The sequence below is a fragment of the Babylonia areolata genome, chromosome 19, assembly GCF_041734735.1.
Source record: "Babylonia areolata isolate BAREFJ2019XMU chromosome 19, ASM4173473v1, whole genome shotgun sequence".
In the NCBI taxonomy this organism is placed as follows: Eukaryota; Metazoa; Mollusca; class Gastropoda; order Neogastropoda; family Buccinidae; genus Babylonia; species Babylonia areolata.
In genome coordinates, this window is record NC_134894.1 from 56972905 (window position 1) to 57077904 (window position 105000).

General features: G+C 41.2%; 3 protein-coding genes across 3 annotated transcripts in view; all 3 read left to right on the forward strand.

Annotated features, from left to right (window-relative positions):
* Nucleotides 1-2387: 2387 nt before the first annotated feature.
* Nucleotides 2388-21139, forward strand: LOC143294372 (vitamin D3 receptor B-like). The gene is made up of 5 exons (XM_076605843.1): nt 2388-2458; nt 5820-6092; nt 7326-7443; nt 11366-12180; nt 17243-21139. The coding sequence occupies exons 2-5, from the start codon at nt 5919-5921 to the stop codon at nt 17501-17503; spliced, it is 1368 nt and encodes a 455-aa protein (XP_076461958.1). The 5' UTR covers nt 2388-2458; nt 5820-5918; the 3' UTR covers nt 17504-21139.
* Nucleotides 21140-37137: 15998 nt separating this feature from the next.
* LOC143293877 (structural maintenance of chromosomes protein 3-like) lies at nt 37138-75889 on the forward strand. Its single transcript, XM_076605205.1, has 33 exons — nt 37138-37262; nt 40747-40822; nt 41731-41769; nt 42003-42142; nt 45426-45505; nt 45919-45997; nt 48400-48517; nt 49198-49312; nt 49855-49915; nt 50683-50763; nt 52065-52229; nt 52661-52782; nt 53966-54110; nt 54799-54867; nt 55500-55603; nt 56087-56186; nt 59016-59176; nt 60642-60783; nt 61970-62120; nt 62546-62765; nt 63239-63320; nt 64912-65103; nt 65972-66155; nt 66592-66662; nt 67273-67362; nt 68008-68094; nt 68661-68804; nt 70046-70117; nt 70301-70384; nt 72200-72259; nt 72781-72958; nt 73659-73765; nt 74842-75889. The coding sequence occupies exons 1-33, from the start codon at nt 37248-37250 to the stop codon at nt 74911-74913; spliced, it is 3606 nt and encodes a 1201-aa protein (XP_076461320.1). The 5' UTR covers nt 37138-37247; the 3' UTR covers nt 74914-75889.
* Nucleotides 75890-98231: 22342 nt separating this feature from the next.
* The window catches only part of LOC143294373 (CD9 antigen-like), a 12972-nt gene continuing 6203 nt past the window's right edge, over nt 98232-105000 (forward strand). The window contains exons 1-2 of the mRNA XM_076605844.1: nt 98232-98665; nt 100836-101108. Of these exons, the coding sequence (XP_076461959.1) occupies nt 98600-98665; nt 100836-101108 (339 nt within the window). The 5' untranslated portion in view covers nt 98232-98599. The remainder of the gene's footprint in view (nt 98666-100835; nt 101109-105000) is intronic.

Here is a 105000-nt window from a genome sequence, read left to right on the forward strand (position 1 = left end):
GTTTAGTGTTATGTAGTGTATCAGTACCCGGCTATTCAGTGGGGCGGGGCCTCAGTGGATGTACTAAAAATGCGGCGGCACACCAGTGCTTATCTCTTATCCTCGAAATAAAGAATGTTGGCTTGTCTTCTCTCTCTTTCTCTCTCTCAGTCAGTGCGACGGGCCTTTGACGGATTCCGTCAGCGTTTCCGTGTGCGCGCGTGTCAGTTTCAGTTTCAGTTGCGTGTCAGTGATGGTGATTACATGCTGCTGCGAGGGGGCGGGACGGGGGGGGGGGGGGGGGGGGGGGGTACGTGTGTGTGTTTTGTGTGTGTGTGTGTGTGTGTGCCAAGCGTGCGTGCGTGTGCCGTCACGATGTGTGTGTGTGGGGGGGGGGAGGGGGGGACTGAGGCGCGCGTGTGTGTGTGTGTGCCTTGTACGTGCGTGTGTGTTCAATGTGTGTACGTGGGTGCGTGCGTGCGTACCAGTGTGTGTGTGTGTGTGTTGTATGTGCATGTGTGTGTGTGTGTGTGTTCTTCAGTCAACTCAAGTTGAAGAATCGCTGTGCCCGGCGGTCCGGAAGGAAGTTGTCATCAGTGCAGGTGCACGCCGGCAAGGATACACCTGCACCCGCTGACACTGCCTCAGGCAGCAATGAGGACATCCGATCAGTTTTGCCCTGATCAGTCTGTGGCCGGATATTTTATCTCCGGCTGTCTCTATCTGCCTCACTGTCTGTCTGTGTCTCGGTCTCAGTGTGTGTGTGTGTGTGTGTGTGTGTGTGTGTGCATCACGTGTGTGCGTCAGTTGCGTGCGATCGAGGTCAGGTGTTCATGTGGAGAATTATGACTCGGCCTAGTTTTTCGATTAAAAGGCCGGAGAAACATAGTTCGGAACCTTGGCGTTGTCGGCGCAAACTGAAATGATGATAAAAAAAACAATACATATGTATGATTTTAAAAATACACGGCGGAGTGAACGGCAATCAGTAACAAAGACATAGAAAATATGTCAAAGCTTGACTTCGCAGCAAACCGGCAAACTGATGCCAGGTGATATAAGACAATTGATATTTTAGAATTTCCCAACTACAACTGTTCGTAAGCGAACTCTGGGGAGGGCGGGGGGAGGGGGAGGGATGCTCTGCCGGTGTCAGTTTACCTGAAATACTTTGACACTGGTTCACGGACGCCGGTCACCGCCGCCGAGCACTACACTGACGAACCGGGTGATACGAGGCCGGGCTGTGTCCATATGGTGATTTAACTCACTCAGTACGGCCAGTCCTCTCTTCTCCTCTACACAGACCCCGCGGATGTCCAGTGGGTGTCTGAATGACCCAACCTTTAGCTTCCGTCGTCAGAAATGTGGTATACTTTGTCAGCATTCACCTCTTCAGTATAAGAGCCTTCCACTTGCAATATTTTGATGATGGTAATTGGGGTGAAACGCTGTTAACGTCGTCTCTTTCGCCGTTCGTATGGAGAGAGTTAACATCTCCATGAGTTAAGTCACAGGTGGAGGTTCACGATAACTGACGATGATGCGTGAACCTGTATAATAACTTGATCTGATGATATTACCGTACGGCGTAGGCGTAGTAGCCTACATGTACATGTTTGATGAATAGTTTCCAGATCATGAATTCAGACGGTGTAAGACGGTACATCAGTGCATCGGCTGATTCCTCAGTTTTACTCTATATGTTATTTATCTACTGAGATGATTAGCCCATAGTTTTAGAACTGAGAACTGACTCTGTTAACCCATCATCAGCCAACTCAGTCGGTATAGAACCAGCACGGCAGTTCACTCAGTGATGATAAACAGCCGTCCTGACTGAACTGACGGACAACTTGTGACACACAATTAAAGTATATCATTATTACATATTATTATTATCATTATTGTTTTTATTCTTATTGTTGTCAGTGTTTTCGTTGATGCTGTTGTTATTGCTATTATCATTATTTTTACTGATTATTATTCTGTGCAGCTGGTGATGGATTATGACTTGATTGATCAGTTGATTGATCAGTTCAGTGTTCGACGCCTATCTTCGGCGTCGGCCAGTCATTCAGTCGTTTCCTGTACGAGTCATTCTTGACGCTTCAATAACGCGCACACATGAGCATGCAGTATTATTAGAGTGCATCAAAAAGTTTTTCTTCAAACAAGCATTGGCTGTGGAAAACAAAATTAATATTCAACAAACAAAAATGAATAAAACACCAATGTAAAGTACCAGACTCAGTGGAAATTTGATCCCGTTAAACTTGAGAGAAAAACTTTTTTTGACCAAAGAAAGACACCATTATCAAGGTAAAACTAGGTCGATGTGGACAAGCCAGCGAGACAGTTCACTTTGCTTCAGTCCGCGGGCAGGGTCGTGCAAGAGTGCAAGGTGAAGGATACGCAGTTGTCTAACAACAAAACATGGCTGACGACGACATGCAGTCAATGCGGCTGTGACTGAAAGGTAGGTAAGAGGATAGAGCATGTCATGATTATTTCTAAGTTGGATGTTTGTCTATTCGATGATAATTGTCAGTGTTGTTGTCAGTTGTCATTTGCTGTGAACATACATTGAAGTTCGAGACAGAATCAGGTCACATGATCACGCAAGCCTTCTGATATCAGACAAAGTGTGCGCCTGTTTCATTTCACTGTGGTTGTCTTTGACGTCTGTCAGTTTAGTTGTGTGGCTGTTTGTAGATATGCATGCATGCCTTTGTCTATCTGTCGTCCTATCCTCTGTCTCTGTGATGGGAAAAGTGTGTGTGTTCGTTAAATGGACACGGATGAAACAAGTTTTCAGACCCAATACATAAATCTCTCCCAATACATAAATCTCTAAACTGAACCAAATTGTCTTGGGGGAAAAAAAAACAAACAAAAACCGATCCGCAAAGCCGTAGATAGATTAGTAGGCATTACACATTTCCATGATTCCCACAGATAAACAAGAGAGAGAGAGAGAGAGTGTGTGTGTGTGTGTGTGTGTTTTCAGATATACGTTTGTGTGTGTTTTCAGAGATACGTTTGACTGAATGAGTCTTGTTATTGTTCTCTGACTTTGGTTCACAAATTAAATTCCAGAGATGTCAGAAAAGTTTCATATGCAAAGAAAAACTCATTCAGAACTTTAATCGCTCCCTCTCCCTGTGTGTGTGTGTGTGTGTGTGTGTGTGTGTGTTAGTGTTTCACTCATTTTGGCTGGCTGTTTGAGGGTCTGTCTGTCTCCATCCCTCTCTCTCTCCCACTCTCTCTCTCTCTCACTCCTGCGTTCTGCTGTGGCTGCAGGCAACTCCTTACCAAATATAGCAATGTACATCTTGGTTTCCATAACAACTCACAACTTTTCTCTCTCTCTCTCTCACTTTCTCTTTTCTCTCTCTCTCTCTCTGTCTCTCTACATTTGAGAAAGACGTAGAGATGTAGCCTATGTCTGGAAGGACACACACACACACACACACACACACACACACACACACACACACACACACACACACACACACACACACACACACGCACGCACACACACACTCTCTCTCTCTCTCTCTCTCTCTCTCTCTCTCTCTCACACACACATGCTTGAGCAATTTGCTTAATTGTCTGATCATTGTATGTTTCATGTTTTATTAATTTTTTTTTTATGTAGATTCTGTATCTCACTATCTGCTCTTCAAGCAATGATGCTAATGATGGCAAATTTAAGAATAAACCTGTCGAGTTCAACATCAGAGTTTGTCACAGTAAGTGAGAAATGTAAAGTCATTACCAACATTGACTGCATTAAAAACAAAATCATTAGTCGTGATAGATCTCTGTGGGTGCTGTTACAATATTCCTTCAAACATGTTATAAGTCCTTGCCATTGGATGAAATGCTGTTTACTGAGTCCAGTTGCAGATACTCAAATCACCCTCAGCTCACTTGAAAATATATCTGAATATCTGTGAATGCTTGAGATAGTTTGAAGTTTAGTCACAAGCCATGTTGGCCTTTGATTTATCTTGATGTTTAGTCATGAGCCATGTTAGCCTGTGATTTATCTTGATTATGCTATCAGGAAATCTTTCGTAAGATAATGTATACAGTGAGTTGATTCATTTTGTTATTCCGGAATTGCACACACACACACACACACACATTTTTATGCATGAGCATGCACATACTTACCTCCCAGTACAGTGTCTGTGAGGGTCTGGGTTAGAATGCTGGTCTTGCCATTTCTCTCAAGTTTGACTGGAAAAAGCAAGCTGAGCATCCAGTAATTTGGATGACTTGAAAACAGTCATAAATGAGACGGAAGCCTGTGTGGCTGATGTAAAGGTGTGGATGGACAGAAACAAGCTAAAACTTAACGAAGAGAAAACCGAGCTCTTAGTTGTAGGAGACTGAGCTTGTCTCAATGAAATAAAAAAAAGGCTGAGTCACTCTTGGCACTTCTACAGTTACTTTTCAAACATCAGCTAAATACCTAGGTGTACATATTGATCAGACCTTGACTATGGCTGACCACATTTCATCTCAGTGTCGCTCATGCAATTTTCATCTTCGCAGACTGGCCTCAGTCAGACCATACTTAACATAGAAAAACATGGCCCAGTTGGTTTCCTCTTTTGTCCTGTCCAGACTGGATAACTGCAATTCTGCCTTAGCAGGTTTACCATCTTCCTCTCTTATTAGACTACAGAAAGTACGGAACAATGCTGCTCGACTTGTCCTAGAAAAAAGAAATCTGATCATGTCACACCTCTTTTGCATCAGTTACACAGGCTTCCTATAGAGTCCCGCATTCACTATAAACTAGTGACACTTGCATTCCGACATTTTGATGAATCTCTTCCCCCGTATCTCTCCTCTGTGCTGGAAACGCACGAACCTTGTAGAACGCTAAGATCCAGTTCTGAACTGTTACTTAAAGTCCCAAGAACTAATTTAAAATGTGCAGGGAAAAGGTCTTTTAGGGCTCAAGTACCCCAAATTAGGAATTCTTTGCCATCATCCCTCAGAAATGCTCCTGATCTCCAGACCTTCAAGTCAGATCTGAAAACACACCTTTTCTGCAAACATTTCTGTAATCAGCACGATGGTTAGTCCAAAGTCTGTTCTTCACATGGAGTTTTATGCTAGAGATATTTATACTCATATAATCCTGTTTTAGTGCAGTTGATATATTTTAAGTGTCTGGGTGCGCGCACGCACGTGCATGTGTGTGCGCGCACGCGTGTGTGTGCGTGTGTGTGCAAGTGTGAGTGTGCGCACATGTATGTGTGTGTCTAAAAAATGTGTTTTTTAAGGAATGTTTATCTTTTTAATCTAAGCATTATTTACTTGATATTTTTATTGTTTGGTGGATCATGCTTTTTTTATTTATTCTGTGAACGCATTGGACTGAGCTGTTGTAATGTTTTTATGTTATGTTTATATCTGGCTCGATGATGTAAGGCGCTTTGACCAGCATTAGTACTGGATATCGCGCCATAGAAAAATTATGAATTATTATTATTACTATTCTTATTATTATTATAAACTGGAATCCCACTTTTAGCATGCACTTGTCACATAGAAAAAGAACCATGCCAGCATGAGTTTTGTCTCCGGCAAAATTCTGTAGAAGAAATCCACTCCGATATTATGTATGCATGCAAACATGGCCTGATGAAACGCATTGGGCTATGCTGCTGGAAAGACATCTGCCTAGCAGATGTAGTATAGCGGATATGGATTTATACTTAAGAAACTGTAACTGAAACACGGCACAGTACAACAAACATACCATTCTTACTACCAAGAGGGAAGAACATCACTAAATAATTCATCTTTCTACACAGATGGCCGAGCTCACCTTATCCTGGGACTAAGCAGCACTTTAGGCAGAGGATGCTCACTGTCTGATCAATTTGGCAAGTCGCTCCGAAAACTCTGAGAACATGGCTGACGAGGACTTGCCCAGTGAAGAGCAGAGCTCTACACACAAACGTCACAGACCAAAGAACTTGAAGATCTGTGGTGTGTGCGGGGACAGGGCACTGGGTTACAACTTCAATGCTGTGACTTGTGAATCCTGCAAGGCCTTCTTCCGTCGGAATGCCTTCAAGGACTCTGTGAGTAGTGGCTGATTTGACTGTAATATTTCTTTCCTATGTTATATATATATATATATATATATATATATATATATATATATATATATATAAGACGGGCGCAATAGCCGAGTGGTTAAAGAGTTGGACTGTCAATCTGAGGGTACCGGGTTCGAATCACGGTGACGGCGCCTGGTGGGTGAAGGGTGGAGATTTTTACAATCTCCCAGGTCAACATAATGTGCAGACCTGCTAGTGCCTGAACCCCCTTCGTGTGTATATGCAAGCAGAAGATCAAATACGCACGTTAAAGATCCTGTAATCCATGTCAGCATTCGGTGGGTTATGGAAACAAGAACATACCCAGCATGCACACCCCCGAAAACGGAGTATGGCTGCCTACATGGTGGGGTAAAAATGGTCATACACGTAAAACCCACTCGTGTGCATACGAGTAAACGCAGAAGAAGAAGAAGATATATATATATATATATATATATATATATATATATATATATATATATATATATATATATATCATGAGGTATTTAATGTTTTCTTTTGTTTGTTTTGTTGTTGTTGTTTGTTTGTTTCTGCTTCACTGTTACCCAGTATGTTTCTTTTTACTGTGCTGCCATGCATCTATTTTGGGTTTGGGGGTTTGTTTGTTGTTGTTTTTTTTTGCTCGTTTTGTTTGTTTGTTGTTGTTGTTGCACTGTTATACAGTGTCAATGCTAATTATGTTCAGAAAACATAAACGAAGCACAAATTATTTAAACAAAGAAAATCTTTCATACAGTCCTTTTCAGGTAAGAGGGAAAATTAACTGTGGGGTCTGTGATTTTTTTTTTTTTTTTCACTGATAACAATCATGTATTCTGAAGGTCCTTTCTCCCTGAAAAGTCTGTAATCCTTTGAGCAGTTTGAATTAATGAATGAATGAAATGATAACAGCAAAGAAATGAATGAAGAAAGAAAAAAGTGACAAAATACTTGGAACATGTTAGAAAAGAATGGAACAGAATAATGACATGCAACGTCGACTGAGATTCTAACCAGGAGTGAAATTCAGATAACCTATTATTTTTACTGATTTGGTAAAACAGTACTTCATGATCGGATTGTCCATGATTTTCCATGACTAACAAAGAAAGTTTACATTTATATTTTACTCATTCAACTGCTGTGTTTTAGTTGGTTATAGTTATTTGTGCACTCATTCATCTATTGATTGATCGATTTATTCATTTTCAGCAAATCAAATGCCTCTTCAGTGGCAGTTGTGTGATTGATCTTCGAACCCGAAGATTCTGTCCTGCATGCCGAATCAACAAGTGTTACGAGATTGGAATGAAAAGAGAGATGATATTAGGTGAGGGTTTTTTATTTTTATTTATTTTTTGGGTTTTTTTTTTTTGAGAAGTAGATAGATTATCTGCGTATTTGCTTTCTGCATTTCTTTCTCCATTTACTTGTTTATTTTCATTTGGAAGCAGTTTTGCTCAGTAACTAATTTGTATGTTTTACTCATATGTAGCTTTGTGTATGTGTTGTGGAGACAGAGTAGGATTTTGGTTTTTGTCGTTTCTGTTTTATCTGCTTGTAGTGTCTGGGGAAGACACCAGATCAAGGCAAAAACCTGTCCATTAAAGGCTGCAGAAGATGTCACTCTGTGCCAGTCATTATTTCAATTTATCAGTCAGTCTGTATGTATGCATAGGATGTGCAAATGAACTGCCTGAAAGGAAGGTCATAAAATAGAAATATTGGGAATGAAAGTAATGTATGTAAAGAGTGATCAGTTCCTAGATTTGTTGCTATTTTTGTTTTTATATGTTCATGTTTGCTTGTGTGTATGGATAGATTGTCAGTAGGTTCTTATCTGTTATTGTAATTTTTCTTTCTTTCTTTTTTTTCTTTTTTTAAATTTTTTTAATTAAATAGATTAGGACATTGATTTGTTTTTGTTGTTGTTTTTATTTTCTGCCCCATCATCTGCACCAGCGTTCGGTGGGTTATGGAAACAAGAACATACCCAGCATACACACCCCTGAAAACGGAGTATGGCTGCCTACATGGCGGGGTAAAAACGGTCATACACGTAAAAGCCCACTCGTGTGCATACGAGTGAACGTGGGAGTTGCAGCCCACGAACGCAGAAGAAGCTGGAGGAGAAGAGGAAATGGATGGGAAATCTAAGCTAAGGTCACATGAGAGAAGTGCATGAAAGGCAGCTGTTTAAAAAAAGTAAAACTTTATCATTTGATTTGTTCTTCTATTTGACAAAAATGAATGGCAAGGAGCTATGGGGGGGAAAAAAGGTCATCAGGCAGTCAAGATCGTGTTACAATTCTGGATATTGAGGGTTTGATGTGGATACTTATATAGCGCCTATCCTCGGTCAGAGACCGAGCTCTAAGCGCTTTACATACACGGGGACATTTGCACCATAGGCTGCCTACCTGGGTAGAGCCGACTGACGGCTGCCACTGGGCGCTCATCATTCGTTTCCTGTGTCATTCAATCAGATTTCAGACGCACACACATACACACTCAGACAGACATATAACATTTTACGTGTATGACCGTTTTTTTTATTTATTTACCCCGCCATGTAGGCAGCCATACTCCGTTTTCGGGGGGGTGCATGCTGGGTATATTCTTGTTTCCATAACCCACCGAACGCAGACATGGATCACAGGATCTTTAACGTGAGTATTTGATCTTCTGCGTGCGCATACACATGAAGGGGGTTCAGGCACTAGCAGGTCTGCACATATGTTGACCTGGGAGATCGGAAAAATCTCCACCCTTTGCCCACCAGATGCACCGAGATTCAAACCCAGGACCCTCAGATTGAAAGTCCAGCGCTTTAACCATTCAGCTATTGCACCCAGCACTCCAGACAAGGCTAGACACATAATACATTTTTCAGTGTTAGTGGTTTTACGGTGTCAGCATTTTGTATGTAATTAAAATCTGGAAATCTTGTGTCGTCCTGTGCTTAGACAAAAAAAAAAAGAAAAGAAAAATCTTTACGAATGCACTTTCATGTACCTAATTCTCATTTTAGTATTTTGGTCTGTGGCACGTATTGAATTGAGCCACTTTTTTTTCTGTTTTATTCTGTTCTATTTATGGTTGAAAGATTACAAAACTAGATGAAGGTTGGATGTCTTCAGGGGCCCTGCTTATGGTTTGGCAGGAACATACATGCAGTGTTGACACTGGAAAGAATTAGAAAAGCTTTCAGTTGCAGTCTATTTCCAGCTGTCCATGCTATTTTTAACAGAGAAAGAGATTGAGGGAAGGTAGAGAAGGGAGGGGGGAATGGCCAGAGGGGGCTCAGGGTTGTGCAGCCGGTGTGTGTACTGTTGTTTTGTTGTTCTTAAGGCTTTCTTTTTTTCTCTCTCTTGTATCACTTTCTGTTTAGCTGTCCTTCAAATGAAGCAATAAGATCAAAATTTGAAATTTGCGCAAGATCCAAATAAACAGTAGCTGACAATTGTTAAAGACCGTAAATATATGACAGATATTGCTCAATACATTTATCACGGTTTGAAATTTAGATCAACCAGTTAAGTAATTTGGTGTTTATTATCTGTTTATTTCCGTATCTCCTGGGCTGATGGCCACATGTTCCAAGATATGTAAGCGGAAAACCAGTTCGTCCATGTCCATATCCATTTTGTGAACGTCTCAGTGTGTGCGCGTGTGTGTGTATCGGAAAGTGTGGAAGAACATTTTACATGTGTTTTGGTGCTTTTGATTTCCCCTTTCCCCCCGCCCCTGATATGAGCAAGGCTTAAGTCAGTAAACAGTTTGTCTTGTCTTGTCTTGTCTCTCTCGTACCAACACATGCAAGCAGTTTGTTATTCTGATTTTTAAAACACGTCTGGAGTTAGTGGAGAAAGGAGAGGAGGAGGGAAAGAAAAAGGCTACTTTTTGACTTTGATTTGAATTCATTAAAGTTTAATGGCTACTGATGAAGATTCTTCTTTTTTTTTTCTTTCTTTTTTTTTTTTTTGCTGCCCCATCATTTGCACCGTTGCAGTGGCATTACTCCCACACCGCTCATTTAGATTCCCCCATACACGGCCACACCCAGGTTCGTCCGTCGCAGTTCCAGCGTCGGCAGTCCACAGGGAACCATTGATGTTAGGTCGCCAGGAGGCCACACACCAGAGGAGACCCTGCACTGCTGCTGAGTCACTTCGGTGGTGTTCAGTGGTGCCTGTTCTGTTTTAACGTACTTAGGACACCACCTACTAAGCCCCCTACTAACAACAATAATGGCTTAGTCGCGGAGCCAGACTGAGCGAGCGTACCCCCCCCAGAGTGGAGACCGCCACCACGTCCCTCAAACAACAGCCCCTCATGAATCTGCCGACATTAACGACATTGACAGGACTCACCCCAAGCACAGAAGTGGAGGGGTATCGAAACTGAGGTCACCATGAGAGCAGGGCATGAAAGGCCACAGACTTTGAGACTATTTTGTTTATATTGATGAAGATGAAGTTTGCTCCCACTTGCCACCCCCACCCCTCTCTTTTCTCCCTCCCCCCCCTTTCTCCCACCCCACCCCTTCAGTTTGCTGTGTTACCGTGGAGAATTCTGTTCACCCAAACCAGTCAAGATCGCAGTCATTGTCATACATTGCACAGTATATTTTTGTTTTTTGTTTTCTCAATTTCACAATGCTGAAACAAATTCTTAACGTTAAAATCCTGTACTTCCTTCAGCTTCGATGTGAAATGATGCTAGGATCTCTTCAAAAGCAAAAACAAAACAAAACAAAACAAACAAAAAAACCGATAAAGATCAAAGTCGGCTACTTTTTTAAACTCATGTTTAAACCCAGTGGCGATAGCCAAGTCTCCTTTACCGCGGACTTAAAAAGAATTTTTTATTGCCCTTAAAGGTTTTTTGAATGCCCAAGATACACCAGAATAATATGATTTAAATAGCGTTCTCACTGCGAATGCCGCAATTGATTTTTCGCCCTTTAAAAAAGTATGTTCAAATATTAAATTTTAGAATGACAGTTAAGGAGCTACGACAGTGTAATGGGTAAGACAGTTTCTTCTCACCCGAACACGCGGGGTTCGAATCTGGTTAGGACTTTTTTTTTTTTTTTTTTTTTAACCCGAAGCTTTATAATAACAAATACAGAACACATTTTAACGATTAGATTTTTTTTTTTTTTAAGTGTATCACAAGTGAGTGTTGAAGGCCTTGCCTCTCTTGTTTAAACTCCTATTTAAACCCAGTTCTGTTTCTCACTACTACAGATGAGGCAGAGAGGAAGGCAAGGATGGCCAAAGTGCAGCACAACCGAGCAAGAAAGCAACTGTCGTCCACTCAGAGCCAGACGCTGATCAAGACAGAGCCTCTTGACCCTGATGAAGAAGCCAGAGTCCGCCCCTCATCATGCCACGAACTTTTACTGTCACCATCCTCATCTGCCTCCTCCACACACACCCCCTCATCATGCCACGAACTTTTACTGTCACCATCCTCATCTGCCTCCTCCACACACACCCCCTCATCATGCCACGAACCTTTACTGTCACCATCCTCATCTGCCTCCTCCACCACACACACAGACACTTCAGAGAAAGAGTTTCAACCAGTTCCCCCACACTGCTTCCCGTCGGATCCGTCAATGTACCGAAAGTTAGTTGAAGACGAACAGATGGTCATAAACGACTTTGCCATGTGGTATGAGACCACTGTGGCTGCCATGCCGGATATAGCATACAGCAAACCAGAAAACTACCAGAACGCCAATGACCTGGTGAACAACTCGGAGATATGTGTTCGGCAGCTGATCAGGTTTGTGAAAAGACTGGACGATTTTCGCAGTCTGCGTCAAGAGGATCAGATCGCAGCGTTGAAAGGATCTGTCATGACGTCGCTGCTCTTGCGATCTGTCGCCTTTTACGTCGTGGAGAAGGATGCTTGGCTGACAGCGAAAGGCGAGATCCCAACCAGCATTTTACAGGAAGCCACAGGGTTTGGCTCTCTTCATTCCATGCACGTCAGCTATTGCCGCAGCTTGAAAGCAATCATCCTGAATAACTTTACCCTGTACGCTCTGATGCAGGTAAGTTTGATGTGTTGAATTTGTGTCTGTGTGACATTGAGATTAACTCACTCAGTACGGCCAGTCCTCTCTTCTCCTCTACACAGACCCCTCGGATGTCCAGTGGGTGTCTGAATGACCCAACCTTTAGCTTCCGTTGTTAGAACTGTGGTATTCTTCGTCAACATTCACCACTTCAGTATAAGAGCGTTCCGCTTGTAATATTTTGATGATGGTAATTGGGATGAAACGCTGTTAACGTTGTCTCTTTCGCCATTCGTATGGAGAGAGTTAACAGTGTATCTGTCTGTCTTTTGTGTCCAGCTTCAGTTAAAACTTTGAAAATTGTCTGTCATCACCTCTTCTTTCTTTCTCTCTTTGTCTCTCTCTCTGTCTGTCTCTCTGTCTCTCTCTTTCATTCATATAACAACACTAACATACATTTAACTCCTTCCTGTTTTTTTTCTTCTGTTTTTTTTTCTTTTTCTCAAGGCCTGACAAGGCGCGTTGGGTCACACTGCTAGTCAGGTATCTGCTTGGCAGATGTGGTGTAGCGTATATGGATTTGTCCGAACACAGTGACGCCTCCTTGAGCTGCTGATCCTGATACTGATACCTGTTCTCTCAGATCTTCTGGAGAAAAGCTCCTTGGAGTCCCCAGTTTCTCTTCAAAGACATATGATCAAGGAGCCTTTCAATATCGAGCTTCTACTGTCTGGATTTCTCTCCCTCTGCATTTTCATCACTCACCAACTCTGTCCTCTTTCAAAACAAAAATTTTAAGACGTATCTGTTCAACAGGGCTTACAGACGTGATTCAGTATAGTTGTCTGTTTGCCTGTACCCTTTTTTCCCACTTCCCCAACCTTCCCAACCCCAACTGCTTCCTGGCCACTCCCCACCACAATCTTTTCTTTCCCCTAATGAAGTTTCCAGGTGTGTTTGCTGGTGTGACGGGCGCAATAGCCGAGTGGTTAAAGCGTTGGACTGTCAGTCTGAGGGTCCCGGTTTTGAATCACGGTGACGGCGCCTGGTGGGTGAAGGGTGGAGACTTTTACGATCTCCCAGGTCAGCATAGTGCCTGAACCCCCTTCGTGTGTATATGCAAGCAGAAGATCAAATACGCATGTTAAAGATCCTGTGATCCATGTCAGTATTTGGTGGGTTTTGGAAACAAGAACATACCCAGCATGCACACCCCCGAAAACAGAGTATGGCTGCCCACATGGCGGGGTAAAAACGGTCATACATGTAAAAGCCCACTCGTGTGCATACGAGTGAACGTGGGAGTTGCAGCCCATGAACGCAGAAGAAGAAGAAGAAGAAGTTTGTTGGTGGGCAGTCTCTTAGCCTCGGTGTGGGCATGAGTGTGGATACATGTGTGTAATGTTTTTTTTTAGTGTGTGTGTGTGTTGTTGTTGTTTTTGTTGTTTTTGATGATTGAGTTTTGCAATCTATATTATTGTCACAGCATATAAAGATTTTTTCTCTTGTATGTTTTATTATGCTGTTGTATGCCATTAATGTGCTTTTACATGTGCATTATTTCTAGTTGGCCTTTGGGAACCATCCCAACGCCGACTGTCTTAAAACCCACTTGGCCGAGAGAGTGGGGATGTACTTGGGCAAGACACTCTCCACTATAATCAAATTCTATCCCAAATAGTCGGAACAGCAGTTGCCTCCTCTGCTGTTCTGATGGTCATAGTCGGACACGACTAACTATCATATATTTCTTGAGAGGCGCATAGACTCCACAGTTTGGGGAGTTTGCACCAAACAAGTGCTATATTATCATGATCATATAGAACATGCAGCCAGGCAGAAAGAGTGACAACCTGCTGATTGTTGACAACCCAATCTAAAATTGTGAATGAGGTGGTAGTGTTGGCTTGCAGAAAAAGTGGTACAGAGCTATTGCTTTGGTTGTGTGTTGCGGTACAGTCATGTACCACGTCATGCCTTGTGCTGAAACTGCAAATGTTTCGTAAAATCACTTCGTCAAAGCTAATGTAGGAGGAAAAAACAGATTCATCTTGTCACTGAAGTGGAATGTATGAAACTTACAATTTTTGGTGTTCCTTATGCCAGCTCGCACCAACACTCGTATACACAGTGACATGCACACATGCACGAAAGCATTGTTCTTTTCTTCTTTGAGGGGCTTATTTCTGTATGAGGAAGGAAGAATTTCCTGCATTGGAAAATAATGCTCCCAGTTATTTTACCAGGTAGAATTAAGATTGTGGGAGTCCCTTTTTGCCTGCAGCCTTTGTTCCATCCACACAGATTGATTGATGATGCAGGCAAACAAGACAAGTGAGAGCTAGAGAAGTCATGGTGAGAGAGAACGAGCAAAGTGACAAATTTGTATTTGTATTTCTTTTTATCACAACAGATTTCTCTGTGTGAAATTCGGGCTGCTCTCCCCGGGGAGAGCGCGTCGCTACACTACAGCGCCGCCCATTTTTTTGTATTTTTTCCTGCATGCAGTTTTTTTTTGTTTTTCCTATCGAAGTGGATTTTTCTACAGAATTTTGCCAGGAACAACCCTTTTGTTGCCGTGGGTTCTTTTACGTGCGCTAAGTGCATGCTGCACACGGGACCTCGGTTTATCGTCTCATCTGAATGACTCGCATCCAGACCACCACTCAAGGTCTAGTGGAGGGGGAGAAAATATCGGCGGCCGAGCCGTGATTCGAACCAGCGTGCTCAGATTCTCTCGCTTCCCAGGCGGACGCGTTACCTCTAGGCCATCACTCCACAAATTTAGGTGTTGCATCAGTGGAAAGGGGTATTTGACAGGAGCAGGACTGACAGGCCTGACTGATGATTTTTTTTTGTTTTTGTTTTTGTAAGAATAGTGTGTTGCCAAGGAGAACACCAAGGTTCTTGACTTAGCTAGAAAGAACAAGGATGAAAGTATTGCCATGTTTGATTGTGTCAGTAGTAACACTAAAACCGGTGAGTTTTTGTTTGGTTACAATGAGCATTGCTTCAGTTCAGACAGCATTTAGTTGTTATTTATTTTGAGTCATCCAGTTCTGAATGCCCAAGAAGCAGTCGTATGTTTCTAGCAAGAAACAAGTTCGTTTTCAGTGGTGTCACTTTTCTGAAGTTTAACTCACTCAGTACGGCCAGTCCACTCTTCTCCTCTACACAGACCCCTCGGATGTCCAGTGGGTGTCTGAATGACCCAGCCTTTAGCTTCCGTCATGAGAATTGTGGTATTCTTTGTCAACATTCACCTCTTCAGTACAAGAGCCTTCCACTTGCAATATTTTGATGATGGTAATTGGTGTGAAATGCTGCTAACGTCATCGCTTTTGCCGTTCGTATGGAGAGAGTTAATGTCATTGGCATAAGAATGATGACTGGTGGTAGTTGATCATTTCAGCAAGGGGAACAGTGCACAGTGTGAAAAAGAAAGGGGCCTTAAAATTACCCTTGTGGAACTCTGTGTTTAGCTTTGATGGGTTCAAACTTGTGACTGTCAGTTGTAAGAATTTGTAAGTCTCCATATCAGTCACTAAATTTGGAATCAGTCAGTGAGATGCAAGGTCTGTCATGAATATGTGTGTGTAAATTTGACTGCCATTGTGTGTTAGTATCCCAACTGAGTGTGTGGAGGAGGGGGGTAGAGGAGGTGCAGGGTAATGTGTGTGTGTGTGTGTGTGTGTGTTGGAGCTCATGTACGTTTATATGTATTTGACTGTGCTTTCATATCTGTGAAACTGCATGTTTGGTGCATATCTGTTATGCATGTGTGGGTGTATGTGTGAATGTGTGTCTTCATGTTTTACATTTATTTGCTTATTTATCATCATTGTTGCCTTATTTATTTATTTATTTATTTATTTTTTATTATTATTATTTTATTATTATTATCATTACTACTACCCTTTTTTTTATATCATAATTATTATTTATTTATTTATGTAAGCTTATCTATTATTTATTCACTTTTTTTTTCTCAAGGCCAGACTAAGCGCGTTGGGTTACGCTGCTGGTCAGGCATCTGCTTGGGAGATGTGATGTAGCGTATATGGATTTGTCCGAACGCAGTGACGCCTCCTTGAGCTACTGAAACTGAAACTGAAACTATCCCTACTGCAGTTGCGGCTTTTGTTGCTACTTGTTTGACTTGTACCACTGCTATTACTACTTCTAGTAGACTAGCCTGCATTCTTCCTCCTCCTACCAAGCCCGCTTTGCCCTCTGCTGAAGTCGTCATGTAGTGTGTTTGTGTGTCGCTGTGTGGGTGGATGTTTGTGTGTGTGCTGGCATGTGTGCGTACGTGTGTACGTGTGTAGGATGTTTTGTCTTGTGTGTGTGTGTGTGTACATGTGTGTGTGTGTGTGTGTGTGTGTGTGTGTGTGTGATTGTTGATACCTGCAATTTGTAGTATTGTCTTGGTGTATAGATTTTGTATTTGTATTTTGTATTTTGTATTTCTTTTTTATCACAACAGATTTCTCTGTGTGAAATTCGGGCTGCTCTCCCCAGGGAGAGCGCATCGCTACACTACAGCGCCACCCTTTTTTTTTGTATTTTTTCCTGCGTGTAGTTTTATTTGTTTTTCCTATCGAAGTGGATTTTTCTACAGAATTTTGCCAGGAACAACCTTTTTGGTGCCGTGGGTTCTTTTACGTGCGCTAAGTGCATGCTGCACACGGGACCTCGGTTTATCATCTCATCCGAATGACTAGCGTCCAGACCACCACTCAAGGTCTAGTGGAGGGGGAGAAAATATCGGCGTGCTGAGCCGTGATTCGAACCAGCGCGCTCCGATTCTCTCTCGCTTCCTAGGCGGACGCGTTACCTCTAGGCCATCACTCCACTGTATACACATGTATGTGTTGTTGTTTTTTTTATATGCAGAAGTATGTTATTATGTACTATTGTTTATGTTTTGTTTTATGTACGGAGCTTAGAGCCCATTACATGGGATGTTTGTACTATATGAGTACTATCTATAATTATTATTATTATTATTATCATTATTATTATTATTATTATCGTTGTTGTTGTTTTTGTTGTCTGGCCTCCTTGTCACAGTGATCCCTGTCTGTGTGGGGTGCAGGTGATGCTGATCTTCCAGCCTGACAGCCCCAACCTGGTGGACCGAGAGCTGGTGTCCAATCTGCAGGACAAGTACATGGGCCTGCTGAAGCACTACCTGGAGTCCAAGTTCTCCTTTGAGTTCGCCCAGCGCTACTTTGTCGCCATCCTGGAGAAGGTGTCCGACCTGAAAAAGCTGAGCGAGCAGCACTCGCGGATTTTGCTTCAGGTCAACCCCAGCCAGATCGAGCCCTTGATGCTGGAGATTCTTAACCTGAAGTGATTGCCTGGCATGCAGGCTGGCTCATTTTTTTTTTATTTTTTTTTTTTCAAGAGAGTAGGAAAAAGAAACATTTGAACTGGGGATGACAGAGGTGTACAAAAACACTTGAAAAGAGTGGGAGAGGGGAGAACACTTGTTGTGGGAGAAAAAAAACTCAAAAGTGGTTGAGTTGGCTGGGTCATTGTGAATTTGTGTGAAAATGCAACGTATAATGAGCTTGGGTGAATTACGTTCCTAAGATGTCTTCTTGTCGTGACTAAATCAAACTTAATATGTCAGGAGATATCCAGGTGTTGTAGATCTCTTGATCTCTCTGTCGGTTGGTCATTCTGTTTGTCTGTCTCTTTCACACACACAAAGGCACACACACAAACACAAGATTCAAGATTAAATTTTTTTTCACCCCTTTGGGGAATGGAGGATTATAGATGAAAGAAGAAAACAAACACGAAGAATAACTAATCACTGAATTGTATTAACAACATTTAGTAGTGAATATAATGCCAGGTTCACAAAATACATACACATATTCAAAGCATACTGAAACATGAATATTTTGAAGGGAATATCAAACAATAAAACCACCTCTTACGTGGCATGTTTGTGTTTGAAAGCATACGTTTTCTTGAATATGAAGACATCATTCTACAGAAATGATAACATGACCCAGGATGAAGAAAGCGTTGAGGTATCAGTTCATGTCTTAAACTATTATTATATGGATATGGCATGATGAAATGAAATTCATCTCCAATCACTGATAAATTAAATGTTTGGCGTAATCTTTCATCATGTGTGGTATGTTACAGTAATGTATGATTACAGATGTTAGTTTGTGATTGCTCTAACGTGATTAATAAGTGCATGAAGACATATTTACAGACACACATACAAACACAGACACACACACACACACAACTTTTCTGGATACAAAACATGTATACATGCAACGAAGATGAAAAATGACAACATATTTTTGCATAGTAACTATTCAGCTACATTCAGAAATATTGAATCCATAAAAAGAATACATGGATTTGACTATTTCTGTAGGATTTCGATTTCCATATTGGCATTTTGACCCCCCAAAAATTTTTCCCCTCCATTTCACTTTGTTTCGGTAATAAGGCATGCACTTTGATTTCAGTGACCCCTGGATCCTGGCAGCAAATTTTTCAGAATAAAAAGATTCAGTTACTGACATCCATGATAATTATATTGCATGAATGTCTTGCACTGGGAAGAGTTGAACTTAACCACCTGAATGTCAGGTTGTTGATCACAAGGGTCTTGGTGTTGTGAAGGTTTCATTGTTTTAGGGGGCGGAGTCTCTGGTCATGTACTACAACTGTTCCACATGTTTATGTTAGTTGCCTTAAGAAAACGTCTGGAGTGTGACTGTGGCCTTAACTTCTTCTTCTTCTGCGTTCACTCGTATGCACACAAGTGGGCTTTTACGTGTATGACTGTTTTTTACCCCGCCATGTAGGCAGCCATACTCCGTTTTCGGGGGTGTGCATGCTGGGTATGTTCTTGTTTCCATAACCCACCGAACGCTGACATGGATTACAGGATCTTTAACGTGCGTATTTGATCTTCTGCTTGCATATACACACGAAGGGGGTTCAGGCACTAGCAGGTCTGCACATATGTTGACCTGGGAGATTGTAAAAATCTCCACCCTTTACCCACCAGGCGCTGTCACCGTGATTCGAACCCGGGACCCTCAGATTGACAGTCCAACGCTTTAACCACTCGGCTATTGCGCCCGTCTGTGGCCTTAACAAAACGAGGCTGTTGATCAGGCTAATGTCAGACAAAGCTCTTTGCAAAAACATAAAACATTATGAAGGCTTTCTTTGTCTTGGTACCACTTGCAGCCGGAATGTTGCACTGACCATGAATTGTGTTGTTCTAGACGAGTGGAAGGGTGATGACAGGTTGGCATGGGTTATCTGGATGTGAAAAGCTGTGATTCAGGATGAGTTGCGAGAGGTGACTTTGTGTTTGGAAAAGATGTATTTTATGATTATATGCTTACATGGAAACATAGGCAGGCACCATCCTAGGCAGACTCTGGACGTGATGATGAAACTGGCCAAAAATTTGCTCCGTTGTTTTTTGGGGGGTTTTATATTTGTTTTTTTGTTGTTGTTGTGTTGCTGCCCCATCAACTGCACCGTTTCTGTGGCATTACTCCCACGCTGCTCATTCCAAGTCCCCCATACACGGCCACACCCCGCTTCATCTATTGCAGTACCAGTGCTGGCAGTCTACAGGGCACAACCAATGTTGTGTCGCCAGAAAGCCACACACCAGAGGAGACCCAGCACTGCTGTTTACTCTATTGTTTGCTTTGAGTAAGTGTGGATGGTTTGGGGGTTAGAAGCAAGGGGTGTCTGTGTGTTCATGTGCGCTTATTTGTTTGCATGTCTTTAATTGTGACACAACATTTATTTCATGATCATATGTTACCAGTGACAGTTGACAATGAACTAAGTCCGATGGAAAATACCTGTTCATTCATCTTGTGTATATATGTGGGTCAACAGTTTAAGCGTTTGTGTGCCTATTTCTCAAGATATGTGTGGCTGACTTGGACTTTCTTTCATTCTTTCTGTGTTCAGGGGCTTCAGCTCTCGCATTCACTCATAAAACGTTACATGTCTGTCTGAACGTGTATGTGTGCGTGCATGAAGTCTGATCAAACGATACAGAAAACGAATGATGAGCGTCCAGTGGCAGCTGTCAGTCTGCTGTACTCAGGTAGGCAGCCTGTTGTACAAATGCTTAGAGCTTGGTCTCCGACCGAGGATAGATGCTATATATGTATCCATATCTTTCATTCATCATATCTGCAAGTGCTTTTCCCACCATGCAGGTAGCAGCCACACACAGTTTTCAGGAATGTGTATGCTGGCTATGTCCCTGTTTCCAAAAACCCAACAAACACTGACATGGATTATGAGACCCTTACCACACATGGTATTTGAAATGCATGTGTATGTGCTTGAAGGAGTTTAGGGCACTTACAGGTCAGCACAAATGTTGATCCAGGAGATTGAAAAAAACTCCATTCTTAACTCATCAGACACAGAGAGTGGGATCAAACCCAGGACCTCCGGGCTGAAATTCCAACGTTTTAACCTCTCGGCTATTGTGTCCCATCAGATGGATGAAAACTGACCAGTGTAACCTCTGACAAGTGCTTTCTGTGCTCAGACAGGTGAGAATGTTCCAGCGTTCTGAATTTACACTGCTGTGCGCAGCACTGTCAAATATTGTCAGCATTATTTGGATATGCATTGCTGGTGAATCTGTGATGTGTCAGCTGTTTACTGACTAGCTAACACATGCTAGGGAAAATGCACATGATGAGTGTGTGTTAAAGAGAAATGAAAATATACATGCCAGTTGGGGGTCTGATCTCGTGAGTGCATGAGAGTAGTTTGTAGGTTCTGGATGGTTGACTCACAGGTAAGCAGTGTTTTTTTTTCTGGATTTTGTTTTGTGAACAGAAGTGATTACAGCCCCCAGCTGTATGCGTGCGTGTGTCTGTGTGTGTACAAATGCAGTAACTGCGTAAAAAAAAAAATCAAACATGTTATTGGCAAAGAATATAATTTATATGGTAAAAGAAACCTATATAAAAAAAAAAATCAGTCCCTTTTTGTTTTGTTTGTTTGTTATTTGCTCTGTTCCAAGTATTGTTTACATAATGCACACATGTGAAATGTACCTGTATGTCTAGTTTATATTGCTGTATCAGCTTTACAAAACAAAACAAAAAAAAAAACAACAACCGAATATAACATGTAATATGATCTAAAAAAAAATCCATGCTGTTGTTTGGTTGTTGTTTTTTGTTGTTGTTGGTGGTTGTTTTTTTTGTTTTGTTTTTTGTTTTTTATCCAAGCTGTTGTTTACAGATGCTCACTCCTTCGTTATTCCAACTGTATGTATGTCTCTCTCAACCCTGACCTCCTACCCCTCACCCCTCCCCTCCCCTCCCCCTCCCCTCCCCCCTGCCACAGACCCCCTCTCTCTCACCACTCCTGATTGCTCACTTGTCCTAGTTTTGTATGTCATGTTCGAATAACACGCATGACATACCAAACTTGGAGCTGTAATTCTTCAGATGTGTCAGTTGACATACGCTTGTTGAAAATTCTGAAAGGCAGACAGTTATAACACGTGTGAACGTGTCTGAGTTGACTGTGATTGATGACGGCATGATGTGTTAGTGCTGAACATCCCGGTCTGACATTTCTTGAACATTCTTACTAGAGCGATGGTTGTTTTGTATGCTTTGTTAGTGTACTCTGTGTGTGGGTGTGGGTGTGGGTGTGTGTGTGTGGGTGTGTGTGTGTGATATTTGCATGTCTGCATGAATGTGGATGTCTGTATGTATTTGATTTACTGGGTTGTGAGTGTTGTGTTTCAGTGCTTGTGAGTGTGTGTGTCTGTTATCACATTGTCTTACTTGTTTGCTTTTTTTTTTTTTTTTTTTTTGCTTTCATGTTTTTTTAATCATTGCCAGTGTTAATCTATAATTCAATTTAGAAGTTTGTGGTATTTTTTAAGATTTCACTGTTGTTATTGTTATGATGATTATTATCATTAGTTACTTCATATTTTGCTCATTATGATGTTTCTTTATGCTTTGTACCAGTCAGGTCAGGGTCATAGCCATTGCTACTGGTACCATGTAACCCAGTACTACCTGCCGCATGTGAAGTCTCCCAACGATGGACCAGGCAGAGGAGGAAACCTTTCCCAACGGCTGTGAAGGCGGAAGAGGATGACCAAAGGGCAGGGGGCAGGGGGAACTCTTATCCTTGGCTGGAAGTCCTCCTAGGAGACAGAACTCCGAAGAAAAAACCTGCACCTGCCGAGGCTGTCCTACACGTGGCAGTATCTGCACCTGTGGGACTGTGAGCGTTGGTTGGTGAGAGAGTGGGGAAGGGACTGCACAACTCCTCTTCACTAAAAAAAAAGTCACCTGTGCTGATCAGGCAACCAGGCTGTCGCCAAGGCCAGCTCCACCTTTGGCAGACTCAACAACAGGCTGTGGAACAACAAAGGCATCAGGCTCAGCGCCAAAATCAAAACCTACAGAGCTGTCGTGCTGACCACCTTGTTGTACTGCTGTGAAACATGGACGATGAATCACCGTCACATTCAACAACTTGAGCAGTTTCACCAGAGATGCCTGTGAAAGATCCTCAGCATAAAGTGGCAAGACAGGGTCTCCAATCTCCAGGTCCTAGAGAGGAGCGGCCTGCCCAGCATCGAAAGCCTGCTGATCCAGTGCCAGCTATGCTGGACAGGACATGTTGTCCACATGACAGACAGCAGGATCCCGAAGATGCTCTTGTATGGCTAGCTGAAGGAAGGCCACCGCGAACTTGGAAGACCCTGCAAGCGCCTCAAGGACACCTTGAAGACAAACCTCAAAGCCTGTGACATAGACATCGCTTCGTGGGAAACTGATGCCCTTGACTGCTCTTGCTGGAGGATGCTGTGCTCTAGTGGCATAAAGACGTTTGAAAACAAGAGAACGCTGGCCATTAAGGAGAAGCGTGAGCGAAGGAAGCAGGGCTCAACTTCTGGAGACGTTTTTCCTTGCAACACCTGTGGGAAGTGCTGCGTATTCAGAATCGGCCTCTGCTCCCATATGAGGACACACACCGACAGATAAGCCTGCCTGCCTACTCATCCGTCGGTCTGATGGGAGACTCCATCATCATTATGCTTTGTTCATTTGATGATGTGTGCATGGTGTTAGTTAGCACGCTGATGATGTACAAATGTTATGTTTAACAAGTTTTGGGATAGATTGCTTCATGCTCATGTCAGCAGTTGTGCAAAGATCTTGTTTACTTAGAAAATTCTGAGTTGGATTAACTTTGGGACTTACAAGTTTTGTGTTCCACCATAATTGTGATGGTATACTAGCTGCCACGGCAAAGTGGTCAGCGTTACTGACTGATGACTTACCGACACCACAGGTTTCTGTATCTCTCAAGCCTGGTTGATACCAGGAATATTACGTACTGTTCTGTGTTGTGCTGTTTTGTGCTCTGTTGTATAGTATTGTATTGTACTGTATTGTATTGTACTGCACATGTATTGTACATGTATTGTATTGTACTGTGACATTTTGTATTTATTTGTATTTGTATTTCTTTTTAACACAACAGATTTCTCTGTGTGAAATTCGGGCCGCTCTCCCCAGGAAGAGTGCGTTGCTACACTACAGCGCCACCTTTTTTTTTTTCCCTGCGTGCAGTTTGATTTGTTTTTCCTATCGAAGTGGATTTTTCTACAGAATTTTGCCAGGAACAACCCTTTTGTTGCCGTGGGTTCTTTTACGTGTGCTAAGTGCATGTTGCACACGGGACCTTGGTTTATCGCCTCATCCGAATGACTAGCGTCCAGACCACCACTCAATGTGTAGTGGAGGGGGAGAAAATATCGGCGGCCGAGCCGTGATTCGAACCAGCGTGCTCACGGTGCTTCACATTATGGCTCAGATATGTTCTGCTCTAATATCTTATACTCTGCTGACCAGTAGATTGTGGAATTTATTTGTGTGTCAAAACCAGGTTGATGTTTTTTTTTAATGTTAAATCTATATTATATCAGTTGTTTTCCTCGTCTTTTACATAGCTCTTTCTTATTTATTAACAGCATTACATCTACTGTAAGAATGGTGATGTAACATTCTTTATGGTTCTTCTGGGTTGTTTTTTTTAACATGAGAATAATCATGTGCAATAGTATACTTACTGCTGGGTTATGAACTGATCAGTGATTTAAGAGGAAAAAAAAGGAAAGCGAGAAAACAGTGGTAAAGTGCCTGGCAATTACTTGAAAGGTGGTTTGTTTGTTGTTGCTTTGCTTTGTTTTGTACACTGCAACACGTGTGTACATGCTGCATATTGTGAGGGTATATTTGTCCAAGTTATTATGTGTGCATTTCGCTTGTGCCTGCTCCCTCACTCTCATTTTCTCCTCTTTAAAAAAAAAAAAAAGAGATGAAAGTGATCTTCCAAAAATGTACAGGAATTTTATTTTAAGGTCTTATCAATATATATTCATCAAATCTGTACATTCATAGATACAAGCCTTATGTCTATTACTGAATCAAATTTTATTAATATCCTGTTTGTAGCAATAATGCCAAAATAGTTATTCCAGGAAGAAAAAAACCCCAAGATCTTTAGTTAAAGTCACTTCGCTGCTTTTGATTTGAAAACTTTTCCTGTTGTATCATTGAGAAATAGTAGAACAGTGAATGGAATAAAGGCACATATTTTATTAATGAAAAGGAAATAGATATATTAATTTGTGATATACCATTGGAATCCCGTGTTTTAAAAGACTACCAGTGTTCGGTAAAACTACATAAAAAATGGGTCCACATATTTTGTCATTGGGAAAAACGTTTTTAACACACCATGATAATTTATCCTTACTATGACCATGACTTTTAACAATTTATATTTGTTTCAGCTTTGTGTGTTCAACAACATGACCTTGACCTAGGTTAAGGTGGGAACAGTTAAAACCAACCAGTCAATTTCAACAGAGATCCACTTTATTTGAGTAGTAACAAAGTCATTTAAGACAGAAGCACAAGAAATGACTATTCTCTTGAACAGACATTTGACCCCCTCCATTCATTTCTAATCAAGATTACTCAGCAGGCTCAAGGTCTGAGTTATGATAAATGCAAGTTTTGAGTTTGCTTGCTTGTTGGCTTTTTTTTTTTTTTTTTTTAAATTTATTTATTTTTTATCATCTTTCATCCAAGTTGATGAGAATGTGCTGAATTTGTATATCATTTACATAGAAATCCAGTATATTTTTATCAGCTTTACTACAGGCATCCAGCTTGGTCATACAGTTTTAGATAAACAAGCACAAAGTCTAAAATCACCTTTTACATGAGTCACACAGACACATTAGATTGATCATTTCCAGCAGATGTTCAGATTTTATGTTCACTAGTCCATGTCATGCAGATATTTGTCCATCAGAGTTCTAATTCTTCTATGAATCACTTTTCAAACATTCACATATTCACACAGGCAACCCTGCTCCTGTGAACACTCAAAGAAAAACGTCGAAAATTGTGTATGCTTGTGGTATGCTCTGCCAATATCTTATGACAGTGTCTGGTTTGCCATGGTCTCTGCTGATACGATTGTGTTTTGGGTGTCTTTGGCAAACTGTTTCGGTCTCCAGTTGTCTCCAGTGTGTCTCCCTTCACGGAGATGTTTCTACTGTTGCCTTTTCATTGATATTGTGGTGTGAGATTTTCCTGTGCTGGTTACCGAGTCATTTAATCTGAGGCCTTTTGCCTGTGCTTGTATTGTCTTGCTAGATGTGTTAATGTCATTCACTATGAAAGCTTATTTTAGACATTTGTTTTATCTGAAATAAAAAATGCCCTGCACAGAATTATTAAGTTCATTCTAGACATTAGTTTTGCCCGAAATCACAGCGTCCTGCTTGACGATCATTGCCATCCACAATATTACAATTGTTGGTGTGTGAATCTTGTCAGAAAATGATATAAAGATTCTTTTTCCTGTTCTTATGCTCTGTGGCTCATTGTAGACTAGTTATGATGTGTCAGTAGACTTTGATTGTCAAATGTAAGAATACGAAAAAGAACCCCACCCCCCCACCCCGCCCCCCTAAAAGCCTTGATAACAACATCGCATGAAATTCACTTGTTAGGACTCTTTCTGTGGGAGGGTTATTGTGGCATGTGAACCCAGCATATTCTGCCCCATCTTGCTGAGAAACACATCAGTGGAAAAGATAACCCTCCCATGTCCATTGATCTCAAAATAGTGAGAGAACATATCCCAGCAATCCCATCAAGCCATTTTCTCTGACAAACAACAACAACGATTAACAAAGAGGCAAATCAAGTTCTAGCAACAAGGCTATTTGTCAACAATTAACATAGTAACAAAGATGTCAAGAAAGAACAGCCATACTTTCAAAGGGGACACAGCAAAGATCAATATACAGTGCTCCTCCTTCCCACAAACAGTTGCATGGAACCATTTGGAGGAGACAGCTGTCAAAGCAACACTAAGAGACAGCTTCTACGCTGCCATGAATGGTAGCACTTTATTTTTGATTAGGGACATTTTCGTCCAAGTCTGTTACTAAGAAAGTCATGCCAAAATTGGTTTCTGCTGACTACACACACACACACACACACACACACACACACACACACACACATATATATATATATATATATATATATATATATATATACGTACACGCACACATACAGATCCTCAGGAATGTTGGATGTTGAATATCACGTACTTATACAACTATGTTTCCATATCAGTGGCCTTACTACACACATCTTTATTATGTTGCTTGTTGATGCTGTTTTTGCTGTTTATCGTCCCCTGCTGTTACCTAGTGTATGCCTTCTTATCTGAGATACAAAAAATATAAAAAAGAAAAGTTCTGCTGGAATTTTGAAGGGCAAAAGCATGTCTTTTTTTTTTCATTAAGCAGTTTGCTGCCTGTAGTTTTTGTTGTTGTTTTTTTTTTTTTGCTTTGTTGCTGCAGTATGCAATAAAGCAAAATGTCCTGTCGTTTTGGTAATGTGCATGTGTGTACATACACTGATACACACACACACACACACACACACACACACACACACATACAGACACACACACACACACACACACACACACACACACCACAACACACCACACCACAGCACAACACACACACACCACCTGTACCTGGCAGATGTACATGTTTGCAAACGTGGGTTCATTCTGATTCATTGAAAAAGTGCATGCATGTTCATGTGCAGTCATGTCAACATTTTCCAACAGATGCAAACTGAATATGACATTTGTTATATTGCATGTGGAGAATCCCTGTTGCAGGTGTAAAAAGTAAAGATAGGCTGCTATTTATTGTATTGATGGTGGTTGTGTTTCGACTACAGCTGTGGTCTTTATTTTTCATTGTAAATGATGATAAGTGTTACGTGTAAGTAAAAAGCTGAAATGTGTAGAGATGTACATTCCGTTGCTGGGATGAATACAGATTGAAAAGAACGTGGAAAAGCAAAAGGCGTGTGTGCTTCATTAACATTCTCTGTCTTTCTGCATGTCTCTGTCTTTCTCTGTCTGTCTATCTGTCTCTCATTCACACACATTCTCTCTCTCTGTGTCAATCTCTAGTTGACTCACTTGTGTAAATAAAGTGAGTCTATGTTTTAACCCGGTGTTCAGTTGTCTGTGTGTGTGTCTGTGTGTCCGTGGTAAACTTTTAACATTGACATTTTCTCTGCACATACTTTGTCAGTTGACACCAAATTAGGCATAAAAATAGGAAAAATTCAGTTCTTTCCAGTCATCTTGTTTAAAACAATATTGCACCTCTGGGATGGGCACAAAAAAAAAAAATGAAGCCTAATTATATGCAAACTGCATTTACTGTTATATTTATATTTTTTTTATTCTCTAAACTTAGCACTTTGATCTGATATTCTGACCCAACAACAAGAGCAGTCATTATTATCATTTTTTGTTCAAACAGGAACTTCTTTTGCTAAGCATGGAAGTTTTATTTATTTTGCAAACGTTTTGGTGCAGTAGGTAAAAAAGTTTATAGTCTGAGTCTAAAAGGGAAGTCTTTTTAAGGAGTACCAGCTTGAGCCCCCGTTTATGAAAATTCTGTAATGGCTTCATGGTGTTCGCACAAGCGGAGTCCCATAGTATTAATGCATAATCTCTTGTAGACTGGATATGTGCTTGAAAAAATAATTTCCATGAATGAAGGTCAAGGAAATGTTTGACTTTGGATAGTTGATGGGGTTTCTGGGCTGTCGTTTTGCAAAGTGACTTTATGTGAGGATTCCAAGTGAGATTGTTGTCAATTATGATCCCCAGAACATTATGATCACTGATCTGTTCAATAGGTTCACATTTAATTTGGATGGAAGGAAAATTATATATAGTGTTTTGCCTCTTTTGTCTGGTTGTGATTAACATGCATTTTGTTTTTTGTGGGTGAAGAGACATGTGGTTTAGTTCGGTCCATCTAACGAGTTCATCAGTACTTTCTTTTGCAAGAGCGACAATGTCAGTATGAGAAGTGTGGATTGTTGTATCATCTGCAAAAAGTTCACAGATGGATTTCATATGGAGCGGTAGGTCGTTTATATATATTGAGAATAGTAAAGGGCCTAGAATAGACCCCTGAGGAATGCCATAATCAAGTGTTGTTGGTGCGGAGATTGATGTACTCATTGTCACGCATTGTTGTGTGTCTGTCATATAGGATTTAAGCAAACTAAGACAACTGGCTGACAGAACCTATAGTTCAAGGTTTCTAAGTAAGAGGTTGTGGTCGGTCACATCAAATGCTTTTTTTTTTTTAATCAACAAATAAAACATCACAATATGTATTGTTATTGACATTGGTAAACCAGTCATCTACAATGTTGACCAATGCTGTGTGTGGCATGAATGTTTTCATCTGAAACCAGATTGAGCTGGATGTAAAAGCTCACTGACATCAAAGTGATGTGAAATATGCTTGTTTATGTGCTTTTCTAGTGGTTTTGAAAGAATAAAAATAATGGAAACTGGCTTGCAGTTTGAAGGATCGGTGGTGTCCCCAGATTTGTAAATAGGAATAACTTTCGATTTCTAAAATGCGTTCGGAAAGTAGTTTTTGTCAATACACAGATTTAAAATGTACATTGATGTGTCCGTGATAACTGGAGCGGCTAGTTTAAGAATTCTGTTGCCCATGCCATCCTGTTCGCAGGTTCCTGTCTGTTTTAGTTAGATAAGGTAGTTATAGACTTCAGATACTGTTATGGGTGGAATATTTAATTTGATTGAAGTGTTTTTATTACGACAACACAATTCAAATTTTTCAAGGTCATTCAGTTTTGTGTAATCTGTGGTAATAATTTTCTTGACTATTTTGGAAAAGTGTGTATTTATTTGATTCACAAAAACCTCTTTGATCACGGTTGATTTTGACGAAGATTACTTGTTGGTGAGTTGGTTTATATTTTGCCACACTGATTTGGGGTTTTCTTTCGAGGATAATAATTTTCGGTAATATTTAGTCCTCTTTTCTTTGCGCTTTTGCGAGTTATTGCATTTCTTCATTTGTTCGATTCTTCGTGGTAGCCCTGCTCTTTAAGATAGTCTCTAATGTAGCCTGCCTCTTTCAACTCGTTGGAACACCAGGCTGGTTTAGGAGTGTGTTTAACTCTTATAGTTTTCAGTGGGACGTGTTTATTAAATATTTCTGTAAATATTTCGATCCAGTGTTCTATTGCTAGATCTGGGTCTGTTATATCATATACTCATGAAAGTTTGGAGCTATACTCACATCATTTATAAAGAGCTGCTCATTAAATTTAGAGTGGCAACGATATACTATTGTCTTATGGCCAGATTTTGGAATTTTTACTCCTTTTTTTCCCCCCATGTGACACTGACAAACTGGATAGTGATTACTACAGTTGAGTCCGGAACGGAAACGGAACGCAAGCTTTTCATATATTGTTCTTAGAGAGACTCGGGGAGAGAGAGAGAGAGAGAGAGAGAGACTGTAATGAAAATGATGACGTTCTTCCCGTCATTGCCGAGATAAAAACGGCAACTGCAACATTGTATCCAGTTAAATGGCGAGCACCGACCAAATCAGATCGAGCCATTACTGTTGTGTGCATGTGTGTTATATAAAGTGTAGAAAAGGAACAGACTCACTTCATACGACACACACTCACTGAAATGCAAACAACAGGCCATTGCTATCACTGATTGATTACTTCCCGTGAAAGCCACGTGTGCCCACGGAACGTGGCAGCTGTGCATGTGATGTCCTCAAGTTATCATGATTACTTCCCGTGAAAGTCACGTGTGCCCACGGAACGTGACAGCTGTGCATGTGATGTCCTCAAGATAAATAGCTCGAGAAGAGGGTCCGTTTGGCACTGGAAGCTGAAATGAAATTGAAATGAAATTTATGGTGCTTAGAGCCTCGCCGACCACTAAGGCCATCTCAAGGCTATCGCCACGTTAATACCTACTACAAAGGTAAAAAGAAAATAAAAAAACAAGTCACCACTTTAAGCTTTCCACTCAAAGTTTAAAAAACCTCCCATAGTTTAAAACCTTCAAATCTGATTAAAAATGTTCACTTCTTTCAAGAAGTCCATCAGCGCCCACGGAGGGACATCACGAAACAAGGTCTTCAAAGAAACCGCCGTGTAATGTCTGTGTCTAACGTCATGCAGATCCGAACAGTCAAGGAGCACGTGTTTCACGGTGAGAGGCTGATCACAGGGAATACATCGAGGGGCCTCTTCCCCCTTCAACAAGTAAGAATGAGCTGGGGGGTTTTAAAAGTGTGCCCCGCATGCAGTCTGCACAACACAGACTCCTCCTTTCTGTTCTTCACCCCTGATGAGAGGGTCTCTTTTAGGTCTGGACGGATCTGGAGCAGCTTGTTGTCCGTCTGGGTGTTCCACTCCTCTTGCCAAAGATCCTTAACATAAGTGTTCACCTTCTGCTTCACGTCTGTGTATGGTACGAAGGATCTCGATAATTCTTTCTTTACAACGTTCTTGGCCAGCTGGTCTGCCATTTCGTTACCACGAATGCCAACATGTCCAGGAACCCAGGCCAACACAACGTCGTATCCATTCTTCGTTACGAGAGTTACGTTACTGGAAGCTAATGATTGATTTGCTTGCATCAGAATAAAAGAAATATTTCGAATTTCCTTATATGTGTATTGTTAAGATATATTATAAACGAGACAATATGAAAACAAAAATTATAAGATAAAACACATTAAAAAAAAAAACCTTGAGAAGAAAATGACAATCAACAAAAGAGCGATTCAATCAACAGTCATTCTTAAATGACCAGAAATATCCGTGCAACCTAAACCACTGACAATCCTCTGGTTAAAACAGATAAACAGACCCGAAAACAAAAATTCTTAACCCAATTTAACCGGTCATCAGCAAGAATTACTTTCAGCCCTGACTCAATGAACTGGGTCGACAATAATTTGACATGTCATATACATGCATCAGATGTATGTCATGCATGATTTTTACTACACCCACGCGAATACAAAAGCACGCACACACACACACACACACACACACACACACACACACACACACACACAATCTATATGTTGCTTTTTTGTTCAATTTCAGTAGCTGAACCATTCTTTTCTGATCTACTTGGCTATATCTCCGACCATCATTTCATTTTAGTAAAAAATAAAAAGTAGTAGTGGCAAAAGCATCGATTCGCACTTGGAATTTCGTTGTTGGTTGTTGTTTTGTATCTTTAAACATTTGTATTGGAATAAATTATACGTTTAATATTGTTTCTTGTATATGTCACATATGTGCGGCTTCATTTCAAACTGATGTCATCTGAAGTTCTCAATACAGCAGATGTTTTCCAACACAGTGAAAACACACACACGCAAACACACACACACACACACACACACACACACCGTGTCAAAACATGCACATCATAAATCATGGACACATGAATCGACATTAACAACGCGTTGGAGAGAGAGACAGACAGACAGACAGACAGACAGAGAGAGAGAGAGAGACGAATTTGTCGTCAGTTTATTTTCATACATTAATTTTCTCGAATACTGAAAGCCGATAGGCAATATCTATGCGCAGCTGGTTAACTTGTATAACAAACAACTCCCAAGTCCACTCGATCGTTCCTGACATTTAAAAATATATATGCCTTGGATCTAACTGTGTAATGATAGTAAGAATTCGTCTTTTATTATGAAAATAATCTTGAACATTGAACACTGACACACAGCTGACACCGGGTTCACTGTTATCAGTTACAGGCACAGAACGGTTTATGCTCGCTGTGACCTTGACTTCGGCCGAACGGTACTTTTTTTTTTCTACTTCTTTTTTTCATTTTCAATGTAGGTTAATCTCAGAACTTTGAGAAATCTAAGCAATGTATCATGTAGTATATTCAAGTTTTATTGGAATCGGTGAGTTGTCAATAAGAGATTAAAACAACGATATCACCGCAAAAACCATTTCCTTAACAGTGTGACCTTGAACCAATGTCAAATTAAACTTCTTCTTCCTTGGCTTGGACTGTGTTCTGATGAACGTGTGTTGTCCAACGGTCAGTGGAATCTGTTGATTCGGAGCTAACTGGGTGGTTAAGTGGGTGGCCCGTTGCTCAGACTTGTTCAGTTAAAAGATTAACTCTCTCCATACGAACGGCGAAAGAGACGACGTTAACAGCGTTTCAGCCCAATTACCATCATCAAAATATTGCAAGCAGAAGGCTCTTATACTGAAGAGGTGAATGTTGACAAAGAATACCACAATTCTGACGACGGAAGCTAAAGGTTGGGTCATTGAGACACCCACTGGACATCCGAGGGGTCTGTGTAGAGGAGAAGAAAGGACTGGCCGTACTCAGTGAGTTAAAACTATGTACGCATGCTGCTGCTGGTTTCCGGAGCTAACTGGGTGGCTAAGTGGGTGGCCCGTAGCTCAGACTTGTTTTAATAAGATTAAAACTATGCACACATGCTGCTGCTGGTTAGTCGTTCTTTTGCTGAGCCAGAATGCTGACCTAGACTGGCCTTGAAGAGCTCCAAAGAAGGAATATCCGTGAGGCTGGGTGGCAGGTTGTTCCACTGGCGCAGGGTTCTAGTTAAGAAGCTATTGCAGAGGTCTGGGTGGGTGGCACGTTCCTGGAACAGTCCTTGGGCTCCCTTTGTCCAGCTATATCCCCTTTGGGGGAACTCTTCAATGTCAGTCGACCATGCTGTTATTGATCTTGAAAAGCATGGTGAAACGGTTGCGTTGTCTTCTTTCTGTGAGAGGCTGCCACTGCTCCAGCGTAGTGAGCATACTGGTCACACAGCCTGGTGTCTGATCGCTGTAGTTATTGAAGACGTAAGTCGGGCTGCCTTACGTTGTACTTTCTCCAGCGCCGTGACGTCTTTCTGACAGGTCGGGTCCCAGACTGTGGATGCGTACTCCAAGACAGGTCTGACCATGGTGTTGTACGTTGTTGACTTGACGCTGTACGGATGGAGCATTAGCGGAAGTTCCACCTCCGGCAGAAAACCCACCGGCAGCTCTGTTGCCCTTCTTGACTGTGTTGGCAATATGTTTTCCCCGGGACATGTCCTCTGTGATGGTAACGGCGAGGTATTTGCTGGATGCTGTTGTTTCCAGTACCTGCTTACTATGGAGGCTGTACGTGCAGTAGATGGTATTACAGCATTCTTCTTGCGGGTTTGGGGAGATGCGGATGGCATGCATTTACTAGAAGGGTTGAAGCTCAGTAATTTTGCCAGGTTGATTCGCAATGTTCCAGAGTCGACAGGTCGTGTTGTAGTTGGAGGCTATCTTGAGGGGAGGCGATTCATTTTAGGAGAAGACAGTCGTCGGCAAACAGTTTGGTAGTACTGAACTTGACAGACAGCGCCGGGGAGGTAGTTTATGAAGGTGAGGAAGAGAAGAGGACCCAGGACTGAGCCCTGTGGGACTCCTATGATGACGTCGACTGGCGTTGATATATTGCCCTCCAGAATCATCTGTTGCTGGCGCTAAGAAATGCGGAGACCCACCGCGAATGGTGTTTTTGCACACTCCATAGTAGTCCAGTTTTGTAAGCAGGGCATACGTGACCTTGTCGAACGTTTTCGAGAAATCAAGCAGAACGGCATCGACTGACTGACCTGGACGCCTCACCAGTTGGGCGAGCTGTTGGGCAATCTCGTGGACTGTCACAATAAGCTGAGATTCACAGGTGCGGTGCTTTTTGAACTAGCCGTGCTGAGTGTCTGTCAAGATGCTGTCAGTTGATCAAAGCGTCACATGATGGAACCGTGTGAACGACAATGATGTTCCAGGATCTTGCAGACGATGGAGGTCAAGGCCATAGGTCAGTAATTCAGTGCTGGGGACTGATGTGCTGTTCATTCTCCCTTTTTCAGTGAAAATTGGTACACAGTACGACTGACTCCAGACTTGGCGCCACTGAGTCAGATGGGACTTGTCCTGAATTTAAAGATAGCTGACTATAGTTCGACTGAGGTACACTGAGCTCACTTCGAACTTGATGCAGGACTGATCGTAGCCAGACCTCAATAGAATTTGAGGTTGTTGAGAAGGTTTGTTTGCCGGTGCGCGTGTAGATGTACTTGTGTGTGTGTGTGTGTGTGTGTGTGTGTGTGTGTGTGTGTGTGTGTGTCCGACGGTCAGTGCGCGTATCCTGATGCCAGGTCAAATGTATGTGTGTCAGCCGGTCAGGTATATGATTATGTGTGTAGGTGTGTGTTCGCTGACGCTGACTGAACTATTCAGGTTTAATTGTCACAGTGTCCTATAATATCAGTCGGAATGCTCAGTCGTCGTCCATAAGTCACTCAAGTTGTGCTCGGTCCTTTTCAAGTTGACGCAATCGGTCGATCTCGACCGAGGGCTACTGATCGGTTCCCGTGCCACTGAGTCACGTGCTCAGTCAGTCAAGCTAGTTGAGTCAGCTATTATATCTGCTCAATTGCAAGTCATCGTTCCCGTACCACGAACCTCTAATAGGTCCGTGTTCCCCGGTACCACACACAATCCTGAACTTTTCAAATTCATGTACTCCTTTTCTTTCTTTCTTTCTTTCTTTCTTCACTTCTTTCTTCCGGCTTTATCTATCTATTTATTTCATTTTTTTATTTTTATTTTTTTTATTCTTATTTTATTTTATTTTTATTTTCACGGAGGGTTCCTTGGCACAGAGCTTTATTGGGTCTCAGTCTTTAACTGATGCCCCGTTGGTAAGCCAACAGCTCCACTGACTGAGCGGACAACTGCCGTCACCGTCTGCACATAATGTGTACTAGTTTTTTTTCTTGGGACTGCCTCTCTCTTTTGCCGTCTTTATCACACCATCAAACTGCCCTATACGAAAATAGTGGTCGATCCAGCGACATTAATATATATATATATATATATATATATATATATATATATATATATATATATATATATATATATGTATATCTCAGTTAATAGACCTCGCTCACTCTCCGCTCCGGCCAAACAGAGCACACACACACACACACACACACACACACACACACACACACATGTGCGCGCGCGCCGGCGCACGCGCGCCGGGCACACTGGCACACCGCACCGCACATTGGCACTGACGACCGGTGACACTGGGCACACACTGACGGACACACATACTGGCACACACACACGCACACACGCGGGCGCACGCATACGGCTTCTCGATAACAGTTTTCCTGTCGAGTCTTCAAATACTTAACTGAGAAAATGATTGTGGGTACTAGTATGATTAGAGGTTAGTAGTTCCCAGTTCCCGCCGCTCCTGAGTAAAAGCCGGCTTTGGAGCAAACAAGTAAATGTAGCTTTATTCAGTTCATAATAAAATCAACAAATAAACAACAATGAATAAAGATAAGTCATGTAAATCCATAGAAAGTATGCCAAACGGTACTTTTTTTTAAAAGTTGATGTCACATAAATATCAACTTTAAAACACCGCCGGTCAGTTTCAGTTTCAGTTTCAGTAGCTCTAGGAGGCGTCACTGCATTCGGACAAATCCATATACGCTACACCACATCTGCCAAGCAGATGCCTGACCAGCAGCGTAACCCAACGCGCTTAGTCAGGCCTTGAGAAAAAAAGAAAAAAAGAAAAAAAAGATAAGCTTACATAAATAAATAAATAAATAAATAATAATTATGATATAAAAAAAGGTAGTAGAAAGAGAGAAGAGTAGAGAGAAGAGCACAGAGAGAAGAGCACAGAGAGACAGAGAGAGAAGGAAGACAGAAGAGCACCGGTCAGTCATGGTTAAACAGTTTTCAGGCTCTTGTTACTATATTGTTTTATGTCTCTTTTTTTTTTTTCTCATTGTAGTATGATGATATTTTATGCTTTAACTGAGATCATTGTATGGGCATGGCTCTTGTCATTGTTTGTGTGGTTTACTATAGGCTTTTTTTTTTTTTTTTTTTTTTTTTTTTTGGTTTGTTTGTTTTTGTCCACCCGTGATTTGATATCAGTTGCATGCACGGTGTACGACTGTGATAGGCCAGTGTATGTGTGATTTACTTTAAATCGACATTTAAGTATATTATGTTTTTGTACATATCTTTTGAATGGCTGTGATTTTCGTGTATTGTTTACATGTTCTACACCACAAATTGATAAATCTTTGATATGATAAAGTAATCTGTATTCAGAATAGTCTGATGCACATTATGAATATGGTGCATAACTGCGGCTGGGAAGGATACAATCTGTGTCGTTGGCATTTAGCTCCCTTGAAATGCACATGTTCTTATGATATTATCAAAGGACACGATAATCAATAGCTTTAAAGATTTAGCTGAACTCAACTAAACAAAGGCTGTTATATATTTTGCCCGTGTTCAATCTACTCTGCCTTGCCGCTGAAAGACGTTGTTTAGTGAAATATATATTTTTTGTTGTTATAAGCGACATGTTTACAGTCCTTTGCCGCCATCCGCCATTTGCCAGATTCTCTCTGCAGAGTCTGTCGGATTAATCGGATTTCACAGCTGTATCGATCATCAGATGATTGGTGTTCGGATCAATGCACTAACTATATCATAATGTATATCAAACAGGTATAGTATTCTGTGTGTTATTGACATTTTCTAGATATGATTGCTATCGGATCAAATGGTTTGCGCAGAGCAACTTCAATCGTCTGCAAAATGAAATTTACATTCGGTGACTTATTGACAAATTTTATTGTCTTCTTGTCAATTTTGGTATGGGTCAGTAGTTAGTCAAAGTGCATATTGTATTGGTTTGAGGGTGTATTGTCGCGGAGCTTTTTGAATCTGGTTGTGTTCGCTGGCTCAGGCAGAGGATGAGTTGTTTTCAGTCGGAGAACAGAGAACTGGGTAAGTCTTGACAGTGAGCAGTCTGCGCAGGACTTTCAAAGGCACGGGATCATTCAGGGTTATTATTCATTGCACAGACATGAGCTGCTAATATATGTACATGGGGAAGACTGTTTACAGTTAACTTCCTTTTGATTGTGCGTGTTCTGGTACAATCAGAAGTATCATAATTTTCACTCCTGCTAGTCCACTGGATTAATGATTCAAGCAACCAATGGATACATTGTATCTGTTTCAGTCTTCATATAATGAAGGCTTTTGTCTGGTGCATAGTGCTTATGATTAAAAGTATCAAAAGAAATTCTCCAGCTCAAGAGAAGTGGATGACTTGATGAAGGTATTTCCCTTTCTTGTCGTTATGAACTCCCAACCCATAATTGGAATACTATCAAATTTTAATAAGTGGAATTTGTACGCAAATTTAAATCCATTATTATACTATAGTTAATACTAAGTTTTTGTTTTACTCCAGTTTCTTCTTCCAGACATGTGGAAAGCAAGGATAACATGTACAAACTGTTCATCTTGTGATGGTGTGATATACACTGATACAGTGTTACACATGTGAATGTGTGTGTGTGTATACACTCCCCTCTCTGTTTCTCTCTGGTTTTTCTTTCTGTCTGTCTCTCCATGTCTCCCTGCATCTGTTGTGATTGCATGCATGCACATTTACTCTGGCAGAGGTCTCGGCCAAATGCCATTAACCCTTTCGCTGCCAGGAAAATAAGTTTTAAGTGAAATCTATTTGCCAGGGTTTTTTCACAAAAAACGGGCATGAATTAAAAAAAAAAAATTCTGTGCTCTTTGTTACTGGAGAAAGACCCATAAAAGTATATATTTTCTGAAAGGTAAATGAATAAAGAATACAAAACACATGATGTTTTCAAATTTTATATATTTTCAGTGACATGCTGTTGTTTTGAAATCAGTGTTTTGTTTTTTGTCACATTTTAAACTTGTTCATTACAAACATTAGTCAGGTAATTTGCACTGAAATATATTTTCTGGACAAATGGATATCTGTACACACAAAATTATACTAGAACAACCACAATAAAAAAATTTTTTAAAAAGAGACAGATACACAGTGCATTGTGACTTCTCCAAGTGATAATATGGATGTGACACCATGCCACCTCAGTCTCCAACCCCCTCCTCTTCATCCCTCTCATATGGTCATTTTATCCAGTTCTCATCAGACCCTGTTGGCTAAGTGCCAAGAAAATGACTCACACTGTGTCCTGCTAATAATTTGGTCATTTTCTGTGGACTGCTACAGCTGTACAGCTGGCATCACTTACTGATAGTCTATCTTGGCCACTCTCTTTATTGCTCCCTTTATTTTCTATCAAATCGTCCTATAAATGTTCATCACTGTCTTCTCTTTTGAATTTACGCTTTAATTCTTTCTGAGCATCAGCTAAAGGAAGCAATCTTGATTGGTTTAATTCGCCACGATCGCATGTCTTGAGCACGGCGTCAGTCCGACATTTTGTTGAGCAAGCGAGAAGAGTCAGGCAAACACTGCGACAGTAACCCATCCAAAACATTCAAATAAAGGACTGCCTCATGATGTAGATGGTGTTTCTAGCTATGAATAGAATCTAGAAAGATTCCCCAAGCTAAAGCTACCAGTACTTTTGTCAGTGAACTGAATGCAAACCTGGGAAAAGTCAGAATATTTCGATGATGAGTTATCTCGTCATTGTAGCAGTGAAGCGTACATGCTTGCGCTGACGAGTTATCTCGTCGTATAGGTAGCCAAGGGGTTACATATCTTCACATATACAGAGCCAGCACACTGCAGAAAATCAGCTTGTTTTTCTTTTGTTTATACTAAAGCAAATAAGGAGATTCATATTTTAAAAAAACAAACTGGATAAACCACATTCACGGCATACATCATGTTACTTGTGTGCTTGTCCTCATTTTTGACTCGCTTGTGTAAACAAGTGACTTTGACTTGAGGCTGTGAACAAAGTGAGTCAGTGCAATTACTGTTTTTAAGTGGGGAAGGTGGCAGAATGGTTAAGATGCTTAACACTTAACTGCCAATAGTGTCTGTGACTGTGTGAGGGTCTTAACCCTTATGCCATTTCTGTCAGTCAGCCTGTCCAGAGTGAAGCTTGGTCAGCTTTGCCAGAGCAGACTAAAAAGTGCCTGTGCAAGAGATTGACTGAGACACATGGGGGGTTGCTGTACCCAAACTACAGTATCTTTGGAACCATTCAGTCAATGTCGCTGATGTTTTTCTTTATATGATTGCAAAGAGATCGTTGCATATTGTAGATAACTTATGTGAAAATCAGTTATTTTCCTCACACGATGCATCCCACTTGAAGTAGTAACATGCTGCCTTTTCTGTGCAAGGCTTTCTTCCTCTTCGTCAGTGTTGGTTTTGTCATTTGGGTTGAATGGCAAATCAACACTGCCATCAAATTCTTCCCCTGAGTCAGTTTCAGCAACAAATTGAGAGTTTGGACTATAATCCATAATAATATTTACAGCATCAGCTAAAGTATACTGACGTGAAGCACGAATTCCATTAGAAGAAATGGGTTGAGCATCCATAGTGAGTGTCAAGGGAACCCAGTTCAGCTTTCTTCATTTGCCCTCAAAACAGGCGGTGAAAATGACACGTTCGGTTCTAAAGCAAAGGAAATGCAATATCAAGGGTGTAGGTGAAGGACTGACCCTTCACCTTATGTAACATTTTAACTTTTTGTGATTCAGGGTAGAGAAGAGTGTCGTAGGAAGTCACTCTAATAGTTTTGTCGGCAGGCATCGCCTTCAGTGGTGAACCACTGCAGTCGAAGGGCGTCATCATCAGTGGTGAACCCCTACTGTTGAATCATGTCGCCTCAAGTGGTATAAGGGTTTAATCAAATCCTGGCCTTGTCTTTCTCTCACAGTTGGCTGGATAATCAAACTGAGCATCTAGTCGTTCGGATGAGATGATAATCAAAGGTACCATGTGCAGCACAGATTTGGCACAGTGAAAAAGATCCATTGGCAGCAGAGTGTTGTCCTCTGGCTGGCAAAATTCTGAAGAAGAAATCCACTCTGATAGATCTATACACAATATGCACAGGTCTGACCAAGAATGTTGGATTTTTTTAATTTTTAATTTTTATTTATTTATTTTTTTTTTAAAGCTAAAGTTAACATTGCAAGTGAAATTGATTTCTTTTGTTTTCAGGTCATTATACAAGGTTTCCGCAGTTACCGTGACCAGACAGTTGTGGAACCTTTCAGCTCTAAACACAATGTTATTGGTAATATTTGTTCAGTTTCGTTTGATTTACTTTTCCAGGTTTATACACAGGGAAAAGGTCACAATAGAATTGTGAACTCTGATCATATTAACCGTGATGTATGCCTTTATCTTGTGTCAGTATATCGGTGGACATTGATTTCTCATAAGTCACATGGGTCGATTTGGAACAATGCACCTGGAACGAGGAGTAGCTTATTTTAATGATCTCTCATGATAATTGTTGATTATTCTGACATCTGTGGTAGTAAAAGTCCACATAGGATTTATCGTAATGCGTGCCTTTGTCACATAACAGTATGTTTAATTTCATGGACAATGATTTCTTGTAAACCACATGGATTGATTGGAGACAATGCCTCTGGAACCAGGAACAGCTTATTTCAATTATCTCTCTTGAAATTGTCATGAAAAGGTTTGGAATTAGTTTTGTCTAAACATATTGGACCTCTGGCAGTTATTTTTTTTTTATTGACAGCACCAAGTTCAGTGCATTTCAAAACTGTTCATTGATATGTTTATTGTCGTTGAAGTGAATGCAGATAATATAAGTAAATGCTAATGCAATTCTGGATACAGATCTTTGAAGATTGGAGTGAATATAAGTGGTTTTTGTTTTTTCATAATCAGGAATTCACGCAGAACCTATTGAAAAGTGCAGCTGGTTCTTGAAATAAGAGAGATCTTCAAGTTCAGCTGCTCAAGACACCTTTTATTTTAGTTATACAAGAGAAGGAACTAGTAAGTAAAAGATACCACATACCACTTTACACCAGTAACATGTAAATTTATGAGTGTGAGGACTCATTACTCCTCTCTGTTAGTTATGAATACCACACACCACTGTTACAAATAGTTCAGATATTCATCAATGATGATCACTTATTGTATGCTTTCTTTTTCTTTCAGTTGGACGAAATGGGTCAGGAAAAAGCAATTTTTTCTACGGTGAGTTAAATTGATTTTTAATTGGTTAAACATTACAGTTATTTAATTGCATTTGAGAAAGAATGATAACAAGATTTGAACATACATTTAGTTTCTAGTCAGAAAGGTTTCTTTGAAAGTTTGAAAAGTTTGACAAGCTATGTATTATGAAGCACATTATTTTGGTTGGAGAGATTTGAAAACGCATTTAACTGTGATGTTAGAGTTCAAATTATATTCACCTTTCATTGCAGCTATCCAGTTTGTACTGTCTGACGAGTTTAGCCACATGCGACCAGAACAGCGCCAGGCGTTACTGCATGAAGGGACTGGGCCACGTGTCATCACAGCTTTTGTGGAGATTATTTTTGACAATTCAGATAACAGAATTCCTGTGAGTTCGCTTTTCTGTCTGTCTTCTTCCCTTGCATCATTAATATATATATTTTGAAATGTTTATTTGTCTTGTTATTAAAGAAGTGTAGAATGAATGTGGCAGATAAATAATAATTCACCACAGTGATGCCAGTCTTATTTTGTTAAAGTTATACTTTTAAGGACTACAGGGCGCTTTGTATTATCAGAGATGAGGTTTTTTGATAAATTTATGGAAATCAGTAAATCAGAGAGCCCAAGGAGTTGATGCTGAGATTATGTAAATCCATTGAGAAAATTGAGGCGTATATGTATTTATCAAGTTTGTTTTCAGTTGATAGCATTTGTGCAACAGTCCATATTCACAAAATGGTTTGGATTCTTACTTGATTCAAAATGCGGTGAACTGTATGCTTCAGAGAAATCATTTCAAAACACCAGTGAATGCCATACTTTTCTTCGCATTGCATGCACGTATCTGATTCCGAATTAAATACACTCCAAAACAGAAAAGCTCTTCAGTCCATATTCTCCATTTATGGAGACCCTGTAATAAAGAAGCTTTAAGCACAGAGTGACTTTTCAGACACATATTCCAGACCGTGGCAGTTGACTTGCGTCCGCAGTTGTCAAAATGCCTGTCATGACAGGTGATCTCTCCATTGCATGAGTTATTAGGCCACCTAACAGCACACACGCACGCACTTATGAAGTGAAAAACTTTTAAAGCATTCCACGTCGGTGCTTTTTTTGTGCTGAATTTACATCAGCCAATGAAGCAGCAGTACACTTCCTGATTGCAGATACTGAGTATAAGTTGTTTAGGTCTGGGTTCTAATGCCGGTGCACCAAAAGTTCATTACATGAATGCAGTATTATAATCTTTTTGTTGAAATCAGCGTGCAGTCTGTTTCCTATCTGGACGTCCATCCATGTGTTTCTCTATCACCATTCTCTTCATTTTCGAATGACTGTATTTCTGTATTGCACGATGTAACTCATCTGGCTTTCCACCCTATTTATAACTTTGTGGGTGAGAGAGAGAGAGAGTGTTGTGTGTGTGTGTGTGCATAGTGACATTAGTCATGAGTTGAAAAAATGGGACACACACACACAGAGACACACACATAGAGACACACAGACACACACACAGACACACACTCACAGACGCACACACACACACACACACACGCAGAGAGAGAGAGAAAGACGGACACACACACGCACACACATGTTGCATTGAAAACAGTGCTCACACTATCTCTTTGTTTTGCATGAGTAATTTGATACCATTCCAGATGTATAAAAAGTGTATGTTTTTGGCTTAATTTTATGTGTATCTGTATGCTTTATATGTACATCTGTTCAAACCCCCCCCCACCCCCTTCCCCCAGTTTCAGTAACTTTCAAAATTTTAGGATCTCATCTCTGATTATATGGCGCATTTCGCATTTAAAACAAACCCAAAAAAAAAAGAAAAAAAAAAGGGAGTGATTTTAACAATACACAAGGTGCAGTACATTATAAGGTGCATGAAACAATTGATGAATAAAACTAAAAGCGAAATTGATCAAAAGCTGACGGGTGCAGTTGCTGTGTGGTTAAAGCATTGGACTTTCAATCTGAGGGTCCCGGGTTCGAATCTCAGTAATGGCGCCCGGTGAGTAAAGGATGGAGATTTTTCCGATCTCCTAGGTCAGCATATGCGCAGACCTGCTTGTGCCTGAACCCCCTTCGTGTGTATACACAAGCAGAAGATCAAATATGCACGTTAAAGATCCTGTAATCCATGTCAGCGTTCGGTGGGTTATAGAAACAAGAACATACCCAGCATGCACACCTCTGAAAATGGAGTATGGCTGCCAACATGGTGGGGTAAAAACGGTCATACATGTAAAAGCCCAGTCATATACATACGAGTGATGTGGGAGTTACAGCCCACGAACGAAGAAGAATAAGATCAAAAGCGAAAAAGATCAATATTCGAAGTCAAAATAAACTTTGTTCTTTGAGTCGAGATCAAGAGAGATTAGACTGATATCATCCATGACTGGGCTATCAGTATACATGAACGCAAGCTTGGCACACACGTTTACACAACAGTCACTGTCGTCCTCTGAAAATCTTGATGGCCATGTCTGCCATGTGTTCGTCTTTGGCATTGGTTGATGACAAGGCTCTGACATATCATTCATCCATTCATTTTGCCCATCGCTCCTGCTGGAGCATAGGCCATCAACGACCCCTCCCCATCGCACTCTGTTCTGGGCTGTTCTGGCCATTCCAGTCCAGTTGGTCCCTTGCCGCTTCAGCTCTGCCTCGGTATCTCTCCTCCAGCTGTTGCGAGGCCGGCCTCTCTTCCTCTTTCCCTGCGGGTTCCAGGAATGTTTTGGTTCTTTGTCGTCGATGCTTCTGTAACTGGTCTTTTTTACAGGCAGGGTAGTTAACCCTACGCAAACCCCTTTATCCTCCGGGCGAGGTGGTCCTGCCTTAGTCGCCTCTTACGACATGCATGGCAGGGCAGTGGGTCTATTCTGTCAGTGCCCAACCCACAGGGCAATCTGACATATCATTGGAATTTATATTTGTGTCATCTGGTTTGTTGGCTGTTTCAGTCTCGTCCTTCTTGCATCCATTCTTGATCATTTTTGGGGAAACCAGATGTTAGGCTGATAACACCCACCGACATACTTCATAGAGTAGTGGCTGGTCAGGCATCTGCTTGGCAGATGTGGTGTAGCATGTATGGTTTTGTCCGAACGCAGTGACGTCTCCTTGAGCTACTGAAACTGAAACTGAGTGCCTGGCAAATTCTTCCTGCTTATGTGAAAGAATGGAGGAGCAGGGGAACCTCATTGTTCCACAGGGGATGATTGCCAGAATGGAAATAAAACTTTTGACAGCTTCTTTCACTCGTTCTGTGATTTGCGCTCGCACTTTGAAAGTGGATTATTTGTGAGTTCTTTTGTCTGATTCATGGGTTTCCTTCCAGATGTCACACTTCCAGTTTCAACCATGCAGTTCACAACTTCAGACATTTTAATTTTTGGCCACATATTAGACGCATTATATTGTAAGGCGCCTAGATATCGTCTTATAGTCTTTAAGGTCCTGCAATTACACATATAATGATTTATTGCAGAAAAATGAGATCTGTGATCAGTTTTGGGAAGGAGCGGGATGGGCCAGGTTATACAGTTTGATTTCTTTGGGGGGAAAAACGTGAATATATATATATATATATATATATATATATATATATGTGTGTGTGTGTGTGTATCACTGAATGTGTCCCATTACAGATTGACAAGGAAGAAGTTGTACTACGCAGAGTTATTGGCTCAAAGAAAGACCAGTATTTCTTGGACAAGAAGATGGTTACGTAAGTTCTTCATTGTTGATTGAAGCTACTTTGTTTTGTTTCTTTGTTGTGTTGTTATTTGTTTCATAAACTTTTTGTTTTGTTTTTGTATTTTTGTTTGTTTGATTCCTGCCCTTGTGGACGTGGATTTGGAACCATAGAAAGTAGATATTTAGCAATTGTCTGTTTATCTCTTACAAGTGTTTACTGATGAGGACTCTGTCACTTGCATTTTGTCTCTCTTATTTCACTCAAATTCCAGCATAGTTCATGGTTGCTGACTGGTCTTGTACCTTTCATTTGTGATTGATCTTTCTCTTTCTTTTTTTTTTTTTTTATACTTTTCTTTTATATACATATATATATATATTTGTTGTTGTTGTTGTTGTTCATCCTAGTGTATTTATGCATGGTTGATTTTTGTTACTTTGCAGAAAAACTGACGTGATGAATCTGCTGGAGAGTGCAGGGTTTTCCAGAAGTAACCCATATTACATTGTCAAGCAGGGGAAGGTAAGGGTGCGTGTGTGTGTGTGTGTTTGTGTTGTTTAATTTCATAATTTGAGTTTTATACTAACTCATATTGTGTTGCATTATTGTTTTCTATTTGTTGTCAATTTTGTAGTGATCATGAAAAGTGTGATGTTGTATTGGGATTTTTGCTGATTGTCTTGGATTGAAAAAAATATCACATTGTAGTTATGTTATTTTTCTTCTGTTCGAAGTTTTCTGATATTGCTTAACCGTTCGTTATAACAAGAATGGTTCATAAACTTTGTGTGTGTGTGTGTGTGTGTGTAGTCACATTTTGGTGTGTGTATGTAACATAGATATAATGTTTTATGTTAACAAAAGCATTTCTGTAAAGCACCTAGAGCAGATTTCTGGATAGTGTACTATATAAGTATCCATTATTATTATTATTATAAACTTAAAGAGCTTCTCCTATTATTTAGGGTTCTTGCACTCCTGAGACAAACATGCCATTTTCTATTTAGCTTTCTGTGTTTTTGTTTTTGTCTGTGTATTCCAGCAAATGTGGGAACATATGCAGTTGGTAACGAAGATCTGTGGATTTAAAATATAATCAGTCTGGGAAAATTAATTCTTACCAGATGCATAAAAAAATTTTCTATGCTGTATCAGAAAAATGCTGTTGCCATTTTCAGACAGTTCTGAAAAAGATATCTTTACTTCTCTGTACCTCTGCTCAGAGAGAGAAAAACAGATAGAAACTGGTGGTGATAGGATCATGATGTTAATTAATTCAGAAATGTGCTTGTCAAAGAAAAGCAGCTGTCACAGAATAAACCCATCTGCCTCTTCTCTTATACCCACCCTGTCCTGCCCCCTCTCCAGCCCCATCCGTCAGAATAACAGTGATGGATAAGGTTTTTGTTTGACGTCAGACGCCCCCAGGGTAAACAGCTGCAATACATTAAGATTGACATCTGAAACCAGAGCATGCACTTTAACACCTGCTTTGCTGTTTGTGATTGACTAGAATTCAGAGACGTCATTGGAGAAAAAAAAATGTAACCCCCCCCCCTCCGTCCCCCCCCCCCCCCCCACAAAAAATAGGTATAAAGTTTGGAGGTTTTTATTTTATTTTTATATTGTTTTCCATGTTGCTCTCTTTCCTGGTTTTTAGCCAGACCCCCTTTCATTTTCTCCATCTTGTTTTGACACGTTGTCATTTTTGCAGCTGGTAGCACTCTTTGAACTAACTTGGCCTCTTTTCCTTTTCTTCTTCTTATTATTTGTTTGTTTATTTTATTCAGTCTTCTGTTGTTTTGTCTCTTCTAAATAAATAGAACTGAAAGTGAAACCTCCATTCCTGCTACCTCTCTCTCCACCCTTTCCCACGACCGATCCAAGTCTACCCCATAATGATTACATACATACCAAGCATGCACTTTATGATCACACAGAGAAAATTTAAACAGTGATGTACTCTGCAGACTAGATCTTTTAATTAATACATACATATATTCTGGAAGTGGCGCTTAGCTGACATAACTTACAAATAACATCATGCCTTATTTGAGTATTGGGTTGGTTTTCTGTGATAGACAAGTCCTTAAAGGGCATGGTGAATTTGTAGGAGTGTAGTAAAATTTAAAAGATGAAAGTGCTTTGTCAGAATTGATGTGATCCTCTTATATATGTCGGTTGGAGTGTGAGAAATTAGTATCACTATGAATGGTTGATTAACTCACTCCGGACGAATAGTTTTCTACCTTGTTTTTCCCTACAGACGACCCATTTGTTAGGGTTAGGAAAGAAATCACAAAAAATGCAAAACATAAAGTAACTGAATGAAACTTGCTGTACTTGACCCACCGACCCCTCTCCTCACGTCGTGTGAAGGCCCACCCCCCTCCCTCTTCACTGCTGTCAGAAGCTGAGTCACTATCAGTACATTCTTGCAGGTAGCTTTCTTCACAGCAGATCCTGGTCGATGTTGAAACCTTCAGTTTGAAGCATTTCAGTCACTTCAGCAGCAGTAAAAGAGGCTTTTGTGATCTAGTTTGTTCCAAAAATTTCCACTTGTATCGCCTGCGACACCATTTTCGATACGTATGCAGATTAGCTTGTCGTGTGGGGTCCTGAACTCGCTGGTTTGCTGTGGAGTGTGTTGTTATGGAATCTAATGAAGAAACTTTCCATTCGACCCTTGACACATTCGCAGTGCCCGGTGTAGCTGCGATTGTTATGATACCCCATGAGGAAAATGTGGAAAAAATTTTAATTGTCTATAGCGCTCCGTCGTTTGGAACGCTACCTTACGTCAGGAACGCTATAGCATTCCATTGTCCGGAGTGAGTTAAGGTTTGTCAAAATAGATGTAATAATTAATTGTACTTGGAGTGTGAGAAATTTGATATGATAATGACTGATTGATGATTACACAGATCAACCAGATGGCAACTGCTCCTGACTCGCAGCGATTGAAACTTCTGCGAGAAGTTGCTGGTACCAAGGTGTATGATGAACGTCGTGAAGAGAGCAAAGGCATATTGAGAGAAACTGGTGTGTATTTGTTTCTTCTTCTTCATCACATGTGTTCCTGAGCTGCAACTCCCATGTTCACTTATATGTAGGCTTTTACGTGTTTGACCATTTTTACCCTGCCGTTTAGGTAGCTATACTATGTTTCAGGGGATGTGCATGCTGGGTATGTTCTTGTTTCCACAACCCACCAAATGCTGACATAGTTTACAGGATCTTTAACATGCGTATTTGATTTTCTGCATGTGTATACACACAAAGGGGGTTCTGGCACTAAGCAGGGCCTGCACATATGTTGACATTGGAGATTCAAAAAAGAATATCCACCCCCCACCAGGTGCACTGGAACTGTGGATCAGACTCTGGAAACTGGGGCAAGAATTCAGCACTGTAACCATTTGGCCACCACACTGGTCATGTGTATTTGTACATTTCTTTTCCTTTGTATCTTTCAATCAATAAATCAGTATGTTACGGGAAAGCAGAGTTCCTTTTTTTGGGATGTATGATATTTGGGTTACATTAGTCAAAGTGAATCTGTAGTCAAGCTGTTTGGATGTGTATGTGTGAGAGAGAATTTGTCATAAGTTAACAAGAGCATTTTCTTAGGAACAGCAGTATCTTTTGTAATCTTCACCATTTTGAAGTCTGATTGCTATTTTCACTGGTTTTTATGAAATATATAAATATACTGTTTGCAGAGGGAAAACGTGAAAAAATCAATGACTTGTTAAAATACATTGAGGAACGTCTGAGCACCCTGGAGTCTGAAAAAGAGGAGCTGAAGGAATACCAGAAATGGGACAAAATGCGCAGGTACATTATTTTCTTTGATTATTTTATTTTATTTTATTATTTATTTTTTTTATTCATGTTGCTGTTGAACTTAATTGTTTGAATATGTTTGATTTCAAGTTAAGTCTTCATGGATAAAGCAGATATGAAGAGAGCCAGACTGATTTTCTAGACAGATGAATGCTTTCCACTACTACCATTATGTTCTTTTTCTCCCTTTTGTTCCATTTGCATGTCAGTACTGTTATGTTCGTTTTTCCGTTCGTATTTGGCTGATACAAGGTTCCATTTGCATGTCAGTACTGTTATGTTCGTTTTCCCGTTAGTATTTGGCTGATAGTAGGTTCTGTTTGCTTGTCAGTACTGTTATGTTTGTTTTTCCATTCTTATTTGGCTAATACTAGGTTCCATTTGCTTGTCAGTATTGCTTATCCATGAGAGAAGTTCTGAATTGTTTGTCAAGAACCAAGACTGCCTACTGTTCAGTGATTAACCTGCCAGGACAGATGGTTTACCTACCATGCAGCCCAGGATTACAAAATACATTGGAAGTATTGTTACAGGTCTCTGGAGTACACCATCCATGACCATGAACTGAAAGACACCAGGAGGAAACTGGATGAGGTCAGTGAGCATTCATTTATTTATTATGTGTTTCTGAACATAACTTCATGCAAAAGAAAGACAGGCACGGATTCAAATGACTGCTTAGATTTTGATTGCTCTGTACTTTGCTAGCATAGCGGCTGTTGTCATTTGTTCCAGTCCTTTTGAGCTAGTTTGTATGAAAAAAAGGCCTGCCTTCTGTTATGATTTTTCCGTAGTTTCTTCAGAAATCCGTATTAAAAAAAAATTACGGGACTATGGTAACGGGTTTAAAAATGTGGCTTTTGTGTGATGGAAAATAATTTTTTTAATTTCAGTCTTGTGCGGTCCGACTTCGGCATGGCTGAGCTGTGTATACCCGTAGTTAAACATTCACTTCTGGCACTGAAGTTGTTATTTTGTGCAGATTTGCATGTCCTAATTTACTAGTTCCCCCTACTTTGACGGGTATATTTTCCAGTTTATTTGCTGCTGAAGTCTTATTGTTTTCTTTGGAATATGTCACCATAGTAAGGTTTTAAAAAGTACACGAGTTTTCATTACAGTACCCTCATGAACAGAGCAGTATGACAGTGAAAGTTTGAAAATATTAAGTATTAACAGCTCGTACACATCATCAAATCTTTAAAATTGAATATCTTCAGAACTGATCAAGATATTCACTAACTTTTTAGATATTTTTCTTATATTGTCATGTTGTTTGCTGAAAATCACTTTTCAGTCATTGCATTGAATGTTTTAATTTTCACTGCCACCACCTACAACAACACGGTGTTTGCTCACAGCTGCAAGAAAAAAGGGACAACAGTGGAGAGCAGACAAAACAGCTACGGGATCAACAACAGGCAGCAAATGACCAGGTCAAGGTGAGTTCTGCACCATTCACCAGATTGGTATGTCATGATTCTGTTCATACGAGAGGGCCGCTTTTAAAGGGAAGTGTGTTTCGGTTCTTCAGAGTTGAATTTGCTAAATGTTTCTTTAACACGTTTGTCCAACATGCAGTATTATGAGTGTGAATGAACATTGTGTGTGAGTGTGTTTTCCATTGCAACATCATGAATCTGAACTTGAAACTCCTGATATGTACGGTTCCCTCTCATAATGACTGAAATTTAGATATTTAGGGACTGTTCTAGACAATGATCAGGCATTCTACAGGAATGTTGATTGCACTCATTAGAAATGTCAGTCTAGAATATTTTGTTTGCACAAGCTAGGAAATAATGGTATCTGTTCCAAGATTCTCCAGAGCTGCTATTGATGTTGTATTGAGTCTGTGCTGACAGTTTCATTTATGTGCTGGTATGGAAGTTTGAGATTGAGGAGTAAGCAAGTTTTGAATGGATGTCATGAGTGTGTGCAGCAAAGCTGTGGGAGAGAGACAAACTAGTATGTAAGAGCTGTATGAGATGCAAATAACAACTGACAACACCCATATTTTAGGGAAGTACTATGAGCTGTTGCCATCAGGAGGACACTACAGAATTTTTAATGTAAAATCCAGAGCTTAGAAGACTTGGATTCAACGTTCATTTCACCTTTTAAATTCATGAGAACTATGTACGTATGTACTTATGTGAGTGCAAGTGAAAGTGTGTGCTGAAAAGGTGTGACAGTGTACAGGATGAATGTGCAACAGAATATGTGCAGTGTTTGTGTTCTTTCAACATATTTTTACTGATAATTACTACATATGATTATTAATTAGGATGTTTGAAAGAAATCATGTGAGATCCTTTTGTATGAAAAAGTTATATATGTTTATTGCTCCTGTTTAATAAAGTTATGTGAAATATGTGTGCTTATGGGTTTTTTTCTTCTTTTTTTGTGTGCATGTTTGTTTTTTGGTAAATCTTTTACTTGTTTGTTACCGTACCTCATGTGGTTTCTCTTTATGAGATGATAAAGTTATTCTTAATTTTTCATACAATGTTTGTGGAAACCAGATTGAAAGGCATTGTCATTCTTGTCATCCTGAACCAAAGTCAGTTCTGTAGTAATCTAAGGAGAAAAACCCCTTCAGTAATGTTGTAATGAATGTTTATTAAGTATGCAATAATTCTTTTAACCTTTCAGTGTTTTCTAGTCAGTGAATTCCTTTTTATAAGGTATTTGCTCTCTATACAGTATATATATTTTGTTTTACCCTTTCACTGTTTTGCAGTCATTGAACAAGGAATTGAAAGAACTAAAGCAGCAGATTCAGGGCCTGATGGAGGAACGCGACTCCCTGGGCACAGAGAGCCATGACCTGACCAAGAAAAAAGCCAAGCTGGAACTGGACATCAAAGATATAGAGGACGAGATGGAAGGAAACCAGAACATGAAGGTATGAACTGGCACAATGAAAGGAGTCATTTTTTTTTTTTTTTTATTGATACAAGGAAATATTACATGAAGAAAATATTGCACTTAGTCGGTTCATTGATAGACTTTATGGAGCGCTGTGTGTGTTTTTGTCAGAGGCAGTTTAAACCAAAGACAGCATATAAAAAAATGCATTCTTCCCGTCTTGAACCCATCACTAATACCCATCCACATGTGGTCACACATATATTGACAGAGCCACACACACATACAGTCTTGGGACTTTGATAGTTGTTCAGCAACACTTCACCACAACCAATCCCCCCATCTTCACTGCTTCTCTTTCCTCTTCTGTCTCTCATTATGTTTCTCTGGCTATTCTTATTCATCTCCCTTCTTTTCTGTCTGTTATCATCTTCCCTTTCTTTCTTTTTTTTTTCCTTTGTTTTAAAGAAAAAGGCAGAAACAGAGCTGCAGAAAGTGACACAGCGTATACAGCAAACACAAGGACAGTTGGAATCTGTCGCAGCAGAGTATGAACAGAAGAAGGAGCAGGAGGAAGGATTTGCAGCTGAGTAAGTACTACATATAATTATATTTTCTTCTCTGTTAACTCTCTCCGGACGAAGGAATGCTCATGCATTCCTACACAAAACGTATTCGGATTCGGACGAAGGAATGGAATAGCATTCTCCGAAAGTAAAATTCCATCATGCGCTGTACACGTGATTTTGTGATTAGCCAAGCAGAGTGCGCTATTCTGGGTCACTCCACAATCGAACAGTATGATTGGTCAGTCTGGGATATGTGGCCTGTCTCGCACACACGCTGACAAATTCACTGACCGGTCGTCTGCTCGCGTGCCAGCCTGTTAGCAAAGCGGGCTCTTCTCAGAATGTTGTGAAGCGAACAAGGCAGTGACGGCAACATTTTAGGGTTGCCAAAGTACTTGAAATGCTACAAACTGAAGGGTCGGACATTGAAGAGGCGGATGATGACGAAGAAGAAAGCGAATTTAATGCAGAAAGCGAGCATGGGTATGGTGATTCGGGGTGAAAAATTGGCAGTATTTTCTACATATGGCAAAACTGTAAAAAATAAGATGAGAAATTTGATATTTTTTTTTTATATGTAATAGCTCAACACATAATTAACTAGTTCTGAAAGTTTCATTTTCTTACACAGTATTTTGTATTTTTTGTAATTTTTTTCCAAACCCTTACAAATGGGCCGTCTGTGGGGAAAAGCAAGGGAGAAAACTTGTGGTCCCGAGTGAGTTAAAAGACACTGATCATAACTTTTGTCATTCAGCAATGTTTTGTCTTGTCTTTGTGTACACTTGTTGGTTTCTTGTGTTAGACATGAACTCTGATTGAGTCCAGATGTTGCCTTTGTTTCATTTTGAACTTTGGGCTATGACCGTTCTGAATGAACATTATGAGTAGCATCTGATGGATGTGTTTGTTTATAGTTCAGCAGTAGTTTTCAGTTAGTGGAATCACAGATCTGTAATAAATCTTTGTGGTCCTGGTCATTTAAGTTCATGTTGTTATTTTTAGTTTAACAACATAAAATCTTGGACTGGAAAATTGATATATTCTATTTTTATTTACAGTGCTTTTCCATCTCTTCTCATGAGGTGAATTTAACAGCGTAAAATCTGGGAGTGGAAATTGGTATATTCTGTTTTTATTTTCAGTGCTTTTTCATCTCTTCTTTTGATTAAAATGAATTTCTTATTCATTGAACTGTTTCCAGATTGCAATCAGCAGAACAGAAGCGGAAAGACCTGTACGCAAAGCAGGGAAGAGGGAGTCACTTTGCATCCAGAGAGGACCGTGACTCGTGGATAAAGAAAGAACTGCGATCGTTGAACAAAGCCATAAAAGACAAAGAGGACCAGGTAAATTTTTATCCTTTTTTTGAAGAAAGCAGGTTTCTGAAATATATCCTGGTTTGATTGTGTTTGTGCAAGTGCATGTGTGTGTGTGTTTGAAAGGTATATTTTTAAAATGGCACATTATTAGCTCCTGATGGAAGGTCAAACAGGCTTTTTAGGCATGGTGGTCTACTAGAAACTGTACTTGAGTGTTGGAAGGCGCTATATAAATGTCCATTATTATTGTTATTGTTAACATTCCTGGTGTTTTGTTTATTTTTTTAATTTTTTTTATTTATCTGTAATTCACTAAACTGCCCCTGTTGCTTCCAGATGTTACTTTGTTCAGCTGCCAGTGCCTAGGTTTTTCCTTGTTTTTTTTTTTTTTGCTTCATCTGTGCTGTGGTGGTCCCATTGATGGAAAGACAGGTTAAACAAGTACAACATCGTTCTGTGTAAGATTTTTAGATCACAGGTACTTGACAGACCACTTGTGTTTGGTTGAGAATCTAATTTTGGTATGGCAAAAGTTTGCATGGATATTGTTGCAGTTTTCTCTTGTTTAAACGAAGACAACAGCATGACTGAGAAGAAGGAAAATGTTTTATCATTCTTGTGTGTGCATGTTTGTATGAGTCATTGGTTACAGATACATTTCTTTTGTCGATATTGTGTAAAATTAATTCCTGACAATACCTGTATTATGTTGCAGATTCGAATATTACAAGAAGGCAGTGGACAAGATGAAAATAAAACAGTTCAGCTGAGAGGAACTATAGAAGTAAGCTATTTGCAGTATTTTAAAACTTTTGTGACTAGGTGCCATGTATGTATGTGTGTGTGTGTGAAGAGAAGGGGGAGAGTTTATGTGCATGAAAACTATATATCAGTTCTGTTGACATGTCCAGTCTGTTAACTCTTGTGATATGAAATTCAGTCTAAATTCATAATTGATAAAGAACAAACAAAACCAAAAAAAAGGAATAACCAACAAAAGAACAAAAAGCTAGAACAAGGTACCACAGAAAGAATTATCTCATGACATAAAGAAGTTTGAGAAAAAATTTTTAATAACAAATCTGTTCAAGACACTTTAAAAAAATGATAGCATAAAGCCAATCCCGAAATGTATATGCATGTATGAAAATTATCATAACTTTTTATCAAGAAACATCTTGCATGATAAAACATGGTTTTGAATAGTTGAATTTGTTTAAATTTTAATTTGATATGTCGTTAGGGGAAGCATGATTTTGTTGACAGTTTAGTATATGCAGGATCTGTTGCAGCGTTTTACAGAAAATTTTGAGAAGCGAATAGTTCAATATTAATTTGTTTAAATTTGAATTTTGATATGTCTCCAGGGGAAGGGTAATGTTGTTGATGGTGCAACATATGCATGATATGTTGCAGCGTTTAACAGAAAATTTAGAGAAACACAAGGCTCTGATAGACAAAGCGAGCAAAGAGCTGGAAGAGTTACGGGTGCAGAAAGACGGCCTGCAGAACCAGAGAAAGTAAGTGGTCCCCCCTTTCACCATATCTCATGGAGCAATATGACGGTATCATGTATCACCCCTTACTTTGGATGGCAAACACACGGTACAGCTTTTCTGATCAGGAAGAGGCTTTGAGTAATGGAAAAAAAAAGGTGATAAACTAAGTTCTGTATGGTTGAGCAAAACCATCTTTTGTAAAGATTCATAAATCTTGAAAAGGGACTTTGTTCATGTAGAAAGAGAAGTTAGTGCTGATGTGGAAAAATATTCTACCTGAACACATGTGGCTTTTCCTCATTCTGCTTCAACAGGCATGGCTTACTCATATTCTGCTTCAGTTATGAATTGAAATGTTTTGAATAGTATTGATCAAAAATGTTTTTCATGTCAGTATTTTGTGTGTGTTTTGGTGAGGTTTGGGGATATATTTCTTTGACAGGTAATTTCTAACAGATGTGGCGATACAGCTTTGTGTCATGTTTTGCTGTTTGTGGTCTACAGCACACTATGGCGAACCGAGAGTTCTCTACAGCAGTCTCTGAATGCTGCCAGGGAAGAATTGCAGAAGAAGGAACATGCGCTACGTTCTCTTACTGGCAAGGTGAGTTGTGGCCAGATTTGACAAGCTTTGTTTTCTACTTTTTGTAGATTGTTGTTGTTTTTATTTGTTTGTTTGTTTTTCTATTAAAAAAAAAAGAAAAAAGAAAAAAAAGAAGAAGAAAAAAACAACAAACTTATACTGTACAGAAAATTGTTAAAGCGTTTGGGAGGAGAAGGTACTGGTGAGGACAAAGAGATTGTGGGATTGGTGGGAAAATGTGAAAGAAGCGTACTTACCTGTTACAGAAAACACAGACATTGACAGGGACATAGCACTTCTTCATTGTTGTCGCATCAGTGTATTAATCTGGATTTGCGCTGTACTGAGTTCCTGTGTTGAGGTTGTAGAAATATACCATGGATGAAATCACATGTTTTGGATTTCCTGGTTGGCTTGGCACTGTCATTGAACTTATTATACACCATTCTGTAGAATTTAATGTCTTCAAGTCACTTTCAAGGCAGTTGCCATATTTCAAATTTAAGGTCAGTTATGGGAGAGTGATGATTTGAGGAACCCTGAAATATGTGTTAATATTAGAGGGCCCAGAGTGTCCGTGAATCAATTGCAATCGCGCCTTAATTTTAGCCTGATCTCCCAATCAAACCATATAATTATGTGACCTGGTTGAAGACAAAATTTGACAAAAAACAAGAACGCCAGAGAATCGACAGACAGACAGAAAATACGAAAAAAATTAGCCGTATGAAGAGCACAGGAACAGGAGTCATAATGGCTGCCAGAAAAAGAGGGCGCTAGTCAGGGGGGGCAAAGGGGAGGTTACCTACTTCCGGGAGGTTATCGGCTGTAGCTACTTTCATTTTCTCCGCATAGGCGGAAAGTAGTTTGCACAGGACAGGAATGTCAGACCCTTACCGGAGTCTGCACTAGTGGGTCACGGTAAGTATGAGACTGACTCACATTCGTACCTCTTGTACTCCTCCAGTCACCCCCAGGCCTGCAAAAACAGCATTCTCTTCTCCCAGTTCCTTCGGCTCAGACGCATCTGTAGTGATGAGCTGGATTTTGAACATCAGGCTGAGAGGATGGTTGGCTTTTTTCTAGCCAGACAGTACCCTGAGGCCTTGATCCAGAGAGGCCTTGATAAGGCCCGTGCCATCCCCCGTTCCCAGGCACTGATGCCCCGAGAACACACAGAAAAGGATGAGCGTATTGCAGCTGTCCTGACCTTTCACCCCCACAACCTCCCTGTACGCAGCATCCTTCTCAACAGTTTCCACCTTCTTAAGTCTGACACCCGCTTGAGTGAGATATTTCCCCGCCCACCCCTCATTGCCTTCAAGAGAGACACCAACCTAAGGGACCACTTGGTGCAAGCTGCTGTTTGTAGATCTGGGCCCCCTCTCCCTCCTGGTACCAGTCCCTGTGGCCGGAAGGAGTGCAAAACATGCCCCTTCGTGGATACTTCCACCACCCTCACGGGTCCCACTGGGAAATTCACAGTCAGGGCGCACTTCGACTGCCAGTCCGAGAACCTAGTGTATATCCTCACTTCCACCCTTTGTGCCAAAAAGTACACTGGTGAAACCTACCGCAGCCTGAACGAGCGCTTCACTGAACACCTGCGCTCCATGCGCCTTGGCTGTAGTGACCCAGCGGGCACCCATTTCAACAGCCCCCTTCACAGTTTTGCCCATGCGAGGATCGCTGCTGTCTGGCAGAACCAGTCCACTGGCCTGTACCGGCGCTTCATGGAGTCCACCGTGATTGCCCACCTTGGTACCCTCGCCCCAGCTGGACTCAACACCAAAGAGTGATGGCAGCGGTCTTCCAGGCATTCTCTAACCCCTTTCTGATCCTTGCCCTCTTTCTCTTTTCCTCTGTTTATCCACCACCACTCATCCCGTTTTTTGTATATATACTTTATTATTTTATTTTATTTTATTGTATTTATCTATTTATATATTCCTCTGTGTGTGTGTGTGTGTGTGTGGTTTGTTTTGTTTTCCTCTGTATATGTGCGTGTTTGTGCGTGTGTGTGTGGGTTTTTTTCTTTTGTTTTTTTTTTTGTTCTTTTTGTGTGTGTGTGTGTGTGTATGTATGTGTGTGTGGTTGTTGTTGTTTTGCTGTTGTTTTAATTTATTTATTTACTTTTGTTTATATTTATTTATTTATCCATTTATCCTTTTTTATTTAGTTATTTAGTTATTTCTATTTTTATTTTTTCAATTATATATATGTGTGTGTGTATATGTCCATGTATGTATGCATATGTGTGTGTATATATATATATATATTTTTTTTTAATTATTTATTTATTTATTCTTTTATCTATTTATTTATTTAATTATTATTATTATTATTATTTATTTTATATATTTAAAAAAAAAAATTATTTATTTATATTTTTTATTTATTTATTTTTTTTTTTTTTTTTTTATTTATTTTTTTTTTTTCACTTATTATTTTACTTCCTTGTTAGTATGTCCCTAACACTAACAGTCTCTTCCACCCCCTTCCCCCACTCCTGCCCTCTCACCCCCTGCCCATCTTCCCTCACCCTTCCCTTTCAGAACCCTTTCTTTCCCTCATACATTCACACTGACAGTTCTACTCACCCTGCTTTGTGTCCTTTCCTGTGACTTCTCATCACTTTCCTTTCCTGAACTTTACTCTCTCTCCCTCTCTGTCTGTACCTTTCTGTCTGTCACTCACTCATTTCATTTGCCTGAAGAAGAGCTTGTGGCTCGATATGTCACCTCTTTTATCCCAAGTAAGTCGACTTTTACCAAGATTTTTTTAGTTTACTTGAACATTATTTTAGATAGAAAATTTCCTTTAAACTGTTGACTTTCTCTTGTTTTCCAGGCATTATTGAATGGCATTGACAGCGTGAACAGAGTGCTGCAGAGCTTCAGGGAACAGAACCGCTTTCCAGAAGTGATATCTGGTTACCATGGAGTCATGATAGAAGTCTTTGACTGTGAGAAAACATTCTTCACCTGTGTGGAGGTCACAGCAGGCACCAGGTAAAAAAAACCCAAAAAACAACTGCACAGTTTTTTTTAATTGTTTATGTGTACTCACCAGATAAGAACAACTGCCCAATCTTTTGTGTTCTTCATGTATACTCGCCTGATAAAAACAACTGCCCAATCTTTTGAGTTTTTCCATATGTACTCACCACTTGAAAACAACTGCACGATACTTTGAGGTTTTTATTTGTACTAACCAGGTAAAAACAGCAACCATACAACCTTTTTGTGTACTCATGAGGTAAACATACAAAACAACTGTACAATCTTTTGAGTTGTTTACATGTATTCAACAGGTAAAAACTAAACAATCTTTTGAGTATAGGTCGAGTTCTCCCTCAACCATCTATCCCCAAAGACACATCACCCCATTTGCAAACGGGAGAACACATGCGCTACGGGATCTGAGATTGTCCACTGTCCCAGCCTCACGGGGTGTGCCATTGCACTAACATGCAAGGCATGGTTATTGGAACAAGTTATTCCCAAAAATCTTTGAGCCCCACAGAGAAAGTGAAGAAAGATGGAGACTCACTGAGAGCAAAGAGAAACAAAACATGAAACATCAAGAAGCTTATGCAAATGATGTTAATGACTTAAATTCTGAGACGGAAGTATCCCAGAAAGCCACCCAGTTCAAACAACAAGCGTGCAAGAAAATTACATTTCAGCTGCATCAAAGGTGAGCAAAGACAGAGAAACCAGATAATCTACTAATCTCGGTGAATAGTGGCCACGGAAACTAGTCCTTATTCCGGTTGGAAGTTGTGTTTGACTGGCTAGCAGATAGTGGACAAATAGCGGGTTGTCCAGGTAGTGGACTAATAGTGGGTTGTCTTGTTACTGAGTTAGCCAAGACTTTTGGCAACCCCCCCCAAAAAAAAACAAAAAAAAAAACAGGCCCACCAGGCCTAGTTTGCATCAGTTTGACATGGTAAGTGTTTGTAACCAAACAGGGAGTGTAGTACAAACTCCCTATGTTTGCTTTACTGTCTGTATCCTTCAACTCTGGCATTTACTTGGCAGCATTGAAAGCTAAAGGGAGACTGCTTGGCAATTTCAGCAGTATAGTGAGTTATTTGAAACTAGTCATTTATACCAAGTGTTTTTGTTTGTTTAGAAAACATTTATTATGTGGTTGGGTTTTTATCTTGTGATATGTTTTCCTTCTTATGCCGTGTTGAATTTTTTATATTAATTTTTATTTTTCTATCACCTGTAAGGCTTTGAGTTAGAATGATGAAAAGTGGCAGATTTGATTCTTAGTTTATTTTCACTTTAAAAACTTTTTCTTTTTTTTTTATTCAATTAATTTTGCCTTTGTCCTCATCTTCCTCCTTATTTGCTTGGAAGGTCAACAAAGAATCAGTGTACTGTTAAAATACTTACTTGTGATGTATAAGTTATTGCTTGAAACGATGACAGTGTTATGGAAAATGATTACTTTTGATTTGATCAGGTTATTCCACCACATCGTGGACACGGACAAGACAGGCACAAGAATACTACAGGAGATGAATCGCCTGGGATTGGCAGGGGAGGTCACTTTTATGCCACTCAACAGGCTGGATGCCAGAGATACCGCATACCCCGACACAACAGTGAGTGTAGAAGTAGCTACCCGGTACCCCGACACAACAGTGAGTGTAGAAGTAGCTACCCGGTACCCCGACACAACAGTGAGTGTAGAAGTAGCTACCCGGCACCCTGACACAACAGTGAGTGTATTAGTAGCTACCCGGTACCCTGACACAACAGTGAGTGTATTAGTAGCTACCCGGTACCCTGACACAACACTGAGTTTGTAAGTAGCTACCCGGTACCCTGACACAACACTAGAGTTTGTAAGTAGCTACCCGGTACCCTGACACAACACTGAGTGTATGAATAGAAGAACTTCACTTGATGTTCTTAGTTCTACGGTACTTAACATGTAAAAAAAAAATACCATCGAAGTTTGTATCATTTGTGTTAGTACAAAGAGTTCTTTTCTTGTGGAGAAGTCAACTCTGATAAAAAGTAAGATGCAAACAGATGCAAAAGTCTAAATTGTCAGTGTAAGAATACATTGTTTGGTGGTGTCAGTTGTCAGTTTTATAAGAACATGATAGAGAAGACCAACAACCGCAAGGGATGGAGGAGGCTGGTTGCCAAATGTGTGGTACCCCCACGGTCTGTGAGACTATGGGATAGATAAATAGAGAAGATGTGAAGTTTTGATCACGTGTTAACTACCCAGGTGTGTGCAGTTTGAATAAGAACAAATGGAAGGTTGGTAGAAATGTAACCAGTTAAGCGTTTATAATGACGGGCGCAATAGCCGAGTGGTTAAAGCGTTGGACTTTCAATCTGAGGGTCCCGGGTTCAAATCACGGTGATGGCGCCTGGTGGGTAAAGGTGGAGATTTTTCCAATCTCCCAGGTCAACATATGTGCAGACCTGCTAGTGCCTGAACCCCCTTCGTGTGTATACGCAAGCAGAAGATCAAATGTGCACGTTAAAGATCCTGTAATCCATGTCGGCGTTCGGTGGGTTATGGAAACAAGAACATACCGAGCATGCACAACCCCAAAAGCAGAGTATGGCTGCCTACATAGCGGGTTAAAAACGGTCATACTCGTAAAAGCCCACTCGCGCATATACAAGTGAATGTGGGAGTTGCAGCCCATGAACACAGAAAAAGAAGAAGAAGTGTTTATAACAGGCATCACAGGTTTTGGGTTTTTTTGTCTTCATGTAAGAAAAAAACAACTAACCCTCATCACTTAGTACGTTGCCTCTGAACAGGAAGCAATTCCCATGATCAGCAAACTGACATACCAAGATGTGTACGCCCCGGCCATGAAGCACGTGTTTGGGAAGACGTTGATAGCACGCAGTATGGAAGTGGCCACTCAGATTGCCCGCACACAGAATCTGGACTGCATTACACTTGATGGTCAGTGTCTCTTATGTATTTTTGTTAATATCTGTCAACTTCATATGTATGGGGGTGGGGTGGGGGTAGGGCGAGAGAGAGAGTGGTCATAAGTGGTTCGTTTTGTATGTAATTTAAATGTTTCTTGTAAAGTAAAATGTCCTGTGCTCTTAGCGTGATATACAAATGCCCATTATTATTATAAGGCTGTCCACTAACGATTAACACTGATTGACAGATGCCTGCTACTATTTTTGTTTGGTGTGTAAATTAGAATGTTTGCACTTTTTTAACATGATAACATGGAACTTTATTTCAGTATTTTAGATAACGGTATACTCGGCCCATAAAAGAACTTGTTTATTTTAGTTTTCATTCGTTGATAACAACAGCATCCACACTGCCCATAAATGAACACATTAATTTTCATGTTCCTTCTGTTCCAGGGGACCAGGTCAGCAGACGGGGTGCGCTGACTGGAGGTTTCTATGACACACGTCGATCTCGCCTTGACCTGCAGAAGTCGAAGCTGCAGCTGATGAAGACGCTGGAGGCGCAGGAACAGGAGTACGGTGAGCACCGCACCCAGCTGGAGGAACTGGAAGGGCAGATCACTCAGCTCGTCTCTAAGATGCAGACCAATGAGACCAAAAACAGCAAGCAGAGGTGAGGAGAGTACATTGTCGGCTTTTTTATGGTTGGATTATGATGTGTCTTTCATTATGAAAGAGTAGGCTTTTTTACGGTTAGATTATGATGTGTCTTTCATTATGAATGAGTAGGTTTTTTACGGTTGGATTATGATGTGTCTTTCATAATGAACGAGTTGGCTTTTTACGGTTGGATTATGATGTGTCTTTCATTATGAAAGAGTTGGCTTTTTATGGTTGGATTATGATGTATCTTTCATTATGGACGAGTGGATGAAAAGTTTATTGGTGATTTTTGTCTGTGGATTGTCAGCTTGTAACTGTTAGATAATGATGCTTTTTTGTGGTTTAGATGATAATGGAAGAAAAAAAAATGAGTGGTCATTTCAGACTCTTCAGATTTTGTACTTTTACTAGTTGATTTTATTTATTTATTTTTTTATACTTTGTCTGATTTTGCTATGATTTTTTTCTTTGCCTGGTTTTCAGAGACAACTATGAGAAGATGCAGGCAGAAGTAAGACTTGCCAAAGAAGAACTTCAGCAGTTGGACAGAGCAAAACCGTCAAAGGTGGGACTTGATAGTAGCTATTGCCTGACTGGGCATTGCTGGTGGTTCAATGTGTTTCAGTGTCATTACGGTTGACATCATTGCTAACATCACTGTCATTATCATGATCATCGTTGTCATATTGTATTATTGTGTTGTATAACTCTTTTTTGTCACAACAGATTTCTCAATGTGAAATTTGGGTTGCTCTCCCCAGGGAGAACGCATAGCTACACTGAGAGCGCCACCCTTTTTTTTTTGTATTTTTTCCTGCCTGTAGTTTTTTATTATTTGTTTTCTTATCAAAGTGGATTTTTTTTTTACAGACTTTTGCCAGGGACAACCTTTTTGTTGCCGTGGGTTCTTTTACGTGTGCTAAATGCATGCCGCATACAGGACCTCACTTTATCGTCTCATACAATTGACTAGTGTCCAGACCCCCACTCAAGGTCTAGTGGAGGAGGAGAAAATACTGGCGACTGTGCCGGGATTCAAACCAGTGTGCTCAGATTCTCTCACTTCCTAGGCAGACGCGTTACCTGTAGGCCATCACACCACATCAGATGTGTGATATTATGGTGAAGAGTGTGACTTCTTGAAACAGAAACTGAACCTGAAATGTCCTGTTGTGGTGTGCAGAGATGCCAACTGTTAGGATTTTGCCTTATCTTGTTATGCTCAGTCGCAGTTTGTTCCAACGTTATGCCAGTGTCAAAATTGTTCAGACGAGTTCATTTTTGACTACATAGCGTGGTCACATGCTTTCTTGTCGTAACATTATCCAGACACTCTAGACTTATCGATCACAAGGCCAGGGCAGTCACTACTAACTTCAGTCTCACGTGATGATGCTCCGCTAATCACATGTTTGTTTTTATTGAAACAGCATTGAGTCAGTGGACCAATCAGCATAATTGTTTGCTTGAACAAGAGAGAAGGTGTCCAAATCAAGTTGCATCTTGGTTGAACAGCATCTGTGCCCGGTGTATTAAGCTATGAAGTGCAAGAAGGCCCAACACTCGGCTTATATCACAGATTGACATAAGTTTACATTTGGGCCAACAGCAAAGTGAGAGCTGTATTATCAATGGCTTCTCCAGTCAATGGGAAATCATTTACAGCTTAGTCTTTTGTTAAAGATTATGACTCTCAGACTAGGAGGCAAAATTGCACTGGCTCTTAGTGCTGCAGCCTTGTGGGCTGGTTAACGCCGACTGTCCTAAAACCCTCTTGGCCGAGAGAGTGGGGATTTAACTTGGGCAAGACACTCTCCACTATAATCAAATTCTAGCCCAAATAGTCAGAACAGCAGTTGCCTCCTCTGCTGTTCTGATGGTCATAATCGGACACGACTATCATATATATATTCAAGAAAGGAACAAGGAGCTTGAAACAGAGTAGTCAGCTATGGATTTGGATTGTGAGAAACAAGACAAACAAAGACCAGGGAAGCAACACAGTGCCACAGATGTGTCAGCTGTAAAGAAGCAGCGGCAGGAACAGAATTTGCGCCAAATGTCCGAGTGTTCCTACCAAATTCAAAATGTTCCTACCAGATTTCCTGATTGTTCCAAGAAACACTTAACAGGGGTTGGCATGTGTGGGTGTGCAGGGGAAGAGTGTGACCAGCCTACAGTCCAGCCTGCAGGCGATGCTGGGGCAGGCCCAGGCCCTGAAGGAGGAGCTGGGCACGGACCTGCAGTCCCAGCTGACCATGGAGGACCAGAAGGAGGTGGACCACCTCAGCGACCAGATCGCACAGCTCACACATGAGAACCGCGCTGTCTGGCAGGAACGCATCAAGGTGGGTGGTGGGCTCCGTTTGCAGTTCCTCCTTTCCGGGCTTGGTTTGTGGTTCCCCCTTTACATAGTCTGATAGCAAGGCAAGAATTTTATTTCATGTACCCCTGGGGGCATAGCAACATTATACATCAATGCCCAGAGTTCTTGCGATGCACTGCAGAGTTCATCACTGCAAAAAAACAACAAAAAAAACTATGTTGCTTCACAACTGGAATGCTGAAGTCTGACAGTCGAAAACGAAGAAAATTAGCATTAGTGGCTATTCTCTTGAAATTTGTAGAATTCGTTTATTTGATGAAAAATTTTTGAATTCCTGGAATTGATCAAACACTGTGTCAAAAGATCTGTTCATCATAAGCAGCCTGTTTGTACATCCTGACTTTCATTTATAGACATCAGAGCTGTTAATTGGATCAGTTTTGTATCATAAATTATCTTATTAACCATTGCATACGTTTTTTCTTTCTTTTTTTTTCACAGTAAAACTGTTCCACAAACTCAGTTTATTTGCTGCAGGCAATCAGAAAGATTGGGGTGCTGTCATTAAAAAAACAGTATTCAATATTTTGTGTTTCAGAATTTTAAATACAAGTTGTCGGAACTATTTTTATAGCACATGCGCACACACTCTATTAATTTTATTGTACATCCATATCCAAATCTTAGAAAGAAAACAGTTTCAAGGTAATTTGAAGAATTGTGTGTGCATGTGAGACATTGGGAAGAAAATATTTTGCAAATAAGTTGAATTAGTCCCAGCTTTCTGTCATCTTTTTGTGATCGTAGGGATATTCTTCATTTCACCTTCATTTCAAGTGATTCATGATTATGTCAGCTGTTTTATAGGTTTTTCTGTTTCTGTTGTGCAGCTTGAAGGGGAGAAGAACAAGCTGGAGAACCTTTTGAGCAATAACTTGATAAAAAAGCGAGACAGGCTGATGGCAGACATGCAAGAAGCATCACCTGAAGAAAAGAACAAAAAGCTGGATAAACTGCGTGATCAGCTGTCTTCAGTGGACCAGCGTCTCTCAGAAATGAAGGGACAGGGCAAAGGTAACTCTTTGTGTGTGTGTGTGTTTTTTTGCGGGTATTTTTATGTGTGGACGAACGGGTGTGCTGTTGTGTGAACGAATGCATGTGTCTGTATGTGTTTTGATTGCTTGATTGATTTGTTCTTGGAATAAAAATGGCTGAAAAGTTGTGTTCTAAAGTAGGTTTGTTTTTGATTAATGCGATGACAACTCTGATGTGACCTTTGCAGTCAGCTTTGCTACAAGCAGTATGATCTGGTTTCGTTGCAAAATAATTCTATACATTCTACAAAGAAGGGTCTTTTTGTTTGGGAAACCGAAAAATATGGTTTACTTTAGATACTGCTGTTGTTATCTTTCTTCTCTTTATAGGTTTTTTTTTTTTTTTTTCATTGTTTTGATGCTGTTATTGTCATCTTCATTCTTCTCTTCACTAAATAGTGATTTTCAATCTGCAGAACAAGACTCCCATATTGGCAAACTGAACAAGGAGCAGAAGAAGAAACAGACAGAGATGGAGCATTGGAAGGTGAGAACATTCTGTCATCTTTCTGAGGAGTGCTTTCAGTGGAGAATACAGAACACGGCCACACTGATGGTGACAAGTAACTCTGGGAACACATGGTGAAACAGAAAAGAAAAAGTCAAGCAATTGTGAGATATAAAAACTACACCGAACGACCGTGGAAGGACAATGGAGTAATGAAAAACGGATTGAAAATGAACTGGGGAGCATTGAAAGACAGAGTGATTTAAAAAGAAAAAAAATTATTGCTGTGGGACACTGGGCTACCAATTTATACAGAAACAGACAGTGAAGGGCATGGATTTTCTTTCTACTCCCCCCTCCCACCCCCCTCTATTTTTTATTTTAAACTTATTTAAAATGTATTTTGTTTTCAAATGCCTAAACTGTGCAGATTATGGGAAAACACGCAGAGCATCAGAAGGGAAAACTTCAGAGAAAGAAATGGATTTTTCAGTTGCAGTTCCCTGACGGTATTAGCTAGCAATTGTTTTGGGAACTGGCTTGATAAGATAGGCCATGTGGTCCGTTTTGAGTATTAGTGGCAAGGTTTTAGAAATATGATGTACAGTGTTGGACTATCGGTATGTAGTCTTTTTTTCTTTTCTTGCAGGGTCAAGAAAAGGAAGCTCAAGAAAAAATCCAGGAAGATGCCAAGGAACTGGAAAAGATGACCAACAAGCAAAGTTTGCTTCTGAAAAAGGTCAAGAGAAGCAGTAACTGTTTAGTAGTGTGTGCATCATTGTGCATATCTGTTATATTTTATTTTACTCTGTTTTTTACAGCTTTGCTGTATACTCATTAGAAGACAGGGACCATATTCACTTCACAAATGTGCCTTTGAGAGGGTTGAAAATTAACTAACATTTCAAGCGTCTTGTGATGAGGTTTTTTTTTTAGTGTCTTGCTTGTCAGTGAATTCATGAGAGAAATGTGGTGGCTGTGTTCATTCTGGGGAAGTGGCAGCTGAACGAATAAGCAGTTACTGTTGTCAGAAGTGAGTCAGTTGGTGGTGCCCCGTGCATGTTTGATCAGAACAAGCTCCACTGAACAGCATTATATCGACCCGTAAGCAGTACAGGGTCTGTGCCCTGTCTCATGGTGACTTTCAATCTCCCGTGGACCGCTAGTGTTGGAACTGTGACAAAACAAGCCAAGGTGTGTACTGTGTTTAGGGGATCTAGGATGAGTGGCAAAGGGTATTGCTACTGACATGGTACATAAAATACAGCAGTGAAAAGGGGGGGGGGGAAAGATTATATAAAAATAACTGATTTATGAAATACTTTTTTTATGAAATATATGTTTTTTTCCTTGTGTATTTCAGTTTATGATGTTTTCTGTTCAGAAAGAGGACTGCATGCGGAAAATCAGGGAGCTTGGATCATTACCCAGTGATGCGTTTGAAAAATACCAGAATTTCAGTTTGAAGCAGGTAATTATTACTGTCTGTTTTGCTGTCTGTGCTGTCTCTTGCCTGTTCCTTCCTCCCTCCTCTGCTTCATCAGATGACCAGCAGTTTAAATTTCACATTTTCGTGTTTGAGAACCAATATTGGCGATATTCAAGTTCTGAATATGTATCTCTCTTGATTGCCTTCAGAAAATCCTTAGTTGATATTAGTAGAACAGTGAATTATATTGTTCTTTGCCTTTGAAAAAAAAAAAAAAGACATTATTTCGTGAGTTGCAACTCTATTCTTTTTCCTGTTGGAGGAAAGTGGACGAGGCACAGATTTATAACTTAATCCATCTGATCAAACTGAATAGTTATAAAGCTCTGAATTCAGGTAAGTCCTGGTAATAGTGCAGAATTGGCATCAAATCAGTTATATTATGATAAATAACTGCTGTTTCAGAGGAAAAAGAAAACTTGTAATTTTTAAAACGTAAGCATCAGATGGAATTTGTTTTACACTTAACGGCGTTCATTTGAGAATCTTAACAGTGATGTTTATTATTTGTTCATTTTGTGTTCAGAATCATGTCATTTTCTTTACAGCTGTTCAAGAAGTTGGAACAGTGCAACACGGAGCTGAAACGCTACAGCCATGTGAACAAGAAAGCCATGGACCAGTTTGTCAACTTCTCAGACCAGAAGGAAAAGCTGATCAAACGAAAAGAGGAGCTGGACCGGGCTCATGAGGTGAGTCACATTACATCAGTCTTTTTCTTCTGTTTTGTTGCTGTAATTTTCCATTGTTAATTGTTTTTTGGGTTGTTTTTTTCATATGATTTTCCATAGTCAAAACCAGTTTTTTTTTCATAAGTTTCCATTGTCAGAACCAGTTAGAAGTCTTTATGAAATGTGTGTGTTTGTGTGTGCGTGTGCAAGGGAGTATGTCTACACGTCAGGAGAGCTCTGTGTGTAGAGGATGAGGTATGTGGGTGTATGCATGTCTACACTGTGGGAGTAGTGGAATATTGGAATGTGTGGGTGTGCATATATATACTTGTATATATGTGTGTGGGGTTGGGGGTGGGGGATATGGGCATATGTTTGTGTGTGCTTGTACAAAAGTGTGTGTTTGTGTTGTGTGTGTGTGTGTCTGTGCTGTGGAAGCTGCGATACATAGCCTAGAAATGAGTGTGTGGAATAATGTGTGTGTGTGTTGGGGCTCATGTACGTTTATGTGCATTTGATTGTGCTTTCATATCTCTGAAACTGCATGTTTGTTGCATATCTGTTATGCATGTGTGTATGTGTGAATGTGTGTCTGCATGTTTTACATTTATATGCTTATTTATCATCCTTATTGTCTTTTTTTTTTTTTTGTGAGCTTAGAGTTGACTTCATCAAGTTTTTGCGCCTTATACATTTTTAGAATATTTTTTTTAATTTATGTGGGTTTTTTTTCTTCTTCTTCTTTTCTTTCTTTTTTTCTTTTTTTTTTCTCAAGGCCTAAGCGCATTGGGTTACACTGCAGGTCAGGCATCTGCTTGGCAGATGTGGTGTAGCGTATATGGATTTGACCAAACGCAGTAACTGTCCATAGCATTTTCTGAGAAACTGCTTACACCGAAATTGCATTTATTTTATCGTTTTATTTTCTGAAGTTGAAAAGTTGATTATGAATTTTTTTTGCTGTGAAAGAGAGATTGACATATTATTCAACATATTTGAATCTCTGTCTGTTGTTCATTACTTAATGAAGAGGGTTGACATCTTTCAATATATTTGGATCTCTGTTGCAGTCTGTTGTTCATGACTTAATTGAGAGGTCGGCATATTTTCAACCCATTTGATCTCTGTTGCAGTCAGTTGTTCCTGACTAAAATGGAAGTTGACATATATTTCTATATATTTGGATCTCTGTTGCAGTCTGTTGTTCATGACTTAATCGAGAGGTTGGCATATTTTTCAAACTATTTGAATCTCTCTTGCAGTCTATTGTTCACGACTTGATGGACGCGTTGGATCATCGCAAATATGAAGCCATTCAGCTCACTTTTAAACAGGTGGGTATTTTTTCACTTTTTGCACACATGAATACATGCATAGACATTTCATTCATAAACATAGTATACACTTTTTTTTTCCTAAATGTAGGTGTGTTGGGTTTTTTTACTGTAATATATGTGTGCATATTGTGTACCTTTTCGGGCTGGTTCAGATTGATGTATGTTTTCGTTCTTTCTCAGGTTTCTAAATACTTCAGTGAAATTTTCAAGAAGCTGGTTCCACAAGGGCATGCAGTGTTGGTGATGAAGAAGGGAGAGCCTGAGGTTTGTATGACAGTGTGGGTGATGTCTGCATGACACAGTTTCTTAGTTTTGAATGCATGTGTGTGTGAGAGATAGAGGAAGTGTGTTTCGTTTGAGTTGCACAGAATGTGTTTTAAACAGCCAGTTTATTAACCCCTAGGCTGCCTGCATGACGAGATAACTCGTCATGGCAAGCATGTATGCTTCGCTGCCTGCATGACGAGATAACTCGTCATCGAAATATTCCGACTTTTCCCTGGTTTGCATTCACTTCCTTGGCAAAAATAGTGGTAGCTTTAGCCTGGGGAATCTCTCTAGATTCTATTCATAGCTAGAAACCCCATCTACGTCATGAAGCAGTCCTTTATTTGAACGTTTTGGTTGGGTCACTGTCCAAGTGTTTGCCTGACTTCTCTCCTCGCTCGCTAAACAAAATGTCGGACTGACGCCGTGCTCAAGACATGCGATCGTGACGAACTAAATCAACCATGATTTCTTTCTTTAGCTGATGCTCAGAAAGAATTGAAGCGTAAATTCGAAGGAGAAGATAGAGATGAACATTTATAGGACGATCTGATAGAAAATAAATGAATAATGAAGAGAGTGGCCACGATGCGACTGTCAGTGAGTGATGCCGGCTGTACAGATCTTAGCAGACGACAGATGACCAAATTAGCAGCAGAGCGATAGTCTTGGCACGCAGCCAACGCGGTCTGATGAGAACTGAATCAAGTGACCGTGTGAGAGGGATGAGGAGGAGGGGGGTGGAGACTGAGGGGGCGTGGCCTCACATCCATCTTATCACTTGGAGAAGTCACAATGTATTGTGTATCTATCTCTTAAAAAAATATATATATATTGTGGTTGTTCTAGTATAATTTTGTGTTTTCAGATATCCATTTGTCCAGAAAATATGATGTTTTTGTGCAAATTACCTGACTAATGTTTGTAATGAACAAGTTGAAAATGTGACAAAAAACAAAACACTGATTTCAAAACAACAGCATGTCACTAAAAATATATAAAATGGGAAAACAGCATGTGTTTTGTATTCTTTATTCATTTACCTTTCAGAAAATATATACTTTTATGGGTCTTTCTCCAATAACAAAGAGCACAGAATTTTTTGAAAATTTATACCCGTTTTTTGTGAAAAAACCCTGGCAAATAGATTTCACTTAAATCTTATTTTCCTGGCAGCGAAAGGGTTAAACTAGATAACTTGGTAAGGATTATGTGTGTGTGTATTTTGCATGTTTCTTTGTGATTATTAAGAAAATGGAAGGGAAGGGAAGCATAAGCAAACAGAAGGATAGTGGGGGCAGATAATATTTAAAAATCTAAGACCATTTCTTGGACATAGTTGAGATGTCATATCAGAATGAAATTTCCTATATTTTTAGTTTGTGTAATTTGTCCATAGTACAAAGCCAAGTTAACATCAGAATGTCCAAGGATATAAGCGGACAGGTTATGTGGTGTCAAGTTCAGAAATAAGGTTATACACTATGGTTTACTTTGCTTTCCCTCTCTGTATGCCTTACTGTTACACCACATTGATGAAGTAAATTATTACTTGTGTACTTGAATGAACTTTGTCACCTGTGCTCACACCCACACTTGCATACTCACATTCTCATTCAGATTTCTCCCCCCCCCCCCACCTGTCTGTCTCTCTCTCTCTCATGTGATTTTATATCTTATATACAGTTCTTATGGAGTGATCACAGTTTGTGGCTATTATGACAGTTCCCATCATATGAGCTATATAGTCATGCTACCTGGCATTGCATATCTTTCAGTGTGTGTAATTTCTGAATATGTCTGTGTTTGCAGGGAGAGGAGGGACAGGTGTCTGTTCCGTTGGTAGAACAGTTCACAGGTGTTGGAATCAAGGTATTCCTAGTATAGATATTTTATCATATGCTGTGTGAATGTACAGTTTCAGCTTGACATTTGTTGGGTTCATAATTCTAGATGAATGATCTTACAGATTCAGACTCACCATAAGAAAATAAGTGATTTTGTCCCGTTTTCTTTCAATACATAATTGCATGAAGCTCTTTGTTTTATTTGATTATCTATTTTTCTTCAGATACAGTTTTGGGAAGCTGTTTGTATTATTTATCTGTTGAAAACAGGCTTTTTTTTTTCATTCTTTTTTCTTCAAGTACATAATCAAGGGAAAGTACTTTATCTCTCTGTACAAAGTGGCTTTTTTTCCCCCAAGAATAATAATGTTATCATTAATAATAATAATAATAATGATAACTGCAGAATAATTTGAGAATCGGTACCACTAGCTATAAAAACAACCAGAACATCAATTTATAAGAAAAACAAAACACACACAAAAAACCTATGAAATAAACAAACAAAAGGGCAAAGCTAGCATCCGCTTTCTGTTCTCCTGACAGGTGTCCTTCACGGGCAACAAGGCTGAGATGAGGGACATGCAGCAGTTGTCAGGTGGTCAGAAGTCCCTGGTGGCTCTGACCCTGATCTTCGCCATCCAGAAGTGTGACCCAGCTCCTTTCTACCTCTTTGACGAGATTGACCAGGCCCTGGATGCTCAGCACAGAAAGGCTGTCGCAGGTCAGAGTCCTGCGTCTTGTGTGTGTCAGATTCTGTTTATTGTGAGTCACTGATTGGCGTGACAAACAGGTTTTAACACACTCAGAGAATGGAACACATAACTGTTTCTGTGACAGCTTTTTTGGCTTGAAATTCCATCGACAGTTTGTAATTATTTGTATGTTTGTGCCTCTCACCTTGCAAACAGGTTTTAACTCTCTCCGGACGAAGGAATGCTCACGCATTCCTACACAAAACGGATTCGGACGAAGGAATGGAATAGCATTCTCCGAAAGTAAAATTCCATCACGCGCTGTACACGTGATTTTGTGATTTGCCAAGCAGAGTGCGCTATTCTGGGTCACTCCACAATCGAACAGTATGATTGGTCAGCCTGGCATATGTGGCCTGTCTCGCACACATGCTGACAAAGTCACTGACCGGTTGTCTGCTCGCGTGCCAGCCTGTTAGCATTAACATTCTCAGAATGTTGTGAAGTGAACAAGGCAGTGACGGCAACGTTTTAGGGTTGCCGAAATACTTCAGATGCTACAAACTGATACAACCAGAATTATTTCCCATCTTTTGATGATGCCATCTGTGACACCACTATGGATGCAAGTACTACACCCTAAGGCAGTCAATGGTGTTTTTAAGGTGGTTGTGTAAGACTGACCGCTCATTGAGAAGTGTGGGTTATAATGGTCATGGACTGTTGCAGACATGATCCATGAGCTGTGTCAAGACGCGCAGTTCATCACCACAACCTTCAGACCAGAACTGCTGGAACATGCAGACAAGTTCTACGGTGTCAAGTTCAGGAATAAGGTCAGTCCCTGTGGTTTTCTTCTCTTCTTGCTCCCACTGAATATGTACTTTACATATGTATTTTTGTATCAGTAGTGGTGGCTTAACCCTTGGAGCCCTGAGTTCCTGAGCAATTTTAACCCTTCTGCCTGAGCTCCTGAGCCAAAATTTGCAAATAATTGGTATTAAACTCTTTGAGCCCTGACCACCGCTTTACCGGTGGCAGAGAAAAATGACATAATGCCCGGCCACCGGTTGAGCGATGTGTAAACACTTGAAGCATGCAGTCTCAACCTGGCCCGTCAGGGCAGAAATCAGGGACAAAACGTGCGAGAAAACAACTGTACACAACGCAGCAAGTAATTGATATGCTTGATGATTTATCGGAAGTAGAGTATGACAAGGATTACTCTGATAGTGAGGTGGAATTTGAATCAGATGATTTTGCTACAGATACTGATGTTGAAAATGAATCTGAGCATGCAGAATCAGTTGATCAAAGGAGGCGTGTCAGGTTGAGACTCTGCACGCTTCATGGTAGAAATCAATCTTTTTTATCCAAAGCACATGCACAAAACACAGTGAGGGGGCGCGGCAATGTTGGTACTGCGTTCGCTGGCGTCAGAATATTACGGTTTTTCTGATTGGGTCTTCAATATAAGTCAACCAATAGCAAAACATGACACCGGTGGCCAGGCATTATGCCACCCCTCCCCACCACCGGTAAAGCGGTGGTCAGAGCTCAAAGAGTTAATGTTTGAGCACCTGCATGGGAAAAACTTTGAATTGCATATGCATATGTATTTTTTGTGTCAGTGGTGGGGGCTTAGTGGTTAGAGCACCTGCATTGTAAGGTATCAAGATTACAGCAGTTTTTAAGGATACGACTTAAACCAATTGTTTATGCACAGATTGTGTAACTTATGTATTATGGCTTGGTGAGTTAGTCGTATGTCATAGTAAAAAAAAAAAAAAAGACAAAGATGGTATTTTTCAGGAAATTCCTAAGACCAGTCATTGTTCGAAAGATTTATGCTTGGAATTCTTGTGGTCATCGATACAGACATAAATAACATTTTATATGCGGGTGTGTGCAGGTGAGTCATGTTGAGTGTGTCTCCCGGGACGAAGCACGAGATTTTGTGGAGGATGACAACACTCACACGTGAACATCGCCTCCGCTCTAGGGGCAGAAGTAATAGAGGCATAAGAGACACATCAAGGTGATTGTTGAGACACGTGTCGCAGAGAACAGTGGGGTCACAAGGAATTTACTGTGTACATTGGCTGCAGCTGACCCCTCTGACATCCTGACTGCAACATGAACAACAGTATATTTGGATTACGTTGAGATCAAACAAAATTCATTCTGCATCTCCTCTGATCTGAACCCTGGACCGATGTGCACATGTCACATATTGCTGCAAACAATTTGAAAAACAAGTCACGAAATCTGTTGCCTGCCACACAGCAGAAAACAATCCACATACTGCAGATTTATCTTGGAACATTTACATAACAAGTGTATTTTGTGGAGACAGTTGGTGTACGGGTGTGAAGTGTCCACGGTGAGCAGAATATGGGGACATATATCAACTGTTTCACTTCAAGATTGGCCAAACTTTGTTCGGGTAATTTCTGACTTTGTTTTGAAAAGCGTGATTCTAGGGAAAGAAAACCGTTGTGTTTTGATGGACTGGTTAACACTGTGTTATGGCATCTATTTGTCCTGTTTGAATGTTGAAGGGGAAAATCAATAAATTAATGAACAGAAACTGCCCTCATTTCCTCCCTCTGCTGCCCCCACCCTTGGTGAACACCATTGTTTTCAGACTGTAGTTCAAGTCTAGATATCTTCATGCTTGCACCCATATCAGTTTGTATTTGCATCTTCAAACTTGACTTTGCCATTTGGAAGTGAATCTGGTTCTGCATTTAGAGCATTCTGAAAGAGTTGATGCTGTTGACCTTTTTATTCTTTGTGGCCATGCTTTCTTTTTTCAGCTGCATTTCATATTCCTTTCCCATTTCTCAAGGCACAGTGGTGGAAATCAGACAAAATATAGCCAGAAAAGAAACGTCTGTGTTGTGTTCATAGGTTTTGAAGGGGATACGCAGGAGTTGGCGAGAAGCATCTGCCAGAGTGAGGATTTTTCCCAAGAAGAAAGAAACTGCTAATTTTAAAATGGAGCTTGAACAGTCGATAGCTGTCGTTTGTCATTTTGTTTGTGTGTCTAATTGGTCCAGGTTGCTTGGGCTTTGGAGGATGTGTGTACACGGTTTTCATACAGATCCAGCTGTTCATGAAAACCACTTCATTCCCATGGTGTCCCATTCTCGGAAACACTTTTAATTATTTTGTACATTGACAGAGGCAGCAAAGCGTACTCTTTTTCTTCTTCCAAACTTGTATTATACTGTGTAAAATGATGATTTGTTTTGTACAGAGGGTGGTGTCATATTTCTGTTATTGTCAGCAACATGTCATTTGTTCCAAGTTCCTGACCCTCTGTGTCTTCTGCTCATTCATTCACTTGTGTTTTCAACTTGCAAACACTCTTTCCTTTTCTGTCTCTGTGTGCTTGTGTGTTCCTTGCTTACTCAGATGTTGACGAATCTGTGGCCTTCTCCTAGAATATGATTGATGTTTCACCTCGTAGTCTATGAATAGCTGTGCCTTGCTCACTGCTAAGGCTTTAGCAAATCAGTTTGATCAAGAGGTGTTCAGCATTGTGCACGCTCCTTGCACGGTGATGGATACAGATTATTTTTCATCAGAAATATTCAGATGACTTGATGGTTCTCTTGATGAAATCACTCATTTGGTATGCTCCTTACTTTGGAACAGGTAAGGGAAACTGCAGTGGAATGATTCATACAAGTCATGCCAGTTATTTTGAATGGCCATTTTGGAATGAAGATAATTTTCAAATGGATTTTTTTTTTCTTCATAGGCTGTTATTTCATCATTTGAGTGTGGCTGGGTTGTCTTCTCATGCATTTACGATGATAGCTTAAGTGAACAGCTGGATGTTCAGTGTTGTTTAGGTTATCAAGGTTGTTCATTTGAGATGGATAAAAGACAGTATCAACATAAGAGATGTTGGGATGAATGATGGTGATAATTATTTTTATGATGGTTTTTTTTTTTTTTTCATACTTGTTGACTGTACATTTGGGTGTAAAGTGTGGTAATTGAGAAATGCAATCTTTGATGATGTAAATGTCAGAGTTGTTCACTAAAACAGATTTATCCAAGGTTTTGTCCATTTTTTGAGCCAACAAAGCAAATGTTCTGTACGCTGCACCATTCAATGCCAACCCCTCTTTTTTTTTTTATATATAGATTCAATTTGTACATAAACAAATTACATTGGAGAGTTACTGATTTCAAGCGAGGTGATGTGCAATTGACAGATAAAACTGTTTCGTAGAGTCAACCATTTCAGTACAAGTCTGTTGATATGTTCCCCAGCTTTATCCATTTAAAAGCTTTGAAGAGGATTGATGCTGACCACAAAACTGCTCACCAGTTATCTGTTAAAGTAACCAGGCATGTCATTTGAACTTGGCGTGTTATGTTTTGGGCAGCTTGTATTTGTATTGATGAAAGAACTAGATTGTACCAGAGCTACATTGGATGTCCAACCAGTTTTCTTAGGTAGAGATGTAATCATTTGATCCTGTGGTCACAAAAAAGCTCTTTCCAGACATTCAACATTTAAGTCTAAAACTATATGATGGTTCCAGAGAAAACTAATCTAATCTGATGCTAAGCTTCAGAGATGAACTGAACAGAAAAAATACCTACTTCAGGTATTTGAGGGTATTAAATATGCAGTCTTGCGCCATAGAAAAACTATGTTCTCTTATCAGGATTACTGCTGGGTCCTTTATGATAGCTGTGTGCGTTTGTGAATGTATGTTTTTCTGTTTGCAGCTGTGCGTATACTTGCACTCTATTCAGAAAACAAAAACATTAGGAACATTGCTTGTGCTTTCCATATCAGCAATTCTAATTCCTCACCATTAAGTTTGTTTAATCCTCAGATTTATGTCAGCTGCAGCTCAGAAGAACGGTAGTGTATGGAAGTACACTTTTGTCTCTACAGGTTTCTCTGTGTGCCATCCGGGCTGCTCCCCAGGGAGAGTGTGTTGCTACACTGACAGCGCCACCTTTTTTTTTCATTTTTTTTTTCAACCTGCAATGCTATTTGCTTTCCTATCAAAGTGGGTTTTTCTATAGAATTTTGCCAGGGACAACCCTTTTGTTGCCATGGGTTCTTTTACTTGCGCTAAGCGCATGCTGTACACAGCACCTCAGTTTATTGTCTCGTCTGAATGACTAGCGTCCAGACCATCACTCACGGTCTAGTAGAGGAAGAGAAAATACTGGGGACTGTGGGGTTTGACCCAGTGCGCTCAGATTCTCTCACTTCCTAGACGGACACATTACCACCAGGCCAACACTCCACTGCTTTCAGCAGAGTGAAGATGGTAGGCTTTCGCACACTCAGTGTGATTGGAGGTGCTGTGATTGATATGAGTGTCAAATGTGTGCCAACTCTGAGCACTAGATGTTTATGTCTGGTCATTGCACTGTGGAGTGGAGCTGGATGTTTTTAAGTCCCGTCTGGGTACTTCAGCTTCCACACCGTTCTGGGTTGCTGAATACAAAAGACATACCAGATAATTGTAAAGATGTCAAATCCTCGCCTGTTAGTATTTAGCTGTAGTAAGCATACAGTACAACTTCTGTTAGTATTTAGCTGTAGTAAGCATACAGTACGACTTCTGTTAGTATTTAGCTGTAGTAAGCATATAGTACGACTAATAATTCCTGCTCCTTGTTTACGCTCAACACCTCAACTTTGGTTGTGTAGTGATCAGTATTTATAAACAATTCTACTTTACACACACCCTCAGCTTTGATAGTGTTCAGGCTGTAGATGTTGAAGTTATCAAGAATGCAGACTTCTTCCTCATCTCGGATAGTGTTTAACAAGATGTTCAGCTCTTAGATCTCAGTATGAAACCCCTTTCAAGGCAGAAAGTATGGTTTCGATTGTGTGTGTGTGTTTGTACTAGGTCTGAACATATGTTATTGCTTTTCTTTTATCTTCGTTTTTATTTTTCAAATTAGGGGAAGAAAATTGCTGAGTGAATAGTATTTTATTTTGTAAGATACAGTTGCCAGACCTGATAAAACTTTTACTGAAAACAAAAAAAAATTCTTTTAGCTTTGTTGTTTTTGTTTGTTGTTTTTTCAAATTAGGGGGAGAAAATTGCTAAGTGAATAAATATTTATTTTGAATCATATAGTTGCCAGACCTGATGATAAAACATTTACTGAAAACAATTAATGATGTATTGATGGTTTCATTTGATAAAAGGCAAATGACAGAAAATGCTGACTGCCATTTTTATGGTCGGAGAAAATGATAAAAGGTTTGGGCGGTTGGGGGTGGGGAGATTCCCTATTGCAATATGTCCAGGTTTATGTCTGGTAATCTCATTCTCAGAGGCGTTTTTGTTAGTTCTCTTGAGAAATTCATCAGTGATTTATTGTCAGTAAACATTTATTTCAAATATTTATATCAACTTTAGTGCATTAGACGGATTCAAAATCATGCTGGTCTGGTTGCAGTTAACCTTCAGTATACGAAAAATGAGTCATCTGTATTCTCTGTTAATGACAGTCTTAGCAGGTCCAAAAGAGGAGCTGAAATGCTATTACAGGGTTAAAGTTACCACTCTCTGAACATGGTCTAAAGAACCGAGAAAGGAAGAATAATGATGTATGGCTTAACACATTTGATCAGTTTCACTCTTATTTTATTGGGTTAGTTTTGTTCCAAGGGGAAAAAAGATAAGTATGTATGGCAGAGCAGAACAAATGATATGCGAGATTATCAGTGGTTTAGTATGTTCAGTAAACAGATGAAATGATTACCAGATGGAGGAATTGCATTATGTTGCTATTGATGTGAAATTTTTGGTTTGCATCATAAGATCATCATGTAGTCATTGATTTTTATTTGGTGATTGAGTCACATTGGTTATAATAACTGACATTTAGATAAAGCATTTCCTTTCTTATTTCTGTGTGTATTTGTATAAAGTACACCATTTTATGATTTGAGTTGATGTATCAGATTATGGACTGCAATATTTGAATGGATTTGTCCTTCCTTTAAATAATTAAACAATGCATTTTGTTTACAACATCTTGACCAGGTGATGGTCTTAGTCTCGTCTGTGACATGACTGTAATTTGTAAAATACTTTGTTGCTATATTATATTTAATGTGTAATTTACAGAAACAGACATCTGACATTTATTCGTTTGAATAAGTCACTTGCCGTTTTTATTAAACATATTTTCAATGTAAATGTTCAAGTGAATACATTTGTGTTAATGCGAGAGAGTGTGCTAATCGTTGCTGGAGATGGTTCAGGTTCAAAGTTATCTAATTCCTTTTACAGCAGTAGTGGCGTCCATCTGCGTGATAATACAGTGGAATAACTCCTGTTTTTGTTCACATTGTGGAGCTTGAAAGCACTAGAAGTGTTGGACAAAAGAATCCTGGAACTGCATTCTCTGTTGCAGAATTTTCATCGGAAAGCTGTGAAACTGCACCAACTACACAGTGATTGATAATAATAGTATGTTTTTATAGTTATGACATGAAAGAGCTAAGTATTATTTTACTGCATTCCAACACCCTGAGCTGCTTTAACAGTTAAATTTAAAGCTTACTTTTAGTCAGACAAAATACACTGGTACACACCATTTCACACTTGTGTGTGCATGCACATCAGAAAGATCAGGTTAAAAAAATACAGGGGTAAGATGAAAGTGCATTAGGTGGTTAAGTAAATGAAATGATTACTTGAAAAGAGATATTGTTTGTGTTTTTTTGTTTTTTGCTGCCCCATCATCTGCACCGTTTCAGTGGCATTACTCCCACGCTGCTCATTTAGATTCCCCCATACATGGCCACACCCGGGTTCGTCCGCAGTTCCAGCGTCGACAGTCCACAGGGAACCATCGATGTTAGGTCGCCAGGAGGCCACACACCGGAGGAGACCCTGCACTGCTGCCGAGTCACTTCGGTGGTGCTCAGTGGTGCCTGTTCTGTTTTAACGTACTTAGGACGCGACCTACTAAGCCCCCTACTAACGACAATAATGGCTTAGTCGCGGAGCCAGACTGAGTGAGCGTCTCTCCCAGAGTGGAGACCGCCACCACGTCCCTCAAACAACAGCCCCCCATGAATCTGCCGACACTGATGACATTGACAGGACTCGCCCCAAGCACGGAAGTGGAGGGGTATCGAAACTAAGGTCACCATGAGAGCAGGGCATGAAAAGCCCAGACTTGAGACTATTTGTTTATATTGATGACGATGAAGGAGGAGGATGACGATGTTGCTATGGAGGTCCATTTTGGTTTGGGACTACGTGACAAGGTTGTACTCTACGCTTCCTGTCATAATGATATCCCGGCGTTAACAAGGCCCGAGAGATACAGACATTTGCAGTGTTGGTCAGGTAATTTGAGCAACACACCCAAAGACGCATCCTTGAAGTGGATGACGCTCGACTGTGTGGTCCCGGTCTCCCCATTTAAGCCCACAGCACACTCAACTCTGGGTAGGAGCCGGCCACAGGCCGAAAAACCCACCTCTGCTGGGATTCGAACCCGCGTCCTCCCAGCCGTCGGTCCGCGACGCTAACCACTTCGCCACGGCGGCTGGTTTGTTTTAGCAGAGGTCTGTGACTGGCAAGTAAAGGCTGTTGGATTCAGATTGCACAGCCCCAAAATCCAAAAGCTCGGCCACAATGCTTCTCACCAAATGGAACAATAGAACACCGAATATTTGTCATCAGCAGAAATAGGCAAAGGATACATAGACCTTCATGGGACATGATTTTGCATGTTGAGAAGTACAAAAAGATAGCACTTTCATTTAATGTGGCCAATTTTTATTAAAAAGGGGATAAAAGAGGGGAGTTGTGGCATGATAGATTTATGAATATACATGACCGTCCAGTCAACAATCACCAGTTCAAATAAATTCTTTCCTGATCGCAGTAATTTTGGAATGTCCTCACACACACACACACGTGTGCACGTGGGGGAAAAAAAAAGATTGCCTGCTGTCAGCAACTGACTAATGGCGATGTCATCTCTACACTACCCATCACGATCTTGAAATGCAAGCAGTAATGAAACAGTAGTTAGGATCATATTGAAGAGCCTGGAAAAAAAGAAGTCTTTTTCAAGGCTCTTTGTTCAAATTGAAATCAGCTGCAAAAGCGACAAAACGCAGCTATTAAAAACCTGTATTTGTGAGTGTTGATAAGTTGAGGAATGGAGAGTTGATTGAGAAATGGAGGGAAAGTGAAATTAGTCCTGATGCAGGGAGAGAAGCTCAGAAGACTGCCCTCACATCACCTACACCACAGACTGGAGCAGCCCACCAAGAACCGTCTCAAACGTCAGAGCCTCAACCACCAGTATAAAGCACTCAGAGCACAGCACAGCGATGTTCTGGCGGCAAAGGGGGAGTCTTGCACTGACCTTGCCTTGCCTGACTGGAGGCTCGACCAAGAGATAGAGGCCACCATCAGCCTCGGAGTTCCTGGCATCACCACCAAAGACCAGCAACCAGCTACTCTCAAGATCCTGACTGGCCATGATAGAGGAGTCCTACCCAGCCAGCTCCTGGACCCATGTACACACGGACGGATCAGCGGAGGAAGCCACACACAACGGAGACAGTGGTGTCCACATCAGATTTCCCCATGGAGAGTACAGCAGCATCGCACTCTCTGGAGGAAAGCTCTGTTCCAATTTCAGAGCTGAAGTCCTGGCCATTAAAACAGCAGCAGAATTCCTCTCCTCCTGTGGAAAGCCCCTTACCCAAACAGCCCCAACGACCCTCTAGTGGGTGCCTGCACATGTAGGCCTCCCAGGCAACGAGCGTGCAAACCACCTTGCTAAGGAAAGAAGCCAGCTCACATAGCCAACCGTTCCTGCCACATATGAGGAAGCAAAAACTCTCCTCCGCAGCAGATTCCGAAGAGGCTGGGTCACCCTGAGCGGAGGCTACCAGGCACACCAGGATCCCATCAGGACACTGGAGAGGAGACACCAGACTACCATCTACCGCCTTCGCACAGGACACTGCGGCCTCCGAGCACACCTGAAGAGGATTGGAGTGGCAGCCACATCCCTATGTGATTGCGGCCAGGCTGACCAGACCCCATCCCATATTCTCCAAGACTGCCCCATGTATGAGAAGATGCGGCAGCAGTCCTGGCCTGGGGGTGCTGACCTCAACACCAAGCTCTTGGGGACGGTAGCCGATCTTCACCGGACGTCCGAGTTTGTGGCATCCCTCGGACTTCGACCCTGACTGCGTAGCTGTCGAACGCAAAAGAAAGAAATTATGCTGTTCAGCCTGCTAAAATTTGACAGAACTCTTATCTCTCTCTCTCGTGCATGTGAATCAGGTTTCATATGGCGAATTCTGTTTGTTATCTTTATGCAGATTATCTTTGCACTAACTGCCTATAAACCCATCCCCAAACTCCCTGATACATGTATGTGTGACCATAGCCAAAGCCATGTGCCTAGAACATTAATATTTCTTTGTGGAATGAACTGCTGTCTGAGGACATTCAAAGCAGGACAACATAACACAAGTGAGGCCCTGAACTGAGAGACACACAGAGAGAAGCATTTCCTTCGTGGAGAAACATGTCAGCATCATCAGTGATGCTTGTTCCTGTTTTATCAGTCTCTCTTTAGGAGGAAGGGGGCAGAATGGTTAAGACGCTCAGCTGCCAATACAGAGAGTCCGTGAGGGTGTGGGTTCGAATTCTGCTCTCACCCTTTCTCTCAAGTTTGACTGGAAAATCAAACTGAGCGTCTTAATCTTTCAGATGAGACGATAAACCGAGATCCCGGGTGCAGTACGTACTTGGCGCACTAAAGAGAACCCATGGCAACGAGAGTGTTGTCCTCTGGCAAAGTTATGTAAAAAAGAAATCCACTCTGAAAGGTACACAAATATACAAAGCATGCACTCAAAGCCTGACTAAACGCACTGGGTTATGCTGCTGGTCAGGCATCTGCCCAGCAGATGGTGTTGGGCAGATGGTGTAGCATATATGGATTCGTCCGAATGCAGTGACGCCTCCTTGAGAAACAGAAACTGAACTTTCTCCCCATCATCCCCCCTTCATACTTCTTACTTCGTGATAGTAACGATTTCTTTTTCATCTGTATTTATACGGACTTAAGTGCTCATGTCATTTCACTTCGATTACATTGTTTTCATGTACATCCTTTCACGAAGGGATTATGGCTTACAAGCACAGCCTCCCCCCCCCCCCCCCCCCCCCCGCCGGGCCCTCTCTCTACTCACTCTCTACAAGCGTGTGAGTGTGCGCACGTCTGCCTCTCCCTCACCCTCCAAGGGCTCTCGCTTCTGTACCCATCGCACCCCACCCCACGCACAGAGTCTAGAACAAGGTGAAGGAAGGAACAACCACAGAACAACGAACGCGCGGGGCCGGATGTGCCTATACACAAAGCAGCTTGACTGGTATGGCTCCCTTCGACAATGAACCCGGGCATTCTGTTCCTGTGAACGCACGTGTGAGGCACATTAGGCTGCGGGTCCCCCCCCCCCTCTCCCCCGCACCTCCCCACACCTCTCCTGTTAAGGGTGAGGAGGGTGTGTGTGGGAGGGGGGGGGGTATGGCAAAGCACGTTCCATCTGGCCGTTGACATTTTGCTCCAACAGGTTTTCATCCTCTTGTGATTTGAGAGGCGCAAGTTCCAGTTTCGTATGTCAAGCGGATTCAGAAAAGTTGGGCATGACAATGATTACCATGTTTTAACAGATGTGCGCATGTACTAAATATTGTACTGCAAATATGTGTTTTAAAAAAGCAGCCTTCTCCATCCCAGAAAACAGCAACAAAAAAGGAAATAATAATTATGATTTACTGAATTCAATATATATATGCTCACGTAAACGCTGTAAACTGTAAACGCGTTTCTTGTTGGGTTTTGGGGGGGCGTTATTTTGTGTGTTAGTTTATTTTTTAAACCACCACCACCACCAACAATAGATCAAATTATGATTTGATTCATTCAAGATGAATGAAGTCAAACGCAGACGCACCTACTCGATCGTTGAATTTATCAAATCGCCGTTTGGTACCCAGGCAGCATCAAACGCAGTCAGATTATACGTCCCAGCAATATGTGTACCCAGAGAGAGAGAGAGAGAGAGAGAGAGAGAGGGGGGGGGGGGGGGCGGGGATGCAAGGGTCTTGGGGCAGGTGGTTTTCCTACTGCCACTGAGTGAGATTACGTCAGCCACTGCAAGTCATGGACAAGATGTCTGGTGGGATTACCGCATAAAACTATACGTATGGCAGAGACAGAAACAGACAGACATAATAGGTACGTGTATGTAGGCCAGGAAGTAAAAGCTTTTTTTTCTTAACATTTGTATATAAAAACTAAGTCGAAGTAATAGAATATGTACATAAGCATTCAGGCAACTGAATATGGCATTCAAATACAATCAGTGCATGTGATGTGTAACACGTTGTCGAATATCCGACAGACAGAGGGAAGGAAGGAGAGAGACAGAGAGACAGACACAGAGAGAGAGAGCAGTGTAAGCATAAAGTGATAGAAGGCGGGTGACGGAGAAAATACATGCTCCAACTGTCACTCATGGCATGCATTAATATTTTTTTTCTATTTTTTCCATAATGTGTACAATGACTATAGCATGATATGTTAGAATATTATGTGGAAGGGAAAGGATAAAAAATAAAAAAATAAAAAATTAAAGGTTGCGTGTATTCGTGGATTTCATTCATCAATGGAAGGTGACATGTGGTTGGTTTGTTTTTGTTTTTTGTTTGCTTCATGATAGTCGTTCTGGCAATTGACAGAGTTCTGGCAATTTTATCGTCGCATGGAAGGGAAAACGTGCACAACAACAACCCCAGACATGGTAGACACTGACGGAACCAAGCTTAAGACAAACGAAGAAAAAGGATCCGCCCTGCTCAAACGTTTCATACAACAGAGCGATCAAAGAAACTTAGATGAGAAAAAGAAATATGTTGAGGAGTTAAACCAAACCCTTATGCATACTGGACCTGATGACTTGACAATAGATGATCTAAACGAAGCAATAGCTAAATGCAAGAAAGAATCAGCTCCTGGCCCAAAGTTCGCTACTCGGACATCAAGGAACTATCGGAAGAAGACAGAAGCAAACTTTTCAATCTATATCAAAACAGTTTCCACAATGGACATGTGCCGGAGGACTGGACACACAGCTTCTTAAAACCCATACCAAAACCAGGAAAAGACCATCATCAGGTAAGCGGCTACCGGATCCTAACCATGCAAAACATTGCTGGAAAGCTCATGGAACGCATGATAGCCAGGAAACTTGCAAGGGATCTTGAACACACGCACATTCTCCCTTCAAATCAAGGTGGTTACAGAACAGGCAAGTCCACATGGGAAAATGCAGCTGCTTTTGCATATGAGGTGTATGAAGGATTTCAAAGGAAAGAAGAAACACTAGCAGTAGCAATCGACCTTGAAGATGCCTACAATAAAGTCCAGTTTGCACACCTCATGGAGCTGCTACTAAGGTATGGAGTAAGTTTGACACTGACAAGATGGATAGCAGCAGCGCTTCAGGAAAGAACCGTCGTCCTACGCCTCGGAGATCGGATGTCTGCACCTTCTAAACTATCCATGGGACTGCCACAAGGGTCTCAGCTCTCTCCTGTCCTCTACAATGTCTACACGAAGGGCCTTGCAGACTTAAACAATGGAATAGCTCGGGTGCTTACTCTTGCGGATGATGGCCTGGTCTTCAAAACTTCGAAAGATGCTCAAGAACTAAAGCCGTCCAGAAACAACTAAATATTGCTCAATGGTGCAAGGACACAGGATCTTCCATCAATCCAGCGAAAGCCCAAACGTTGCTGTGCACCCTCAACAACAGAACCGCGAGCAAATCACCTTCTGTGTCATTCGATGGGATTCAGATCGAGAAAACTGAATGCCTACGCTACCTAGGAATACACTTCGACAGGATGCTGACCTTCAGAAAACATACGGAAAATACTGTTCTCAAATGCAAAAAGGGCCTTTCAGTCTTAAAGGCAATGGCAACCAAAGGTATTTAACAACGCCACCTCTTCCTGCTATACCAATCACTCGTCCTCAGTGTGATCGACTACGGACTTGGGCTAACAACACCGTCTCAAAGCAACCTCCTAAAATTAGAAAGAGTTCAAAATGAAGCTATGAGGCTTATCCTTGGAACAACAAAAGACACGCCCACAGAAACCATGTGATACCTCCTTGACCTTCCTTCAGTGCAGGCCAGAAACAAGTTAGAACAGGTCAAGACCTACTTCAAAGCATTAGAAAACCCTCAAAACCCACTGCATGACGCAGTCAAAGAACCAAAAGGCAGCCGTCTAGGACGAGGAAGATCATGGATGGGGCAAGCAGAAGACAATCCAGCTAGTATGCCGACTACAAGACCTGAAAGAAACAAAAGAATGGGAGAAAAACCCCGAAAACCTCAACCATCTATTCAACACAGCCATTTCACCCACTCTAGGAAGACATTGTCGGGAATGGCCAGAGGGCAAAACTGATGCGGAAGTGAAGCTACTCAAAGAAAACAGTAAAAAAGAGGACATCATCATATACACAGATGGCTCAGTCACCAAAGACCAATCCGGTTGGGGATTCACTGTGAAACAAAATGGAAAAACAGTTAGGGAAGAGAATGCTGCCTACAAAGTCACAACCTCCAGCCTAACGATGGAAGTTGAAGCTGTGACACATGCTCTCCAGTGGCTATCGTCCATCCATACGCCCGGAAACCAACATGTCATGATTCTAACCGACTCAATGAACCTCATACAGAAAATTGAAAACGGAATGGGAAACCCAGAGTGGCATAAGGCAATGCGCAACTTTCAGATTAAAAAACTCACGTGGTCATACTGCCCGGGACATGCATGTTTCAGTTTCAGTTTCAGTAGCTCAAGGCGGCGTCACTGCGTTCGGACAAAACCATATACGCTACACCACATCTGCCAAGCAGATGCCTGACCAGCAGCGTAACCCAACGCGCTTAGTCAGGCCTTGAGAAAAAACAAAACAAAAAACAAAAACAAAAAAAACCAAAAAAACAAAAACAAAAAACACAAAAAAACGGGGGAATAAATAATAGATAAGCTTACATAAATAAATAAATAATAATTATAATATAGGAAAAGGAAGTAGTAATAATAATAATAATACAAATAAAATAATAAAAAATAAATAAATAAGACAACAATGGTGATAAATAAGCCAATAAATGTAAAACATGAAGACGCATTCACACATACACCCACACATGCATAACAGAAATGCACCAAACATGCAGTTTCACAGATATGAAAGCACAGTCAAATACATAGAAACGTACATGAGCTCCAACACACACACACACATACACACACACATTACCTTGCACCTCCTCTACCCCCTTCCTCCACACTCATTTCTAGTCTACGTAACGCAGCTTCCACGGCACACACACACATGCATGAGTTAAGGGAAATGAGCGAGCTGACAGACTTGCTGGTAACGCAACACCAACGAGCGGCCTACATCTAGGAAAATCGGAAATCCTCAGAAAAGTCAAAAAATATCAAAAAGAACAGGTACAAGGACATCACACCATCGATCGCCTCAAAGAAATAAAAGCAGAGAGAGGGAGCGGCCGTAAGTCTAACATGAAAGGTAGAGCACGATGCTTTGCAAATCAAACAAATATCGGCATCATTTCCAAACCAACATTGCGCAATTTTCTTCAAAACGGAACAGTCTCTGTGGGCTTTTCCAAATCCAATAGACTGAGCAACACAATAGACGCCACGTTCTTGGCATCAGATCTTTTCCCATCCCTCTTGCGGCCAATCAGTGGCAGCCTCTGTGCATGTGTGTATGTGTGTGTTTGTGTGTATGTGTGGGTCTGTTTTTGAGTGCGTTTGTGCATGCGTGAGAGTGTAAGTGTACACAAGTGTCAGGAGAGTTCTGTGTGTGTGTGTGTGTGTGTGTGTGTGTGTGTGTGTGTGTGTGTGTGTGTGTGTGTGTGAGGGGGGGGGGTGGGGGTGCAGGGAGGAGGTGGAGTAGAGGATGAGGTATGTGAGTATGCATGCCTACACTGTGGGAGCAACAGGATATTGGAACGTATATATTATATATATCTATCTTTGTATATATGTGTGGGGTTGGGGGTGGGAGATATGGGCGTGTGTGTGTGCTTGTACAAGTAAGCGTTCATCTGTGTGTGTGTGTGTGTGTGTGTGTGTGTGTGTGTGTGTGTGTGTGCCGTGGAAGCTGCGATACATAGACTAGAAATGAGTGTGGAGGAGGGGGGTAGAGGAGGTGCAGGGTAAGTGTGTGTGTGTGTGTGTGTCTTGGAGCTCATGTACGTTTATATGTATTTGACTGTGCTTTCATATCTGTGAAACTGCGTGTTTGGTGCATATCTGTTATGCATGTGTGGGTGTATGTGTGAATGTGTGTCTTCATGTTTTACATTTATTTGCTTATTTATCATCATTGTTGACTGATTTATTTATTATTATTATTATTATTATTTTCATTACTACTACCTTTTAAAAAAAAAAAAATAATTATTTGTCTGTTTATTTTTTTATATTTTTTTCCTCAAGGTCTGACTAAGCGCGTTGGGTTACGCTGCTGGTCAGGCATCTGCTTGGCAGATGTGGTGTAGCATATATGGATTTGTCCGAACGCAGTGACGCCTCCATGAGCTACTGAAACTGAAACTGAAGTCAGTCGTGTCCGACAGCTGAGATACAAAGACGTTTGCAAACGTGACATGAAGGCTCTTGAGATCAACACTGAGTCCTGAGAGAACAGCAGAGGAGGCAACTGCTGTTCCGACTATTTGGGCTGGAATTTGATTATAGTGGAGAGTGTCTTGCCCAAGTACATCCCCACTCTCTCGGCCAAAAGGGTTTTAGGACAGTCGGCGTTGGGATGGTTCCCAAAGGCCAACTAGCCCACAAGGCTGCAGCACTAAGAGCCAGTGCAATTTTGCTCTCCTAGTTTGAGAGTCATAGTCCTTCACAAAAGACTGAGCTGTAAATGGTTTCCCATTGACTGGAGAAACCATTGATAATACAGCTCTCGCTTTGCGGTTGGCCCAAATGTAAACTTATTTCAATCTGCGATATAAGCCGAGTGTTGTGACATGTTATAAGGATGGCAATTAGCAGTCGTATATTTGAACCAGCTCAGCAACAAAAACAAAGCTCTCTGTCGTCAATTCATTTCTTGAATCGATGATATAGATAAAAGATGGCAAATGTATCAGCCAGTGCGTTAAAGAACGATACGATTCGTCATGATTTATAAAAGTTAAGATTTATTCAGTGATATTTTCTTTACTTAGCGTGTTTTAATGACTTTTGTTTCAAAACGGCTGCAAGTAATTCATCATAAATTCTAATTGCCTGCTTACGTAACAAAATGATCATACATAATCAGTGTACTGAATCTGGCGTCATTATGGAATTGAGACAATGAGGAGGTCTGGATTTTATGACTCCGTCAGATCGTAGTTAGCAAGGATGAAGTTTCGTATATTTACACATGGAGATAAATTTTCGCTATTATAACAGTCTTAGGGCGGATGCAGATTACGATTCCTGCCCGCCCGCCCCCTCCCCCCCCCCTTCCCACACCTTATCAAAGAACGGAAGTATAAAAAAATAAATACCCCCCCCCCCCCCAAAACAGTGTGACCTTCAGTCGGTCTCTACGGCAGTGGGTATAACATTCCACATTTTCTTTCATGCACGTAGGCTCGAGATTGAAAAAAACAAACAAACAAAAAAACAAAAGCAAAAACGAACAAAAAACAAAAAAAAAACAAAAAACAAAACAAAAAAAAAGAAAAAAAAGAAAAAAAAGAGGACAAGACAGATTGTAGGTATACGAAGATAACAAAAATCATATTGATCCTCGAAAGGTGTTCTGTTTCTGCAGGCGCTACTGTTAAAGCACACCCATAATCTTTTCAAGTTGGCCAGGAAAGAAATAATCTGAATTACGCCTGATGCTGGGTAAGGGCGTGCCAGTATCAATCGCTAAAACTACTTGAAATTAGAGCAAACATAACTATGTCCTTGTTTTCACCGTCAAAACTGTTCGAAATTTGAGCATAAGTGTAGACGGGCGCAATAGCTGAGTAGTTAAAGCGTTGGACTGTCAATCTGAGGGTCCCGGGTTCGAATCACGGTGACGGCGCCTGGTGGGTAAAGGGTGGAGATTTTTACGATCTCCCAGGTCAACATATGTGCAGACCTGCTAGTGCCTGAACCCCCTTCGTGTGTATATCCAAGCAGAAGATCAAATACGCACGTTAAAGATCCTGTAATCCATGTCAGCGTTCGGTGGGTTATGGAAACATACCCAGCATGCACATCCCCGAAAACGGAGTATGGCTGCCTACATGGCGGGGTAAAAACGGTCATACACGTAAAAGCCCACTCGCGTGCATACGAGTGAACGCAGAAGAAGAAGAGCAAACATAACTATGTCCTTGTTTTCACCGCCAAAACTGTTCGAAATTTGAGCATAAACGTGCCTTAATTAAAGAAGTACATCCATGACCTTTTTGGCCAGGAAAGAGAGTTACGCCTGAGCTAGCGCATGCCAGTATCAACCGCCAAAAACAGGTTTTCTTGAAATTTGAACAAACACATGACTATGGCTATGTTTTAACCGCCAAAATATTTTTTCGAAATTTGAGCAAAAGCGTGTCTGTACTTGTGTTCAGCCGTTAAACAACTTGAATTTTAAGTTGTGGAAAAAAAAAGGGGGGGGGGGGGGGGCGAGGGGGGTCGGCGGGTGTGTGTGTGTGTGGGGGTGGGGGGGGGGGATTGGAGGGTTAAAGGGAACTGACAAGTCATACTATACGTGAGGAAATTTACCATTCCACCCCACCCACCCACCACCTCCGTCACACCATGCAGTACATGTAGGCTACTTACCGGTCTGACTAAACTTCCACTCAGTGCATGTGCTTGGCGCCTTCAGTAGAAGAACCGTATGAAGTAAAAAGAGGGCGTAGGTGGTGGGGACGGTAGACGGGTGGGGATGGGAGGCAGGGGAGGAGGGTGGTGGTGGTGGAAGAGCGTTGAGGGTGACGGCAGCATTGTTCCCCCTCCCCAGTCTGGGTCCTATATCCGTTTGCTGCACGACGTTGTGGCGGGGGTTCGACTGATGGTCCTTCAGAGATTGACAGACGACTGTTGGCATGCTGCTGCTGCAATCGGATGGACGTTCCGGATTCTCAGTCAGGCATGCAACGTATATTCTTCGTGGATCAGTGGTAAGAACAATGGACTCGCAATCTTAGAGTTCTGGCCTTGATCCCTGGCATCCTAAATTATTTCACCTATTGGTTACATTTCCATGGTTTGCGGGACGAAAAACGGAAGAAGATGGTGGCACGTTAGTTTAGTGACTGAGTCCTCATCAAAACTGAGTACTGAAAATAACGTACAAAATGAGTCGAAATCCACCTAAACTGGGACACTTTCTACTAATGGTAATATCGTTTCTTACAATGCACATGTCACAACCCATAAGGGGTTGCCCATGAACCCCCGCACCTTCCCAGACTAACGCCCCGACAACACAAAACAGATAATTCAGCTCAGTTCTTTACTATTGTTGCACTTGGAATACCCTGGTCCAGACACACAAATTTAAACAATTAACTATAGCAACACTCTTTGGTTACACCATATCAGCATGACCACGACACAGTAAGCCCTAGTAACGGCAGCACAGATCTACGCGAAAAAAATGTCAGTTCACTTGAACCTAAATCAAGTTCATCTGTTGAAGGCCAGCATCACTGAAATGGCTTTAGTCGTACGCCCGCAGAATTGGAGAGGGTGGAACGGGATGAGGGACTGTAGGCGAGGGCGTTGGAAAATATGGGGGTCGGGGAAAGGAGTGGAAGTGAGGGAGTTTGGAACGGACAGGGATGAAGTGGAATGATGAAAAGGCGAATCCTGGAGTCCCGTCGGGGTGGCAGTCAGGGGAACCCACAGGAATAAATCACAGGGAACAAATCTGTAACAAGACTCCCATGTCTCTGTAGACTATGCTCTAACACGTTATGAAAGAGTACCCCTCCCCCTCCCTTTCCTTAAGCAATACACATTACGCCAAGTAGGCGAGTAAGTGGATATTGATGCAGTCGCTTCCACACACAAAAAATACCAATGCCAAAATGTACAGGAACCGCCCATTATTGTTTCTCATAATTAAGGAGTTAAACCTGCATATAATACGCAAGACACATTTACCCTAAATGACAATTTGTCGTTATTTATAATGCTAGTTTCGAACTGCAGAAACAAAACTCAATGAGGTAATATTACAAATCATCATACTACATTTCCAACACGACACAAAAATGTTTTTGGAAATTTAGACACAGTTTCCATTGTAAAGAAGGTATATTTAAAACAATAAATCGAGCCGAATACATGTCAAAATAACGCACTTAACCTTATCAATTCCCCCAAAATATCTAGAAATAAAAGAATACTGGATTTAAAAGATTTCCGTTAAAACAATCCCCAGAATGCAAACAAATGTCACAAGTTACGACACTAACACCACCAGGACAAACTATACAACTCCCCCCTCACCTGTCACCAGGAATCAGGCACACCACTGGCCCAGGAGAGAACACAGAACACAGACCCACACAGAGGCAGAAGGGGGTCACACAAGAATCGAACCCCACGACTGTCCAAGAGGGCACCCAACAGCTTGCTTGCTGGAACGGCGACCCTTCTCCTTCCAAAGCTCGACACCAAAGGCAAAGCAAAACCTTTCCTTCAAAACGATGTTAACTCCGAACTCATCTCAAGAGTTCAGAGCGAGAAGGACTAAGGACATGTCAGACACGCATCACGACAGATTCACGTGCTTCAGTTCGGAACGGAACTGAGCACACAAGAGAACGATAGAGCAAAAGGGGGAGAGAGGAGGGAGAAAGGGAGAAGGGAAAGGAGAGGAGGTGAAGAGAGGGGAAAGGGAGAGGGAAAAGGAGAGGAGGGGAAGGGAGACAAACACACGAACACACGCACAAATGAATGCCACGAGCCTTGACAGCACAAAATTGCCGCTCCGATCTTCCATATCACCAGATGTGCAGGCGTTCTCCAAGTACCCGAACCCCTTTCGAGTTTACAGTACGTATGCAATAAGTTCGGTGGATTATGGAAACACAGAAATACCCAACATGTATCTAATGTGCAATCCGTGTCAGAACACGGTGGGTGGTGGAAGTACACAAGTACCCAACATCAGTGTAAGAGATGTCCACATTAGATAGCTTGTAGACCATTTCAGAGTACGACGGACTATTCTATCGCTGTCTTCGTTTCTGTCTTGTTTGTTGTCTCAGTGCTCACTGTAAATTGTTGGGTTTTGTTTTTGTTTTTGTTTTAATTTTTTTTTATTCCTAGTCCAATCACCTGTATCAACAACAACAAAAACGTGACTCATGAACAGACAAGCATTGTTTTTTTTCCCCAGTAGTAGTACGTATACAATAATCATTTAACAAATTACAAATAAAACAGTCATCTGTGTTTATTCTAGAACTCCTTCAATATTTGTTTTGCTCTCTCTCTCTCTCTCTCTCTCTCTCTCTCTCTCCGCTATTAAGAGAGTTCGATCTGTATGAATACCTGTATGATCATGGGAATAAGAAAACGCAACAAAAGAACTTACATACCTATATCGTAGCCGACACAAAATTCGCGCATTCTTATATCCTCTCCCAATGTATGGATACCTGTTTGATCATGGGGTGTAAGAAAAAGCAACAAAAGAACTTACATAAATACATCGTGGCCGACACAAAATTCACGTATTCTCATATTCACTCCCAAGCGGTGTATTAATCCTACAGGGAGTCAGTGGTGGCCCTTGTTTGTCACGCTTTTTGCCATACTAAAGTCACGTCACGTCCGAACACCAGAACAGAAAGATAAATGATTACTGTTAAAACACACTTGGCCTGACACCTGGTTTTGTCACTGGCATGCACGCCTTGACATACAGGCTTGCTGTAAACAGCACCCGTCCTGTGTGGACAATGCTTAAGTTCATGGGAGCTGTGTTAACTCATGCAAAAGCTGGAAAATAACGACTTGGGGTTTGTCACGTTCATTTGTACAGACATTACCATAACAGCAACAGCGTTTTCGCGGGAATGCGTATCCTTATTACCCAGTCAGACAATCCTCGTGACTGGCTTTTCAGTGTTACGCTTTTCATTTTTTTGTTCTAACATCATTAAAGGGGTATCAAGCATTCATATAAACATTCACGACACGTTCATTGTATTCCATTGTGTTCGTTTTGTATTGTTCGTTCGTGTCGTTTTGTATTTTGTATTTTGCAACATCTCCACTGGCTCCCTGTCTCACACAGAATAAAATACAAGATCAGCACTCTATGTTATAAATGTATTCACAAATCTGCCCCTTCCTATCTCTGCAGCCTCTACACTTCTCTTCACCTCTACACTCCATCTCGTTCACGGATCTACTCTGTTTACGCATACCCAGATTCAAACACTCGACTGTTGGCCGCCATTCTTTCTCTGTCTCTGGACCTTGCAATTGGAATGAACTTCCTCTTTCGCTTCGTCAAATCTCCACACTCAGCTCTTTCAAGTCTGGCCTTAAAACCCTCCTCTTCCTAAAATAGCCTCCCTTCCCTGCCTCTTCCTTGTCTTCAGTTGCTCCAATTTTAGAGTTATGCATGCGTGTGAATGACTGGTGCGAAAGCCCTTTGATTTGTCTCTGCACAAGATTCAGCGCTATATCAATACCATTATTATTATTATTATTATTACTGTGTTGTAGCGCATGATTCATCACAACCTATTTTGTCCATGTACATTTCGGGCTAAATATAAATTTCCAGTATCAGTGTTGTTTGCTATAATTTGAAATAAGATAAGAATGACTTTATCATGTCATTAAGAGAAACTGTTACATCAGGTGCGGCAAAACAAACGTAGACAATCACTAAACACAAAAACATAAGCATGACCTAATTAAGAAGAATCAATAACACGTAAGAAATTATTATAAAAACTACTGAATATAATCACTTCTAGTAATTAAAATGTAATTAATCATTATTGTAAACATATTGAAATACACCAAGGCTAACATTGCATGTATCATTTTGCACATTCATTAAGATGAAATAAGAATGCTTTGAAGTTTGGTATCTTTGTAGAGTCGTTTATGGATAGAAGAACTGTGTACCTCCGTTTCCATCAACTGTCACAATGTTCTATCTATTCAGTGTTTGAACAAGCAGGGGTGTAGAGGGAATCCAAGACCTTCCAAGTTTAGAGCGCTGGTCAGTTGTCACCAAGGGCAAAAATTCAGTGCAAAGACGAGTGGATCGATTGGCATGAATGACGGGCGCCATAGCCGAATGGTTAAAACGTTGGACTTTCGATCTGAGGGTCCCGGGTTCGAATCACGGTGACGGCGCCTGGTGGGTAAAGGGTGGAGATTTTTACGATCTCCCAGGTCAACATATGTGCAGACCTGCTAGTGCCTGAACCCCCTTCGTGTGTATATGCAAGCAGAAGATCAAATACGCACGTTAAAGATCCTGTAATCCATGTCAGTGTTCGGTGGGTTATGGAAACAAGAACATACCCAGCATGCACACCCCCGGAAACGGAGTATGGCTGCCTACATGGCGGGGTAAAAACGGTCATACACGTAAAAGCCCACTCGTGTGCATACGAGTGAACGCAGAAGAAGAAGAAGAAGAAGAAGATTGGCATGAATGAACTGTCTTCATACTAATATATATGCTAAAATGTACAATGTGTTGTGATTGGGGTCCATGTTTCTTCTATCAAAGTTTTGGAGTATACCAACCTGACATCTTAATCTCCAAATAAACTTTAGAATACATTTTGGTTCAGATTTTTGGGGGGGAGGTGGGTAATCGAGAAGCCGCTGCAACTCGGATGTTTGTTTTTTGTTTTATCTTAAGCAAATCTATGTTACCTATCATTACAGTTACAACGAGACATGACTAGACATTTAGATTACTTGCACGGCGGCAAGTCTGTAGAAAAAATACCAGATGTTTGGGGTATGCAGTAGATTTTCAGGCTTGATGGACGTTCAGTTCAGTTACTCAGTCAAGGAGGTGTCACTGCGTTCGGACAAATCCACATACGCTACACCTCATCTGCTAAGCAGATGCCTCACCAGCAGCGTAACCCAACGCGCTTAGTCAGGCCTTGAGAAGGAAAAAACAACAACAGTGCATTGATAGACAAATAAATGGATGCATCATTGAATTAATGGGTTTAACAAATAAACAAATAGATAGACAAATAAATAGATAGATAGATAAATAAATAAAATACTTGATGTAACAAGGACAGAGAGAAGAGGGCCCTAGCCGTGTAGAGTCTTCACTGGATCGTGAGCTCCTGGTGGTTTATGAAGGAACAGCACTGATGAGGTACGAAGATCCTCAGAAACCCTGCGGAGAGCTGTGACAAATCCATCCGCTAAACTGAAACTCACCGCCCTCTCTCCCTCCACCCCCACCCCTCTGCCACGCCCGCCCCTTCTCTCTCTCTCTTTTTTTTTCTCTTCTTCTACTTCTCCTTTTTCTTCCTCTTCATTTCTGTTTTCCATGCGTCTTTGTATGGGGACATGGTGAAAAAAGTCGTTGGTTTATCTTTTTACCCTCAGTGAAACCCAACATATGAGGACGAGTTCTGTGTGTGTGTGTGTGTGTGTGTGTGTTTCTCTCCATCTCTCTCTCTTGTTCTCGTTCTCACTCCAGTCGCTCTCATCATATTCTTTCGGGTGTCAGTAAAAGTCGTTTGATCGTACTGTAGTGCCGGCTGCCAGACTTGTACTGATGACTCGACTCTTGGAGACACGTACTTTATCTGGACCTTGGCACTCACAGCCCTGGTACTTACACTTACAGCTAACCCGTCACATCGCCAGCGTCGTCAATCTGTGATGGACTTCTCACTGTCCGGACCCAAGCACGACTTGTCCCATGGCGCTTTTTCCCTTTGTCCTTCCGTACACTAACCCCACCCCGCCCCCTAACCCCCTACACCCACTCCAACAACCAGCCCCCTTCCCCCCTTTTTTGTGTATATATTTCAAGTGCATTTTAGCTCGGCCGTGCCACACTCGCGGTGTCTTTTCATTGTTTCGTCAAATACGTGTCTCCGCTTCCACATCGGTGAGGTACAGAACTGACACCTTCCCCAACTCCTGTTCCGAAACTGTGTGCCTGCCAGATCTCGTTAATGACTCATCAAGCGTTTCCCAAAGTTCGCGTGGATATACAGTCCTTGTGAGCGAAGCTGTCAAATCGTCGACGGGGGGGAACCCTCAAGGGGAGAGAATAATTATGGTTCAGCAAGTGTAGACCTTCGACTGAATACGTGTTGTGTCTTCTACACTTTTTTGTTTTTCCTCCTAAGAGTTTGGACGGGCTGTTTATTTTCTAATTTTATTTATTTATTCATTTTTGTTCATTTCTTGAACATCTGAGTCCACAAACGGTGACCGGCTGACTGACAAACAGACCACGTTTGTGTGTGGATTTGAAAGTTGGGTGACGGACGGACCACCATGGCTTTTGGCAGTTGTTTCTCTTGCATCAAATATTCCGTGTTCGTCTTCAACTTTCTTTTATGGGTAAGTCGTTTTTTACAAACAGAACTATTTCATCGTTGCACTGATGACAGCTGTAAATAAGTAAGTAGATAAATAAAATAAGAAGATATATCAATAAGTAAATGAATAAATAACTAAAAATGAAAAGAATAGAATAAGGAAATATATGTCTCACATATTCACATAAGCTCACATGTTTACTTACTCTTGTATGCTACCTCGTAAAAAAGATGGTAATTTCTTTTGCGAAGGCCGTGGTCAGACTGTCTGTCTTTATGCCCCCCACCCTCCACCCCCACCCCTCTAATGTGTGTGTGTGTGTGTGTGTGTGTGTGTGTGTGTGTGTGTGCCGGTCTCTCTGTATTGTATATGTGCAGTAGGCTTACATACATCTATCTATATGGTGTGTGTGACAGTACGCTTTGTTGTTAAGCTCATTAATCCATCCATCCATTCCTCTGTCTATTCCACCACTGACTCTCTCATCACTTCCCCATCCCCCACAGTTTTCAGTTTCAGTTTCAGTTTCTCAAGAAGGCGTTACTGCGTTTGGACAAATCCATATACGCTACATCACAGTTTAATAATAATAATAATAATAATAATAACAATAATAATAATAATGGATACTTATATAGCACACTATCCACAAATCTGCTCTAGGTGCTTTACAAAAACGCTTTGTTAACATAAAACATTACATCTATGTTACATACACACACCAACATATGACTACACACACACACACACATACACACACACACTGCATACATACATTTTAACAATACATGTGTATCTAACAGCTACCCTAACACATACGCACACATAGGCAGGCACAAACTTACATAAACGCACGCACACACAATACACATTCATATACATGCATGTAGTTATGTACACATACAGTTTCTCAAGAAGGCGTTATATGCGTTTGGACACCACATCTGCAAGGCAGATGCCTGACCAGCAGCATAACCCAACGCGCTTAGTCAGGCCTTGAGCGCGTGCTTCTAAATTATATATATTTGTGTACCTATCAGACGGGCGCCATAGATGAATGGTTAAAGCGTTGGACTTTCGATCTGATGGTCCCGGGTTCGAATCACGGTGACAGGCGCCTGGTGGGTAAAGAGTGGAGATTTTTACTATCTCCCAGGTCAACATATGTGAAGACCTGCCAGTGCTTGAACACCCTTCGTGTGTGTATACGCAAGCATAAGATCAAATACGCACGTTAAAGATCCTGTAATCCATGTCAGCGTTCGGTGGGTTATGGAAACAAGAACATACCCAGCATGCACACCCCCGAAAGCGGAGTATGGCCGCCTACATGGCGGGGTAAAAACGGTCATACACGTAAAAAGCCCACTCGCGTATATACGAGTGAACGTGGGAGTTGAAGCCCACGAACGCAGAAGAAGAAGAAAATGTACCTATCAGAGTGGATTTCTTCGACAGAATTTTGCCAGAGGACGGCAACACACTCGTTGCCATGGGTTCTTTTTCAGTGCGCCTTGTGCGTGGGGCACACGGAACGTGTCTCGGTCAAGTTTATTGTCTCATCCGAATGACTAGACGCTCAGTTCGATTTTTCAGTTCCAGTCAAACTTGGGAGAAAGAGCGAGCGAGGGGAGGGACAGGATTCGAACCAGGCAGGCAGACGCCTGACGGACTCTGCATTGGCAGATGAGCTGCGTCTTAACTCTCTCCGTACGAACGGCGAAAGAGACGACGTTAACTCACTCAGTACGGCCAGTCCTCTCTTCTCCTCTACACAGACCCCTCGGATGTCCAGTGGGTGTCTCAATGACCCAACCTTCAGCTTCCGTCGTCAGAATTGTGGTATTCTTTGTCAACATTCACTTCTTCAGTATAAGAGCCTTCCGCTTGCAATATTTTGATGATGGTGATTGGGGTGAAACGCTGTTAACGTCGTCTCTTTCGCCTTTCGAATGGAGAGAGTTAAAAGCGTTTCACCCCAATTATCATCATCAAAATATTGCAAGCGGAAGGCTCTTATACTGAAGAAGTGAATATTGACAAAGAATACCACAATTCTGACGACGGAAGCTAAAGGTTGGGTCATTCAGACACCCACTGGACATCCGAGGGGTCTGTGAAGAGGAGAAGAGAGGACTGGCCGTACTGAGTAAGTTAATTAACCACTTCGCCACCTTCTTCCTGTAAACAGCTGCTGGGCTGTGCGCTGATAGGGGTGGGTAGCTGGCTTTTGGTGGATGACGAGGCTGGCCGGCACGTGATACAGCTCTCGACGACGACGACGCCGACAACGACAACGACAGGGAGGGAAGCCCCTGTGATCGTCAGCTACAGTCAGCTGACGGAGAACAACGTCCCCGCCACCCTCTGCTACCTCTTCATCGCTTTTGGCTGCGTCGTCATCGTCGTCGCTTTTGTCGGCTGTTGTGGGGCGGTGCGGGAAAGCTCCTGTCTTCTGGCTGCCGTGAGTGTGTGTGTGTGTGTGTGTGTGTGTGTGTGTGTGTGTGTGTGTGTGCGTGTGTGTGTGTGTGTGTGTGTGTGTGTGTGTGTGTGTGTGTGTGTGTGGGTGTGTGGTGGTGGTTGGTTGGTTGGTTGGTTGTTGGTGGTGGTTTCAGTTTCAGTCTTAACGATGATATGGATACTTATATATAGCGCATAATATATCCTCGGTCGGAGACCAAGCTCAAAGCGCGTTGCAAACACAGGGTCATTTGATTGATTGATTTATATGGATACTAATATAGCGCCTATCTTCTGTCGGAGACCAAGCTCTAAGCGCTTTACAAACACGGGGCCATTTCCACAACAGGCTGCCTACCTGGGTAGAGCCGACTGACAGGTGCCACACTGGGCGCTCGTCACTCGTTTCCTGTGTCATTCAATCAGATTCCAGGCACGCACACATACACACTCAGACAGAAATGTAACATGTTACGTGTATGACCGTTTTCTTTATTTGCCCCGCCATGTAGGAAGCCATACTCCGTTTTCGGAGGTGTGCATGCTGGATATGTTTTCTTTCGCCTTCTGCGTGCGTGTACACACGTAGGGGGTTCAGGCACTAGCAGGTCTGCACACATTTTGACCTGGGAGATCGGAAAAATCTCCACCCGTTACCCACCACTTGCCTTTATCCAGATTCGAACCAGAGACCCTCAGATTGAAAGTCCAGTGCTTTGACCATTATTTTGGCTATTGCGCCAGAGCGTGCGGGCTGATACACGTTACACCACATCTGCTATAGGGGGAAAAAGAAAGAAAAAAAGACCACCGATGACGGAATATGGCTGCATATATGTCGAGGTAAAAACGATCATGCACGTATACAAAGCCCATTCGTATATTACGTATACGAGTAAACGTGGGAGACGCAGCCCCACTAACGAAGAAGAAGAAGAAGCAGGACCTCCGAAGACGGAGTATGGCTGCATGTATCACTCACTCATTCCCTCGACCGCTGGGGTCGTTGGGGGGACAGGAGGAAGATGTCATAGCTCGCCACGCCGTTCTGTTGGTAGCTGTCGTGAGGAGATCTGGCATCGTCATTTTGGTCCATTCCTTAACGTTGTCGGACCAGCTCTTTCTCTGCCGCCACCGTCTGCGCCCTCCTTCTACAGTCCCTTGCAGGATGGTTTTGGAGAGGGTGTTATGTCGTATGACGTGACCAAACCATGCCATCTTCCGTCGTTTGACAGTCGCCAGCAGTGGTTCTTGGGGCCCAACAAGGTTGCTGACCAGGTTCCGCACATAGTCATTGGTCTTGTGCTCCTTGTAGGAGATGTGTAGTAGTCTCCTCAAGCACTTGGTTTCGAATGCTTGGATTCTTCTTTCTGTTTCTGCCATCAGTGTCCATGCCTCACATCCATATAAGCGGATGGAGACCACCAGTGACCTGTAGAGCAGGATATAGGCGAGGTAAAACGGTCATGCTCATGAAAAGCCCACTCGTGCATGACGTATATAAGTGAACGTGGGAGTCACAGCCCACGAAGCAGGACCTCCGATAACGGAGTATGGCTGCATATTAGGCGAGGTAAAAACGGTCGTGCACATAAAACCACACCTGTGCATGTATACGAGTGAACCGGTGGAAGTCGCACGCGGCCCAGGAATGATGAAGAAAGGGGGCGTGGGGGGGGGGGGGGGGTGGGTGGGGGGTTGGGGGGGGGGAGTGGGGGTAGCAAATGCCTGACCATCGCATAAACCCAACGCTGTGGTCATTGCAGCCTTGAATGCCCACCATAAGTTTGGGTAAAACGTTTAACACAGAATAGAAATTAAATGATTAAACAAAAAGAGATAAACACTAAGCAAATGCGTTAACTCTCTCCATACGAACGGCGAAAGAGACGACGTTAACAGCGTTTCACCCCAATTACCACCATCAAAATATTACAAGCGGAAGGCTCTTACACTGAAGAGGTGAATGTTGACAAAGAATACTACAATTCTGACGACGGAAGCTAAAGGTTGGATCATTGAGACACCCACTGGACATCCGAGGGGTCTGTGTAGAGGAGAAGAGAGGACTGGCCGTACTGAGTGAGTTAACATGTAACAGGATGGAAGATAAAATGAAGGGGAGTGGGGTGTTGTTTGGTCGTGGGGGTGGCGGTGGCAGTGGTGGTGGTGAGCTGGGTGGGGGGAGGGGGGTGGGTGGGTGGAACGGTTGTTGTGTTGTTGCATTACTGTTGTTGTTCGCCTTATTATTATTATTGTTATCGTCATCATTGCTGTTGTGACGGAGACGTCACATCACCATTCTTCAAAACCTTCTACTACTGCAAAGTGAGAGCTGTATTATCAATGGTTTCTCCAGTCAATGGGAAATCATTTACAGCTTAGTCTTTTGTGAAGGACTATGACTCAAACTAGGAGGCAAAATTGCACTGGCTCTTAGTGCTGCAGCCTTGTGGGCTAGTTGGCCTTTGGGGACCATCCCAACGCCGACTGTCCTAAAAACCCTCTTGGCCGAGAGAGTGGGGATGTAACTTTGGCAAGACACTCTCCACTATAATCAAATTCTAGCCCAAATTTGCAGTTGCCTCCTCTGCTGTTCTGATGGTCATGGTCGGACACGACTGACTATCATATATACTGCTGCTGTTGCTGTGTTCAGTCTGCATCTCATTGCTGTTCTTCTTCTTGCTGGCTGTCTTTCTTCTTTTTGTTTTCGTTCTTTTTCTTGTTGTTCTCTCCCCCCCCCCCCCGCCCCCCCCCCCCCCCCCCCCACGTTTATTTATATCATTTTATTAATTACTCAGTGATTCACACAGCCCTCCCGCGCGTCCGTCTTCCATTAGATCGATGACATGAATACATTGCTTCAACAGCATCATCATCATTATGATACGCACTCATCATCATCATCGATCGTCATTATCATCATCATCATCATCATTACCATCATCATCAATATTCCTTGTCACCCCGGTACACTTGGTAATAAAGACATGTTCTATTCTGTTCTTTTCTGTCATCGTCATAGTACAGGATGAATTACAACAACAACAAAAACAAGTGTCTGGAAGTTCTCCAACTACTATTTCTACTGCCTTTACTCCTGCTGTTGTTATTATTATTTTTTATATTTTATATTATTATTATTTAGTTAGTTAGTTCGTTATTTATTTATTTATTTATATATTTATTTCGGTTTTTTTTGGTTTTTTTCTTCCATTTTTTGTACACCTATTGTTGACTTCATCAAGTTTTTGCACCTTATACATATTATTATTATTAGTAGTAGTAGTTCTTTTTTTAATGTGTTTATCTATTATTATTATTAACATTATTATTTTATTTTATTTTTATTTTTTTAAATTCTATTTTATTTTATTTTATTATTTTTTTCTCAAGGCCTGACTAAGCGCGTTGGGTTTCGCTGCTGGTCAGGCATCATCTGCTTGGCAGAGTTGGTGTAGCGTATATGGATTTGTCCGAACGCAGTGACGCCTCCTTGAGCTACTGAAAGTGAAACTGAAACTGCTGTTGTGCTAGTGTTGCTATTACTGCGTAGTATTTCTAGTAGTACCGGTACTACTGCTGCTACTACTACTGCTGCTGTCCTGCTGCAGCTATTACCATTACTTCAATTACTACTACTTCTTCATCTTCTTCTTTCCGTTACACGACCAACATCGACTTGCCGATGACTCTGTCGTGGTTCATGCATACTGGGTATTTTCGTGTCTCTATAACCCACCGAACACTGACATGGGTTACAGGATCTTTAACGTGCGTATTTGATCTTCTGCGTGCGTATACACACGAAGTGGGTTCAGGCACTAGCAGATCTGCACATACGTTGACCTGGGAGATCGGAAAAATCTCCACCCTTTACCTACCAGGCGCCG

What these genes read in the sequence shown, in the direction of transcription:
- LOC143294372 (XM_076605843.1), top strand. Translation starts at nt 5,919, where the DNA reads ATGGCTGACGAGGACTTGCCCAGTGAAGAGCAGAGCTCTACACACAAA. An exon ending in GGAATGCCTTCAAGGACTCT is followed by an intron (nt 6,093 to 7,325) that starts GTGAGTAGTGGC and finishes ATTCATTTTCAG; the next exon opens with CAAATCAAATGCCTCTTCAG. An exon ending in GAAAAGAGAGATGATATTAG is followed by an intron (nt 7,444 to 11,365) that starts GTGAGGGTTTTT and finishes TCACTACTACAG; the next exon opens with ATGAGGCAGAGAGGAAGGCA.
- LOC143293877 (XM_076605205.1), top strand. An exon ending in CAGCAAATGACCAGGTCAAG is followed by an intron (nt 50,764 to 52,064) that starts GTGAGTTCTGCA and finishes ACTGTTTTGCAG; the next exon opens with TCATTGAACAAGGAATTGAA. An exon ending in GGCCTGCAGAACCAGAGAAA is followed by an intron (nt 55,604 to 56,086) that starts GTAAGTGGTCCC and finishes TGTGGTCTACAG; the next exon opens with CACACTATGGCGAACCGAGA.